The sequence below is a fragment of the Hipposideros armiger genome, unplaced genomic scaffold (assembly GCF_001890085.2).
Source record: "Hipposideros armiger isolate ML-2016 unplaced genomic scaffold, ASM189008v1 scaffold_0, whole genome shotgun sequence".
Taxonomy (NCBI): domain Eukaryota; kingdom Metazoa; phylum Chordata; class Mammalia; order Chiroptera; family Hipposideridae; genus Hipposideros; species Hipposideros armiger.
Genome location: NW_017731350.1, coordinates 606,535 through 736,338, shown reverse-complemented (window position 1 = coordinate 736,338; position 129,804 = coordinate 606,535). Strand labels below are relative to the sequence as shown.

Here is a 129,804-nt window from a genome sequence, read left to right as displayed (position 1 = left end):
AAAGACTCTTGAGTCCTTGGTAGGTTGGGTCTATTGGCTTAGTTAATTTAAAAAGAAAGAACAGATAAAAAAACCCTCCCTTCTCCGTTGAGCACAGGGCGTGGATTGGGCAGCAAGGATGAGGTTCTTGGGTGGGTAAGAGGGGTCCCTCTGAGAAGCTGTGGAATGGGGCTTCCCTGGGGGCGACCAGCAGGGCTGTCCAAGGCGGAGCCCAAGACGTGGGTTTGGGAAAAGGAAGGCCTGGTCGCCAGGAGGTGGGAGAACGACCCCATGCCACATAACTGGTCTGCTGTGGTGGATTTATTTTCTTTTGTGCAAACGCTAATGCACAAGTAATTTGGGCTAAAGCTGGCACTTGCGCTTGTAACCAAAAAAGCACATCCTTGACCCATCTGTTCCTGTGCCGACCTGGCACTGCTTCACCTTTGACTTTTATTGACACCCAGGCCCTTGGCCTTAGAAACCCTTCCCCATCTGCCCGAGGGAAACTGACTTGGGAGTGTTGAAGCCTCTGGGTCATGGGGCAACGTGATGTCTACAGGAGCCAGTTGTTCCTGCTGTCTGAGCCTGGAGTCACGTGGGGCCCCTCATCACATCACACATGGGGCTACATGGCAGAGCCCAGCACTGTCCTGGCAGAAGTAGGTGCTCAGTAAATGCAGAGGGATGAGGAGGAGCCATGAACTGCAGCACGGCTGATGGCATGAATCCTGGGAGCCCTGTATCCCTCCACTGCTGCCTGCAGCATGGATGGGTTGGGTGGTGGCTGCTGCTTACCAGCCTAGCTTGGGGGAGGGGCAACCCTTCATCTCAGAGAGCCTCCTGCCAGGCACACTCACGGAGGGCAGCAGTGGTTCATTCCAGACTCCCCCAGGGTGCTCTCTCTGATACCGACCCCCTCCATGACATAACATGCTGCCTGGCTCCCAGCTGCCCATCTCTATCTAGCTCCCATTGCTGTATGTAGCTGGGTGCACTTGGTCCCCACCTCCACACTCAAGCCAGCCCCAAACCTCAAAGATGAGGCCCTTTAAGGGAGAACCTGGGCTAGAGACTCAGCCTCACTGTCCCTTCCTGTGGACCTGATTCCTGCTTCTATCCTGGTTCCAGTCACTCGACTTTATCATCCCTGTGGTTACGGCCCCCACGCTGTGTCCCAGTTTCATCAGCTCTGTCTCTGTCCGGTCTCCCTGCAACTGGCGTTCTGCTTTGTTTCTTCAGACCTCCAGAAAGCCTCTCCCTAAACCCTTGCACAAGGCAGGGTCTACTTTCTGACCAGCGCTTTTGCCTGGGAGCTGGGTCTCGCCACACTGCTTGCTTCCTGCATGCTTAGCTCAGTGCCCAGCCTACCCAGCACCCCCAACCCCACCTACGGCCTTGCTACCCACGCTGTAGGCCTAACCATGTAGGGAGAATGCCCAGCTCTATATCAAGCAGGTTTCCTAAACCTATTGTTCTCACCCACTTACCTCAGCCCTGCCCTGCCTGGGCAGCTGGATTTCCACCATTTTCTGCAGCCCAGGCGGTTCCCAGGGTCCACGCCCCCTGCTCAAGGGTGTGGCTGGGCCCCAGAACCGGCCCTGCTGCTGCCTGAGCTCTGCTCTGACCATTAGTGCAGTTACACAGCAACTGTGAGCATATAGCTGGGTGTGCACAGATATTTCTCAGTGTGTGTGTGTGGAGAGGGGGTTGTGGCACCTCTTGGGTGTTTAATCACTGTTCCTTGGGTGCCTCTGAAGAGATGATCCTGTCACCCCTATTTTAATAGCTGGACAAGTAAAGGTCGGATTCATTTCCTTGGACTCATGGCCTAACCCAGAGGAGGTAGCTTAGTCCCCAGGACCCAGTTTAACATGTTCTTGAGTCATGATCTATTTCAACAAGAAAGGACTTGAAGTCTATAATTTCCCCAAACTTAAGAAATCAGCTTTGCAGCAGATCTGGAGGGTTTCCTCTTAGCTGCACCCGGTGCGTGAGAATTCTTGTCTTGTGACATCCCACTGAGCCGGCATTGAATAACCCAATTACTGCAAATTCTTTTCTAAATAGAAAGCACTCCACAGCCTCCAATGGAAAAATTCCAAGATCTGCAGCAAATATCTAGGTCCTTGACAGAAGCCTGTTTTGGGCACGAATGACCCACCGTTCGTTCTTCACTTCAACTTCAGCAGAAGTTCTGCAGGTGACCCAGATAAAGTCGGCTGAGAAGCCCCTGGGAGAGGTGGCACGTGTATGCAACTTACCCACATGCCCTCCTGAGCTCCAGCCCCCACAAGGCATGGCGAACAGGTTGCCTTGTTTGGGAGGCTGGGCCATGCCCACTTGGTGTGAGAGGCATGTGGACGCATAGGGCAGAGCATTTGAGATGCACCTCTGAGTCATACAGCCTGAGAGGTGGGGTGGCTGCAAGCCTGGGCTGGAAGCTTTGCCTATTGGCCTTCAGTGCTGAGCTGGGGGAGGAGTATTAGGAGGGTGGGTGGGATTGTGTGTCTTAATTCCACCCCAGCCTTCTTATCTCTGGAGCAATCAGCTTCTAAACAAAGCTCTTCCTGGGGACTGGAATGCTGTGCCAGTATTTACCCTTAAAATAACAAAGTTTTCCAACCGTTTGTACAACTATGTGTGCTTTAGGCACATGGAGGGATGGAATGCTTGTGCGCGATGAAATGTAACGGAAGACAGTAAGTTCTAGTGTAGGCACACCTGTTCAAATCCTTGCTCTGCTCTCTTCCTCGCTGTGAGACCTCTCAGGCAAGTCGCTGGGTGGGACGGCGCTTTGGTTTTCTTACCTGCAAACCCAGAAGACTGCTATCTGCTTCATTATTGTGAGGATGAAATGATTCCGCAGAGCTAACCCAGGTAAAACACCTGACCCATCAAGCAAGCATTAAACACATTTTCCCCCTTAAAGTAAGGCTCATACTTGAAGGATTAAAGAGTGTCATGGTGGGTTCCAAAGTTATAGTTAAACTTTGAGCCCCAAGGCAAACCAGGAGCTGGGACTTTAAACAGGATTGTTTAGAATTCAGCAGACCTGCTGGGCAGGGCACCTTCTAGGTCCTTCCAGGACACCTCAGGAGGAGTTTGGTTGGCCCACCATCTATCTATGGGGCAGCATGATGGTTGGTTGTCACCCTTTGTCTTCCAGGGTGACTGGCATCAGTGTGACTCCGTTGGCCAGCCTGTCAGGCTACTTCCTTCTGCTGGGGCTTGTCCTGGGTGCGGCCGGGGCTGGCCCCCCGTTGCAGCCCGTGGCCCAGTATACAGAGCTCTGGGGCAGGCGCACCCCTGCTGCAGCCCTTCAGTTCTGGGGCACAGGGGCTGCTCCATGGCTCTGTGTCCTTCTTTGGGGGGCTCTCCTCACTGCTGCTGCTGAGAGAAAGGACAGGCGCAGATCAAACACTCCTGTTCCTCTGAGCCCCTCCCCTGCTCTCCATTCTGTCCCTTGGTCCCTCCCGATCTGTCCTACCCACAGGCCTGGTGGACCCTGGTTCCAGGCCTCTGTCTTTCTGTATCAGGCTTGCCCGGCTGGTGCTGTCCCCGTGCATGCCTGCTCTGGCCGGGCGCTGTGGGAGCCAAGCTCCTGGCATTTGGGCTGACAGGTTGAGTCCTGTTCTTCTCCTCATGCCCCAGGATCCTGCCGCTCTGAACAAAGCCACTCCCTCAGGAGCTCTGGGAGGGGAGCCTTTATTTTGTTTTTGTTTTTAAAGCACTAGGTTTTGTTTTGTTTTGTTTTGTTTTGTTTTGTTTAAATAAAAGGCTAGGCTCAGCTAGTTAAATTAAAAACAACACCAACAATAACAGGAAAAAAACCAAACAAAACCCGCCCTGCTTTGTTGCCACCCTCTTCCTGAATAGAATAAAATGAAAACTGCTTGGCCCAGGCCTGGCATCTGGGTATAACAGACCTTCCCCGCTGCTGAGTGATATCATGAGAAGGGCTTTGAGTGGGGAGGGACATCCAGCATGCGCTGGGAGTGCAGAATGGAGGGTGGTCACAAGCATGGCGCAAGCTTGGCCCCCAAGGGGGACCAGCTGAGAAGGCCACACTGGGCGCGTGCGGGCAGGCTAGCCTTACAATTACAGTGTGGACTCGAGTCTGGCCGTCTGGGTTCAAGTCCTGGCTCTTCCACGTACCAGCTGTGCTACCTGTAGCATGTTAGTTAATATCTCTGACTCCCAGTTTCCTTCTTTGTAGAGTTAATAATAGTACCCATCTCCTAGGGCACTCAAAAGTATCAATATTGGATGAAGCGTGTATAACTTGTAACATGTTAACTAGCATGTGAAAGTGCTCAGTAAACGGCTAGCTGTCACTCTGGTGCTGCTTTGTAGCACAAACAGGAAGTCACACCTAGAAAGGACCCTCAGGACCACCCTGTCATACTGCAGGGAGCACCTAAGGGTCAGTCTCTCAATCAATCACGTTAGGGCCAGGACTGGACCCAGCTCCCACATGCACAGACCAGAAGGCCTTTCTCTCTGCCTGTGACAGCATGTTCCTGCCTATTCTGTGAGCTCTACTGTGGCAGGAATCGGGGAGTGAGGTGTGTGTGGGGGCCGGGGGGGGGGCACTAGACTAACATATATACGTGATTTTCAGGCAGTGAGGGACCCACCATGGTACTTAGGTCAGTCTCATTCATGTCGGCCTCTGGCCCCATCACAAGTCCCTACAGGACCCAGTGTGAATTATGGGGCACAGCTCCCACCTTACTTCTCCCCGTACCCCTGGAACAGGGGAAGGCATATGCAGGATGGACTCCCTCCTTGACCCTTGGCTGTTCTCCGATTGGAGCAGCTGGCAGGAATGGAAAGGACCTGCCCAGAGGCGCGGCTGTGGCACGAGTGTCAGTGGAGGCTGACTCCAAGGTCTGACAAATAATGTGGTCCTAGAACTGTGTCTTCCCCAACCTCAACCGGCTTTCACGTCTGCGTGAAGCTCAGGCTAGGAGGCCAATTTTCCTGGTCGCCACCATGTGGTTGTGGTTTCACCTGTTCCCAGAACTGTTTGGGGGGCAGGCTGCCCAGGTAGCCTGACCCAGGAAATGGGGGGTGGGGAGGGTTCTGCAGAGAGCCCCTTCCTGGGAAGTCCGGTGCTAGCAAAGACTAAAAGCGCTGCATTTAAGGGAGAAAGTCTGGACCCTTCTTGAATGCCCACAGTGCCCCAGCATGCTGAGACCTAGAGACTGGCACGTCTACCAGGGAATTCAACACATAAATAAATAACTGTTGAAGCTCAATAACTGGGCTTCCTGGGTAAGCCTTCAAGGACTGTTCCCAATCCTCTGGGCCTCACGATCGGGAGGATATAAACATCATCATTTTTTCTATAAGAGAGTCTTGTGCCTAGCACGGGATGTCCAGAAGGAGGTCAATGCCAGCGGTTGGCCAGTTCATGCTGCAAGCCTGCCTGTGCTGCAAGATACGACGGGTGTGGTTGTGTCCTTGCTCAGGGAAACAGCCCGTTCTGAGCAGTTCCTGCCTCTCTGGCACTGGCTTGTTGGCTTATTACATGGTCAGTTCCCTGGTATGGTTTCCTATATGCAGGAGGGCAGAAAAAAAATGCTTGCCATCTACAGAGCAGAAAACGCTCAGCGCTCTTACAGCTGGTGTGCCTCTGCTCCCAGACGGCAACTTTCCATCACATGTGCAATATCACAGTTGGAAATAGCTCAGAGGTGTGGTCTTAACCAGGAGACAGGGAATGGTGCGAATCATTATGTGACCTTCCGCGTGACTTTGGGAAAGCTCCTGTTTAAGACTCCTCCTCTCTCTTTTAAGCTACAAGTATCCCCCCCCCACACACACACACACCCCCACCCCACCGCCAATCTCTTTAAGTACTAAGATTCAGGACATAAAACAACCTTCTAGGCTGCCCTCTCCTGAGGAAAAACCTGAGAGAAGGGCATTATTTTCTTCTTGAACAATTTTATGTTGCTTTATTATTGCTCCTGCTGTTTTAAAATGTTAGTGTTTTTAATTAATGCCATTTTATTGTCCCTGTTCTTTCCAGCTCTTCTCCTGAAGGGCACAGTTTTAGAAATCTAATAACTGAATAAGTGGCTAGTGTGAGGCACAATGCATTAACATTTATAGAGGTTCTCAGATGAAAGCCACCGCGGTGGGAAGCTCATTTCAGATTTAAGGAAAGAGCAGTGTTACATTAAGATTCTTGCAAAAATAATCAATACTTCACGTCTTTCAAGTGGCTGGGGAAGTTTATATAGCTACAAAAAGGCACAACTTTCTTGAGATAATGACTTTATTTAAAACTGACTGCCGAGTGCTTCGTACAAAAAATTACTATTTATGCCTCAACAGATTAAGTCTGTAACACGTGTCATTCTGGCAGAAATTAACAGCTGGTTTACACAATTGTGGGAAATGCCAAGAGCGCAAGGACTGGTGCTGGTTGAATTTTGTCTACTCTGATATCCAGACACATGGATAAGAGTTCCTCGCTAATAAGATTTACATCCCCCCTCCCCACCTTTCCCACCATTCTGGAAAAGACAGACACATTTCTCCATTTATTCTGTAAAATAGCCACTTGAGCACATGAGTCCTTTCAATGCTCAGGCAGGCTATATATACTTTGACTCCTGGGCCATGGCGGCCGTGTGCCCAGGCCTGTCTGCGTGGATGGGCCAATGACATACAAGCCAGTTGCCCTCGTGAGAAAGCACACTTGGAACTCAGACAGCCAAGGGCGAGGGTGGCAACCCTTCCGCCTGGGCTCTGGTGCTCGGTGCTCATGAAGAGCCTGATTCTCCCTCCCCACACCTATGAAGGGAGAGGTGGAGAGGAGGCTGGATTGGACGAGAAGTGGTGGCAGGTCCTTGGGGGAATATTCCATACCTCCAGGACCAGCCATTCCCCGGGGGGGGGGGTCCCCAAAACACTTTCAGGGGGTCTATGAGGTCAAAACTACTTTCATACTAACATGAAGGCGTTATTTGCCTTTTTCACTCATTCTTTCATGAATGTAGAGTGGAATTTTCCTGTCTCCATGATGTGTGATCTCACAACAGACTGCGGAAGCAGATCTGAGAATCCAGCTGTCTTTCTGTGCAGCCACACACTAGAGAGATTTGCAAAAATGCAAGACAGTGCCACTCTTTGCACTAAGTTTTTTCTTTTGTTGTGGAAAATATAGTTAAATGTCATAAGAATGTATTATTTATGTTAACATATAATATAGGGTCATTTAAAAATTAATTAATAAATACTTCAAACGTTCCTTAACTTTAATTTTTAATACAGTAAAAAGTGATAGCTGCAACCCACATGCACAAAGGCTATTTTGGGTTCTCAGTCATGTTTAAGAGTTTGAAGGGGCCCCAGGACCCCCAAGTTTGAGAACCTTCCACCTAGATGGTGGTTTACTGCAGTAAACCAGAAAGGACAGAAATCAGGCTGCTGGTTCTAGATAGGGTGACAGTGACTCAACCACGGGGGCAAGTCACTTTATCTCTGTTTCCCTGTAAAATAAAGGGGTTTGTGTGGTTGGATTAACTTGACTGTTTTAAACTTTATTTTTAACACAGCAGAACCTCTTTTCAATTAAAATCTTTTTGGAGAACTTGAAATGAGTGACAGATGAAAACACAGTTGCTCTGGGTTTGGCGGTCTGGTGGGGGGTGCGGGGAGGTGCTGGACACCCCTAGACCTTTTTTCCAACCGCCTCTTCTCTTGGAGCACACTTTGAAGCTACTGACCCAGGTGATCCTAAGGACCTCTCAGCTCTATTACAATAACTAAGGGCCATGGCACGAGGACTCTCTTACCTGCTCTGGCCAAGCTGGGGTTCACAAGTGTTGCCGGAGGCACCCGGCACAGGCAGTCGGAGGCAGATACCCGGCTGGCAGTCAGAAGCTGTCCTTCTGACGAAGGGCTGAGGGTTTAGGGCACACAGACCCAGTCCCCGCTGTGAGCCCACCCTCAGTCGTGCTCCTGAGCTGCTCCTCCAGCACCTTGTAGGGGTCCCACGAAGGCCCCCAGCTTCAGGTGCCAGCGACGGGGTGAGTGCGTGGGTTGTTGAGCATGGCGATTTAGTTTCAAACAGAGAGGAGGTGGCTGGGCAGAATATGGGACATGTGTTTCCAGATGCTTTGGTGGTGTCTGCCTGGCTGTCTTCAGAATCTCTTGTTTCCTTGTGCCCCTGAGGTGGGGATACTGGGGGAGATGTGGAGGGGCCCAAGGCAGGTGAACTTGCTTCTGTGCATGGGGTAGGGGTGCTGGAGACCTCATGCTGAATGAGTGGGCTCTCTGGGAGAGGGCTGGGCAGCTTGTGCTGGGGTGGCGGGGAAGCTCCTTTCTTCACTGTCGGGGGGCTTAGTGCCCTGGGGCTTGCCAGAGGGCTGAGTGTTGGGCTGGGGGACCCGTGCACAGAGGAACCACTTGGCCGGGCAGGTCTCTGAGAGGAGGACAGGCTTGGGTGCCTCTTGTCTGCTCTGGGTGTCCAGTGTGCCCTTGTGGGAGAGGCCTTCCTGACCGGTGGAGGGCTTCTCTCTTGGCTCTGCTTTGGGGCCTCGGGAGAACGTGACCCCCGGGTTGGTCTGGGCAGCCTGTGTTCTGAGGTACTATTCTGCCCAGATGTGTGGCTGGCGTGGTGCCAGGGGATTGCCTTCTGGGGCTGCTTAGAGAGGCTTGTGGCCCTGTCTGCTTGTGCCCGGCTCTGAGCCCTGCCACCCTCTCCCTCTGGGTTTCGGCTGGTTGCTGGCAGGTGGTTGAGGCCCAAGGTAAGCTTTCCAGGATTGCAGTTACTCTTGCTGCCCCCTGGCCCTGTGCTGTGGGGCCTGGTAGAGGTGGCAGCATTCCTGTTGGGCAGCAGGTCGGTGGGGCTTATGGAGGCTCTTAGCTTTGGGGAAGCCCACCTTCTCCGGGCAGGGCCAGCCCCTCCCAGCCCTGGCACATGGGTCCCTTTGGGGGAGCTCCCTACCAGGTTGCTGCTTTCAGGGGGTTCCAGAGAAGTGAATGATTTGTCCATCAGGATTTCCAGAGGCGGTGGAGGGAAGTGCTCTGGGTCTTCCTCTGTTTCGCAGTTGAGGTCCTCATTCTTGGATGCCTCTGCAGTCCTCAGAGGGGGGAAGACAGGAGCTAAGGGCCTCCAGCTTGGGCCTACTGTAAGAGATCCTCTGTCCACTGCTGGAGAAATTTGAGGCTTTGGATAGAAAGGGGCAAGCCCTCTGTAAATGGGAAATCTGGGGGACATGATGGGGACCCCCCACTTCCTGTGGCAGGGATTTGGCCCAAAGTCCTTGGACTTCTCCCGTACTTCAGTGGGACTGAAAGTTTCAATGAGTTTCCTGACTGATGTTCTGGTAGGGTGGGCCCTGACGTCCCAGTCCGTGGCCCCAGGAGCCTCACTGGCATTCTCCCCTGATGGGATGGTAGTTGGAAGCCCCTCAGTTTTCCCCTGCCAGGGCCGTTCACCCTCAGGCTGGGGACTGCATTTCTGCAAAATGCTCTTGTCCTGACTTGGCAAAATGCTGAACTTCTTAGTGAGCGATGCCTTCAGCTTGCTGATGGTGCTGCTCGGGACGATTCTACAGTGGCCGTCAGGCCTCAGAGCCGCTGCTCTGGGCTGCAGAACCTGCTCCCTGCTCTGCCTGTGCCGACGTGCGCCCAGGGTAGAGAACACCTCCAGCCGCTGGCTGAGGTCTCTCTGGATCCTCTGCAGCTCCTGGAGGGTGGGCTTCTCTATGTAACTCTTAAGACATGCCTCTGACTGGGACCTCCTCTGCCTCTCGGGGGCACTCCTACTGCCACTGACTGTGTTCGGTCTTGGCACCGCTGTCCTCTCCTCCTCCTCAGCCCAGTCCTGGTGCCCGGAGGGCACAGGGACAAACTTGATCCTTTCGCTGATCGCTTCCTTCATCTTCAGAATCATTTCCTGGGCCTGGGGGCCCCTAAGCCTCCTGGGGTGTGGCAGAAATGGGCTTTCTGGGCCAGCAGGTGAAGACCTCGGCCTTGGATGGAAACCACGTTCCTCTTCCTTTGTGCTGCTGTCCTCCACTTCACTGAGGGATAAAGTATCCATCAACCCGGAGCCTTTAAAAAGATGCGCTTCCGAGGAGATCCCGGTCCAAGATGAGTCACACAGGGTGCTCTTGCCCAGCTCCAGAGACCCGGGGGTAGCACTTTCTGGGCCTGTGCTGGAGGGATCTGGGCTCCTTGCTCCATCCTGGGCCGCTGGCTGAACCTTTGTCATAGAAGCCCTTGAGAGTGGGCAGCTCTGGGGTCTGTCTGAACCCCTCCAGAATGGACTTTGCTGCCAGGTATGTGCCGACAGCCTGGCTTCCACTGTGGGTGGCATCCCCAGCTTCCATTCTGCAGGCTCCAACACTGAGTCCCAGCTGGCTTGCTTGCCCAGCCCGTCCACCAGGTGCACAGACTCACTGTCGGCACCAATGCCACTGTCCTCAGAACACAAGGGTAGGCCCTGCACCCCAGGGTCACTGTGGACACTCGCCAAGCTCTCCAGCTGCCCCAGAGCCCTTCGGAGGCGTTCATCCACGTCCCTCTTCACGCTCAGCTTAGTTCCCAAGTGGCTTGCGGTGGCCTGGAGGTAGCTGCTGGAGCTCTCCAGGAAGCAGCCAGTGAGCGAGGCCATGGTGCCACTGAGCCCCTGCAGCCTGCAGACTGTGTACTGCAGGAGCTGCTGCAGGAGACCTGGCTGCTCCTGGGGCTCCCCTGTCCTCAATGGCCAAGCCAGATTCTCCTTAACTTCCTGGAGGAGCACTTCTCCATCCCCGGAGAGCTCCGCCAAGAGCTGGTTGACCTCATCAGAGCACAGCAGCAGGCAGCTGACCATGGGCTGCAGCAGCTCCTGGGTCTGGGTGGCCAGATGGGTGAGGCTCAGAATCGCTTCGTATTTAGAGAGGCAGGAGTGCAGGTAGGTGTAAGCATGCTGGTGGGCCTTCACCAGGGGCTCAGGGAAGTCCACTTTGCGCTCAGGCCCATGAGCAGGAAGGGTGGCTTGGCAGCGATGGCCCTGTTTGCCTGACCTGTGGCATTTCAGCTCCCTTTCCCATTTGAAGTTCTCTTGGATGTTACTTTCATCACTCCCTTCCCCAAAAGAGGCTGCCCCTTGGGACCCGTGGGTCTTGAATGGAATGTCCTTAGCCATGTGGCTTTGGGATTTGTTCAGCTGGGATGGGGTGGTTTGGGTTTCTGTGATCAGTCCTTCCAGATCTTTCCTTTTGCCTACAGTGGAATCTCTTGTGAGCTGATGACCCTCGGCCATACTTTGGGTCCATCTGGGATCTGGCTGCGCCTCTGCCAGCATCTGTCCCTGGGACAGGTTGCCCCCAGAGTCATAGCAGGTGGAGCTTTGAACCAGCAAAGGGATGGAGTGTCTTTCATTGCCCCCCTGACCTTCTGGCAGAGTTACTTTGGGCTTTTTAAAAAACTGGATGCCACTCTTAGCCACCCTGTTTACAACGTCACTGTGGGAAGGTGTACACCCCATGATTTCAGCTTGTAGACATCTCCCACCCGCAACATTCACAATTTCCAGAGAATCATATTTGAAGTAGGAACAAAAGGCAGCCTTACTAGTCCATCCAGGCAGTTTTCAGGCCGGAATCCTTTGAAGTCCATGGTACAGTGTCCTCAACTCCGAGCGAGCTTTCTTTACCTCCTTGGCCCCATCCTGGTGCCTGTTGTCCCATTCTAAGTTTTGGACCCTCTGCTGTTAGTGAGCAGCAGGGCAATTGTAAAGGACCTCAGTCTCGTGGATTAGGGACTGCGTTTTGCTCGTGTCCTGACAGATGTGGATGGCAAGTGGAACTTTAAGCCTATTAGGTTAATCATGCTCTAGCCTGTCAGCATTCACAGTGTGTTCTAATATAGAACTTCTCAGCATTTACTATCTTGGGAAGCGGATTATTTTTGCACGTGCTTATGCTTTTAATTCTGTTCAGACGCCTGCCGTAGGAAACGTAGAGGAATAAGCCATAATTGCAAAAAGCTCTGGAAGAGACACACTTGTGGGAAGGAAGCCAGAGCTCACCGATGACAGAGCCTGGCAGAGAGGTGACCTTCACTGTTTAATAAGGGCACCCCAGCCTGCCATTATCAAGAAGACCCCAACACGCACATAGACAGTAATAGAAGCAATGCATTCTTGTTTGTGCGACTTACAAAAACACCATGACTCTAGTGCTGGAGAAATTCTCTAAGGAAACAGTGAATAAAGAAGGCAAGGTTTTCCTTTACACCAGAAAGGTGAGGTAGGTAGCAGGGAAGCTGTCCTCCCTGGTTTAGAGGGGGGAAAGCAGAAACGCTCACAGCCACATAAAGCTCAAGGCCAGTCAGTGTGGACCACAGGGGTTCGGGGAGGCAATACTCTCACAGGAAGAGGCTTTTTGATTAAACCTTTCCCATAGGAATATAAGCTAAAGCTGGGCTGTGGAGAGCCGTTTGGTTATTAAGAGCAGAACTTAAAGGGAAAAACGTGTTTTCCTTTTCAAGCACAGTTTCTACTCTACGTGCGTGGTCCCTTTGTCCATGCCAAGGATGGCAGCTGCCCATCTAAAATCTCCGTTTAGCCTCTGTCTGCTGTTAGTAAAGTCCAGGGCAAGTGCTTGGAATAGGGAGACCAGGGTTTCAATCCCAGCTCCCTCTCCTTTTCGTTGGAGGAACTTGCACAAGATATTGAACTTCCTTAAGGCAGAGCTCATCTCTGATAAGGGGATAATGGTACCTACTTCACGGAGCTGTTGCGGACATCACGTTAATTAATGCTTAAGTGCTTGGCGCGGTGCCTGGCCAGTGGTAGGTACTCAGAGAAAAAAAAAGGATTTCTTCTTTCTTTCCCTCTGGCACCTAAGCCACTTATAATAATAAAAGTCACAAGAAACTTCATCAGTTTGTCCAGGACCAAGTCCCAGTCCTTTCCTGAGTTGTCTAGAAATAATTGCCTACTGGTGGGCTTGGAGCCCCTGGGTCCAGGGTTTTTGCCCTTCTGCATTGCAGAATGGTCCTCTTCTCAGCACACTGCTGCCTCAGGAATTTGCTAGGGCTTCATTGTGTCATTTCTCTGCACATAATTCCCACTAACTGCAGGAGGAGGAGGAGCTTTTATTTAACCATTTCCCATTTTTGGACATAGAGCTTGTCGCCAATTTTTAAGTTTCTTAATAGAAGAAATATTTCATTGAGCATCTCCGGAAGTTGCTGAGATTGGAGCTGATAGTCTGGTTTTCTGCTTTTCATTTTCTGTTACTAAACCCCATACAACCAACGAAAACAATGCCGTGGGTGTTGGGGAGGTTTCAGAACAAGAAAGGACTTGCAGACACCTCGTTTGCTGTGAGCAAGCTGGAGACTGGCTCCTGGGGCTGTGTTTGGAGCCTGATGCCTATCACAGCCTTATGCCCCAGAGTGCATCATTAATAAATTTCTCAGGTCTGTTTATTTCAAGCAGAACTCATGGGAAACACAAAGCTGACGCAGTGCCTGGGCGAGGGGTGCAGGGGTGCGGGGGTGGGGGCAAGCTGTGTTAGGCATCAAGGAGTTGTTCCATTTGTCACAGCGCTGGGCTGACCCAGTAAACAAGAACACCATGAGTGAAGAGAATTTTCCCTCCCATTTAACAGACTGAGCAGCTCATCAGAAGGGTTCTTTATGTAAATTCTTCTCCTCTTGGGACTTGGGCCCCTGCTCCAATCATCTTTGTGAAAACCTTTGATCTAAGTGGCTACAATTATTTCCAAACCGATGACCAAAACAAAAGTATTTTCCTGGAGGTTATGCTGTCAGATAGCTCTGTGCCTTGTTAGACAGGTTTTTTTGACGCTTCCAAATAATGTAGAAATGTAGAAAGCTCTTTATTCACTGCCACTCGTTTTTCATTAAGGCTAACTTTTGTTTTTCTTTCTTTTCAAACTAGCGTTGCAAAATAAAAAAGAAAAGAAAGAAAGAAAGAATTACTTTGAGTGAAAATGTAAAATGACCCAGCTGCCTTGGAAAATGGCTTGACAGTTAAACATATACCCACTTTATGACCCATCAAATCCATTCCTAAGAATTTACCCAAGCACACTGACTATATAGGTCCTCAAAGGGACTGGTACAAGAATATTCATATTAGCTTTACTTATAATAGCCTCAAATTGGAAATAACTCAAGTGTCTGTCAACAGGGAAATAAATAAATTTGGCATAATTGTATAATGGAATACTTCCCAGCCATAAAAGGACCAAACTATTGAAACATGTAATGACATAAATTTAAAAATTATTATGCTGAGTGAAAGGAGGCAGACATAAAAGAGCACATACTGAATGATTCCATTTAGATGAACTCAGAACTAACCTGTAGTTATAGAGCTCATAAAAATGGCTACATCTGGGACAAGTTATTAACTGGACATGGGCATGGGGGAATTTCTTAGAGTAAGGGAAGTGTTCTAAATCTTGACCTGGGTAATGTTTGCATGGATATGCACATAGGTAAAAATTCCTTGAGTTGTACACTTAAATTGTGCACTTTATGTATGTTAACACACACACATGCACACACACACACACACCCTTAGCTAAAATTTAAATCAGTGTTGTATGTTTTACTTTGTGCCTAAGAAAGCCCCAGTTATAATGTTCTTGGTCTTGGAAAAGGGTCCCTGTATTAGTTGTCTATTGTTACATAAAAAATTACCTCAAAATGTAGCAGATCAAAACAGCAAACATTGTCTCATTATGAAACATGTTTTTCTGGGTCAAGAATTTCAGAGCAGTTCATCCGGTGGTTCTGGCTTAGGGTCTTTCATGAGATTGCAGTCAAGACACTGGCCACGGTTACAGTCATCTGAAAGTTTGAGTGGGGCTTGTTGATTCACTTCCAAGGCAGCTCATTCACATGACTGTTGACAGAAGGCCTCGATTCTTGACTAGATGTTTGCAGGAGGCCCCAGTTCCTCTCACATGAACCTCTCCATAGGGCTGCTTGAGTGTCCTCACAGCATGGCAGTTGGCTTCCTCCAGAGCGAGTGCTCTGAGAGAGCAAGGACAAGGCCACTCTGTCCTAATCTTCACTTATTCCACCTTGTGTTCTTTACAAGTCAGTCACTAAGTAATGTTCGTGCTCAAAGAGAGAAAATTAGGCTCCACATTCAAAAGGTCACTAAAAAAAAATGTGAACATGCCATAGGCCAAACCATGACATCCAAAACATAACTTTGTACAGTATAGTTTACTAAGGGCTCATCCTTGATCTTCAGCTTGTTAAATAAATCCCACTCCATTTTTTTTCATGTGGCCCTGACATAACCGATCAGCAAAAGATGGTTCTAAGGTGCCATCAATTTTGAGCCAAAAGTGCAGGTCATTTAAGAAACCTAAAAAAAAAAGTCTATCTCACAAGGTCTATCAGCTTCACAAGTGAGCTCTCCTGAACCTCAAAAGCTGAGAAAAATTTCCCACTAGCCAAGGCCTAGGGCATACCTGACCATATCTGAAGGGATGATCTTTGCAAAACAATCCCCTGGTCCAGGAGTGGATGCACAAGCAATAAGCAAGCAATTACTGTGGTGAGCTGGCAGGAAGATGGAAGGGGCGTTTGTGTTCCAGGCACTGTGTTAGGCACTTTACAAGTATCATCTCACTGGCTTACCTCCCCTGCTTTGCTGAGGAGAATCATTAACCATCACTGAAAAATTAAGCTGGCTACTGTCATATACCTTAGAGCAATCCATCCAGAGTTGCTCATACCCTGCACAGTTTCCCCCTATTATTAATATCTTACATTAGCGTAGCACATTTGATACAGTAAATGAACCAATATTGATACATAATGATTAACTGAAGTCCATACTTTATTCAGGTTTCCTTAGTTTTTACGTAATGTCGTTTTTGTGTTTCAGGATCCTGTCCATAACAACACATTTTACATTTAGTTGTCATAACTCCTTAGGCTCCTCTTGGCTGTGACAGTTACTCAGACTTGTCTTGTTTTTAACGACCTTGAGAGTTTTGAGAAGTGTCGGTCATATTGTAGGATGTCTCTCAATTGGGATTTGTCTGATGTGTTTCTCATGATTAGATTGGGGTTATGGGTTTTTGAGAGGAAGATCACAGAGGTAATGTGCCATTTTTATTACATCATATCTAGGGTACATACCATTAACATGATTTATGACTGCTGATGTTGACCTTGACCACCTGGCTGATGTAGTGTGTGTCAGGTTGCTCAACTGTAAAGTTATCCCCCCACCTTTCTGTACTGTAGTCTTTGGAAGTACTGTGAGGGGCTAGCTACACTTATGGAGTGGGGAGTAATGTTCCCTCTGAATATAAACTTTAAAAAAGATTTTGGTACAAATTGTGAAATTGCTCTCCAGAAAGATTATACCATTAACAGTCCCAGCAGCAGCGTGAAAACATATCTATATTATTGCGAACTTGCCAACATTGGATATTATCCTTTCGAAAAAAATCTCCTGATTTGAAAGAGAAAAATGGCATCCCATTTTAATTTGCACATATACATTTATTAGATAATTTTCCTTTTAAAAATCATATGCTTTGTTTGGCATTTGCATAATTTCTTTCAGGGATTTCTTGTACATCCTTTGTTCATTTTTTTAAATTGGGGTATTTATTTATGTTTTGCTAATATGCAAGATTTTAGTACTTGAACTGGTCCTATATGTTGCCGTGTTGCCAATATTTTAAAAAAAACTTTTCCTTTTGTCTTTTAATTTTGTTTATGATATTTTTGGGAGTACAGAAGTTTTCATTTCACATAATTGGCTCTTTCAGTCTTTTTCTTTATCATGCCTGTATTTGTTGTCACATTTGAAAAAGGCTAAATTTATACTTTGTAAAATACTTGGACAAATTTATATTCAGGAAGTTATTTTTATTTTGGGGGGGGAAAAGTTATTATTTTTAAAAGTTGAGCTCCTGTGAAATGGGAGGACATGCCTAGATTGAGCTTTGTGCCCGAAACAATTAACAGCGGACACGAGTTCTCAAAATGGAAGTGAACTGGCTGTCATGTGATACTAAGTTCTTTGGGGCCCCAAGATGGTGAACTAACGGGATGGCTTGAAAATGTGTCAGGGAGTACTTACGTGAGAGATGCGTTTGAAGGGGAAGGAGGATGAGAAGTACGATTATTAAGTAAAGGCACTAATGTGATCACCATCCTTCAATATCTATATAACTAAATGAGCAGTCAGAGTGGGGAGCTGGGGTCTTGGGGAGATGGGGTGGCAGGGAGGGCCCTACACACGGATTTCAACAAGTCACTACTTCCCAAATATATTTTTACAGCAATCTCATTGAGGATTTTCTTCTGAGCTAAATTCAGTCGTGAAACAAAATTAGTCTAATTGCTGTTAGTTGTACTTCACAAGGTAAAATAGCAAATGGAAATAAACCAGCCTATCTTGTGGCAGACTGGAATGTAGATGGAATGTTAGTGGATGGGTTTTGTCTTTCCTTGTACCCATCAGGTTTCTTCAGTGCATCTCAAGCCCCTCTCCTCACAGCCATGTTGGAAAAGCCCTTCAGTGACGACACTGGGAGCAAGTCATTGAATCATTGACTTCTAAATTCAAAGGCCCCACTCAGCTGTAAGACAGAACGTTCTCAAGGGAATTGGAGGAGACAGAAAAGAACAATCTCCCCACTCTGCTCCCCACCCCACCGGTTACAAAATGCCTTCTGAGCTAGGAATGGGGAAGAGTGTTGAGAGGAGCCACAGGGTTATATGTGAATGTGGGACTCTCTGTGCCCCGCCTCTGATCTCAAGGCCTCACCTAGAGGGTCCTGAGAGGAGAGGTGCTAGTGACCCCCTTTCTGAGCCATAGCCTGAGGCTGGGGAGAGAGCGAGCCAGCAAGCCTTGGGGAGAAATGCCTCATGTCACCTTGCCGTGGCAGAGTTGGAATAGTGATGTGACATGTCTAGGTACAAAGGATGGGAGACTGGCCCACCCCAGTCTCCCACAGATCAGAGCAGCATAAGAGGCCAACCACGATGTCCTGAAGGTTTCCATGGAGAATACAATTTAGCAGAGAAAGAGAGGGAACCAAGGGGTCAGCCCAGGATGAGGTCTGAGAACCAGGTGAGGACAGAGCTGCCCTCTCAATGGGGAGAGCTAAGGGGAACCCCCTTGTGTCCCATAGACCACCCAGGTCACCTCCCAAGGGAGCCTAAATCATGCCCAGAGTCAGACAGGACTGATAGAGGCCAAGAAGTGGGCTCCTCAGACAAGCCCTTGAGAACTGAGATTCAATTCCAGAGAAGAGAAAGGGGGGGGCGGGGGTGTGGGAAAGAGCATTTTAAACCTAATTGTGACTGAATTATAAACTTGAATTGACTAAGAAATGACTGAATTTGAATGAGTTTATCTGAGAGTGACTAGATTAAATTTTCTCTGCGTTGAGGCAGGATGGAGGCTCAAGGCAGAAATTACATTCAATTATAGGAGAGTAGGGAAAAAGGCGTTTTTGCACACTTTAGTCAGTGACTGTGAAATTCGTACTGGCTCCAATAATTGCAGGCAGTCAAGTGTCAGCAAAATCTCGAGAACAGACCCTGGAATCATTATGGGCCCCTCTTCCGAGTTATTACCTGATCTGTGGCTGCAGCTCAAAAGGCCAACCTAATGTCTTAGCAGAAATCATGATGAAATCCATTCAAATTCCCATTCAAAGTGTGCTGTTTATATCAGAAAGCAGACCTAACACTTGTTGGTAGAACAAGTACATTTTTAAAGTTCTGAGGATGCCCAGTGCAGATTATAACCCCATGACCAAAATAAGGAAGGTATAAAATTGCAGGCTGTGCTGGATATCTTCTGCTTGTCCCTTCCAGACACCCTCTCCACACACCTCTCCATTCCTTCCTGGGCCCTGGGAGGCAGATCCCTAGGCATCCTGCCTTTTAGAGGCATTGGTGGGAGCGTGGAGGGAGAGAGAAGGGTGAGTTGGGGTGTAAATTCTCCCATCTTCCTTTGGGAGAGTCTCTTCAGCTCCCCAGGCTTCTTTCTTTCTGGGAAGTGAAATGCCAGGCCCATTAGGCATTCTTCTTCTTCTGTCATTGTTGCTGGCAGCCTACGAGGTTGGTTAAGGGTCTTAACTAAAAATGGTCTCTGGCCCTTTAAATCTGGTATCCATAGCACCACAGGCACTGTCATTATTATGTATTCACTGTCCATAGGGGAGCAGACTGGTGCACTCAAAGGAGGACTCCACCACAGGGAGGCAAGTCAAAGCCTGCCACCACCACCCTGGCTTTCTGTAATTGGCATCTGCCTGTGGGCCCAAGGGGGCCCATTATGAAAACGCTTATTTCCATACACTCTCAACCAACATTCCAAACAATTTGCATTCTTGCTGAGGAAGACCCGTGAGAAATTGAAAAAAAAAATTCTGGGTGACATCGAGAAGACAGTGACATGATTTAGGTAAGTTTCATTATACGTTGAATTTCATGCTCACCCAGGTCTCCAATGAAACTCATTCTTGCTAAAGGCACAGGTGAGCGTCCTGGACAAAGCATAGTATTATTTTAGACAAATGAACATGGGTTTCAGAAATTGGACATATACTGTGATGCACTTCAGACATATTTTATATCAAAAAGTAAAAAAAATCAGTTCAGTGTTAAATACCTGAATAGAGTATTAAAAATGCTTCATGATCCACCTTTTTTTTTTACAACTAATGAACTGATATTGATACATTATTATTAACTAAAGTCCCTAGTTTATATTAAGGTTCAGCCTTTGTGCTGTGCACTCTCTGGGTTTTGACAAATGCATAATGTAATGTATCCACCATTACAGTGTCATACAGAATTGTTTCACTGCCCTGAAAAAGTCCTCTGATCCAACAATTTATCCCTCCCTCTCTCTCCAGCCCCTGTCAACCACTGATCTTTTTACTGACTCTAGTTTTGCCTTTCCCAACTGTGTCATATAGTTAGAATCATAGATTGGGTCATCGGGAAAGTCATGACGTATTTTTCTATGTTTTTCAATGCAAACTTTTGCTGCTTTCAATCTAGTCATAGGGAGCGTAGCCACCATCCCATGCGAGAGTCGAACCGGCAACCTTGCTGTTGAGAGCACACGCTCTAACCAACTGAGACACCCAGCTGCCCACCAGCAGCTCAGCTGCAGCTCAGCTCAAGTCGTCTTCAATCTAGTTATGGAGGGCGCAGCTCACTGGCCCATGTGGGAATCGAACCGGCAACCCTGTTGCTCAGAGCACGTGCTTTAACCAACTGAGCCACCTGGCTGCCCTTTTGCCCATTTTTCTAGTTGGGTTGTTTCTTTATGTTGAATTCCAGGAGTTATTTGTATATTTTGGGGACAAGTCCTTCAACAGATAAACGTTTTGCAAAGATTTTTCTTCCTGTCTATGGCTGTCTTTTCATTCTGTTAGCAGGGTCTTTTGTAGAGTAGAAGTTTTTAATTCTAATCAAGTCCAACTTGTTTTTTCTTTCATGGATATATGAAAGCCATGGATAGTCATTACCCAATGCAAGGTCACCTAGATTTTCTCTTATCTTTTGGAAGTTTTATAGTTTTGCATTTTACACATATATCTATGATCCATTTTGGGTTAATTTTGTGAAAGACTTTATTGTTTAAGAGCATTTTTAGATTTACATAAAATTGAGCAGACAGTACAGAGAATTCCTATAACCCTCCCCTGCCTCCTGGCAGTTTCTCCTGTTGTTAATATCTTGCATTATTAGTGTGATACATTTGTTACAACTTTCCATTTTAAATGTACTGTGACAAGTAGATACTGAGGGCTTTGAGGCATACAAAAGAACTGTTTCTTGCCCTCATGGAGTTTACATCCTCACTGGGAGTGCAGAAAGGACAAAATGCTTCCATGTGAGCAACTCATACAATATAGTATATAATTGGGTTTTTAAATGTGTCTTTCCTTAGATAAAGGGAGAAATCAGTGTGGTTTGAGGTAGTTAGGGAGCTAGCTCTCCATGGAAGAGGTGAGATGTAGGAAGGCTCTGGAAGGGCAGAAGGATAGGTGGAGGTAGATTAGAGGCAAAGTCTGAGCAGAAGGAATGGCCTGCAGAGGGATGCAGAGACGGGAACGTTGAAGGGATGGGCTTTATCATATCAGGCAGAGGTGGGAAACAATCTTAAAGGATGTCAGGATGAGTAATCAGAACTTGATACACTGCTTCGAGTTTTTAAGCTGATCCTTCGGGTCCAGTTCTTTTAGGACCATTGGTTTTTCAGTTACACGTATACCTCAAGGCAGACATTCTGAACCATTTGCTTCTTTGAGTCAGAATTCCAGGCTTATGCCAGGGAGCATTTCTAAAGAGAAGCACTGCTCTTCTGGGGGGATGGAAGTGGGTGGGGGGAAGCCACCAAATGGAGCTGCAGCTATTTCATTTGGGTGAAGAGTAGAATTTTGCGCACATACATCAGGAAGAAAGCAACCTGCTTGGGAACTCAAAAATAGCCACTCAGACCACAAGGGAAGTTGTCCTAAGCTCCCAGCCCCCTCACTGGCTGGCTGCGTTGGACTCACTCTCTTTGAAGGGCTCTGTCATTTCTAGTGGGCAGGAGAACCCTGCGGGGGGGGGGTCTCTCAGCAGGGAGGAAAATAATAAAAGAAACATGAATTCCATTGCTTTATTCTTTTCTCACCACTAAGGGAAGAACAAAGAGGGCGTTATATACCCTATTTTTTCTTTTCTTGATCTGAGTTAACTTACCTCCAGAGGGATACTCTGGAGTTACCTGTAACTGCTTGTTCAGGTCACCCATCATGACACTGCAGGGAGTCAGGTAAGTTTCCATAGTGAGAGGACACATCCATCCTCAGAACTTTAGTCACTACCCCCTCTCCACAGACATTATTTTCCTTTACAATATCTCTCTGCATCCAACCCTTTTTTCCCACTCTTACTGCCACCACCTTGAGTTCAGGAGGCCCACTGGACCACAAGGACAGCCACACACTTGATCTTCTTGGCTACATTGTCCCTCTCATAGTGACTTGGATTCAATACATTGGCTCCATTCTTCCCCTTCACAAAGTCTTATTTATTCTTTCTCTAAAGCATCTCTTGCTTTTGATTCCCACCTTAACCCAGGATCCCAGTACTTTGCCTCTACTCTCCCATACATTCTGCATCAAATCTAGGCTCTTGGGCTTGGATCTCAAGGTGTTTTCTCTAAAAACTTATAACACTGTTCCATGCATTTCTCCTGCTTTTGGTCCACTGCTGCTCATGTTTCTCCCTCTCTGCTTGGCAATTTTTCCCACCCCCTTCCTCCAAAGAACAATTTAAGTTCTATTTCCTCTATGTAGGGTTGCCATTTTAAGCAAATAAAATATCCAGTTGAATTTGAATTTCAGATAAACAACAAATGTTTATTAAAAAATATGGTATATACATATGCTTAAAAAATACCTGTTGTTTTTCTTTCTTTTTTCTTTTTAAAGATTTTATTGGGGAATTGGGGAAGGGGAACAGATAAGTTGCTGTCCTTTTGTTCTTTAATCTAGTTGTGGAAGACGTCGCTTCACTGGCCCATGTTGGTATTGTGACCATTGTGCTCTTCCCGGCTGAGGCAGATCTTTGCCGGCCATTGGAAGGCTGCTCACGATGGCTCATGCCAGCTGCCGGCAGCTCACGCTGGCTGCCAGCCACTCATGGTAGCTCACAGCAGCCCATGGCGGCCCACTGCAGCCCCACTGCAGCCTACGCTGTCACCGGCGACTCACGGCAGCCCAGCTCCAGGTCGAGCTGTTGTTCACCATCTTAGCTGTAGAGGGCGCAGCGTCACTGGCCCATGTGGGATCCAAACCGGGGCCCTGCTGCTCAAAGCTTGCGTTCCCAAGCCAACTCTTAACCAACGAACCAGTTGGCCAGCCCCTGTTGTTTTTCTGAAATTCAAATTTAATTAGGCACCCTATAGTTAACCTTTCAACCCTACCACTATGGAACGTTTTCTTAATGACCCAGTTCTTCCTTATCTTTCTTTTAGTTCCTAAAACATCCAATTTAGTATTTCATTATATGCTATCTTGTACTTATTGATTATATTTACAGTATTAACACTCACTGAGCAATTATGCAGTATCAGGCTCTTAGTTCTTGTTATAATAGTTTATTGAATTCTTACAAGAACTATGTGATAAAGTAGGTACCACTATGATATCCATTTCATAAATGAAGAAACTGAGTCTTTGAGAGGTTATTTTATTTGTTTGAGGTTCCAAAGCTAATTAAACTTGAATGTTGATCTCTCTGTAGGGTGACCAACTTGTTCAGGTACCCTTGGTGCTGTTCTGGTTTTAATCCTGAAAGTGCAATATCCCAGGAACCCTCTCAGTTCTGGGAAAACTCTATATGCCTGACTTCAAAGCCTGGGAATCTCTCCTGTTTCCAATTTTTTGAGAGTTTAAAATTCTTTTTCTCTCAAGTTATAGAGTTCCCAAGGACAGAGCATATCTAACAGTATTTACTGATACTAAGAATTACTTAGTAAAGTGCTTGACGACTGGGAGCTCCCCTCAGAGGCCACACCTCTTCAGGTTGCATGAGCGAGGACTGTGTGGACTAGAATGCTTGGGGGTGGCCAATCTTAGATGCAGCTGAGCCTTGAGCATGGCCACTGGTCTTTGTAATAGAGGCACACACATGTCCATGATGTCACTGGTCATTGCTTGCAAAGCTGCGAGGCTATTGTTACTAGCAACAATTCCTCTAAATTGGTGAAAATGCAGCTACCTGGTAGGTATGTGTACCTCACTTGACAAGCTGAAACTTGAGGCCTCCCTGCTTTGAAGTCTGAGTTAGGGCATAGGTGAGGCTGGAGAAACCGAAACTATGGTGCCCAAAGGAGTGGAGGGCAGCAGGGTGGGCAGCAAGATCATCAGCACCTTGCTGGATGGACAGCACCCAAGGAAGCACAATGGCTGCTGTTCTTTTAGCTGGGACTGTGCTCTTGTGCAATAATCCAAAAGATTATTACATTATTATATAATAACCAAGTGGCTGATGTGATGATATGTGTTATTGTTATGCTACAAAGTAATTAATGAGGTGTGATGGGATAGGCAGAAACCATAGATTTCCATTCCTTAAGGGCATCTGTATAACTTGTTTCACCTTCAGTTTGAATGCAGGTCATTACTGAGCATCTGTTAAATGTAAAAACTAAGCTGTCTGTTGGTTCCTAATGCACATTGTAGGTGCTCAATAAATACTTACTGAATGAAAGAAAAAAATGAAAGTATAGTAGCATATACAAAAAAACTCCCCAAAGCCCCCAAACCTAAGCTGTCTGAGGAAAAAACATTTGTAAAAATCATTTGCTATTTTAAAAAATATTTATTTAGGGGCTGGTCGAGTGGCGCGATGGTTAAGAACTGGCTTGGGACACCAGAGGGCCCAGGTTCGGATCCCACATATGAGGGCCAGTGACACTGCCCTCCACAGCTAAGATGCTGAACAACAGCTCAACCTGGAGCTGGGCTGCCGTGAGTTGCCGGCGATGGCGTAGGCTGCAGCCCCTGTGGCAGTGGGTTGCCATGGGCTACCGTGTGTAGCCAGCAGCCAGCGTGAGCGGCTGTTCAGAAGCCGGCGACTGACCTGCCTCCCCCGGGAAGAGCGCAATGATGGTGCCAACTAGGGCCAATGAAGCAACGTCCTCCACAGCTAGACTGAAGAACCAAACGACAGCAACTTGTCTGTTCCCCTTCCCCCAATTCCCCAGCACTGTTCCCATCCCCCAATTCCCCAATAAAAATCTTAAAAAAATTTATTTAAATTGAATTGATAAAAGCTAATACTCTCAAGGCAACTTTATTTTTAGGTATGAAATTTCGCTTTAAAATGCTTGAAGTTTTAAATGTGCTTTTGTCTCAAGCTTTTTATTAAGAGAGCATAACAGATAAGGGGCATGAAGTTTAGGCAGGAGTTTGCATTTTGAGCAGAGCTGACAGATTCCTTAGTCATTCCTTCTTTAGAAACTCCTCATCCCCACAGGATTGTCTCTCAGTCTTTTAGTGGGATGGTCGAGACTATTTCTGGTCAAGCCCCAACCTACCTTTCCAGCTTATCTCCTGTTAGTCTGTACCGTAGGCTCTGCTCCAGCTAGACTCTTTCCTGTCCTCCAAACACACATTTATAACAGCTTTTCTGCCCCCAACACTTTCTCTTGCAAAATGTCTTGGTTAAGAGTTCAATCTCTCGAACTAGACTGCCTTGGGTTCAAATCTTGATTCTGCTACTTACTGTGTGATCTTTGGCAAGTTACCTAACTCCTGTATGCCTTGGTTTTTCCTACTGAAAAGTGAGACTGAAATGATATTTCTCCTCCAGGAGTAAAATAATTCATGAAAATGCCCAGAACAATGCCCATCATATTATACTAAGCACTCAGTAATGCTAGCCCCTCATTTATGTAACTGGATCTCATTATCCTCCCCGTGTAGCTCAGAACATCTCTATGCTGATCACGCCATCCTGCAATGAGCTCTGCTTCTTGGGAAATCCCTACTACTGACACGGTTTTGTTTTTTTTTGGTAGGTGGTTGGTGTTCTTTTTTCATAACCACATGCTATAGTTTGCACCCAGCTATTTACTGAGGACTCACTTTGAGTCAGGCCTGGGGTTCATGACATTTGGAGGCAGATATTCTTTATCTCATTTTACAAAGGAGCCAACTAAGGCTCAGAGAGCTTTGGTGATTTGCTAGGGTTACAGAGCTAGGAGAGATGATTCTGAGGTTCCAGCTCAAGTTGCCCACAATTGCAGTTGCCCACAATGACACTCTCCCTCCTTTACTAGGAAACAAGGAGTGAATCTTACACACTGCCTTCACACTGCCCTTCTGGTAGGAGGCACTCTGTATTTCTGATGAGTTGTTGGACCAATATGCAATTTGGTTGCTTTTCTAAGAGTCATTCAGTGTCTTATGGTTGTGAATATCTTGATAATGGTAAAGATATTTTATGATATATTTTGATGGGCCTAAAAAAGAGAGACTATGACTTATTCTTCTTGGGATTCCCATGTAAATCAATAAAGCAATTCACATTTATTTTTACCTTAACTGTTCACTGCTGTTGCAAATATGGTTAGATGAGGAGTGTCAGAACTGATCTTATTATCAATGCTGGTTTTGTCACAAAGGAGACTTTCTCATGACTCAGTATGAGCTAACGGGTCTGTCAATGGCTTTCTTTGTTGGGTGAGTCATTTGATGCATTGTTGAAGTGGTGTAATATGCCCTCTACCCACTCTGGGGAAGCAAGCCCCAGTGGGTCTGACAGTCGCTCAACCCCTAATCAAGTTGCTATTAAAGCGGCTGATGGTGAACAGGGATGAAAATGTATTGGTTTTGTAAACAGCTGCTGGAAAAGACAGCTTGATAAAGCTTTGGTGATGTGTGAAGGCTTCCCCATTTTAGAGTATGCGCATGCCAGTAAAACAAAAGCAACTTTTGTGATTTCTAAATTCCTTGGACACAATAGTCTCTTTACTGAGATTAAAATCTTAAAGAACCAGGCCCAATCAACTAACAAATACTTACTGAATTGGTACTGTGTGCCAGGTACTGTTCTAGGTACTGAGGATACTGCAGTTAACACGAAAAGACTAAAATTCCTGCTCCCTTGGAGCTTTTTCTTTTAAAACTTTTTACTGTGGAAAGCAATTCAAATTTATGCAAAAGAAGAAAGAATAATATACCCATTATTCAACTTTAATAACTATCAGTATTTTGTCATTCTTTTTTCACCTGTCCCTCCCACCACATACTTTTATTTATTGAATAAATTTGACATGTAATATTGTAGAAGTTTAAGGTTTACAATGTGTTTCTTTGATAAATTTATAAATTGTTATGTGATTGCTAATGGAGTCATATTTATCACATTACCTAATTATAATATAATATGATTGTCTATATTGTACTGCACATTAGATCACTATGGCTTATTCCAGTTGTGACAAGTTTGTACCTTAAACATCATCACTCTTATACCCCCAAGTCCCGGCCTAATCCCCTACCACCATTTTACTCTCTGTTTTTACAGGTTTAATTTTTTCAGATTTCACATATAAGTGACATCACGCAGTATTTGTCTTTCTTTGTCTGGCTTATCTTGCTTAGCATAATGTACTCAAGGTACACCCAAATGGGAGAATATCCTCTCTTCTCATTGCTGAATAATATTCTATTGTGTATTGACATACCTTGGAGATATCACAGGTTAGGTGCTAGACCACCACAATAAAGTAAGTATAGCAATAAAACAAGTCATAATCTTTTTGCTGGTGGAGGGTCTTGGCTGCAATTTGTAAAAAATGCAACATCTATGAAGTGCAATACAGCAAAGTGCAATAAAATGAGGTCTGCTTATATTTGTACCACATGTTTTTTATCCATTCATCTATTGATGGGCATTTGGGTTGTTTCCATTTGTTGGCTATTGTGTATAATTCTGTGGTAAATGTGGGAGTGCATAGATCTCATTGAAATCCTGTTTAAATTTCCCTTTAGTACCCAGAAATAGAATTGCTGGATTGTAGGGTAGATCCATTTTAAGTATTTGTGAAGAACCTCCATCTTGTTTGCCAATTTACATTCCCACCACACACTTATTTATTTTTCCCCCCTATTAATCTGTTTTATGTCATTGTAATTAATCAACCAACCAGAAGAATTAAGAAGGAAAAGGGAAATTTTCCCTTCCTCCACACCTTCAAAGTTCAGTTGCTATTTACTTTATTTCCATTTATTAATTTTTCTCCTGGGTCTTTAAAAGTAACTAGTATTTTTTTTAATTCATCATTTTATTTTATTTTTTATTTGTATTTATTTATTTTTTTAAATTGGGGAACTGGGGGGATCAGAACAGTGCTGGAGAATTGGGGGAAGGGGAACAGACAAGTTGCTGTCATTTTGTTCTTCAGTCTAGTTGTGGAGGACGTTGCTTCACTGGCCCAAGTTGGCACCATCATTGCGCTCTTCCCAGGAGAGGCAGATCAGTCGCCGGCTTCTGGACGGCCGTTCACTGCGGCTGCTGGCCGCTCACGCTGGCTGCTGGCTACACACGGTAGCCCATGGCAACCCACTGCCACAGGGGCTGTAGCCTACGCCGTCGCCGGCGACTCATGGCAGCCCAGCTCCAGGTTGAGCTGTTGTTCAGCATCTTAGCTGTGGAGGGCAGTGTCACTGGCCCTCATATGTGGGATCCGAACCTGGGCCCTCTGGCGTCCCAAGCCAGTTCTTAACCATCATGCCGCTCAGCTGGCCCAAAAGTAACTAGTATTTTAAGGGCTGGCCGAGTGGCTCAGTTGGTTACGAGCTCGCTCAAGAGTGTGAGCTCTGAGCAACAGTGGTTTGAGTCCCAGCTCGAGCTGAGCTGCTGCTGAACTGCCAACAGGTAGCAGGATGGCTCAGCTAAAAAAAAAAAAAAAAAGAAAAGTAACTAGTATTTTAAAATTACCATTAACTTTTTTTTTTTAGAAATTTTATTGGGGAACAGTGCGTTTTTCCTGGACCCATAGCTCCAAGTCAAGTAGCTGTCTTCAATCTAGTTGTGGAGGGTGCAGCTCCTTGGCCCATGTGGGAATTGAACCAGCAACCTTGGTGTTATGAGCCTGTGCTCTAACCACCTGAGCTAACTGGCCACCCCACCATTAACTTTTTTTTTTATTAAGATTTTATTGGGGAATTGGGAGAGGGGAACAGTGTTGGGGACTCAGGGAAGGGGAGCAGACAAGGTGCTGTTCTTTGGTTCTTCAGTCTAGTTGTGGAGGACGTCACCTCACTGGCCCATGTTGGTATTATCATTGCTCTCTTCCCGGGTGAGGCAGATCGGTCGCCGGCCTCTGGATAGCCGATCACGGTGGCTCTTGGCAGCTCACACCGGCTGCCGGCCACTCACGCTGGCTGCTGGCCACACACGGTAGCTTATGGCAGCCCACTGCAGCACGGGCTGTAGCCTACACCATCGCCGGCGACTCACAGCATCCCAGCTCCAGGTTGAGCTGTTGTTCACCATCTTAGCTGTAGAGGGCAGTGTCACTGGCCCTCATGTGGGATCGAAACCAGGGCCCTGCTGCACAGAGCTGGAGTCCCAAGTCAGCTCTTAACCAATGTGCCACTAGGCCGGCCCAATTAACTTTTAAATATAAGAGTACATCATGCTTTTATTTTCCCTCTGATTTCTCTAGTATTTCTTAGAAAAGTTATTATAATAGTGTTGGATTTAGTCTTCAAAAAGCTTCACTTAGCATAATTTACTAATAGGCTTTTAAAAATCTTTAAGTGAAGGATGCAAGTGAATTTTAAAAAGAATGCTCATTTCCATCCAGACAACTTCAGTTTTGTAATATTCATAATATGAGGGCATTTGTAGAAGGCAGTTAAGGAATGTTGACATGAGAATGTCCAAATCTATAGAGAATTTTAAAAAGAGCTTATTTTAGCCAAACTAATGACATATGCTGGGGAGCAAGATCTCAAATGGTCCCCCACACACTTATTTTTAATGGAGCACTTTAAAGCAAATCCCCAACGTTAAACATTTTATGGTAAATACTTCAATATGAGTCTCTAACAGATAAGAACTTTGATTAAAAACATAATCACAACGTCCTTATCATACCTAATAAAATTAACAATATTTTCCTGATATTGTTTAATATCCAATTCGGGTTAAATTTCCTTCAACTGTCTCAAGAATTATTTTTTACATTTCTTTGTTTGAATCCAGATTCAAACAGGGTTTGCACATTATAGGTTGTGGACAGAGCTCTGAGCCTCTTTTGATCCACACCAGTTACCCTTAGCTATTTTTTGATTGTAGGAATTGGGTTATTTGTCCTGTAGAAATTTCCACATTTTGGATTTGGCTGATTGTACCCTTATGGTGGTTGTTTATATTTCTTTATGCTTAACTAACATTCCTAGTGGAAACCAGCTTGATGCTGTTTTTGTGTGCTAGAGGTGTTTCAGAGGCCAAAAATTTTGGCGGCCAGTATGAAAAATTTAATTCTTATACAATAATGGCAGTTTTGATCATGATGTCCATGAAACATTCCCTTTGTTCCATCTTCCTTTATATTGGCCTGTAAAGACTTTTAAAAGTGGTTGTTTTACATGGTGTTTGGGAGTGGCACCAACTGGAAGACCTGGGAAGCAGCTCCCCACAAAGGAACAAGTTGGATTTGAAAAATTCATTTGTTAGTGTCTTCTTGGGAACGAGACCAACAAAAGAGAGAATAAACTTATAGAATAGCGTGATGCTAAATTAGACCAGTTGAGTTAGAATATTTGAAGGGCTCTTTAGGGTTTATTTTGTGGATGAAATCCAGAAGATTCAAATGTGCAGCCAGGCATGAGAACCACAGATTCAGATAATAAAGCTAATGAGGTCCTCGGTTGGTGGTCCACTTCAGCAGGCAGTCCCCACTTAAAGCCTTGAGACAGAAAAGGGGATGAGTCAGAGGAAAGCAAGCCCAAGCAACAGTAGTAGGAAGTTCCTGGGGTTTCCTGGATGGCTATTGATAGTAAGGATTTCAGTGATATTGATAAAGTTCTCATCAATAAAAGTCATGAACTTTTTTTTTTCTTTCTAAGAATGAGGGATGGGACTTTGGTTCAGGGAATCCAGAAATACGAAAGAAAGAAAGAATGACTCCAATGAGCAAATACAGGAATTGAGTTGTCATTAGTGACATGGGAAGGTTATGGGGAAGGGTTCTATTTTGAACATATTATATTTAAGATGCTTATTATACACTATAGATGTTAAGTCGGCACTTGGATGTATGTCTGAAGTTCAGGGCTGAAGATAGAAATTTTGCAATCATGAAAATAAAGATGGTATTTAAAGTTAAGGATGACATCACCTAGTAAATGAGAGAATTGCTTCCTGAAAGCCACATGAAGAAGGTTCTTATAGGACCATTGTAAGGGCTTCTTCTCTGAGGCATATTTAGGAGGGTGATTACTGAGTCATAAACCATGCTGATAATTGTTTTTCACCAAATACTGCCAGATTGCTCTACAGAAAGTATTTACCATTTCAAGTTCCCATCTGCAGTGCATGAGGTTTCCCATTTCCCCATATCTGTGCCCATATTTGGGATTATCTTTTTCTTTTTTGCCAAGGTTATCTTCCTGTTTTATGAAGATGGGTAAAGCAGGGGTGTGTTGGAGCTGGCTCACGGGGACAGATTGAACATATTTCTTTCCAACTCCTTTTTCAGTGACCTCACACTGGTAGCCTGAAATTGGCGGGGGTGGGGGTATTCGCATTGTGGAAATTGGCAAACACTATAAATCAGGACTCTCTCCCACTTCCCAAGCTGGTTTTTAAATACATACTAGCATACCAGTGGTGACAGGTAGTATTCAACTGTTTGTATTTCTGGTCTCTCATCATTAGGGAGTTTGAGCATCTCTTCAGGCTTGCTTTCCATTCTGGCTTTCCCTTCTGTGAATTGCCTATTCCTATCCTTTCCTCAAGTTTATATTGGATTTGTTGACTTCTTTTGTTGATTTGTAAAAGTTTCTTAAACATTTTAGGTATTATTCCCTAGTTACTTTTGAACATACCATGTATCTTCTACCAATTTGTCAGCTGTCTGTTAACTTCTTTTATGGGATTCTTCACTGAAGAGGAACTTTAATTGTGAAGTAATCAAATCTACCACATTTTTGTGTTAAGCTTTGTGTTTTTGCAGCCTTGCTTTATGAAGTCAATCCCTACCACACATTCATAAAGTTAGTCGCCTACGTTTTCTTTTCTACCTTTCAAATGTAGGTCTTTAATCCACCTGGAGTTCACCTTTGTGTATGGTGGGTATGGGCAATACAACTTTATTTTTTCTTTATAAACTCAACCAAATCTTCTAATACAATCTTCTAAATAGTTTATATTTTTCTCATCGATTTGTGGCACCACTTTCATGTATATATTGAGGTTACATGGGTCTTCTTCTGAGTTCTCTATTTTGTTTCACTGTTCTATTTGTTTCTGTACTAAATCATATATTTTAATCACTATGTGGTAATGGCATAATATCTGGCAAGGCAGGTTTCCTCTCTTTGCTCTTGCTTTTCAAAATTGACTTAACTATTTAAAAATTTATTTTTCCTTATATATTTTATAAGTTTATTGAAGTTCCTTAAAATTTGAGTTTCTGCTGGAATTTGGTTGTTATAACTTTAAGTTGAGAGATTAAACAGACATTTTTACCATGGAAAGTCATCCTATCCATGGCATATTCAATCTTCTTTTATGTCCTTAACATAGAGTTAAAAATTTTCTCTGTGAAGTTCTTGTAAACTGTTAGATTAATTCCTGGGTATTATGCTTTAGAGTTTAATTGCTATTTGGAATGGTCTCTTATTGTCTATTATATTTCCTGGTTGCTTACTGCTGATGTAGAGGAAACTATTGATTTTTAGAAATTGATCTTGTCCTTGGTAACCTTGTTGAACTCACAATGACTTCTAATAAGTGATTCTGTTGGGTTTTTATGCTAATGACTATATCATCTGCAAATAGAAAGATTTTAGGGACTCTACCTAGTGCTCTATTTTGCACTTAACTACCTCTGCTGGTTCGGTTCCAGTCTGGCACCCTAATTCTGAGAGCTGAAAGTCTCTTGTGGTCCTAATGCCCTGTATATCCAAATTCTGGAAACTGAGTTCTTTTCTCCCTCCCCTCTAAATTATCATTAACATCCTGTCTAGTACCTCAGTCCATGTAAGAGAAGTGACACTATCTTTTTTTTGCCTCTTCCATTTAATCCTTTTCTCATGAGTTGGGGTTCTGTTAGCTGCCAACAGACCTTCCTGCTGCTGACTTTCTGCTTGTCTGCGTGAATTTCTGAATGATCCCTGCTGCTCAATACAGCATTTCTGTGTCCTGGATGCTCAAGAAAACACCCCATGTAGGTAACTCCAACGAGTGGGTCAAAATAGGCCTTCCTATCAGACAGACTTAGGTTTGACTCTTGCTTCTGCCCCAGCGTACATTAAGCAAGTTACAGAGCCTCCTGTAGTCTGTTTCTTCATTTGTAAAGTAAAGGCAAGGAAGATCCCACAGGTGAAGGGCCATATAACTGTCGGTCCATAGTGCCGCCTCTCCACCCTGATGCAGACCACGCTGCTGATCACCTCCTGGGACTGTGGTTTATAGCTGCATTGTCCAGGAAACTTGTGCCTTCAGACATAATTCAGTCTCAGCAGCTGTAGCTGGACCATATCCCTGTGTGCCTTTTCACCCTGGCAGGTGGTTCACAGTCCAAGTTCTGGTCCCATATCATTGCCCACTCCAACTCAACTTGGCAATACCTGGTTCTAAGAATTGTATGACCCATGGGGTGCTCCGGGAAGTATAACTCCACTGGGCCTTGCATTCTTGATGATGGTCTAGGGATTAACTTCAGTTTTTGAGTAAAGGCAACGAGGTAAGTAGGAGACTCTTTAACAGCTTGGTATCCTGGGAATTTGCCCACGTACTGTATGGTGTTTGGGTGTAACAGAAAAAGCCAGTGGCCTGGCTGGTTCTAACAGAGACTTTAATTATTGTTAAGAACAACTCAGCTAGCCACACCCTGACACCTGCTAATAGTGGTATCTCAGAGGAATAATTTAAATTAGCAATAAAAGTGAACTGTACACCTGTGGAAACTTCACCAATAGCACCTCCTGTTACACACAGATCTTTATGAGTTTCTATGGCTCAGTGATAATAGGGCACATTTACAGTTGCTTAAGGCCAACCAGTTAAAGAGGTGGGTGGGGTCAGACAAGAACAGGGTGTGCTGAGAGCAGGGAGAGGGAGGAGGAAGCATCTGTGTTACATTATCATCTCTGAGAGTGCGCAAAGATGCTAAACCTGCAGGGACAGAGAAACTGGCAGCTGACCAGGGACTGTGGGATGTTCATGGTGTTTAAACATTGCGTAAGGGCTATGAGTTTTAGTTGACAGTATGCTCCACCCCATTCAACAATGTAATGTGACTGCTGCAAACAACTATTTTGGTATTTTGAGCTATGCTAATAGAAGTATAAGACGTAGAAAGAAGTGGCAGTTTCTTTCTTCTCTGCACTCCACAGGACACCCCGTTCATTCCTGAGCTCTAGCCAAGCTGAGATGCATCACACAGAATCCCTCAAGATGCTGGTGAGTGGGGTCGTAGCCATATCATGTAAGGAACAGCCTAACAGATAGAGAATGCATACCCTGAATTGGAATCAGATCTGATCTGGAAGTCTCTGGGGTTGAAACGGAACCCAATGAGGAGGAGATTCAGGGAGGTGGATTTTAGCTCTCAAGGTGGGAAGAATTTTCAACAAGGCTGATCAAAGATAAAATGGCTGCTTTCCAAAGACGTGAATTCCTGGTTATTGGAGGTGTTCAACTATGGCCATTTGGTGGGAGGATTTAAGGGAGGCTCACGCAACTAGAGCGGGGCCACTGGTAGTCTCTGGAATCAGATTCTAACAGGAAGAGATGCTTGGCTGTGCCACGAGCATGACTTCTGTTGCTGGAGAGACATTCATTTAACATTTGCTATTGCCAGGCACTGTGCTTGGTGAACATGGACATACAGTGTGGTAATTTGTCCAGTGTAGTAATCAGAGCCAGAACAAAAAGATCTCAGAGACAGTTGTTATGATGTAACTCTACCGAATCCGTGTTAAAAACCCTAGTCAGGGGGAAACAATGGACTCATTAAGTAACGCCTTTCCTCCATTGGGTTTTGCAGAACCAGGATTTCAGCATTCAGGCCTGTTAGTTGTCACAGTGTCACCACCTTCTGGTTCTTGGGGGATGGAGAAAGGGACCAGGAGAGAAAGGGGTAAGAAGGGTGCACACCAGTGGTAGAAATCAACTTCTGGGAATAACTACTCACGTCTCCTGCCTCTACACGGGCACCCTGGGGTGTAATTATTCAACTTTGGGTACGTCATTGACTAGGCTTTTCACAGGAAGACCTGCAAACAGGTAATTGACTGATGGACCTACTGTGGGCTGTGCATGGGGCTAGATGCTAGGGAGTCCCAAACGGGTAAGACATGGTCCCTGCCCCTAAGAAGGGGTAGGCGTGCTTCTAGCCCAGGAGGCAGGTCAGATTCCATGGGCTAAGGGCTTTAGTGGAAGGATGTCTGTACCGCGAGCACGCCATCGGCTGCTTCCCTCATTCACTGCCGTGTGTCAGGTGGGGTTCCTCTGACAGCCCGCGCCAGGCTGCGGTGGAAATGTCACAGCGCCACCACCTCCATGCCAGGTTAACCCATGCAGGCCCCTACGTGGCCGTAACCTCCAGGCCCAATCTTCCTTCTGTCAAGAGGCTCCGGGGCTCAGGCGGAAGGCGCAGGAGCGCACCCCCCTCCCACCCCCGATTTCGTTTTCACCCCAGTAGCCCCCACTGGCGCGTGCGCGGGGCCGGGGCCGAGGCCTGCGCGCGGCCCGGGCGCCTGCACTGCGCGCGCGCGCTCGCCGTCCCGCGTGGGGCCCGGCTCCGGCGCGCGCGGAGGCGGCAGGCGGGAGGGGCCCGCGGAGGTCCCGGAGCTGCGAGGCGGGAGGCTCCGCGGCAGCCACCGGAGATAAGCGCTGGGCGGAGGAGCTCGCCCCTCGGCCGTTTCTCCGCGCCCCCGCCCTCCCAGCCCGCCGCCCCGAGAGGATCAGAGGAGGCAGGTGGGGCGGGAGCGCGCGGGGGGCCCGGTCCGGGTGGGCGGGGGCGCGGGTGTCCGAGGGGCGCTCGGAGGTTCCCTCAGGGCCGCGCGGAGGCGCGGGGGGCACCCGAAGGCCAGCGGCTGCCGCCACTGGGCGCCGGTGTCGCCGGCTCCAGGAGGCCTCCCTAGGGCGGCACCGGAGGCGGGGGCGGCGCGGTCCACCCGCGGGATGTGGGTTCTCGTTTCCGTTCCTCACGGACCGTTTCACTTTAGGATGACAGGCCGCGCGGGGTGTGGGACGAAGTGGGGACCCGGCGGCGGAGCTCTGCTGCCCCAACCTTGACCGCCCCGGCGCCCTGGGGGTGCCTCCCGCGCGCATGGAGGTGCTGGGCACGGCCCTTTATCTTTTTCCTGAAACGGGCCTCTTCAGATCTCCCCTTGCTTATTAAATTGTTTCAGAAGCCTCTTGCCAGTGGGAATTTAAAATTAAGCTAAATGACTAAGCTTCCAGTCTTTTGCTGCCCCGAGATTCCTTAATTCTAAATCGTGGGAATAGGGAAGGGAAGTTGGGGAAACACTTGGCGCTGAGAGACCTGTCCTAAACAGAGACGGTGTAGACCTCACGCCTGTGGATTAGATTGATGGGCTTATAATGTCAACTTTCTTTTCAATTAGATGTCAGGGTGTTCATCCAGAGACTATGTAGGCAATTTGGATTTCAACTCCGTCTGAGACAATGTTTTGATACATATCAGAGGATGAGTCTCATGGCATAATAACTTGCTCTATGCTCCCAGCTAGACTGTGGTTCATATTGTAGCAATCTCATATAAATGTTTCAGTAATGAAACATCCTTCTCCTTAGAAACAGCCCCCGAATACTTAAATTGTACTTCACTTTCACTCTGACATTTGTCACTTAGGAATCTTCTGCACAATTTAAAGTAGTCTAAATGGCAGAAGATCACGTGGTACAGGACATGCGACGTCTACGGAGGGAAAGCAGAGAATGGAAAACGGCAGAAGTCTAGCTTTCTACATTTTTATGGTGCAAAACCTTCCTAGTTCTATCTTATTTTGCTAACCTAAGTATGCATTTTAAAAGACTTTCATTTGATATGGACTACCTGGGCTGTAAGATTGGATTTTCGAATGTAATGAATTTGTTTATTTTATAGATTTGGCACATAGTATTTGTGGGATTCATTTCAGACATTTCGAATTTATCAGATACAGTTCCCACCAGCAAGGCATTTTTAAAAAGTGATATATATATATATATATATATATATATTTATTTTTGCTTATAACAACTCCAATTTGAGACATACACTACTGATCTTCATGTTACAGAATCAACACTTTCTTACTGTTTAAACCTACAAATATCTGGTTATTTTTAGGCTTACTGTACCCTTGTTAATGATGTATAATTAACTATGCTACTACGGGCTTGCTTAGTTTGTTATCCTTCATTTGTTTCTTGTTTTAGGCATCTGTGTAGTTTTCTCATCTGGAGTTTGAGCAGCATTGTTTCCCTTCAGTGATGTTCAACAGAACTTTCCACTATGAGGAAAGAGTTCTTTCTGCACTGTTCAGTATGGTAGCCCCTAGCCACATGTGGCTTTTGAGCACTTTTATGGGGCCAGAGCAATGGAGGAACTTAATTTTTAATTTAATGTAAATAGCTAAATGTAACTAGAAGCTGCCTGGTTGGGCACCACACCTTTAAATTATTAGTCCCTCGGGAAGTCCCCACTGGTCCTCTTGAATCCAGCACTTATTACAATTATACAGTAATTGCAGCTTTCATGTAGAAATCCTACACTAGCCTGTAATCTATATGAGGGCAAGGGCTTATCTAATTTCTTTACTTTTGCTATGCCCAGTCTACAATTTAGTAAGGAACACTTGATAAATGTTTGTTGAATGTCTAAGTAAACTTCCTGAGGGCAGGTATCTTTTATAATTTCTCTAGGGCCTAGAGCTAACTAAGTATCAAATATTGTAAATCTCTGCTTAGTGTCTGAACAGATTTCATGTAGGTAGCTAATAAATGGATTATTGGAAATATGTTTTAAATGATTATTTTGGTGAGATTCCTCTTTTTTGAAATCTCTTGAAGACTCATGACAAAGTACTGCGTGCAGTTGAAAGGGACTCATGATTCCAACTCATGTGGACACAGCTTAGGTGTGTCCTGTTAGTTGAGTAGCGTAAGGATACTGCTCTTGAACCGTATTCCAAATAAATCTGAGGGAATCTGTTGGCCTCCGTGAGGTTCCTTAATGAGGCCTTAACATCTCCAACTATTCTCCAACTATGCTGAAAAAGTGAGTGGGCATCTCCACTCACCGCTGTTCTGTGTTAGGGCACAGACCAGGAATTCTTGAGCAATCATGAGCTATTATAGCCATGTAACAAGATGCTTTTTTGCTAAGAGCTAGCTGATTTGGAGTGATGGAGTAGGATGGGATTCTTACATAAAGAATTTGAGTCTAGTTATTATTGGCATCTGTTATGTGCCCAGTTAATTAGGGCTGACCTTTTACCTTAGTCTTACTTTATATAATCCATTGTCACCGGTTAACCATAGTAAGACTTAAAGTGAAAGGATGTACTCAATTCAGATCAGTAGATCTCCAAGTTTGACCAATATTCCCAGGTGTCATGGATCTCTACATCCAGAAATTGCTCTTAGAGAAGAATTCTAAGACTAGACAAAAGTTTTGTAGAAGTGTATAGTTTTCTTTGGTGGGACAAAAGGTAGAATGTTGGGGTTTTAATGAAGGAAAGGAAATGGGCCTGGGAAAAATGCCACAAAGACACAAAATACACACAAAGAATGTTTACTGCATTGGTCAGGTAATATTGTAGCTTCTCTGTAGCTAATGTGTAAAATTATGAAGTTGATTATGTTTTGTTGAATGAATCATCTTTTCACCTTGAATCTAGGACTTGAATATTTATTCAATATGTGTAAGCTACTAATCTAACTCCTGTGGCAAGTGATAGATGCATAAGATACAGTTCTTATCTTTAAGGATATCAACAGTCTACAAAGAAATGAAAGGTGCTGTGGGGATCACTTTGAAAAAACACTTTGAATGGGAAATCCGCTCTTTAAAAGGGAGGTTTTCAAAGGTGGTTCCTCTTAACCAACTCAGAAAGATAACCACTTAATCACTTTGCTGAAGAATTGCAAGTATAAAAAACCATGACTGAGTCTTAAAGTGTGACTGTAGTCAAATTAATCTTCCTAAAACACAGCTTGAATCAGGACACTCTCCTTTGAAATCATCAGTGGTTTCCCAGTGCTCATGGAATTAGGTGGCTTGGTCTTTGATCAGGTATTTGAAATACTCCTGAGTACAGCCCTAAAAAACCATCATAGCCTCACCTTTTCCTGCTTCCTTGGTTGTGGTGTGCATTCCAGCGTACTGTTTCTTTAAAGTGCTCCCCTTTTAAATTCCAGTCCCAATTTCTGCCTATTCATCTTTCAAGACCCATCTCCAGTGATGCCTTCTTCACGGCACCATATTTGATTCTTGGGAGTGCCCATAGCAAATGTTTCTTGTACTTATGTTATGGAACAAATCCCATTCTGCCTCATCACAAGTTATTAGTGCTATTTGATTCACCCTGCTAGATTATAAGCTACCTAACAAGCAAGCATGGACCATCGGTTACTCGCTTTTGTATTTTTTGAAACACCTAGAATAGTGTATTTCTTTGTACATAGTGGTTAGATATTTATTAAATTTTATTTCTGTTCCTTGATTTTAAAGGAAGCTTCATACTCTTCATAGAATATTTTATCCAAATTACTGCCAAGCAACTGGAGGCCAATAAGTAGAAATCCTGAGTTACTTCAACACTGAGAAGCTGTAGTGTTGAGTGAGGTTGTCTTTGTGGTGTATGTTACTTTTTGGAATTGATAGTATTTAAGGAAGATCACCATGCTGTATGACACCAATTCCTCGTTATTTTCCTATTTATGTGGCATAGCTAATGTCAAAATGATTCAAAGTATTAGGTGGTAGGTAATTTTAGCATCTATAAAAACTCGAATACCTTTAACAGAGTAATACCAAACTAGGTTATTTAATAGATTAATAATATCTATGTCCATATAAACATGCACCTTATGACAAAGAAGAAAATATCTGACTCTTTACTGGTTCCTGCTAGTATTCAGAAAACCTATCAATCAAGTTGGAAAGGAACCAGTTATCTCAGAGAGGTGACTGCCCTTGGAGAAGGCTGGTGATGGTAGAGAAAAGATGATTAAGTTAGGTACAGGGTTGGTTACCCAAGTATAATAGAGCACACACTGAGTAATATCTAGCATGGTGTTATCTGCTAGAGTAAGCCATCAGTTAAGTATGTTTACTTGTTCTATTCTTTCCACTAAAATAATATAAAATCATTTTTATTTGGTCTTACGGGCTTCTGCTTAAATTTAAAAACAGAGAGATTCATAATATTTCATACTTTAAAGATTTGATGCAAAAGAAACTAGAAGGCTTTGGTTTCATAGTTCCGTTTTACTAACATTTGTTTTGCTTTCTCCATCATTTCTGATATGTGGGCTAGGTACAACACCAGTGTAATTTACAGCATATTTATTCGAAGCACTCACATTTTCTGGGAAGAGGTAATATCAGTGATATGGTTTACAAGGCATGGCCTTCTGTCTTCTGCTAGGATGGAATAAACAGACCCTATGCATTGTTAAGAAGTGGAATGTTATCAGTAGGCTCTTAGAATTGTACGAGTGATGTGATTAATTGTCAATAAAGTTTTCTGGGATGTCAGGAAATAATGAGAATATCCTAAACTAGATTATTTTCACGGGATGAGCACATGGCACGAGCTATTGGAGGACAGATGGTATGTAACCTATGTCAGATTCCACGAGAAGTTCAAGATCCATCAGTAAGGGATATACTCTCTTGTTTGTTACCGTGCATTAAGAGAATGTCACCCATTTAGATGAACTCAGCATTTAAACAATGCTTTTACTTATTACAGGGAAATAATATTACTCCTGACCTAATATGACTCCTGAGCTTTGTCTAGAAAGGTTCTGTGTGCTGCTGACTCTAAAGGAGACAGTGTGAAGCAATGTGTATTCTTTAAACACATTTGCTAAAAGGAAGTTCTTTCCCCCTTCCTCTCTAAAAGAGGCTCATGAAGGTTGAAGTTACAAATGTCAGTAGGTGAGATATTAAAAGAATACAGACTTCTTTTTGCGGTTGAAGGCACTCATTCTCAGTTGCATACGAATATAATAAGATATGCTTTTTTCACCCCCTCTCGTTAAAGGTGGCTTCCTAGAAGATGACCATAGAGGACCTTCCAGATTTTCCATTAGAAGGAAATTCTTTGATTGGAAGATACTCATTTTTATTTTCTGATACGCCGGTCACTTTTTCCATTTCTGCAGCACCAATGCCTTCCGACTGTGGTATGTTCACGTGCCATTTTTATTTTCTGTGAACTGGTAACGTCTGTCTTATGTCCTTTTCACACTCATCATTTTTCCCAAAACTATGTGCAGTGGTTTTCATAAAATTGCTAAAGCTTTCCTTTTTCAAAAATACAATCACTTTTTCTGCCTCTTAAGCTAAATGTTTACTTTCTGCTGTCAGGATCTTTATTATGTAAAAGTGTTCATTTTAAGCACTATGGTGGATTTAGAGGATCTTATTTTTAGAACGCAATGGTGCTTAGACATCTAGCATTCTTCTGCTGTTGTATTTTGGTTAACTATACTGACTTGTTTAAAAAGCCATATACTAAAAAAAAAAAAAAATGACGTAGAAGCACTGTCACCTAGCCGTCGCTAAGGGCCCTGCTGTCTCTCAGAAATGCTAGAATTCCAATAAACAGTAAATAATCACTCCCGAAATGATCCAGACTTGGGTGACAGTGTAATGATGTTTCAATACACAGGCAAGCCTAATTTGGATCCTGCCTCAGTTATCTCCCATTGTAATGATCAATGTACACACAAATAAAATACAGTAAAACTGAAAAAAAAAAAGTCTGTGTACCTTGGCAGAGAAGGTGAGCTCTTTCCCTGAAATGTAGAATGAGATTGGTTCATGTTTAAATTGGTTCATTTAAGTCTCCTCTGTAAAATACAGATTTAGACATATTCTAGTTTTTATCTAGATAGATTTATTTCCCCAGGACCATATTTTATCAGATAGTTGATAAAGGAATAAAAGAGAACCAGGAGATATATATGATAGATTTGTTACGTTTCTAATTTAGTTAGAGTTTTTCATGTAAAATATTGGGTCACTGTTTCAAATCATTTTTGGAGGTAGAGATAATGCAATTTTAAAATATTAGTAGATATAAAATTATTGAGTTAGGAATTTGTCTTTTTAGTCATATCCATTCTAATAACCATTCAGTTCCAAGTATGCTATTTTTATGTGTTTAGAGTCTATAGCAGCTTACCTTGCAATCATCAAAAGTATTGCATAAAACCTGTGCCTAGATCCTGGGAGTTATTTGCAACTTTTATACAAATTGATAGGGTTTATTTTCAGATATAACAAAATCTAAAGTACTTTCTGCCTTGCTTATGGAACTTACCTTATTCTCCCTTGTTTCTTTTCCTCAGCTATATGAGGTAGCAATCATGTTTTGTTTTTGTTTATCTCATTAGGGCTAATATAGTCATTTATTGATATTAGTTGCTCAGTCAGCATTTGCTGAATAAATACAATGAAAGGTGATAATGGATATTGATCTCTCTGTATAACTGAAATTAAACATTACTGTGATTGTTAGAATTATAGATTCTTAGAATCTGATTGGACCTGCAGTTTCAACTTTCCCTACTCGCTTTCTAGTATATGTCTCCTTGAAGTTTTGGCCAGCTGGTACTAGTTTGATATATGCACATACACTTCTTTATATGATAACTTTAAAACGTATGAAGATGATTTGAATATTTTTACTTAGTCTGTACTCCCTTAGGGCACACATTTCTGGTTCCTTCAGCAGCCACTCATTGTCAGGATTTCTGGACCCTTTTAATTCTGCAAGTTTTCTTCTTACTACACTGTAGTCAGTGACCCCTTAAAAAGTGGCACCCAGAGTGGTATTTATTAAGTATTTACTGAGGGCCTGTTATGTGCTAGGTGCTGTCCTACACGCTGGGGATAGCGCAGTGACTAATACAGATGTTCTTAGGGGAAATAGACAAACAAATGAATAAAAAATATATAAATATTATGATTGCTGTATAATGAATTCTGCAGAGAAAAGAAATGGGGTGCATGATAGAGGATAATTGGGCAGAGTGGCTACTTTAGATGGGGTGGTCACCTGAAGATTCAGAGGAAGCTGGTTGTGAGAGGATGCTGGAGAGAAGTGTTTCAGGTAGAAGAATAGAATTAATGGCCCAGAGTTGGGGAACATCTTTGATTATGTTCTAAGCATTCACGGAAGGCCACTGTAGCTGAGAAGCAAAGTGATTGAGGGACGGAATGGCAGGAGATGACGTTGGAGAGGAAAGCAGGGGCCAGGAAATGCAAGATCACTTAGGCCTTGGTAAGGAATTCGTATTTTATCTGAAATGTAATGGGAGCCATTGACTATGAGGCTGAGAATGAGATTAAAACCAAGAAACCAAGAAAAACAACCCATACAAACCAGAGCTTCGACATGCAGCTCCGTGTTGACTTTCAGCGTGGTTACCCTGAAGACATTTTGATTTTTGCAATCTTTTGCTTTGAATGCCTTCAGAGCCAGTTTACACAGAACACACTTATGTTATAAACCCCACAATACATTGTTATTATTTTTGTCTAAACAGTGAATCAGCTCTTAAAGAGACTGACGTACTGCTAATAAAAAGTCTTATTTGCCCACCTACTTGCCGTGTCCGGTACTCTCCATCCCTTTGTGCAGACCCACTTCCTTCTGCCTGCAGGGCTTCCTTTAACATTTCTTCTAGGGCAAGCCTGTTGGTGAGGAACCCTTTCAGCTTTTAAATATCTGAACATCTTTATGTCATCTTGTCTCTTGAAATATATTTATTTGCTGGGTATAGAATTCTAGATTGATAGATTTTTCTTTCAGTACTTAAGATGTTGTTCTACTGTCTTCCCACTTGCATTGTTTCTGACAGGAAATCTGCTATCATTTTTGTTTCTCTGTATGTGTTTTTTTTTTCTGGCTGCTTTTAAGATTTTTATCATAGGTTTTGAGCAGTTTTACTCTGAGTACCTTGGTGTCATTTTCTTTATGTTCCTGTGCTTGGGGTCTGTTAAGCCTCTTGGATCTGTGGGCTTCAGTTTGCATCAAGTTTGGATAATCATTATTTCTTCAAAGATTTTTTTCTGCCCCTCCTTTCTTTCAGAGACTCTGGTTACATGAATATTAGGCCATTTAATGTTGTCCCACAGCTTACTGATGCTTTTCTCATATTTTAAAAATTATTTTTTCTCTATTTCATTTTGGAGTTTCTATTAATATGTCTTCACGTTCATTAATCTTTTCTTCTGCAATGTCTAATCAGCTGATGATCTCATCCAGTGTAGTTTTCTCAGATGTAGTTTTTCATCTCTAAAGGTTGATTTGGTTTTTTTTATATTGTCCATGTCTTCATTTAACCTTTTGAACATTTGGAATACAGTTAACATGGCTGCTTTAATGTTCTTTTGTTAATTATAATATTTGTATCAACTCTTGGCCTGTTTTAATTAATTATTTCCCTGATTGTGGGTCATGTTTCCCCCTTTCTTTGCATGCCTGATAATCTTTGGTTGGATGCCAGATATTGTGAATCTTGCCTTTTTGTGCTGGATGTTTTCGTATTCCTATAAATATGATTGAACTTTGTTCTGAGATGCAGTTAAGTTCCTTGGAAACAGCTTGATCCTTTCAGGTCTTGCTTTTATGACTTGCTAGGTGGTTCTTCTGGAGCAGTGTTCATCTGGGGCTAATTATTTTTCACTATTGAGTACTCTGCCTAATGCCCTGTGAATTTCCCCCCAGTCTCTTTGGTGGTAACAGATACTATTTTAGGCCCTTTATGAGTACTGGGCACTAATCCCTCTAATCCTTTTGGATGTTTTTTTCCTCACATCAGGTGTTTCCTCACAAGCTTATGTTAAGCACTGAAGGGGGACCCTCCACAAATCTCTGTGGTTCTTTTGCTGCACATCTCTCTCTCCTCTGATATTCTGCCCTGAGCACCATGGCTGCTTGATTTCCTTGGTCTCTCAGCTTCGTCTCCTCAGCTCAGGAGTCTGCTGGGCTTTTTCTTGGTTCTCCCCACTCTCTGTACTACTGCCTGGAAACTCACAAGGCAGAAACCTGGGGGGCAATTATAAGACTCACCTGGTTTGTATCCTGTCTCTTCGGGATTGCTATCTTTCATTGCCTGATACCCAGTGTCTTGAAAACCATGTTTCATCTGTTTCCTTTACTTTTTTTGGTTGTTTCAGATGGAAGGGTGAATCTGGTCCCCATTACTCCATCTCGACTTGATATATATATATTTCTTCCTCCCAACTCCACTTAATTATGATTAAAAAAAATTTTTTTTCTGAATGGAAATTTAAAATTTGGATTTGTAGTTAGATTTGTTAATATTCAGTATAGCATAGAGGTTAAGATTATAGGTCAGTCTGGCTTTAATCTTGATTCAACCACTTAGTTGTGTGATCTTGGGCAAATTACTTATTTTCTCTATCTCCTTGTTTCTTTTTTGGTCAAAGGAGAACAACAATAGTACCTACCTCACAGGGTTGTTATGAGGATTAAAAAAGGTAACATATGTAAGTGCATAGAACAGTCCCTGGCTCCTATTAAGCACTTAATAAGTGTAACATATTATCATTATTATTTAAATGAGATGTCTGCTATTTGCCATTACCCCCCTATATAATTACTGAAGTATTGTTACATTATTCTTCTTGGTTCAAATAGTCTTGCTTATCTCTCTTACATTTATTTCCTACATCTTTGCTATTCATAGTGTGGTCCTTAGTCTAGTAGCATTGGCATGACTGGGAGTTTGTTGGAAATGCAATCCCAGGCCCCACCTGAGACTTACTGGATCAGAATCTACATTGTAACAAGATCCCTAGGTGATTCCTATCCGCATTAATGCTTGAGAAACTCCGGCACAGATGAACAGTAGAATAACTTTATCTCTTCCCACAAATAAGTCCTTGATGACATTTTGATTAGAATTGAAAAAATTTAAATAATGTTCTTTGGAAAATTGACAGCTTTAAATATTTTATCTTCCAATCCAGGAACATGATGTGTCTATCTTCATTAAGTCTCCCCAGTCCCCCTTCAGTTTTCTTTAATTAAACCTCACAAATTTATTGGCATGTTTGTTAGTTTTATTGTTATTGTATATCGGTTTTTTTTCTCCATTGTATTTCATTTTTTAAAACAGGAAATCTCTTACAAATACAGAAAACAGTGATAACAAACATGTATATCACATATACTCCCCATCAGAATGAACACATATTAGCATTTTGTCATATTTCCTTTAGCTCTTGTTTTTTAATTTAAAAGAAATAAAACCTTAAAGATAAAGTTGACATTCCCTCCATTTTCCTTTCTGGTCCCATTCCCCTTGCTCCCCAGAGGCAACCACTATCTTACATTTAGTGTGAATATTCCAGACCATATTATTATACTTTTATTACATATATGAGTGTCTATAAAGAATATGTGGTATTGTTTTGTGTATTTATGATTTTATGTAAATGATAGATATATTATTCTGCAACTTAATTTATTGATCAATAGGCTTTTTTTTAAAGATTTTTTTTTTAATTGGGGAATTGGGGAAAGGGGAACAGACAAGTTGCTGTTGTTTTGTTCTTCAGTCTAGCTGTGGAGGACATTGCTTCACTGGCCCCAGTTGGCACCATCGTTGCGCTCTTCCCAGACGAGGCAGATCAGTCGCCGGCTTCTGGACGGCTGCTCACTGCAGCTGCTGGCTGCTCATGCTGGCTGCTGGCTACATACGGTAGCCCATGGCAGCCCACTGCCACAGGGGCTACAGCCTACGCCTTCGCCAGCGACTCCCGGCTGCCCAGCTCCAGGTTGAGCTGTTGTTCAGCATCTTAGCTGTGGAGGGCAGTGTCACTGGCCCTCATATGTGGGATCCGAACCGGGGCTCTCTGGCGTCCCAAGCCAGCTCTTAACCAGCGCGCCACTCGGCCGGCCCTGATCAATAGGCTTTTGAGATCTATCATCAATTCATGACTTAGATATCTAATTAATTAATTTAGTTATAAACCTACTGTTCAAGACATATTTCTGTTTTTAGAGGTGAAATATTGATGGAACTTGATAGATTTTCCGTACCTTAGAAATACATAATTTTTGGAAAGTTCAGGATTTGAGATCAGGGTTCGTAGAAATCTCATTAATCACAACGATTTAGGAATGCCTCATACTTTTAGGTGATCTTGACGTTGCTTTTGAAAATTGCTTAAGGTGAACTTGCTTTTCCTAACATCTAAAATATTTGTATCATTTAAGACCTGGTTTTATTGTTTATTATTATTATATTTGTTTGGATCTTATAATAAATTTATTTCACACCTATTTTTATTTCAGAGTTTTCTTTTTTTGATCCTAATGACACATCATGTCAGGAAATTCTCTTCGATCCCAAAACTTCTGTATCAGAATTATTTGCCATTTTAAGACAGTGGGTTCCTCAGGTCCAGCAAAACATTGACATTATTGGAAATGAGGTAAGGAATTCTTACATTTAAAGTTTTGCGTTATTAGCATTGTTAATCATATAGATTCCCGCCCCCCCCCCCCCATCTGAATGGAAACATGATGATACAGAGGAAACTTTTCAAAGATTCTGATATTTGTTCTTTGTATTTCCAGGTTTTTCATGGAGCAGTGAGTTAGTACTGTACATTCTTTCCAGTATCCCCTCATGCTCCTCACTTCCTTACACCTGGAGTTCTGACATTATAGACTTGGTGGGACCAGGCATTTTTCATGTTTTCTTTCTTTGTACAAATTAATTTTGTGAGCTTCAAAAATTCTTTCATGAGGGTATTCGATTATCATCATGTTTTATCTATATTTTTGGGTGTCTTGGTAAAGATCTAGGCTTAAATATGATTTAAAAAAATATTTGATTTTTTTAAGGTGAGACGAAAGAATAATTGGGTTCCTTGACCAGCATATTGTCATATTGTAGGAAGAGAGAGCTTATACTTTTTTGAAATACCATAACACATATTAGAAAGAAAATTTGCTTATGTTTTGAGAGGTTAAGGAACATATTTGGAGTGTTAGATTACCATGTAATACTCTTTAAGAATTTCTTTCAGTCTGGTGACAATTTCAGTTTTCATTATTGTTGGATGCAGATTTAAAATTTATCCCCAAGAGAAACCAGTTCTATCTATACATTTTATTGAGAACTAATTTAGATAAGATAGACTAACTTGGTTCCCCAGCATTGGTTTGAAATCAGTTGGCTTCAGTAGCCATGTTGTAATCATCTCTCCCTTGGTTTCCTCAGATCCTTAAGAGAGGTTGCAACGTGAATGACAGAGATGGATTGACAGATATGACTCTTTTACATTATACTTGCAAATCCGGAGCTCATGGTGTTGGTAAGTATGTGGTAAATCTATTAATTGCTTAGAGCATCTATATCTGTGCTTGTATAAGTTAGGTTTACGCCAATCAGAGTCCCTGGGAGGGCAGAGCTGATGATAATAGTCCCAGAATAGGCGAGGATTTGATTAGGTTATTCCAGAAAACTTGTTCCCATTCCTTTTCTCCAGGCAGTCTTTCTAGCCTCCTGGCACCTCCAACCTTTCTGGAACAGGCTTCATACCTGCGTGCCCACAAGGTGAGACTAACTGGTAACACCTTGGAAACTTCCTGAGAGTTTACAGCAAGGTTTGACAACCCAAGCTCAGTTTTTCAGGCACCCCAGTCCTTAGAGACCCCAGGCTTAGGCCTGTCTAAGATCTGTTCCTACACACGTAGTGTATGGGCATATTTTCCAAAACTGGTTTTCTCCTGTGCTTTATTTACCATGCATACACCTACCTGTCTTATTGTGAGCATCTCTCCCTGTTTTAAGAGTCTGATATAGTACTTCTGAAAGTATTGATGGTGAAGGACCCTTCCTTCCTTCCTCCCTTCCCCTCTCCTCCCCTCCCCTCCCCTACCCCCTTTCCATCATGGACTGATACATTTGTAAAATAAAATAAAAATGAATTTATAACAGAAAAATGAAATAAAGACATATAAAATATTCCAAAAGGCATAAAATTACATTTCAGTTAATATATTCAGAAAAATTATTGCATAGGAAAAAACAGAAAAGAGTTTTAAAAAGTAGAAACAAATTACACTTTGGCACTGGCTGTGGCCCACGGAGCACACTCTGAGTAGCATTGGCCCAGTGCATTGTTTTTAGTGACTTTATAATATTCCATTATATGGATCATAATTTATTTAACCAATTTCTTATTATTATATTTTTAGGTTATTTCAGAATTTTATTCATAATGAAAAGTGCTGTGATGAACATCTTTACAGCTAAATGTTTATCAATATCCCTGAGTCTGATTATTTTCTTAGAATAAATTCTTTACAGCTAAATGTTTATCAATATCCTGAGTCTGATTATTTTCTTAGAATAAATTCCTTGTAAGTAAAAGTTTTGAGATATAAGTGAATATTCAGAATGCTGTTTGCTTTGGTCTTTTAAATGAGGTAATAGATAATCATCCATTGGAACTTAAATTTGTACTGAAGAAAAATAATTTAGAAAACCTTCCTTAGGTGATGTTGATACAGCTGTAAAATTTGCAACTCAACTTATTGATCTGGGAGCAGATGTTAGTTTGCGGAGTCGCTGGACAAATATGAATGCTTTGCATTATGCTGCTTATTTTGATGTCCCTGAACTTGTAAGAGTGATTTTGAAGACATCTAAACCAAAAGGCAAGTACTATAAATAATCATTAGATGTTACTAATTGAACATTTTATTAGTGGCATAAAAATGATATTTCAAAGAGATTTTGCCTTCTAATTCATCTTCTTCCATATAAACTGTCTCATTTATTTTCAGAAATAGTTTAAAATTTCTATATTGAAGATTAATAACTATCCTTTCACAAAAAGGCTTAGTACAAAGATATACAAAATAAAAAGTATTTCCTAGGTTTTTATATCTCTGCAAATTCCTCAATAGAACATGGATTTTATAAAGTGCAGTTGAATCTTTGTGCTAAATAATTCTTTTGTCTTATTGGAGTAGCCAGAAATAGAGCAATAAAGCCTTCAAAGCTAAACATCGAAATTATAAAGAATATTTATTTAGGTGGCATTCAGTTCTGAAATTCTGTGATTCCATGAAAGGATCAATTTTTGCTGTTTTTTTTTTTCTTTTTCTTTTTTGGGTCTTCCTATTTTGATGTTGATATCCTAAAAATTGAACATCAGAATGTCTAAATTACAGTCCTAGTATATTAACTTTTTCTCTGGTCCTCTCAGTGGGCCTGTTGTCTTTTGAGAAAAAATGAAAACAAGTGTAGTAGTATTAACTTTCAATCATAGGTGGTGTACAGTGTTTTCTCCAGACTTGTTTTAGAGAGACAACGGGCAGATTCCCCAGAATGTTTGTTTCTAACCTCTGCTTTGTATAATGGTCCATTTTCTTGTTAACTTTTACCTTTTCACTTTTGAATGATGTTTGGAAGAAAGCCTCTCTTGATAGCACAGTGTCTTTAACAGCTCAGGAGAGTGTGTCCTGAATATTTCCTGGTGGTTTGCCATTGTAGGCAGAGCATGTAGGGTGGTGTGGAGAGATTATGGTAAGATTAGCAGAACCAGAGGTATATTATACCCTTATTATAGAAAACATTCAAAGTGGGATTCCCAAATCTGGAGGATTTCATATGTCTAAATATAGCATCATAATAATTTATTGATGGTAATTAAAATATCCTTAGAATCGCAAGATTCCTTTTTTTATTATGAAGTCCAAATTCATTTGTTGAATAAAGTATTATGAATGAATACAATATGTAAGCATTTATATTTTTAATTAGTCTTTAACTTCTTCCTGGTTTGAAAATTCTGCATTGTTTTAACTGCTATTTTTTTCTGTAAAGCCGCATAGTAAATGTTTTTTTGTTCCATTGTGAAATGGTGCTTCTAGTGGGGTGATTTAAGTCTCATAGATGGCTAATAAAGCTCCTCCTCCTTGACCCACCAACACTGAGCCTGTCTCCTTTCACGATATAATAACTAAATTTAAAATTTTAGTTAATACACTTGTGATGTTTAATTACAGATGTGGATGCCACTTGCAGTGACTTTAATTTTGGAACAGCTCTGCATATTGCTGCATATAACTTGTGTGCAGGTACTGTGAAATGCTTATTGGAGCTTGGAGCAAATCCTGCATTTAGGGTAAGAGGTTAAATTAAAAGTGAAAAGTATTCAAAGAATTAAAACGTCTAACATTACCTTCCACTAAAGAGTTGAATCTGGATGTTGGTATTGAACTCTTATATAAGCAAATAATTTATATTTTTGTGTCCCATATAGAGAGTAATGATGATAAACTTTATCTCAACTAAATTAAAGGCATAGCAGTGAATTTCAGTTTCTTTATATTGATAAACTCTACAAAACACACTGTCACTCAGCAAAGTAAAATGTTCCTTAAAGTGTCATCATCTTTGAGTTTAAGGATCTTTCGTTTAGGCTTTTGATAGATTTATAAAACTTACCTGTTAAATAGAAATGCATATATTTAAGTTATATTTGTATATTGAATTATATTTTAAATTCTTTTGAAAATGTATCCCAGACGATTTTAAAAAATGCCCATTTAAGAAGGATGTAAACTTTGAAAAATCACATTAAAGGAAAAATTCATTTTTTCATGGTCATGTTACTGATTTACAAAGTTAACACACAGGATTGAATTTCATAACCTTTAAATCCTTTGGTATTTTATTGTCTTCACAAAAGTTGCTCTCAATGTTCTTTTCCCTTATGTTTATAACAGTGACTTGGTCTGTCAGGGATTCTTAATTGGGTCTGTGCCTTCCCTTGAAGGGAAAGGGGTGGGAAATGTTTGGAAAAGCCTCTTCTCTCCTCCTCCTCTCCCCCTGTCCACTTTCCTAGTTCCCCTCTTCTCCCTACTTCTTTGCCACTTTTCTTTCTGTTTAACTGAATTAATTAGTAATTAACCCCTCCCTTCCTCCTTCTCTCCTTCTCTCCTTCTTCCTTTCTTCCCTGTTGTTTATTGGGAGCTGGGAGAAAACAGCAATAAATAAGATAAAAATCTTTGTCCTCAAAGAGAATATAGTCTAGAGGGGAGGGTGGACAAGAAGGCAGTCAGTGTCACTGGTGTGTGTTCAGTTCAGTGTGTCACGATGCAGGGCGGGCAGAGTGTGCACAGAGTGCCACATGGGAGGGGTGCCCACCCGAGGCTTCCTGGCCAAGGTGACATTGAGTGCTCAAACGTAGTTAAGAATTAAGCAGGTACGGATAAGGGAGGTGAGCAAAGTATTTTAGGCACAGAGAGTAGCGTGCACAAAGGTCAGGAGATGGTAATTAAGTTTGGCGGCAATGTGAGGGCGATCTGTGTGTTTTTGCTAGTATAACCATTGACAGAACCTCATTAGTGGGGAGAATAGTTTGAATTTATAAGATGCAGTGAGGTGTGTCATTGAGGTAAATTACCAGTTCAGGCCAGAAACAATTAATAACAGATAACCATATTTTGAAGGGTAATACTTATTAAAAAAAAAGCGGCCAACGTGTGGGTCAGCAGTAGCCCTTGGATCATTCTCTGGTAACCATTATTTTAGAAGAAAATGGAAATCTATAATTAATTATAAACAAACCTTCTTATGTTAGCATGACATCATCATCATTATTAGTATTTTAATAAAAGGTTTAGTTGCTAAATTTTATAGGAATTATTATAGGTGTGTGACTTACTCTAGAAAGGTGAGGACTTAACAAAAATATGAAGTAAAATATTGTAAATATAACTTATAGCTTATCAGTACCAACATTTATTTAAAAATTTTTCTGTCTCTTTTTATCAAGAGTACATATTAGTGCTATACATATTTTTCATTATATCTTGTATTTTTTCTTTGAAATCTGGGATGAAAATAGCCCATCACCATCCCAGAAATGCAATAACATGTCTTCCTACCATATTTTTCCTTAGGACCAAACTGACTGGAATTTTAAACAAAAAAACTGTGCTTGTAAACTGAACAAGTTCTAAATGCCTCATTCTTTTACCCATAATGGATCATTTGGATCTAATTATCAGTGGAGAAGAAGTGGGAAAAAAGTTTCTCAGCAAAAGAATCTTGATTCATCAGATTAAAAGGAGGTTGCAATCTGGAATCTTTCTCAGAAATTCTGAGTTTTTCAGTCAGGGAGCATAGGAGAAAGATAACTTGTTTGAGGGAAGGATAGCATGGAGGAGAAAGGCTGAGAGTCTGGTGGGTCCTGGGGATGGAGTATAATATCATCTCTGCCAGCAATCATGTAGATGACTGAGCGAGTCATTAATCTCTCCTGGCCTAATTGTCCTAATTGGCAAACAGGAAATGTTAGTGACATTTTGCTTGTTTAGTTGGTGATTGTCTCTCCTACTACACTATAAATTCTTAATGGGCAAGGATTTTTATGTTTTATTTATAAGGTTTTCTTGACGTGAGAACAAAATGAGATAATTTGTGTGCTGAGGTTTTCATTATGTAAACACCATGCCAGTGTTACGGGCTTGGCACTGGCTGCTTTATCTTGTTGCAGGATATACATCCCAGGGTACAGTCTCTGCTTTATACTGAGAACAGAGCTGTTTTCCTGATCGGAGCCTACATTTTAGAAGGGTCAAAACTATATGTAGTTTCTGTTCCTGAATCCCGAGTCACTCCATGAGTGGGCAGGATGGGTGGAGGTCGCAGAGCCAAGTGGCAGCTGTGGAATGGTGGCGAGAGTCTGGGATCTGGGGTTGGGAAGCCACTTGGTCCTGTGACGTTGGTCTCTAAGCCTGTGCCGCCGGATGCTGGGACTCATGGCCTTAGCACTTACCCTTCCCTGAGCCTGGAACGCTTTTCCCAGACAGCTCACCTGCCTGCTACTCCCTCGTCTCCTTGGCCCTCTGGGTCAGTGCATCTTAGCAGCGAGGCCTTCCCCGACTGCTCTGCACGGACAGCCACCTCTGCCCCCACGTCCTCTCTTCCCCTTCCGTGCGCTGTTTTTGTTTTTGTTTTTTTCTCACTGCCACTTGTACCATTAATACGCCACATATTTTACTCGTTTGGTTGTTTATGGCCTGTCTCTCTCACCAGAATGTGTGCTCTTTGAGGGCAGGGCTTTTGGTTTTCTTCATGTGGTATCTTTAACACTTACAATGGTGCCTGGCAAATAGCAGACATTAAATAGTTTAGAATAATTACATGGTGAATGAATTGAACTTCAGATTTTTCCAAAAATGATTTTATATGACTGTGTAGAGCTCTAAGTGGGCATGAATTGAAACCTTTCCCTTCTCTCTGTTTGTAGAACGACAAGGGGCAGATCCCTGCGGATGTGGTTCCAGACCCAGTGGAGATGCCATTGGAGATGGCGGATGCCGCGGCAACTGCTAAAGAGATCAAGCAGATGCTGTTAGATTCGGTGCCGCTGTCATGTGATATCGCCAAGCCCGTGCTTCCAAATTATGACCGTGCCACTAACAAGGCAGTGCTTACGTCAGTTGGCCTGAAGTTGGGGGACCGTGTTGTTATTGCAGGACAGAAGGTATAGTAAGTAGCTGCAGCCTGTGAAGCTACATCCAAGGTCATTGCGCCCGTGGCCTGTGTGCCAAGGGCGCAGCCAGTGTGGCCAGCTTTGAGTCTTTAAAATTAGTTTGATATATGTAGGTAGAAAGACACGTAGTGGAAAATGTGAAACTTAGATGCATATTTACTATAAAGTATGCTTTAAGAATGTAAACTATTTGAACTTAATAATGAAGACATCTTTATTTGAATGGGAAATGAGTGGACCATAGCAGAGCTGTTGAGTGAATGTAGGGGCATGATCTAGTGGCGGGGTGGGGGAGGGTTTGCCTTGCGGCCCCCTGTCTGCTTCAGTGGAGTTCCTCCCACTGCTTCACAGAAATGGAGCAAAGGGGACCTTGCCATTTATGGGTGTTGGGATTTGAGATCCCACAAATAGAGAAATCGTAGATATTATTTTAACCTGATAATAAAAATGGATGTGGAAAAGAGGATCCTACCCCCACCCACCCCAGTGAGGACACTCCAACGCCTCAGTTTCCTTAAGGCATCCACTTTTGGCATTCACTCTTTTTAATAACTCATGTGGGAGGGGTATTTTTTAGAATTTTGGGGCTAATAGGAAGCTTGGTTTGGAGAATGGAACAGAGAATTCCTGCTTGGATATTGAATTTCCTAACATAGTTTTGTCTAAATATTTGGGTGGGCTTGTGGGGAAGGAGATGCACGTTTCTCAGAATCCACTGAAATTTAGAAGTTTGATTTACTGAGAAAATTGCTTCAAGAAGGATAAGCTACAAATAAACTTTTATGCTGAGAATGCCTTCCAAAAGAATACATTCATGGGCCATTTGTTAGTTTTTCTTTGTCCTATCTGTGAAGCTAAAATATCAAGAAATCATGAATGCATAGCATTTTTTTAAAACTTAGGATTCATATTCAGCTGCTTTAGTATTCTTGTCCTACGTCTGAGAAGGGTTGGTTCTGTTGTTTTATTTTACTTTTCATTTTGGATCATTTAAAGCTACACAAAAGTAGAAGCAGGTAATCAGCGTGCATATACCAGTCAGCTGGGCTTAACTTGATCATCCCATGGCCAGTCGTTTTCATTTTTATTTCCTTCTGACTCTTTTCATTTTCTTAGGAGTGTCTTTCGAAGAGCAGAAATTTTAAATTTTGATGAAGTCCATTTTATCAACTTTTTCTTTTATGTGTGTTCAGTATATCTAAGAAATTACTATGTTTTCCTCTAGGAGTTTATAATGTTAGGTTTTACATTTAGTTTTAATATTTAATTTTGAGTTATTTTTTTGTATAGAGTTCCTAGGTATAGATACAGGTCCCTCCCTCCCTTTCTTTTCTTTCTCCCCCCACCCTCTTTCTGTCTCTTCCTTCCATCCATTTACCTATCTATTTGTTCCAGCACCGTTTTCTCTCTTGAATTGCCTTTGCACCTTTGTCAAGTTATCATTTATGTGTGGGTAAATTTCTGGAATCTCTTTTGCTCCATTGATCTAATGGTTATCCAGTCTTCAATAGTACTCTCTTGTGATTGCTATAGCTTTATAGTAATTCTTGCCATCAGATATTCTTAGGCCTTTAATTTTTTTTCTTTTCTTTTTTTTTTTTTAGTTTCTTTGCCTTTCAATGTACATTTCAGAATCAGCTTATATAGTAGATTTTTACAAATGTCCTGCTGGAATTTTGAGTGGAGTTGTGTTAAACATAGATCAGGTTGAGCAGACTTGATGTCTTAAAAATGTCGAGCCTTTCAATGACACACACATTATACTTGTATCTCTCTATTTATAGGCCTTTGGTTTATTTCATCAGTTTTGTAGTTTTAAGTATATAGATACTGTACCAGTTTGTAAGATTAATACTTAAGTTTTTCATGATTTTTGGTGCTATTGTAAATGGTGGTGTTTTTGAAATTTCATTTTCCAATTCTTCATTGCTAGCATATAGAAATACAATTGATTTTTGTATATTGAATTTGTATCCTGTAACCTCTCTAAATTTATTAGTTCTATTGGCCTATTTTTTTTAAAGATTTTATTGGGGAATTGGAGGAGGGAACAGCATTGGGGAATCGGAGAAGGGGACCAGACAAGTTGCTGTCCTTTTGTTCTTCAGTCTAGTTGTGGAGGATGTTGCTTCACTGGCCCATGTTGGTATTGTGATCATTGCGCTCTTCCTGATTGATGCAGATTGGCCGCCGGCCATTGGATGGCAGTTCACAGCGGCTCACGGCAGCTCTAACTGGCTGCCGGCTGCTCACGGTAGCTTATAGCAACCCACTGGAGCCCCACTGCAGCCTCACTGCAGCCTATGCCATCACTGGCGACTCATGGTAGCCCAGCTCCAGTTCGAGCTGTTGTTCAACATCTTAGCTGTAGAGAGCGCAGCATCACTGGCCCATGTGGGATCCGAACCGGTGGCCCTGCTGCTCATAGCTCACGCTCCCAAGCCAACTCTTAACCAACGAGCCACTTGGCTGGCCCCTGGCCTATTTGTGTGTGTGTGTGTGTGTGTGTGTGTGTGTGTGTGTGTATTCTTTGAGATATCCTATGTAAATAATCATGTTCATGTATAGAGACCGTTTTATTTCTTTCCAGTCTGTATGCCTTTTATTTTTCTTGCCTGTTTCGTTGCCTAGGATGAATAGAAATGATAAGAGGAAACCTCTTTGCCCTGTTCCCAGTCTTATGGGGAAAGCACTCAGTCTTTCATTATTAAATATGATAATTGTTAGCTGTAGATTTTGTACAGATGTCTTTTGTTAAGTTGAGGAAGTTCCCATCTATTCCTTGTTTGCTGAGAGTTTTTTTTAAATTAATATTATCATGAAAGGATGTTGAAATTTGCTGCAGGCTTTTTCTGCATATGTCAAGAGAACAAGGTTCCCCCTGCCCTTTAGTCTGTGGATATAATGAATTATATTAATTCTCAAATGTAGAGCTAGCCTTGCATTCTTATGATAAACCTCACTTGGTCATGATGTATTATCCTTTCTATATACTGCTGGATTTGATTTGCAATTATTTGAAATTATTTTTGTGTTTGTGTTTATGAGGGATATTGGTCTATAGTTTTCTTGTAATGTCTTTGACTGGTTTGGTATCAAGGTAATGCTGGCTTCATTAAATGGGCTGGGAATTGATCCCTCTATTTTCATATCCTAGAAGAGTTTATGTAGAAGAGTTTATGATATTGTTTTTTTCTTAAATTTTTTGGTAGAATTCATTAGTGAGGCCATTTGAGTCTGGATTTTTTTTTGGGGGGGGTGAGATTTTTAACTACAAATTCAATTTACATATGAGTTTTGACAGTTAGTGTCTTTCAAGGAACTGGAACATTTCATCTCATTTGTCAAATTTATAGGCATAGAGTTATTTATAGTATATTTTTACTAGCCTTTAATTGACTATTCTTTTTTTTTTAAGATTTTTATTGGGGAATTGGGGGATGAGAACAGCGCTAGGGAATTGGGGGAAGGGGAACAGACAATTTGCTGTCCTTTTGTTCTTCAGTCTAGTTGTGGAGGATGTTGCTTCACTGGCCCAAGTTGGCATCATCATTGCGCTCTTCCCGGGTGAGGCAGATCAGTCGCCGGCTTCTGGACGGCCGTTCACAGTGGCTGCTGGCCACTCACGCTGGCCCATGGCAACCCACTGCAGCAGGGGCTGCAGCCTACTCTGTTGCAGGCGACTCACGGCAATCCAGCTCCAGGTTGAGCTGTTGTTCAGCATCTTAGCTGTAGAGGGCAGTGTCACTGGCCCTCCTATGTAGGATCCGAACCGGGGCCCTCTGGCATCCCAAGCCAGCTCTTAACCAATGCGCCACTCGGCTGGCCCTAATTGACTTTTCTTTAATTGTCCTTTTTTCACTCAGGATATTGGTAATTTGTGTCTTCTTTTTCTATTCCCTTGGTCTCTAACTAAAACTTTATTAATCTTATTTATCCTTCCAAAGAACCAGCTTTTGAGTTCATTAATTTCCTCTATGGCTTTTTTGTTCTTAATTACTTACTTGTATAATTTCCTTCCTTTTGCTTGCTTTGGGTCTTCACTTCCTAGTTTTATAAGGTGGAAGTTTATATCATTAATTTGGAATCTTTCCTAATACAAGCATTTTCATACTATGGATTTCCTTTTTAGCACTGCTTTTGCTGCATCCCACAAATTTTGATATGCTATTTTCATTCAATTCAAAATATTTTCTTATTTCCCTTGGGATTTTCTCTCTCACCATGGGTTATTTAGGAATATATTGTTTAATGTCTAAATATTTGGAGATTTTCCATATACCTTTCAGTTAGTGATTTCTGGTTATTCCATATGGCCTAAGAACATATTTTATATGATTTCTATTCTTTTACATTTGTATCCTGCTCTTTTTGGTGGAATGTTTTATAAATGTCAGTTATATCAAGTTGGCTTAGTTTTTAAAATATTCTTACTGATTTTCGACCTATGTGGCCGATTGATTACTGAGCGGTGTGTTGAAGTCTCCAATTTTAATTGTGGATTTGTCTCTTTCTTTTTTCAGCTCTATCAGCTTTTACATAATAGGTTTGGAAGCTCAGTTGTTAGGTGCATGCAGATTTAGGATTCTTATATCTTCTTAGTGAATTGAATCACTTGTTATTCAATATCTCTTTTTATTCCTGGTAATGTTCCTTGTTCTGAAGTCTACTTTGAGAGAATGGTTTTTGAAAACTTCCATGGTAAAGTTGCAAGAGAAGGACACTTAGAATTACTAGTAATACTCAAAAATTATTCTGATTTATATTTTCTTTAGGTTGGGACATTAAGATTTTGTGGAACAACTGAATTTGCAAGTGGGCAGTGGGCCGGCATTGAGTTGGACGAACCAGAAGGAAAAAACAATGGAAGTGTTGGGAAAATCCAGTACTTTAAATGTGCCCCCAAATATGGTAAGGAAGACCCTATCTAACTTAATAAGTTAAATAATCAAATTTTTACTCTTTTATTGTTTTAAAATAAAACTCTCCCCCTGGTTACTTAGGTAATAAATGAAGGGGCTGCCCTCCCCTTGCTGTGAGCAGCACAGTGATAGGAAGACATGATGTCTCACCAGTACACCCAGCTCTGTAGACCTCCCTCAAACCTGCTTGTGGTGGTAGCATGACTGAGGGAGGGACTTTATTATCAAGGAAATACAGAACTCTGGAGGTTGGAAAACTTGAAAAGCTGGAAAGCAAGTGAGGCTAGCTTTATTACCGTACTCCTGAGCTGGGATGATTCTTTTTCTGACAAATGTTTGTTTAATTAAATTCATATTCATTCTCTCTCTCTCTCTCTCTCTCTCTCTCTCTCTCTCTCTCTCTCTCTCTCGTCTCACACACACACACACACACACACACACACACACACACACACACACACTGATTTCAATTTGTCACTTACTATGTTGTGAATATTTTTCCTTGACATGACATATTCTTCTAGAACATTCCTTCCCTGGTTGCACGGTATTTCATCTTATAGCTCCACAGGGACATAATATGGTATAATGCTAGAGAGTATGGGCTTTGGAGTCTGAGTGCTTGGGTGTGAATCTGCTCCTGTACCTACCACTTATACGACCATCTTTCTCTTCGTGACTTAATTTGTCTTCTATAAAATGGTGATAACAATACCCCAAGAAGTCATGTGAGGATTAAATATGTTGATAAATGTATAAAGCATGTAGAATAGGGTTTGAGTCCCTGTAAGCACTCAAAATGTTAGCCATTTGCTAGCTGTTAGAACTTTTATCAAAATGTTTCCTTTTGTCAGATATTTAAGATGGAGCCTCATTTTTGTCTATTATTAAAAAATATTTTTGTTTATAAAAAATGCTCATTGTATTTGATTTAAAAACATAAAAAAGGAGAAAGAAGAAAATAAAGTTATCTGTATATTTTTTGTTTTTACTTTTTCACAAAATTTAGATTATATATAGTTATATCGTCTGCATTTTTACTTGACATCTAATATAATTTTCCCAAATCTTTAAATATTTTTGAAAATGTGATTTTTATGTTTCCATTTCCTTTAATTTTTCTAGTTTAATAGGTGAAAATTTCTATGTTTGAATTAACATTTCTCTGATTGTGGTGAAATAAAACATTTAAAATATTTTATTGTAATATATGCTCATATGTATTTTTTGTGTTATCTTGGCAATTGCCAAGAAATGTTCATGTTATTTACCCATTAAAAAATTGGGATGCTACTGTTTTTTTAAAAAAAACTGATAAGAGTTTTTAGAAATACAAAATTATATTTAGGATATTAAGTCCTTTCATTTATTACAGGTATTTTACTCAGTTTGTCATTAGCCTTTGAACTTCATTTGCAATGTTTTGGGATATATAGTTTCATGTAGCTAAAAGACTTTTCCAAAATTTCTTACATTGCTTTTATGCTTAGGTAATTCTTCCTAATTTGATGATTACTTATAAGTTATATATTTTATTCTTTTCAATGTTTTAAGTTTTTAATACTGTATTACTTAATCCATTTGGAATTTATTTGGTTAGTTGTGAGAGATTAAGCATTTAATTTTAATTTTCCTCTATTAGCTAATTTTGGCAACTGTCCAGCAGAATAAAGGCAAAATCAGAATCATTAGCCACACATGGCAGATGTAAATCCGATGCCTGGGAAATGCTTAGATTGTAAAGAATGCACTCGCCCTCCCCCAATCTCATCGTCATCAGGAGAGGCATGCTTGAGTAGACAAAACTGGATACCCTAAGGGCCTTGCCTTTGTCTTCCTTTACATAATTAAAGGCAAGTTGGGGGGCAAGGATGTGTTGGGTCACATAAGACTACGGGAGTAGCCTTCCTGTTGAGCCAGCAGGTGTCCTGAGCCAGGTCCTTGCTAAACTACTTGAGATGGGTCAGAAGAGGCAGGGGCAGGGGAGGTGGTAAATGGTTAAAGAATTGGTGTCTCCTCAGCAACAGTTCTCTGTCTCTCTGTCTCTGTCTCTCTCTCTGTCTCTCTCTCTCTCTCTCTCTCTCCACCCCCCTCTCATTTTCCCTTTGATTGGGGTGTCCTTTATTATAAATTAAGTTTTTATAAAAGCTGGAGTCTATTTCAGGATTGTTTTGTTCCATTGATCTAATTCTGTCACATATTAGATTTCCCAAATTGTAGAAATTTTATAATTTTTAAGACTTTTTTTTTGTATATTTTTAGGTGGACAGCAAAATTGAGAGGAAGGTACAGAGATTTCATGTCTATACCCTGCTCCCACACATGCACAGCCTTCCCTGTTATTAACGTCCCTTCACCAGAGGGTGCATCTTTCACAAATGATGGACCTACACTGATACATCATAATCACTCAGTCCATAGTTTACCTTAGGGTTCACTCTTTGTGTTGTATGTTCTATGAGTTTGGACAAATGAATAATGACATATCTATCAGTATAGTATCACACAGGATATTTTGCTGCCCTAAAAATCCTCTGTGCTTCACCTTTTCATCCCTTCCCCTTCAATCCCTGGCAACCACTGATTTTTTTTTTTTTTTTTTACTGCTTTGATAGTTTTGCTTTTTCCAGAATGTTATATCATTGGAATCATATAGTGTATGAAGCCTTTTCAGGTCGGCATCTTTCACTTAATAATATGCATTTAAGTTTCCTCCATGTCTTTTCATGGCTTGATGCTCATATCGTTTTAGTGCTGAATAATATTCCATTGTCTGGATGTACCACAGTTTATCCATTCACCTATTGAAGGGTATCTCAGTTGTTTCTAAGCATTGGCAATCATGAACATTTTATGATAAATTTTAATATTGGTAATACTGTTTTTATGTCCTTTAATAATTACCAAAGTGAATACACATACCTAATTTAGTAAATCAAATTGTATTGTAAGGTTTATTAATAACAACTAAAACCTCCCCTAGTCTGCCCTTCCTTGACCTTAAGTCCTGATTTTTAGAGACAAGAACTTTTCAGCTCCTTTAGCTGTAGCTACTGAAATTAATATTCATATTTGTAAATAGTATATGAATCTTTCTTGATTTTTCTAATTTTAGACATCTATTGACTTTGTACTACAAAGAGAAAAATTTGTACTACTATTATTCTAAATTAGTTTTGTTTGTTTCCTTTTTTTGTTTTGCTGGAACACATCCTTCAGTATCTTTTTGACAAAGGAGTCATGGGAGGTAAATTTTTTGAGACCTTGCATTCTAAAGCAATGTTTATTTCTACCCTCATGCTTCATATGATAGTTTGGTAGGATAAAGAATGTTAGGTTGAGAGAATCTATATTTTGTTAATATTTTGTAGGTGATATTCTATTGTCTAATGTAGTTGGGTAAACTTTTTCTATTATGGGCCATATACTAAATATTTTAGGCTCTATGGGCTGTACAGTTATTGTTGCTACTACTCAGCTCTCCTGTTGTAGTGAATAAGCAGCCATAGGCAATGTGGAGTCAAATGCACGTGGCTGTGTTCTAATAGAGCTTTACAAAAATAGATGGTGGGCAGGATATGGCTCTCAAGCCATAGGCCATTTTTTGCCAACGGTTATCTTGAGCATCCAGCATTGCTATTTAGAAGTTTCAAAGTCTTTCTGTCTTCTGTTTTTGACCTTTTTCCCTCTCTCGGGAAGATTTTAATTTTTTTTTTCTTTTTTGTCATTTTCTTTTTTCTTTAGAGTTTGTTTATACCACTTTTAAAAATTTTTTTATTAGTTTCAATTGTACAAAACAATGCAATAGTTATACTTTTCACCCCTCACAAAGTGACAAACCCCCTCCCCATCCACTGTACCCCCACCCCCAATGTCATACATATCTATTACAATTCCATTGACTCCACTCCTACACTCTATTCCACATCCCATAACTATAACTATAACTATATATATATATATATATATATTAAATTCTAGTTGACATACAATATTATTCAATGGCAGCTTCAGATGTACAGTGCAGTGGTCAGGCCTCTACACCATCCATGAAGTGGTCTCTCTAACAAGAAATGTGTCCATCTAAATGTGACACCCTAAAAAATATTTACAACATTATTGATTATATTCCCCAAACTGTCTTTCATATCCCTGTGGCAATATTGTAGTTACCATTCATGTTGTCTCGTCCCTTCCCCTTCTCCCTCATCCCCACCCCCTCTCCCATCTAGCAACCATCAGTTTTTCCTCTGTGTCTCTGAGACTATTTCTGTTTACATTATTTGTTTATTCAGTTCTTTAGATTCCGCATATAAGTGAGATCATATGGTATTTGTCTTTCTCTGATTGACTTATTTCACTTAGCATAATGTTCTCTAGGCCCATCCATATCGTTGCAAATGGTAAGATTTCTTTCTTCTTTATAGTGGAGTAATACTCCATTGTGTAAATATACCACCGTTTCTTAATCCAGTCATCTACCGATGGGCATTTCAGTTGTTTCCAAGTCTTGGCTATTGTAAATAGCGCTGCAATGAACATAGGGTGCATATATTTTTTTGAATTAGTGTCTAGGGTTTCTCTGGATAAATACCTAAGAGTGGAATAGCTGGGTCATAAGGTAGTTCCATTTCCAGTTTTTTGAGATACCTCTTCCTGTATACCACTTATATTCCTTACTAATATTTTAGTGGAGTTTTGGGAGAAATTTGAGTTAAACACATATGTTAAACACATATTTTAGTGGAGTTTTGGGGGACCTATGGTTAAACAAAGTGGGCCATGTTTATCTGGAAATTTATTTCTCTATTAATATTTAAAAATAATTCTTCTTTATGTGTTTATTTACTTAAGCTCTACAATTATATTCAAGATCTGAGAATAATCCCATCAGTACTTTGATTAGTATGAGTTATTGAGTGGGAAGGTTAGCCTGTACACTTGTGCACACTTTGGGTTTTGATGGTATCCATTAATTGCTTTAAGTTTAGTTTTGGTTCTCCCAAATTATTTGGTTAATTAAAAAAACACAGGAGGAATAAGAACTACACAGATGAGGTATTATATGTTATAGAAATCTTTTAAAGCCATAGAATTATGTATTTAATTTTTTAAAGCAAATATACTTTATCACATGGGACTTTTCTAGTAAGACTGAAAGGAAAACCACATAATTTTTTTCAGGGTAAGAAAAAAGTTCATTGAACAAGATTATTATGTTATTGATACAAAAAAATTTGAAAACTAATTCATAGTCTGCTCTCATAAATATGTTTAGTTTCCAATATTTTACAATGTTGTTTATAGCCACAGCATATTTTTTCACAGATACAATCATGTCATCAAATATATAACTTAATTTTTATTTTCTTGATTTGCTTTTTATATTTTTCTATATTTCTACATAATCTTTATTGTTTTACTTATAAATGGTGATACTGTAGTTCATAGATAGTTAATTCATTCATCCTATTGCCAAACATGTTTTTCCTACTTAGGAGTAATATTGCAAGGATGACATTCAGGTATATAGTCTTTTCCTCTTATTTGGGTGGTTCTCTCATGATTAATTTTCAGAAGTGTGATTGGGTCATGGTAGTAACTAGAAATTGTTTTGGCTCTTGAAATATACCTTCTCCTTATAATATACAAATGTAATCTTGTAGTTTTGTGCACACCTCTAAGTAAAAGTGTTTCCTTATAATTAATGCAATGAAGTGGATTAGGTTAGAATTTTTATCTTACAGTAAGATTGTACAAATTTATATTCCTGGAGTATAAAATAATTTCTTTTTTCCAACCCTTGGCAACAGTGAATGTAATCATTATCAAGGTCGTGTGTGTGTGTGTGTGTGTGTGTGTGTGTGTGTGTGTATTTGGCAAGGAAAACATTTGGAGAAAATAATAGAAAGTAAAGGAAAATCTGATAGGCGGGAAACAGAAGAGAGAATGTTGTGGATAAATAAAAAAGTTCGGAAAATCACGGTAAGGAATTATAGAATCCAGAGGAGGAAACAATTTCAAGATCAGAAGAAAAGTATCATAGTTGCACTTGTTAGCTATTAAAAAGCACTCATTTTTTGTAGCGTCTTGAGCATTTCTATAAACCTATTTTAAAACAAGTTGTTTTTAATATATTACATTTTAGTCATAATGTGTTTTTTTTAGGTTACAAACACTCAGTGGAAGAGTATAATATACATATTAGGACTTTATTTATTTTTTTTAATTGTCTTTGCCAGATAATCTTGGAATTTATAGTACATATTCACTATCTCTAATGTCTATACATACTTATTTATACCGGATTTATTTTTCCTGAATAAACTCTTTTTTTAATGGAATTCTCTTCTCTTAGCCACTGCAGTAGACACCCCTGCCCCTATTCCTGTATGCCTCCCTTCCCCAGCACTTACTGTATTGCTTCTGATTGTCAAGGAGCTGAGGACTAGGCCTTTAGGGAAGGAAGATTATATGTATCTCAGAAAGATTTCTTATATTGCTACTATGTGTAAGGGACTGTAATTACCATATTTCCCCATGTATAAGACGCACCCTTTCTCGAAAAATTTGGGGTCTAAAAACTGGGTGCATCTTATACAGTGGTTGTAGATTTTTTTTACTTACATTTCCCACTTTTTTCGCGCTTGTTTTTGTGCTCATACAACCGCTGTATAAGACACACCCAGTTTTTAGACCCCAAATTTTTCGAAAAAGTGTGCGTCTTATACATAGGGAAATATGGAAGGACTGCAGAGATGAGTAATATTGAATTTTGTCTTCTAAATGGGTACAGGCTTGAAGAGAGATAAAACATGGATATTAGAAGCTATAATATGGGAAAATATGTCTGCAAGGAGCAATAGATAAAGTGACACAGAAGAGTAGTTTTTATTATACAGTGCATTCGTATTTGTCTAGCTTATTCAGAAATAATTAGAATGGAAAACTATTAGCTTCACTCATGTCTGTCTTCCCTGAATTTCACTTAATTGTGTATCTTTTGTGTGATTAAATTATTGTGTATGTTGTTAGACTTGACAACTAGATTCTAAGCTCTTTGACGGCACGTACTATGCCTTCCTTTTTTTCTGTCTCTCCCTGCAGGACACCTAGTAGGGACTAAAAAAGAACTTAAGGATTAATATTACTATATAGTTGTCCTGGCCTCTTTATTGAAATGCTTTTAATTGCTTAACACTAAAATTCTGCATTCTCCCTTAGGTATTTTTGCACCTCTTTCAAAGATAAGCAAAGCAAAAGATCGAAGGAAAAACACAGTACACACTCCTTCTACAAAAGCTGTGCCTCCCGTCAGGTCCCAGAAAATTGACATAGCTCATGTGACGTCAAAAGTAAATACTGGTAGGTCAAACTGGAGAGTTAAATATCTTCTTCAGCATTTTTATTTTATTTGTGGAATGCCTTATATTTAGATTGCTTCACACTTTTCTTATTAGCTGCGAAAGCTGAATCTAATAAAACCTGCATCTTACATGTTTTCAGACTCAAAACATAGTTTATGATTTTCATTTCTGACAAGAGTATTTCCGACTTGTTCCTTTCCTTTCCTTTCCTACTACCTCCATACCTTTATCATCACCCAAATCTAACTGCAAAGTGAGGTTTTATATCTCGAATAAATCGTCCTACAGTACAACTAGCTTTATGCTTATCACCTATTCAACAATTTTAGTGACTTGTTTTTTTGTTTTGTTTCAGAAGGAGTCCCGACTGTTGAAACTGGCAGTCGGAGCCTTTTCTCTATTTGATGGAGTCTTTTACTGCCTCTATCACTGAGCTGGGGTTTGTTGTATGTTACTGTCTTTTGTGCGCTTTGTTCTCACTCTTCTCTTCATACTTGGACTCGTGCTAGTTCCCTGAGTGCAGTCATTTGACTTCTGCCTTTGGAGGCCCGAGCCGTTCTTTACCTCCTTATTCAGATCCTATTTCTCCATGAAAACTTCCCCACGACCCCAGGTCATTTTGATCTCTTCATTCCCTGACTTTGTATATACACTTCTATCCATACCACCCCATTGTTATTTGTTATCTTGGGCTTTTGTCCTCTGATTATTTGTGCAGATCTTTTATTCTCTCAGCAAAATTTTAAACCTTAAATGGACTGTGAGAGTATTTTGTATTTTTGTATTCACTGTAGCGCGTAGCGCAGAACAGGAGCTCGATACATACCCGTACTCGTCAACTCATTAATACTTGAAACAAAAATGTTTCCCACTACGATTAAAGGATTTTATCCAAGAATTAGGTTGGCCTTTCTAACCTGTTCCATTGGGCTATTTGAATATCCCTGTGTCAATACCGCATACTCCATAATTACTATAGTGTCTAAAAAATGAATCTTGATACCCAGTAAAGAAAAGCCTCCTATCTTATTCTTGAATAGCATCTTGCCAATTTCGCCCTTGTAAATCATGCTTCCATGTGAGTTTTAGAATAAGCTGTTAAGTTTCTTTTAAAATATACCTGTTGAAGGTTTAATGAAGGTTTAATTAGTATTGCATTTAAACCTTAAATCAGGGTAGGAAGAAATGACATCTTTACAATATTCAGCCTTTTAATTATGAGCTTGAGATATCTCTCTAATTAGGTCCCTTAAAAACATGTCAAGAAGGTTTTATCATTTTCTCTATAGATATTTTATAACTATTTTGTTAGGTCTGTCTCTGGGTATTTTGCACTTACTAGAGCTATGGTAAATGGTATCCTATTACCTGAAATCCAGAAGCACATAGCAGATATGGAAAGAAAGCTCAAAGAGAAGCCCTCTATTTTTGGTCTGAGAGAAAGGGGTCTCTTACTAGACAGTAAGTGGAGGAAATGCCCCGCTTTCTTTCTTGAGTGCTTTCCCCCACTTTGGTTCTTTCCCACCCAGCCCCAGGCACCCCTGCATGGTGCAGCAGCAGTGGATGGACGGGCACCCAAACCCCAAGGGAGGAGAACCCTTGTCGCTGACTGAGAAACTGTGGCCCCGAGAACATGAATGGACTCGCCATTAGTTTTTCTTTTTCTCATTGTTGGCCCCTGAGGCGGAGTCCATTGCAGGAGATTGTAGGACAGGGCAGGGAAACTAAATCCTAGGGGTTCTGCCCAGAATACCAGGGAGGGACGCCCCCTGGGATCAGGAAAGCATCAGGGAGACCAGGAGGGGAGGGAGATCGAGAGATTCACCTCAAAACGTTGGGCGTGAACTACTGAGCTCACTCCTAAGTTGGCCATGCATGGCTCTGACCGCAGGCCTCCTGCGTAGACCACTGCCCAGATCCCAGACTAATGGCTGGGTGACACAACACACCAGACAGATCCCCAAAAGGCTTTGGCAGCTGAGATGACGTTGGAACCACAATCAGAAGTAACAAGACCCAGCATCCTATAAAGTAATATTCATAATGTATAGGATACAATCCAAAATTTCTCAAAATAGGAAAAAACATCTCTCAAGGAAACAAAGGCAATCGAAAGATGCCAGTCCTGAGATGATACAGATATTTATGAGATAAAGACTTTAAAGAATATATTATAACTAATGCTCTAAGAATTGTGGATGAACACTCTGGAGACAAATGGAAAGTTTCAGTGGAGAAATGAAGATATAAAAAGAACCAAATGATGCATGTGCACACGTGCACACACACACACAAACGAATACATGTAAAAGTGCGGTAATCTAAGATCGGTGGATTGTATCAGTGTCAGTATCCTGCTTATGATATTTTACTATTGTTTTGTAAAATGTCACCTTTGGAAGAAACTGGACAAAGTATACAGGAAACCTCCCTGTATCATATATATATATATATATATATATATATATATATATATATATATATATATATATATATATATATATATATATATATATATATATATATATATGGCTGCATGTGAATCTCCAGTTATCTCAACAAAAAATTCAAATAAGAGAAAGGACCAAATGGATATTTTAGAATTGAGAAATAAGAAACGGACGGTGGGTTGCCTTCACATAGTCTCTCTCAGCCACCTGTCTGTTCCGTTCCTGCTGTCCCCGCCCTGGTCCTCTCCTGGCCGGTGTAATACCTGCTAACTCATCTCTGCTCCCACTCTTCCTCCTCGTTTCCACCTGCACATGCTGTCAGGGTCATATCACCCGTCACTCTGTTCATGCCAGGCCTTCGCAAAGCCCATCAGAGGCTTATTCCTCACCGAAGAGTCCAGTTCCTCTGCCGGCACCCCCACTTGGGAAATTTCACTGTGACCTCTCCCCCCGGTTTACTTCTCTCCCATCCTACAGTCTCTTTATTTCAGCCAGCGGACTCATCATCCTTCTCTGACCCTGTCTTTAAGATTTGTTTTTCCTTTTTGTCCATCCAGAATGCCTACCGTTGGTTCTTTCTGGCCACACCTCCAGTATTTTCTAGACGATATCTGACCTATCCCTCAAGACCCATCTCAAAATGGGGTCTTCTTGTTGAGGCGTTAATTCCCCATTGTAACCGTGATTATTGTCTCCTGTTCCTATGCTAGTGCTTACATCAAAATTGTCCTCATATTTTAGTTTTCCACGTTTATGTCTTTCTACCTTACAAATTGAAAAGGTTCCCCCTTTAGGGCTAAGACTCTGTCTTGTTCATGTTGGTGATGTTGAGTGCCAAGCTCAGTGTTTCACCCAAAATGCTTCCTAAGGGAGAAGAATTGGAATGGATGCTTGATGGGATATAAGACCTGGTGTAGTCCACTAGGTTTGTTATTTACATAATGTAATTTGGTTCTGTATAATTGAAACAGGAGTCTTAATAAGGTGTAGAGTATTATTGATGAGCTTTTCCTTTTTTAAAGTAAGGTTTTTATTGGCAGGTGGGGGAGTTGAGTGTACTCAGAGTGGGGTAGTCATTTTCAGAATACTCGCAGCAGAGAGGACAGGATTTATTACTATCTGACTCTCACTTAAATGAATAATTGCTATAATGATCTGCAAAGATTTTTACCCAAAATTCACTATCTAAATAGAAAAATCTGCTATAATGAATCTGCACGCACACACCAGTGAAATCGTATAAGTTGTTTGCTAGTCTTAGCAAGTGTGCAGGGGTTGTATCTCAGCTGTATGAGGTTTGCTTTACCTGTTAATATTGTGCAAATACACTAATGAATGTATTAAGTATCAAACAATTAGGTAACTGTGTTTTAAATGCTTTTTATTATTTAGAATTCCTTAATGGATTGTTAAATAGGTTTAAGAGATACTTGAGTGATATTTGGGGAAATTGGGATTTCAGATGGGCTAGAAATGCATTTTTTTTTGCCTTTTAAATAATGGAATATTGGCCCCTGCTGTCTGCGACTTTATTATCCAACATCTTTTCAGAAGTGGATAAGATTTAAATAATGAGGAATGTCTGTACTTTTAAAAGAAAATACATTTTTATGTTTAACGTTAACCAAAATTCCTTCTTGCTGAAAGTGTTTTGTTTCTGTTTCCTAGGATTAATGACATCAAAAAAAGATTGTGCTCCTGAATCAACACTTTCATTGCCTCCTGGTGAAGGATTGAAAACTGTAACAGAGAAAGATGGTAATATATTTTATACCTTCCGTTCTCAAAATTTAATTTCATGATGGAGCTTTTAAATAATATAGTAATAATAGTTTATATGGGGGCTAAATTTTAAAGTTTGTAAGGGAAAAATCATTATAGTAAAAATTTATCCTTGAAAACCCCCTAAGCAGCTCATACTAAAAAATATATATGTTTTTATATAAAATCCTGTACTATAATTTTTATGTTCACTTAAGTTAGAGAACTAACTACTGGACTATATTAAGAGAATAAAAGGAAATTACATCGTGTAGATGGCTTGATAAAAATATTTAAAGTTGCCTTTAGCTATCAAATCATTGGGTGCATAGAGCATGAATAAAAAATTTAAAAGTATTCCTGCTTGCCTTCAGGTTAACTCAAAACATCAAAACATTTTAATAGTAAATGTTGTTACCTTAAAACATATTAATAGTGGTTTTTGTATAAATAAGATGGGATTCTACTGTCCCACGTAAAATGAGAGATGAGAGAGTGATGGTTGGAAATAGGTAGTCAGTTTAATTAATTGATGTGATGACCTTTTCCTATATAATTATGACTTTCATCATATAGTGTGAATCCTTAAAATACAGTTGCTCGGGTTATACAATCTTTTGTGTATGAACTACAATATATTTGGATGAAACCAGGCGTTTTATTCAACACTAGATATTCCCTAATTGGAGAAACTAAGTGGAGAGTTTAAGAAGGATTTACCCAGAAAAGCACCTCATCGATGCACTTCTTCTGTTCCACCCTTTGACATACCCTTTCCCTTCACCTGTTTCAGGTCACCTGCCCGGATCCATCAGCAGCTCATCCTCTACATCTTCTTTGGAACACAAACAGAGCCACCCCAGGAAACTGAATGCACGGAGCAATAGCAAGAAGACAACGAGCAAAAGCCCGTCTGTTTCATCTAGAGCCATTGCTGGTATCTATGGCTTTTTCAACCAGGCTTTCTTGGTGTTTTTTATCTTGGTTTGTTTGTAAGTAGATTTGCTCTTTTTAACTGTGTAGAAGGAACCCTTTACTCCAGTCACACTGAACTCCTTGCATCCTTCCCTGCCTCCCCCACAGCCCCCCCACCCCCCTCCCCTGCGTAAGCGTGCTCCGGATTTCGTAGCCCTTCCCTTAGCGCTCACACCCTTTGCCTTGTCTGGATTGACTTCTCTTCCCCGTGTGTCTAAGGCTTAGCTCCAGCCCTTTATGGTTCATTGTAGAACTTGATGATAGATTCTCAGATAACGGAAAGTGTATGGCTTGTTGTCTTTCCTTATCTCTTTTGTAACCTAATTCTAACAATAATAACTAATACGTGTTATATACTTATTATTCCAGGTACTGTTCTGCACTTTATGTACCTTAATTCATTTAATTCTCAAAACAGACCTATGGGGTAGGCACTGTTATTATCATCCTCATTTTAGGAGTGAGGAAACCAAGGCTTAGGGAGGTGAGTCACGGTGGACAGTTTGTAAGTGGCACGTGGGCCTTATCCTCAGGTCTGTCTGACGCTTTCTCTGCTGCGGTTAGAGGCTGTCTCCGTCCCAGGAACCTTTAGCTCCTCCTCATGCCCCAGTGTCTCCAGACCCCTCATGGCCAGCGGGCAGAGAGCGGAACTAGTGCCTCTCATTACACGTACTTTCTGCGGCTGCTCGTTCAGTTTCTTATTGGCCCAGGTGGAGCCCCGTGCTAGACTGCTTCATTTTCTGCTCGATATAGTGCTCTACGTCTATTTTCATTTAATTCGACATTAGAGGTGTCATCCCTCTGAATTTTGTCTCTTACATCTTGCACATTGGTTTTCACATACTTTTGTGTCATCTTCATATTGAGAAAGCGTGCTTTCTCTATTTTTATCCAAGGTATTATTTAAAACTGTGCAGGAGACGGTCAGAGGCTCTCCAAACAGGTCAACAGTGCTAATCTGTTCTGATGTGGTTTATTTAACTAGCTGTGAACCCTGCACAATCTCATTCAGGCCACATTTCTTCAGTTAAGTGTAAAGATGTACAAAACACTTTATCAAACTTCTTGTTGAAATCAGCATATTTTGAAATATTGCAGGTCACTTATTTACCTACATAGCAAACTTGTCCAGGAAGGAAATGAAGCCATTCTGGCATAATTTGTTTTTAATGAACTTCATAATTACCAGATTCTTTTTCTAATACATTAAATATCTGTACTGAGCCAAAATTTTATTATACAACATGTTCATGACAGATTTTTTTTCTTTTTAAACATTTTGTCATATGAGAAGAATTAAACCCAAACAAACCCTCAACAGTAACATTGCCGTAATAAATCTAAAAGCTGAGACTCTGAAAGGAGAGAACCTAGAAGTTTTGCCTGAAATTTATTTATAGAATAATTATTATAGAGGCTTCCCCGGAATATTTATTTTCTGAATAGATACCCCTGCCTCCACATCCAGTTTCTCCCTAATGCTGGGAGGACCAGAGGTGAGAAGAGGCAGTGACACCACAATCTTGCTTGTCCTCATGTTATTTACATTTTAATGCTTCCTTCATTTGGAATTTGGGGCTTTGGACGTTTACTTGATTTTAAAATTTTTATAGAATTACCTTTTTTTTACACTTTATGAGAAGTACCTCTAGTATGCCTACATAAATTACCTTTATTTTTTTCTTTTCACAAATTTGAGGGATATGTAGACTTAAATAATAGTAAAAATGAAGACAGTTACCAAGTGGAGTGAGAAAGAGGACCTTTTTAAAAGGGGCGGGAGAGAGAATGAGCTAGCGAGAGAAGGTCCGTGTTCGGAACCTCAGGGACAGTTCCTTAAGTAGCTTTTCTAGCGTGTCAATATTCCACTTCCTCTATAGATTTGCATTTGAGGGAGATGTGCCGGGCAGAGAGTGGACATTACTGGGAAGTTAGGGTAAAGCATTGGGGAGAAAGAACAGAAAGAATGGATTAGGGAAATGGGAGAGGACGGGGAGGAAGTCTGCTCTCAGCTGCACTGTGTCCCGCTGTTGGACTTGTCTTTGGTCCCTTGGCTACAGCGTGGGGACGGACCTGAGGATTTCCGGTCACAGGGCCTGGGGTTTAATCCAGATGGGCCCCCTGCTACCTGTGAACACCATGTCTCAATTCATTCCTGAGTTTGTATCTTATCTGTAATTAGAATTCTTATGAAAAGCACTTTGTAAACTGTGAAGTCCTACGGAAATATTCATTATTGTGAGGACCGTGGACTTTTTTGTATTGCTTTATCCAGACCTCCCTTCTCCCTGGGTTTATCCTGTTCGTTTGCTGCCCTGTGTCTAGTTTTTCCCCTTTTCACGGTGCGACTTATCCTCTCTCCCATGTCCTCACATGGCGTTCTCTAGGCCTTCCCAGGCGACCGCTATCCAAATCTGTGTCTGGGCTGATGGGAGAAATCTCGAGGGCCCACCTCTTCTCTGTCATAATTAAGCAGCTTTCCAGACATCATTCCTCCAGGACTTCTGAGGTTTAATAGTGGGCATTTCAGGGTTTAGGTGTGAGTCAAGGTGAGGGGGGAGCGGTTTTGTTCCTAATAAAAAAATGAATTTGGGGTAATTGGACCCTTACAGCAGTTTCACTTGCAAAGCATATTCCTGTCTGTATCATTTATACTGAGTCCCCGTGAACTACTATAATTGCAGCATTTTACTAGAACAGGGACAGCCTATGGGCCAAATCCGACCTAACACCTATTTTTGTAAATGAAGTGTAATCGGAACACGCCACGCCCATTGTGTCTGTCTGCCTTTGTGGTGCAACAGCCGAGTTGAGCAGTTGTGACAGAGACAGCATCGCTCGCAAAGTCTAAAATACTTACTGTCTAGCCCTGGACAGAAAGTGTGCTTACCTCTGTTCTCGGAGAGAGTGCCGCCAGGCAACCTGAAGAGAGCTGATCGGGAGCATGTGTGTTAAGTTCCCATCAATCGTTTTCTGAGGCAACCCTTCACATTTCCTTTGAGCAGCTTGAGCTCAAGTGTGTGAAACAGAACTGCAGGTGACATACATAACGAAAGGCGCCATATATTGAACTCTCCAACCAACTAGACTGATTATATAGTGATTTCTTTTTTTTGCCTAATGTATTTTGAGTTTTTTCCCTTTGTTTTTTCTCCTCTTTTCCTGCCCTATCCCCTTCCCCTGCCAACCAATTAAACAGGTTCGAATTCCTCAGCAACATCTGTAGCAAATGATAACCATTGTGAAGGAGACCTCCAACTTGGAGATAGAGTGCTGGTGGTTGGTCAGAGAATTGGCACCATTAAGTTCTTTGGGACAACAAACTTTGCTCCAGGTAACTCATCTGTATATTCTTTGCCCAATTTGAATCCTTTAGAATACAAAAGGTTTAAAATTTCACATGATTAAAATGCAGGCCGTTGGTACTCAGGTAGATGGTTTATTATCCAAAAACTTTTCTTTCCAAATGTATTTAAATTGCCTAGTGTTAAAATTAGTTGCCACTCTCCAAGTTTACTCTCACTGATTGCCAAGTGTGTTTAATAACAGAGAAAACATTGTAGGATTAGATTTCTGCTAAGGAGAATCTTGAAAACGAGTAGGTAATGAGTTGATGGCATATAGCTTTGATCAGAATGGGTTGGAGAGAAAAGCAAGCAGGGATTCAAAGGAAAATGGAAAAGCTTTTGCATACCCTGGGACCTTAAAAACACACGTTTGTATATTTACATATACATTCCAATCTAGACTTATGTTTCTGAAAGTAAAGATTTTCTTTCTTTTGCATTTTTTTTTAGTGATTGTAATTGCAAATAGAAGCCAGTTGAATGAAACCATGTTTGTATGATTTAAAAAGCAATATGCTATTTTGACACATGGTGGCATAGCAGCATGTAAAGAACAGGTGACTTAGAACTTGGATTTTTGAAAAAGTTTGGAGCAGTCTGTCAAGAGGTGAAGGATCTGAGATTTTACCCTATTTGCAACTTAAGAAGAGAGATCGCTACAGTTGCATAGATGCTGGCTTAAGATGTTGGGCTCCTGGGTCAGAGACAGAGGACTTTAACAGGATTTTTTTGTTTTTTAAGCTGAGACATCCTGCCACCGGTTGACAGCTCAACGGCTGCTCAGCTCAGGCTGGGAATTGAACCGCTGTTGCTCAGAGCTCAAACTCTTGAGCGAGCTCTTAACCAGTTGAGCCACTCAGCCGGCCCCTAGAGGACTTGAATACTCTCAACAGCAGCAGCAGCCAGAGTGTCCCCATTTTCTTACACTTATTCCCTGAGCCCCAGTTCCCAGAGGGTGAGCTAGAGAGGGCCGGCTGACACCTGCACACCCAGTGGTTTACGGAGCTTAAGGAATCTGAACCTTTATACCAGACAGTAAGCAGGCCTGTCTTTTGCGCTGGGGTGGACTCTGTCTCTCCTCCAAGGCTGCCCGCTGTAAAAACATCCATGAAAAAACAGACGATGCCCCTGTCCATAAAACATGCAGAAATACGAGAGCGCCATGGAGAACTGTCTCCCAACACACTCTTGTTTTGTTAACAGCACTTATAGCTACAGTCTACCTAATCGATTTGAGATGGGCTTTTATAATTCATTTTCTTTTTAAGTCTCCATATAGTAATTGGTATTAGTTAGGATGTTCTTAATATAGTTCTCAAATGAAAACTTTGGAATCCCAAAGGTAGGTTTATTTTTCATAATCACCATATGTCTTTAGAGTTTCCTTTCTGGGGTTATATTAGATGAGGCTGGAATGGTTTGATTCATTTGATAAAATTCATCATGTATTTTGGCTTTTAATTTTTAAATTCCTAATGTGAAGCATTTAGAAATTTGGAAAGTAACAAGCAAATGTAATAAAAGTTAGAAACTTTTTTGTTAAAATCATTCTGCCTTTTAGAAAATAGTATCATATATTGCTTAGGGCATCAAAAGTTGATCAGTCAGTTCTATGGAGCAGTGATAATACCTAGACTTTTACAGATGATAAGATCTAGACCTGAGAGAGGTCTGTTTAGCCTCTCTAGCATTTTTATCAGCGCCACTTCTGAAAGAATATTACTGTGTAAATGGAAAGATATCCATACCTCAGCACCACCAGACAGTGTGTTGTCACTGTTGTTAACGCTTGTCATAATGTCTGTCTTTTGTGTGTTACACATTTTTAAGAGCTAACATGGTAAACATGTAGCAGTTGTACTGTATATTAAAATGGGAAAATGCAAAAAAAATATAGGAAAGCATCAAAGGCAAAGGGAAGTAAAACTTGGAAAATGATAACTCTGGCACTCAGAGAAATAGCAATGACAGCCAGGCTAACCTGGTTAATGACATTCAGAAATGTGATGCCCTATTTTCAGAGCACTAGTATGGCTAAGCAGTAAGTTTGTATACATTGTTCTCTACTTGTGCATAGTAGGACTGCTCAAGTACAAAAAACATGGAAATGCAATTAGTCTTTTCAACCCAAACTCCAATATCTGGAAATAGGCTCATCTTTTTCAACATAACAGGCAAAATAACTCGTAGGTTGTCTTTTTAGATGTTATATAATTGACCCTTCAAACTAGCAATCTGAAAGAAACAATATTTTTATATTTTGGAATTTGGAATTTGCAATGTTCTCAATACCTATGTCCTTATTTTTTATTTGATAATGATTGTAAGAGACCAGATACAATTACTACTGTATTCTCCTTTGAAATAAAAAATGAATGGATTATTAGGCACTTTAAACTGGCACCCTCAATTCGAGAATCTTCGGGGTATTTGTCCATTTACCTTATATTTACCACACTAAAAGCAACCCCTCTACTTTAATTTTAGGCTCTCTAGAAAAGGAAATCCTATAACTTTTCTCAAAATGGACCTTTTAAAATACTTAAAAGTCTTTTAGAAAATTCTTCCTGTTAGCTAACCTAAATTTAGGTTAAAAAGAATATTTCTTTTCATCTTGGGTGGGGAAAAAAAGAAAAAGAAGCGCCACCATACTGTCTAGTCCTATTTTCTATATTATTTTTGTCCTTTAATTGTTGAAGAACTGTTTGTGATGTTCTGATATTGGGAGAGTAAAATGAAAAGATTGCATGTTCATTTTATGATTTATACCATCTCAAGACTACGTTACACTTCATTCACTTAAATACACCATATTACCGAGTCAAGGACAGTTGCTTATTCATTATAGCTTTTAGATATATTTTGGTCATATCCTAATTGCATAACAGCTAATCCTTGCCAAATTTGTGTTTGCGCATTTTATCATTCTCTCTTAATGTACTACTCTGCAATTAAGCTTGTAGAATGTTTTTCCTGTTCATTTTTCGACTTTTCAAATTTTATCATTCGAAAGCTTAATGATGATCTTTCGTCATTTCGGTCATTTGTGAAATGTGAAACCATCTAGACCTTGGGTTGTATGACAGCATCACAGTTTTGGATATGGTGCAGATGCTTCTTACATCTCCAGTTCTTCTTCTAGGATATTGGTATGGTATAGAGCTTGAGAAACCCCATGGCAAGAACGATGGTTCAGTTGGAGGTGTGCAGTATTTTAGTTGCTCTCCAAGATATGGAATATTTGCTCCCCCATCCAGAGTACAAAGGTGAGAAAAATGGAATTCATGTTTATTCACAAGGACTTCTAGTAATTTGCAGTGGTTTATAGTTAGAGTCCCTTATTTTATATTAAAGATGGGCACTGACAACAGCTCTGGTCTTTTTTTCAAGGGGTTAACCAGCCAGCCACCTACTTCAGAGAGAAGGCTCAGGGAAAGATAAATTTGCTTTGCTGAGGATTTGCAATTTTAAAAACCTCCTTTATTCCTCATTTGCAAACCCTATGAGTATGTGTAGGCTATTACCAGTGGCGTTTGCCGCTAAGAACAGTGAGAGCAGCAGCTTAATCTGTCATGCAAACAAAAGTAAAAATGCTCCCTGATTGCTTCAGTCAAAGCCTAACTACATTAAATTTCCTGCCAGCAGGCGCCCCATTCATTCTACTACAAACCTAATGGAACCCAAATGGCTTTTTTCTCTGATTTCTTTAGTTTTCAAAAATAGATAGGCAGTAGATCTTTGGGGGAAGTGAAGCTTCGAGGATTTATATATAATATACCTCCTCGGCATCTCTTCTTAAGATAGTACGCTTTTGTACCAGCTCGCTCTGGTTTTAAAAAAATAAGTTGAGCAGAAACCAAGTCGTCATGAAATTCCAGGTACCGTTATGTGGAATGGCTGATGGGCTGAATGGGGTGGGCTTGGTACGCTTTCAGTGGGTGGGAGGTGGAATGCTAATCTTTAAAGAGGAAATAACATATGTGGTATAATCACATTCATGAGACTAGATCTGTGATCACAACCTGGGGTTCCCGTCCAGTTCCCTTTCCACTAGATTGTGTGACTACCTCCTGGCAAATTGATCAGTTTTTATATCCATTTTCTTCCTCAGTGGGCTTTTCATATTGAATAACTGCATCTAGTTTTTGTATTAATTTTGTTCTTTTATGATGTACCTGATATAATTAATATAATTCTTTGCTTATTATTATTATTATTATTTTTAATTGGGGAATTGGGGGAGGGGACCAGCCAAGTTGTTGTTTTTCAGTCATAGTTGTGGAGGGCTCCAGTCGCCATCTGGCTGCCCAGCAGCTCGTGGCCTCTAAGCTCAAGGTGCTGTGTTCAGTCTTAGTTGCAGGTGGGCATAGCCACTGTCCCATTCGGGAGTGGAACCAGCAGCCTTGCTTTTAAGAGCACATGCTCTATCCACTGAGCCATCCGGGTGGCAGCTCAGCTCAAGGTGCTGAGTTCAGTCTTAGTTGCGGGCAGGCATAGCCCACCATCGAACAGGCAATCTTGTTGTTACACCAGCTGAGCCATCCTGCCACCTGTTTGCAGCTCAGTGGCAGATCAGCTTGGCGCAGCGTCACTGGCCCATGTGGGAATCAAACCAGCTGCCCTGTTGCTCAGAGTTCGCGCTCTTAACCAACTGAGCCACTCGGCCAGGCCCCTCTTTCCTTATGATTTATGATAACATAGCATTTAACATATGCAGTTCATCAAGTATCTTCAATTAAATGTTTCATTTGATCCTAGTAAGTATTTGGTCCGGTGAGCTGGAAAATTACAATAGCTATTATGAATATTTACTGAGCATTTACTAAGTAGTAGGCTCTGTACAGTGCCCTTTAGATGCATAGTTCATTACTCCCCCCAAACCCAGTGAGGTATTTTGATAATTCCCATTTTGCAGGTGAAGAAAGGTTTCAAGAGGTAATTTAGGTAGAGTTATATAGCTAATGTAGGGGAGGAAAAACTCTTCTACCCTCTTAGGGTCAGTAGCTGGGGTTCAGGGAGCAGTGTGGGCCTGTGAATTGAATTGACAACAGATAGATTAACAGGAGAAAAGGCAACACAAATTTATTTAATTGTATATGCACAGGGCATCACAGAAAGAAGTGAATACCTGAGACTGGTGAGATCTGTGAGTTTATATTAACAGGGAGAAGCGGGGGAAGGAAGGCCACTTACTGAGCAAATGATTTTTAGGAAAGATAAACAGGCCCTTAGGAAAATGGATGGAGACCCGATAATTTGTGACAATGTCTATCTGGCTGTGTGCTTTGTGACAGTGTCTGTCTGGGTGTTGGTTGACTTCTCATCTCCTCTCCTGTGATAATAAGAGTCAGTCTTCCCTGTTTGATGAAACTCCTGGGGAGGAGATTAATGACAACTGCGTTCTTTTTTTTGGAGGCTGTCTTTTCGTTGGAGAAAGAGAGGCAGGGAAGGCCTCTTCCTGCATTTGTTGGTTCTCATAAGTCTTCAGCTCAAAATAATCCTTATGTCAGTGTGGCATGTTTTGATCTCTTACACTAGTTAATGGTGGAGCTGAACTCAGCCCAGGTTTGTGATTTTGTTGTTTTTTTCCTACGCCCTTGCTTTTAGGCAGTTTGCTGGGTTTTGGCAGTCGTTTTATAAATGAAGAAAAAGAGGTCACAGCCAGTGAACAGCGCTTCTATGTGCTGGCGCTGTTTTGGGTGCTGTGAACGAGTGGCAGCAGCAACCCTGTGGGTCAGGTGCTGTAACTATCCCTATTTCACTGATGAGGACAGTAAACCACAGAGAGGGTAAGTGAGCTGTGCAGCTGTGCACAGCTCCCAAGATGGGATTTGAACCCAGGCAGTCTCGTATCAGAATGTATGCCCTTAACCATTACCCTGTAATGGTTAAAAGAGGCTCAGTGACTTTCTTCAGGGCCTATACCTTATAAACGATTAATCTGGGAGTAAAATCCATGTGGAGTCACCAGTCCATTTTCTGGGTTCTCATAGTAATTTGGACAAATCTTCATTAACACATCGCTGCAGACTTAACCAGTTTTAATTTGTCTCCTAGTCGTGAGGACCGGGGTTCTTCATTTCATATTTGATTACTCAGAGAACAGTTTGGAATATTGCAGGCACAGTAAATATTGATCAGATCTAGTGTGTGTTCTTTATGCTGTAACAGCTTTTCTTCTCTTTTATATTGTGAAGCCACTTACGGTTTCATCTTTTTCTCGCTTTGTTCACGGAGCACATGTTTTCTATGTTTTTTTCTTGCCTTCTACTTGGTCTTCTTTAAGGTGATTCATTTAATAGCAGCCCCCTCTTTTTAAAAGAAACAGGGCTCTAAATGAACTGCTATTTCGATCCAGCTGTCTTCCTGTCATCTTCTGATTGTCTCATTCATCATCATCAAATACTATTAAGTGTCTTTTAGTATTTTGTGCTGTGCTAGGCATTCTATAAGCAAATAAAACAGACATGGTCCCTGATTTTGAGGAGTTTCTAATTTAAACCAGCTTTGGAGCTCTTTAAAGATACTACTGATCTTCAAGAAGGAAGAATTTTAAACTTGGGATTGCAGGGGACAGTCTTAATAGAGTAGTGCCAGTCACAGCGTCACTTTGTTAGCTGGTCTTCCCCCTACCCTCATGTTTAAAAATTGTGCCTCCTGTCCCAGAATCTTTGCATATTATTTCCTCTGCTTGGATGGCTTTCTACTGTCACCCAACTTTCATCTAGGTGTAATATCTTTTCTTCTAGTAACATATGTCAATCAATATTGCTTTAGAGAAATTCTAAGAAAACTCACTGACTAGATATCTAGATCTATCTATCTATCTATCTATCTATCTGTCTGTCTGTCTGTCTATATCTATATCATCTTTTGTTCAAGTGGTCTTCATCACATAGTATTAATTTCCTTATTCTCAGTTCTCAGTAATAAATAGGTCCTTATTACTAATGAACTGATCATTTAAAAAATTAAGTTCTCAACTATCCATCACTACTTAATTCCAGTATCTCTCCTTTTCATCCAGTCATATTTTTTGTGTGTTCATCAGTCTGTCATTGATTGCTGTATGTTGAATATCATGTAAAAAAAAAGATGCATATGAATTGCAAGATGAAATTGCAAATATGGCAAGAGTTGCAGGATTTCTTGATGGTAACAAAGTATGCTGGGGTCGGTGACTGACAGAATGAAGGCTTTGCAGATTTAGGTCAGTAAACTTTTCAAAGAACATGAGCCTGTTAGGATTGGCCTTTTTAAAATAAAATGATCTTAATATTAAAAAAAGAAAGAGAAACCTTTCAGGAAAGACCTTTAAGATTATGGTTAGAGTCAAATATAAAGTAAAAAATGCTCAATTGTATTGGCCATACAATTTTATCAGAAAAATCTCACATATCCACAGACTCAGGTGATACCTTTTTTTTTAATTTAAGAATGATGTTTTTACAATTATAATCTAACATTTGTTAAATTTAATATGAAATCAATGTATTTTCATATATTTTAGTTTCATCTTTGAAGTTCCAAAGAAATAAAGTCAGGTCCCTATTTTAAGTGAATTCACTTTAGGTTGACTTTTCCTGTACTAATTATCCTCCCATAACAAGGACCTTTTCTGCTTGATTATTGCCTGTCTCTGATGCTAGATTGAAGTTCATTCCTGGCTCATAATAGATGCTCAATAAATGCTTCTCAAACAAGTGAAATAAGAAATAACTATTGGTGTGAAACCTCAGTTAGGAACCCGTCTTAAATCCAAAAACCAGCTGCTTCTGATAAGGTTTGCATTTCTTGTTTTATTCACAGAGTAACAGATTCCCTGGATACGCTTTCAGAAATTTCTTCGAATAAACAGAATCATTCTTATCCTGGTAAGATTACAGTTTTATGTTCCTAATAATTATTCCTTTGCCCTGATTTATCTATTTTAGCATTTTATTGTGAAATATATACGTATACAAGAGTATATAAAGTGTATTTTATGGCTTATGTAGTCATAAAGCAGACATCTATTACCCACCCCTTAGCTGAAGGAGACGATTACCTGAGCTCTAGAAACCCCCGTGTATCGCCCTAGCTCCTCTGTCTCCCTTTTCATATACCCTGTCCTCAGGTATGAGTCTTGACTTTTATGTTAGTTATTCTTTTGATTTCCTTTATATCTTTATCACCCATATATAGATATATCAACAAATATGTTTATTTAGTTTTGAATGTTGTTTGCTATTTTGTTCCTTAGTGTTCCATTAAAATATATTATTCATTCTCTACTTGATGGATATTTAGGTTATATCCTGTTTTTTACTATTGTGCACATTTGCAAAAGGATTCTCTAGGATCGCCAGGTACAGGGGTAGCCATGTCTTTAGCCTCCCTAGGTGATGCTGAGCTGTTTGCAATGCACATTCTCATGAGCAGTGGATGAGCCTCTGCTGCCCCTCGCCTCACCAGTATTAGTCTTGTTTGATCTGGAAGTCTTTGCCCACCTGATAGATTTAAATGGTATCTCATTGCGGTTCAGATTTGCATTTCCCAGATTACAAATGAGGTCGAGCCTATCTTCGCGTTTATGAGCCATATACATGTTCTCTTCTATAACATACCTGTTCAAGTCTCTTGCCCATTTTTCTTTTGGTGGGTTTGTCTTTATCTTACTAATTTGTAGGCTTCTTTACATATTTTGGACACTAATATTTTGTCAGTTTTGTGTGTTGCAGATATCTTGCCCAGTTTCTGACTTGTCCTGTGCCCCCTCCCCCCGCCTTTTTTTTGGGTATATTTTGATGAGCAGAAGTTATTAATTTTTAAGTAGTCAAAACAGCAAGCCATTATATTTTGCATATTTTGTCTTAAGAACTCTTTTCCTAAAACAGACATAAAAATATTTTCCTATAAAAAAAAGTTTTCTGTTTTTCACATACAATTGGTTTTGCATATAGTAAGGATCTAATTTTATTTTTCTCCCTGTGGATAGCCATTGGTGAAAGAGTGATTTGTATAACACCAATCCTTAAATATTTGTTGAGGTCAACTTTATGGCCTATGGATTTTCGCCATTCTAAAATAGGTGTATAGTAATATCTCGTTTTAATTTGGAATTCCCTAATGACATATGATGTTGTATTAGTTTGTCAGGGCTAGCATAACAAAGGGTCACAGATGGTGTGGCTCGAACAACAGCAATTCATTTTCTCAGCGTTCTGGAGGGTAGAAGTCCAAGACTGAGGTGTCACACGGCAGGGTTGGTTTCTTCTTAGGCCTGTCTCCTTGCCTTGTAGATGGCTATCTACCTCCTGTGTCTTCACATGGTCTTTTCCTCTGTTTGTGTCTGTGTCCTAATCTCTTTTTATAAGGACATTTGTCATATTGGATTAGAGCCCACTACATGGCTTCACTTTACCTTAACTACCTCCTTACAGGCCCCATCTCCACATACACTCACATTGTGAGATGCTGGGGGTTAGGATTTCAGCATATGAATTTGAAGGGGGGGGAACACAGTTCAGCCCATAACAGATGATGAGGGTCTTTCCCACATATTTATTTGCCATCTGTACATCTTCTTTGGTGAGTTGTCTATTCAGATCTTTTGCCCATTTTTAAATTGTTTGTTGTTTTCTTATTGTTGAGTTTTAAGAATTCTTTGGATACTTTGGATACTAGGCCTTTCTCAGAATGCTTTGCAAATATTATCTGTCAGTCTATGGCTTGTCTTTTCATTGTCTTAATAGTGTTCATCACAGAGCAGAAGTTTTTAATTTTAATTAAGTCCAAGTTAACAATCTTTTCTTTCATGGATTGTGTTTTTTGGTGTTGTATCTAAACTGTCATTGGCAAACCCAAGGTCACCCTGATTTTCTTGTATTTTATCTTCTAGGAGTTTTATAGTTTTTCATTTTACATTTAAATCTATGATTCATTGATCTAATTTTTGTGAAAGGCATAAGGTCTGTGTCTATAGATTGATTGATTGATTGATTGGTTAATTAATTAATTTTGGCATGTGAATGTCTAGTTGTCTGTCCAGCACTATGTGTTGAAAAGACTGTCTTTTCTCCATTGCCTTTGCTCTTTTGTCAAAGATCAGTTGACTCTATTTGTGTAGGTCTATTACTGGGCTTTCTATTCTCTCCCATTGATCTATTTGTCTATTTTCTCTCATATCACACTGTTGTGATTACTGTAGCTTTATAGTAATTCTTAAGTTTAATAGTGTCAGTCCTCTGACTTTGACCTTTTCCCTCATTATTTTGTTGGTTTTTCTGGGCCTTTTGCTTTTCCATATAAACTTTACACTCAGTTTGTTGATGTCCACAAAATAATTTGCTGAGACTTTGATTGATATGTCATTGTATTGTATAGATAGGTCAAATGGGAAAGAACGGATCTCTTAATATTGAGTCTTCTTATCCATAAACATGAAATACCTCTCCATTTATTTAGATCTTTGATTCCTTTCATCAGAGTTTTATAATTTTCCTCATATAGACGTTGTACATGTTTTATTGGATTTATACCTACCCTATTTCACTTCCTGGTGTTAATATAATGATGTTGCTTTTACAATTATTCTTTTTATCTTTTATCAGCTTTCTTTTTGTTAAGTATTTGCCTAATATGTCTTTTTTCTGTTCACTGCCTTGTAACTTTTCTATGTTCTTATGTTTTTGGGATATTTTCTAAATAGAATATAGTTGGGTTTTACTTAAACAAATATATATATATATATATACACATATATATATATATACATATATATATATATATATATATATGGTCTGATAGTCTTTGTCTTATAACATGAGTTAGAGTTTCACTTATTGCATTTATTTTAGTTACTAATACTGTTGAATTTATTTATGCTATTTTATTTTCTACTTTTTCAACTTTTTTGTATTTAAATGTTTTTCTTTCTTGACTTCATTCTGGTTATATTCTTACCCCCCCCTTCTTTCCATTCTATTCTCTGTGTGTGTAAAAGTTTTACCTATGAATTTGCTTCTTAGTAATTACTATAGGTACATACATATTTAGCAAAGTCTGAAGTTAATTATTATGTTTTCTCTTTCCCAAATAGTAGAAAAATTTTAGAAAATGAGTTATTGCTTCTATTTTATTTTCCCCACAAATTTTACATTATTATAATGATTTTTATACTATATAACCAATATTTTTTTTATTTGCTCACATACTTACCAATATCTTTAGTCATTAATCCTCGGAACTTCCACTTGGGACCATTTTATTTCTACTTCATGTAAATTCTTTAATTTTAATTTAATTTTAATGTATAATTTTAATTTTAAAGGGTCTGTTGGTAGCAAAGTCTCTCAGTTTTCGTTTGTCTTTTCTAGTGATAGTCTTACTGGGTAAAACTAAAAACTGGTGAAAATTTTAGTTTGAAAGACATTTTTCTCCCTGCACATTGACAGAATAATTCTACTGTTTTTTGTCTTCTGTCTTTTTTTTGTTTTTTTGAGAAGTCAGCAATGAGTCTGTCTAATCCATATTGTTGTAGGTGATGTCTTTTTTTTTTCTTTACTGCTTTTGAAGATCTCTATTTTCTTTGTGTTCTACAGTTTCAGTGTGATGTGTATAGGTGGAGATTTCTTTTATTTATTAGTTTGGCATCATGAGTCTTCTTGGATCTGGGGATTAGTATCTTTGATCAATTCTGTAAAAATTTTTGTCCATGTACTTAAAAATTTTCTCCTTCATGCTCTTTATTATCTATTTGTGAAACTCCGATGAACAGTATGGTGGACTTTCTCACTTTCCCATGCCTCTTTCATATTTTTCACAATATTGTCTCTCTGGACAGCATTCTGGATATCTTCAGGCCTGTCTTTTCATTTCCTGATTCTTTCTTTAGCTATGTTTATTATGCTTAATCTAACCTAACGAAGTTTTTAGTTATAAAATTTTCTTTTTTCTTTTTTGCAAGTCTGTTTGGTTGTTATTTATTATCACTTATTCTTTTTCCATATTTTCAAGTTTTTCTTTGATGTCTTTAAACATTTTAAATGTTATCTTTTATTTTATGTTAAATAATTCAGTATTTGAAGTCTTTGTGAGTCTGACTCTACCATCTGTTTCTGTTGAGCCTAACTTATGGTGCCTTTTATCCTTGTAAGTTTTGTGGTTTATTATTGTGAGATGCTAATTTTACTCAGAATTTAACGTATGGGAATTTTTGAGGCCTGGGTTGATACCTCCAGAGAAGATTATATTTACTTCTGCCAGCTGTCTTGAGGCACTACCAACATGGGACTACTTTAATTTATATTCTCTGCAATGGTTTTTTTTTATATTACACAGATAAAATGAAATTTGCTTATGATCACAAATTTTGAGGGGAGAAAATTTTGCCTTCTTCTGAGCATTAACATTGACCCAAACCACTTTACTTTGTTTCTGTCCAAATGGTGTTTCTTTGTTTCTCATTTAACCTTGCACTGAGGGCGAGCTGTTTGGGATCCTCAGTTCACCAGGAGTCTTGTTAGAATCCCCGTTTTGGCAGGCCCCAGGCTTTCTGTCCCTCCCTGTCTCCTGTGCAGCCAGTAAGGAGGAAGCCCAAGTTCTCTAAATTCAGTGGCGTCCCATGGTGCAAGATGGTAGATTGCTTTAGTGCTTGGTTACCTCTCATGGTTTCTTTTTTGGTTTCAGCCTCTCTAAAATTGTGCCTTTTGTGTCAGCGCAACACCATTTTAAAAAAATTATAGTTGTTTTAAATTGTACTCGCTTCAACCAAGAGATTCATTCAGTACATCTGGTCTGCCATTAACTGCCAGAACTGGAAATCCCATTTTTTTTTTTAAATTGGGGAATTGGGGGAGGGGAACAGACAAGTTGCTGTCCTTTTGTTCTTCAGTCTAGCTGTGGAGGACGTTGCTTCACTGGCCCAACTTGGCACCATCATTGCGCTCTTCCCGGGTGAGGCAGATCAATCGCAGGCTTTTGGACAGCTGCTCACTGCGGCTGCTGGCTGCTCACGCTGGCTGCTGGCTACACACGGTAGCCCATGGCAACCCACTGCAGCAGAGGCTGCAGCCTATGCCGTCGCCGGCGGCTCATGGCAGCCCAGCTCCAGGTGGAGCTGTTGTTCAGCATCTTAGCTGTAAAGGGCAGTTTCACTAGCCCTCATAAGTGGGATCCGAACCGGGGCCCTCTGGCATCCCAAGCCAGCTCTTAACCATTGCGCCACTTGGCCAGCCCGGAAATCCCATTTTTTTTAAAAAACACTTTTTTAAAACTTTACCTTTTTGTGAAATTTTAAAAAATATTACTTTGTCATTTGGGGATGACAACAATCATAAGTTCTGAAATTTATTACTCAATATTTTATAAATTGGATATATTTAGTTATAGTGTTTTCTAAATCATTGTTCTTTTTCCTCAAATAATATTTGAGAGTAAAAAGATTTAGCTTTATCAATGTATAATTCAGTTTTATTTGGTTTTTAAGAAATTTTACAATAAAACTTCCAAGAGTAATGTTATGATCTTAACTAATTCAGATGTGTGCATCATTTGTGAAAAAGGTAAGATAAAAATTTGTCTTTTTTTATAAAAAAGAAAGAAATCTGAACTACTTTTATATTCTGTATGTACTTACTTTCTTTGCTTTCTGTTTCCAAAGAAACATTTGATATAATGAACATGCATAGAAGAAATGTTAAAAGATCACTTAATAAGGATTGCAAATTGGTGATTTACTTTTCCTCGTCTGACCTTAACTTTCATATTTAGGTTTTAGGAGAAGCTTCAGTACAACTTCTGCTTCTTCTCAGAAAGAGATTAACAGAAGAAATGCTTTTGCCAAGTGAGTATTAAGAAGATTTAGAAAAACACCTTTTAAGAGGAACATGACAGGATTCTATGAAAGAAGAAAAGTGAAATTTTGTACCTCTTCCATTGCTGGGTAGAATTTTAACACTTAAGGAGATGAGGTGTGATGAGTGTATTGAGAAGAGTTCCTCCTCCTGCTTTGGAAGCTCAATGAAGAATGTCACCAGTGACTAAAGCAGTCTACTGCATATGCTTTCAAAGAAGTTCAGCACTGTTAATAAAAGTTGGAGGAATCTACATTTTGTGTTATTATTGAATAAGGCAGATTGATTTTAAACTGTTTACTTAATTAGTCAGATTTGATTCAGTGTGCTCAGCAATACATGAAAGAAATGTCAGGCCTATTTGCATAATGTAATCTTACTATTATTTAAAAAAAATACTCCCACTTCGTCTTGTAGAATATACTGCTCAAAATGCTTTTTTTGTTTGTTTGTTTCTTTGTAAAGAGTCCTTTTCTCTTTTTCATTTATGTTTATTTCCCCACACCCACTTTACTCCCCCTAATAGTGTTCTGTGATTTTTAAAGGAATGTGAGGCTCTTCTAGACTGGTTGGGTTAAGAAGTTCTTTTAAAAAAATTTTTTTTTATTTTAAATCATTCCGAGGAATCTATGAACAGTGCCCTGGGGACAAAAACGGCTGACTGCGTAGGGAAGTGCACATCCTTGCTTAAGTAATGGAACCCTAGAAGCCACTAGAAATCAGAGCCCAAGCACTAGAACTTGACCATCAGCTGAGCAGCAGGCAGGTGTTTCTGTCGTAACCTGGTGTGAAGTTGTTGGGAGGCTTCCCAAAGATCTGAAATCTCACTTGAGAGCCCTGACTTGTCCTAACGCACTGTTAGGTACTGTTTTAGCAGGGGTGGGTAGGTTTGGTATTTTTTCTTCCCCTTTTTCTTAAAAACCTTCTCTGATTGGGAGAATTTTGAAATTGATCTCCTCACTTGAGTAGCTGAAAGAGTTTAAGGGCAGTAACATTATGTTCCAGTTTATTAAAGATGTTAAAGAGTTCTCAGGCAGAATGGAAGACATTATTAAGAAGAGACCAGGATATAAAGGATCCTGAAGGGGGAGAGGTATCAAAATCAGTGTTGAGATGTTGGTGCTTGGGAGAACATGATACAAAGAAACAGGGAAGGAGAAAGAAAATCTGAGCCATGGGAAGGATACAGCAGGTATGGGTGTGCACAGGTGGTCTGCTGACATTGAGAAGGAAATATCAGGACTGTGTTTCTGTTCTATGAAAATGAATGAAGCTTTACTGAGACTTCTACAGATTGATACTAATACCTGCTTAAAACAAAGAAATAAATATACGTTTGTAGAATATGTGACCAAAATGTGTGGTGATCAGTGTTGTAAGGAACAAAAGAAGTCTTTAGGTGTTGGCCGGTCCTAGGAGATGTGTCCCTAATCTTTGGGGTGAGAGAGACATTAGAGTGATTGGGTGACCTCCTGCTGAGGGGACAGAGTTGATTGTATGTCGTGCAGTCGTTTACCTGGAAGCATGATGTATTCTGAAGAATATGGGTTGAAGAAATAAGTTCACTGAGATTTCCCAAACACGGCACCATTTTCTTATTAATTCACCTGGAAATAAATTACACTTCCTGAAGAAACATGGAAAATATAGTCAGAGATAATGGAAATTCCTGGGTAAGAAACCCAAAGGGTTTGGGGCAAGGACATGTGTGTCCCACGTGAGTGAAACAGAACCGAGGAAAGGGGGAGGGGCAGCCTCCGGCGCCATCGTGTGAAAGAGCAGGATTTGTTTTTCTAGATCATTTCTTGAGGTAGTGCATTTCATTCAGAGGAAAAAAGGATGGAAAGGGCGTTGGAAGCATTTCTCCTGTCTTCAGCATTCTATATACACATCTAATGCCGAGAATGAGGGTAATGAAGAAAGGGAGCTTGAGATTTAAACAGGGGCATCGCAACGACCTGGTTGGCACAAGACATCCCCTCTCACTGTCCACATCCAGCCTGTGATCTGTCTCATCTGTCTACAACTCATCCCCTCATTACCAACTTATTTCAGCTTTTCTCTGTGCGATTACAGTATGTCTGCTTAAAAGTCTTCATTGCGTCTTGTCTGTGGAATCCAGCCTATTGACGTGATTTATTTGGTCAGCTGAAATTTGAATGTCTCGAGGTAGAACTCATATAATCCCGTTCGCCACAGATTCCATCATTTCACATCACATGTTTCCGTTTTCTGCCTGTCCCTTAAAGCTTTTGAATTTTTGAACCCAGAGTGAAGTCCAGAGCCATGGGCACAGCAGGTAAAGGCCTGCCTCATCGGCTCCTGTCTATTTCAAAAACTTTTGATTATGAAAGTTGATTGTACAAAATGTGAAGAATTACGAAAAACTAAATGCAGATAAAGATATCTGTAATTTTATCACCTAGATGAGAGTATCACTGTTAGTATTTTGGTATATGCTTTTCCTTTTTTTCCCTAAAGCATGTATCTGAATTTTTAAGCAAAGTTGGACAAGTCGTACTCTATATACACCCTTTGAAAGCTTTCCCCCTTAATAGATCCCCTATCCTGTAATAGTTTCCTCAGTGTGACTTTTGAATGTTTTAAAAGACTGCTGTGATATGGAAACATTTTTATGGCATAATAAATGAAAAAAATAATGTAACTAGTAGTAGATGCCAAACGTTTGAAACATGTATCTATCTCCCTCCCTCTCCACCTCTGTGTGTGTGTGACATCAGCTAAATACCCAGCTTTATTTTCTTCTAGCTCTTTCTTTTTTCTATTTATGCATGTAACTCTTTATTTGGAATTTATTTTAGCATATCGTGGGTGGTAAGAATCATTTTCCCCCAATAACGAGTTTTTTCAGCATTCCTAATTGAATGTTCACTCCTTTCCCACTGACTTGAAGTTTTATTTTGTATCCCATAAGAAATAATTATGTGTATTTTTCTAAGGTGTCTTTTCTGTTTCATTTAAAAGTACATTCTTATGGAAGAGCCACATTGCTTTAATTATTGTAACTTTATAATTTAACAAAATGGCAATGTAAACCTTGCTGTATTATTTTCAACCTTTTCATTTTAGCTGAGCCATCCTGCCACCTGTTGGCAGCTCAGTGGCAGCTCAGCTCAGGCCGGGCATCAAACCGCTGTTGCTCAGAGCTCAAACTCAAGCAAGCTCTTAACCAACTGAGCCACTCAGCCGGCCCTTTCAACCTTTTCTTAATTACTAATACCCATTATGGCTGTAAGAACCTGGTCTTTGTGTGGGGGAAGCGTTGGATCTGCTCCCCATCTCTCCTCTTTATCATCTCTCTGACCTTAGGCCGATAGGTTAATTTTTTTGAGCCTCTAATTCCTCATCTGTTAGAAGGAGATAATAATACCTACTTCACTGGTTTGGGTGAGGTCGGATGAGGTAATGTATGTGAAGTGCTTGGCACATCGTAAGTGCTCAGGAAATGATAGATACTGTCATTACTTATGTGAAATTTAGAGTAATTTTGTCAGGTTGCAAAAAATATCCTGGGGTGAATTTGGGGAGAATTGGCATATATATGGTTCTATTTGGGAATAAAGCTCTTTTGTGTTTGTTTCATATGTTCTTCAGTAAAGATTTATACTTTTTCTGATAGGTATTTTTGTTGTCATTGTATTAGATGTGGTAAATAATATTTTCCCCATTAATATTTTCAAACTAGAATTCTATAATATCACTTCTTGGCAAATGTTGCTTAGGACAAGTCTTTGGACCTCAGTTTTCCTATCACAAAATTAGAAGCTCTTCCTTTCTTACAGGGTCATTAATGGGAGGAAAGGAGACATTGTGTGATAGTGTATTAAAAAATACAAACAGTGAAATAAAGTAGAACATAAGCAGGACCCAGATTCTGTTCACAATCAGGTACCATGCAGTTTTGGTAACAGTTACTGCGTTGATTCTACATGGGGATGGGGAGAAGGGTTTCTTTTGGAGGAGAGGTGCCGTGAATGGAGGGCGAAGGTGCCGTTGGTGATGGTTTGTGGATGATTGTTTGGAAGGTCTCAGGTCAGAGGAAAATGAGATCCTGGTAATGATTCTATTGTGGGTGAGTCCCTACTTTCCAGTGACAGTGGAGGAAGCTCTGGGGCAGTACTGGCTGGGGCCTTGGCTGAGTTTCTCATGTGGGTGCCCAGTTATTACCAGGTGGGGTTGGTGGTGGGTGCCAGGAAGCAGTACATGCTAAATGATGTCTTGTAGAGAAAAGGAGAGGAATCCTTCTCCAGGCAACCAAGATCCTTCTTACTGTTTGTGGCAGGGATGGTGGTAAACCCTTAAGTGGAACTGGAGTTCCATCATAAAAATACATATATATCTTCCAAAGTGGTGGATTAACAGTTTTTAAAAATTGTTTTTTATATAAAGAAATATTTGAAAAGTGAACGAAAGATAATTTTAATTTACCACAGCCAAGATGCTAGGTTCTTTTCCTTTTGCTTTATTTCATTAATATTGATAGCAGTTAAATAGGTATAGTTGTATTTTTTCTAATTGTTATATACACAGTTGATGTTTGAACAACATGGGTTTCAACTGTGCAGGTCGACTTATACCTGGACTTTTTTCAATAAATACCTGTTGGGAGTCCACAGATGCAGACGGCTGACTGTATGCATTGGTCTGTGGCATTTTATACAGGAGATTTGAGCATCTGTAGATTTTAGTATCTGTGGGAGAGCCTGGAACAAATCCCCTAGTGATATCGAGGGACAACTTATGTTTTGGGGAGTCAAAACTTATATATGAATTTGCGACTGTGTGGGGGGTTAGCACCCCTAACCCACACACTGTTCAAGTGTCAACTGTACACACACACACACACACACACACACACACATATCTTAAACCCAGATGAGTGTAGTATTAAAAGTCAAAACAGAAAAACTTTTAAAATGTTAAACAAAAGTATATTCTAATGTTGCTATTTAGAGTAAAAAAAAAATCAAGTTGTAAACAAAGTATTCTCTTTGTGACTGAACTGTGAACCTGGCAGTGGACATGAATAGGATGAATCGCATTTATGTGACTTTTGCACTTAAAGAGTTTTTCTTGCTTTTCTCTGTGAACAGATCAAAAGCTGCTCTGCGTCGCAGCTGGAGCAGCACGAGCAGCCCGGGTGGTGCTGAGGGCGCTGTGAGGCTGCACGAGGGGTCTCAGGTCCTCCTTACGAGCTCCAGTGAGATGGGCACTGTGAGGTATGTGGGCCCCACTGACTTTGCTGCAGGGATCTGGCTTGGACTTGAGCTTCGAAGCGCCAAGGGAAAGAATGATGGAGCCGTGGGTGACACACGCTATTTCACCTGTAAACCCAACCACGGAGTCCTAGTTCGACCGAGCAGAGTGACCTATCGGGGCATAAATGGGTCAAAGCTCGTGGATGAGAATTATTGAGTTAAATTTCTGAAGTGGGGTGTGTGTGTGTGCGCGCGCGCGTGTGTGCTTGTGTGTGTGTGCGCGCGCGTGCGTGCGTGTGTGTGTGTACATATACGAGGCGTGACAATTAAGTTCACGAACTTATTGCCATGGTGTTGCTAACCTTTTTTGATATCAGAGGGATTATTCATTATGAATTTGTACCAACTGGACATACAGTTAATCAGGTTTACTATTTGGAAGTGTGGAAAAGGCTGTGTGAAAAAGTTAGATGACCTGAACTTTTCGCCGACAATTCATGGCTCTCACATCATGACAATGTACCAGCTCACACGACACTGTCTGTGAGGGAGTTTTTAGCCAGTAAACAAATGACTGTATTGGAACACCCTCCCTACTCACCTGATCTGGCCCCCAATGACTTCTTTCTTTACCCAAAGATAAAGGAAATTTTGAAAGGAAGACATTTGTTGACATTCAGGACATCAAGGGTAATATGACAACAGCTCTTTTGGCCATTCCAGAAAAAGAGATCGAAAATTGCTTTGAAGGGTGCTGGCATAGGTGTATAGCTTCCCAAGGGGAGTACTTTGAAGGTGACCGTAGAGCTATTCAGCAGTGAGGTATGTAGCTCCTTTTCTAGGATGAGTTTGTGAATGTAATTGTCAGACCTCTTATATGGTGTAAAATAGCCTGTGGCAAATGGTCGACTTTATTTAGCCATTATTTAAAATTTGAAAATACAGCTAGCTTCATAAAAACCATCATAACAATTCAACGAGACTCCTTTAAAAAGCTAGCAACATGAACTACTAGAATCATGGTTCCCTTAAGATAATTTTAAAATACGCACTTTTAAAAGCTTTTGAAGCTTTAGACCCATGAACCTTTGGAGACTTAGTAAAAAAAATGTGCTATTAGGTGACTGACTGATGTTGCTTACACTGTTTCACTTTTGCACATAGTATTGGATTTTTCATATGCCATAATTGTGAAGGTTTTCACTAGCTTTGGTTAACATATGATGTTCACATGACCTGTTCCTGGCAAGTATTGTTGGAGTTTTTATTTCTTTCTGTGCTAATAAGTACAATAAGAGAATAGTAGCTATGTCACCAGTGTATTTTTCATATTTTTTGGCAAAATTATTTGCCCTTTTAGGAGTGCCTCCTCTAAAGATATGTTGACTCTAAAGAATTGTGATGTTGGCTGGGCCTGAGAGGCTCTTGAGCTGAGACGCTCTCCCATTGCCAGATGCGGAAGTGAAAGTCTGAAGCAGCTCTTCTCTTACCCAGGGTCACTGACGGTGGTTAACAGAGCTAAGAACAGAACACGGGTCTCCTGACCTGTGGCTCATGCGTTTTCCTCTAGATAAAGTGTATAAACTCCGATTTTTCTTTTGGGTTGGTGACTGCCTCATCTGGATGAATTATAAAAGACTATGACTAGGTTTATGAATTCAAGTCATAAATGGAAGTTTTTGCACATACTTATTTAACTTCCTTATTGGACATATCTATAACACACACACACACACATGCGCGCGCGCACACACGAAGCACTTTTAAAACATGATGCACTTGCCTTTTCTGTAGAGAATTTTGTCATCATTTCCTCCTGGGATATGAAAAACATTTAAAAAATTATATTTAAGAGAAGAGTGCAAATTAAGGTATATTAGGAAGAATGTAGTCGTTATTCACTTAAATGTTTATGATCTCATTTTTTTTGTTTGTAATTCATAAAGCTGGTGTTTGCTATTGTTACTCTTTTTATATTTTCAATTGTTGAAAATTCATCCTGTTATAAAGCTACAGAACTGTATCACGTTTTTATTTTCCTTGTTGAACACATGTTAACAAAATAAGCTTCATAATAGAGTGATATAATAATGCAGAACATTCGTGTTGTGGATGCACATGGAAGTTTATGGTCCTAATGTGTAAAGATTTGTCTCTCATTATAGATATTTAAACTACAACAGAAATATTGGAACAGTTTGCTTTATAAGATTAAAACCATCCTTCAGAATGGAGCTCTCTGCTTCGAAATAATATGTTGAACTATTTTGCAATATACTATTTAAAATCTAAATTCTGTTGCTTTCCTGCCTTTTTTGAAAAAAAAATGTGGTATTTCAAATATTGCTAGAGCTATTTTCCTGAAATACATTTGCAAAATGAGGCTGCTTTATAACCAAGGAATATTTTTATTGATTGAAGAAAATGACTGTACTGAGATTTAAAAGTAAACTTATTTTATTATACAGCTTATTTCTTAAAAACTCTATTTATACATTAACATGAAATGCCTGACTATACTGAACTTGGGTGTCTATAGTTCTTCCTGTTAAATATGAAACACTATGCGTTAGAAACAGTGATGCCAACACTGGATTTATTTTGAGGTCAGAGAACCAATGGTTCTCATATTTAGACTAGGATTATTAAATGCCTATCATTGTATGTTTACAGATACTTACATACAAATTCGGTGTTTTCATTTGTGTTTTGCTTGTGAAATGTCATTCAAAGTCCACTTCTTGAGCATTAATAAAAAGGGAAGCTGTTGGTTTTGGAATGGTATCTTGTCATTTACCCTCCCTGCATCTCTGCTTTTCTCAGTAACTATAGAGTACAGATGCTTTGTACTTAACTTTTTTATTCTTACAGCAATGACTCGCATGTCTCCTATCCTTATGAAGAGTCTTAAAAAGTGTCGTGCTTTCTACTCAACAAGTAAAGCTATGTTTTTAGTCACCCCCTATCATATATATTGTTTGGATGGACAGAGAGCCATTTAAGAAAAGAATGTGTTTCTACAGTTTTCTAAAATGGCTTAACTGTCTTTTATACCAGTGGGATTTCATTTGTTTGTTTAAGGTAAGCTAGAACACTTTCAATTTAGATTTTAAATACATACAAACAATTATCTACATTCTACCAAAAAGTCTGTTTCAATATTTTGGGTTAATTTGGTGGGAATATTTTCCAGTGCTTGGAGGAGTTAGAAGTTTGCTGAATCTGAACTGAGACATTGTAGTCTTGGTGTGCATCCCTAGCACCCTGTCCTCTCCTGAACGCCTTATCCCCCCTGCTCATGTTGTATTTTTCTCTGAGTGTTCATCACTCTTGGTCATGGTAAACTTTTTGCTCATTATTTCTCTCTTCCCTCACTGGATTGAGGGATGGATTTTTGACTGTTTTGTTCATTACTTTGTCCCTACACCCGGAATAATACTTGGCACCTAGTAGATGCTCAGTAAATGTTCACTGAATTCGCAGAGGCAGTGCAGGCCATCGATTGTTTAAAGCAGAGATGTTATCCAGCTAACTTCCGACAGGGGGCCTTGAGAGACCAGGCCATGGAACGGGGAAATTTTACTAGAAAGGTTTGAATGAATCATGGTAGCCCAACTTTACTCCAAAATAGGGACATGAAGGAGTTAGAAAATGTTGGGTGTCAGGGAACACCCAAGGGGACAAGAACGACACAACAGGGTCACCCAAGGCAACTGCCTATATGTTTCCCTGGGCCCAGCTTTGAATTTCCATCCTGCTGTGATAATTTAGAGAACACAGTAATACGTGTGGTCTAATATAGAGAGAATGAACTGAGTGTTACCTGAGTGTGCATAGAGTTGGTCTCCAGGGCCAAGCATTTTTATTTCGGAGTTTTATTTTGGATTTTTATTTTGGACCTACCTGTGTAGAATATGTGATAATGTTACTTAAGCCACATCAAGCGATGGCTGGAGATCTAAGGTGTTAAGAGTCACTCTTAACTGAGAAACAGATCTAGTCATTTTAACTAATCACCTGACAGGTGTTATCTAAATGACTGACTCAGAGACATTCACCACATTGCAAGCCAGTAGGAGAGTTTCCATTTTATTTTTTTCTTCATGCCCTTTGCTTTACTACACTTCTTTATAATACAAATACAGTAGTTAATACAAAACTCACATTATCACATAGCTTTTTAGTAATTGTTTAATAATACCCCGTGGTACCTAGGCCCTTATTTACAAACAATGTCACATAAGCTGCTTAAATATACAGCGGACATTCCTAATGAAGCTTGTGTGGAGGCTCAACAAGTTGAGGTTGTATTACAAGCAGGATGTGATGCCTTTGCATAGGCAAAAAGAATTTCTTCTACGCAAATTTTTGCTCATGCTCCTTGTTCCAGGAGGGAAAAAGACATATACGTGGAGGAATCAGAGTAGCTTGGGCACATATCACTGACAATATGTTTTCATTGTGCTTGGTAGAAATGAAACTGTTTTTCTGCTTACGGCCTCTTCCTTGAGGAGAAAGGCACCGAGAGGTGTGGGAACCCCTTTCTCTCTCATCCTTTTAGCATATCTTGTATCGGATGGAATTTTCATAGTAAAGCAGCAGCAAGTTTCATCATTGAGCATACAGTTCATTATGTGGCATTGAGAAGGGGGCCGGAGGTTCTGAATTATGTCAGTAAAGACATTTTAAAATTGAGGCTATTAGCTTCAAATACAACCTGTTCTCAGTGATCAGTGGTGTCATTTGAAAAATGCTCGTACATCTGGTTTCAGTTCAGCCCTGAAATCCTAAACGAACCCAGACACACAAGTGCGTTGCTACTATAGATATTTGGATATTTACACGGGCACCCACCCCTGTTAGGCTTCTTTGTCCGGAGGAATTTGATCTCGGGATTGGGTCTTTAGTCAGACTTGTTTGAGTCGGATAACTAAAATTAAATAGGGAGTCTCAGAAATCTACTTGTACTGTACTGAGTTTGAATTTGAAGCGTTTCTAAAGTGTAGGAAGTTTAAAAAGTCCAGATGCTGTGTTCTCCTTGGCGTCTGTCAGTCTCGGAGAGGTTATTTCAATCCGGGCCTAACAGAGTTGGTCAGGGCTTTCCTCGAGGTAGACTTACCTTCCTGGAGACAGAACTCATTGTTTTTCACCTAACAAATCAAATCAGACTGACAGGGAAATAAATCATGTTAAAAGCATTGTCATCGCTTCGAGCTTTTCTGTTTTTTTCTTTAACATGACTTCTGAGATTCAGCTTAAATCTCAGTCAACAGTGTTAATGATGTTGCCCATCCCTGGCAGTTCTCTTTATGAAAGGTAGGCGTTGCTGTCCAATAGTTTTGGAAAAAAAATCCTAACGTGGATTTCAAAATGAATCGTAATAGTCATAACAAGCGCCATATGGTGGCAGGGAAAGTGGGTTTTGCATTACAGCAGTGAAGGAAAGTGGAAAACTGTAGTCCCCGTTTTAGAACCTGCCAATAAAAATGGGTTTCTAGTAAGAATTCCAATAGATGATACATATTGGTTAAAATGTAATTTTCTCAAATGATCTTTTTCTTGAAGGGAATACAGAGCTTAGGAAATCAAGAAAGGGCATGCGATTTCTTGAGGCCTCACTTAACACTTCCTGGTGTGTGACAAAGGGAAATCCAATGTCACGTTCTGCTTGTTTCTTACCTTTTACAAAACATCAGCAGCTGTTACTGGCACATACATGAGGAAGAAGAATTCCTGTCTTTATATTATTTTATTCTGAGAACTGTGAAGTACTATATAAATATTACTTTGAAATAATGCAAAAATATTTAATTTTGTGTTTTTTTCCCCCCTCGACTTTTAGATGCACTAAAATGTAGATAATTTGCCTGCAGTCTTCACAGTCTTATCTTTTGATGGGATGTTCGAATTGGCTGTCTTTTTGGGATTCCCTATTTCTAGATCCACTATATCATTCACGACAAGTTTCCCCCAAATTGCCATCCAATGGCAGTGGGTGTCTCTGTAACTCTGGAAAGAGGGATTCTAATTCTAACGTGACTGGGAGAGAGGACTCCTGTTATTATTGGAGTCCTCCTCATAACGGCACCAGGCTGTTTGCGGAGGAAGCCTGACTCCACGGACGCCTCCTGGGCTCACACATGTGCCTTATTTTGGGCTTTGTCATTTCACTTCCGGAGTGGGCCCTGGGAGGTGCAAATTGACAACCGACAGAAAGTGCATCTGAGTTATCATCGGATGTTAGGTGTGAAAAAGGATAGCCTTGAAAAGGTAAGTTTTAGAACTGTACTTTGCTAATAAGGCTGCAAAAGAGAAATAAGTGGTGTGACACGGCTGGTGGGAAGATCACTAAATGGACATGATTCTCGTCATGCTGTCAGCTTTGCTGCTTCCAGGAAACGCCCCCTGATGAACCTCATTTTGCCAGTGATTTTCTGATTTGTTAATGAGATCTTTGAATAGAAAGAATAAACAGCGAACTGATACTAAATTTCTTTCTGGTCTACTTCTGTATAAAGATTAAATAGAATTTGGCTCATGGGGATTGTGCCCTGAATTAATTGGCTTTGGCTCTAAATGAATTAAGAGTCATGGTCAAGGAGAAGAACACACACACACACACACACACACACACACACACACACATACACACAGCCATCACGTCCTACACATGGTTAGGATTTACTTTACACAGAGGAAGTCTCATAGAATCAGACTTCAGAGTTGGAAGGGGCCTTTGGGACCAAATTGTGCATATTTTTAAATGTGAGAGTGTAATAAGTAACCTGCCTGAGTCAATGGGTAGTGAGTTGCCATCTACCACCCAGGTCTCTTAACTCCTGCCCAGTCCGCTTGCTGTTTTTCAAGTAATTGATCGGTGCTACATGCAAAATGTTCTAATCATCTGAAGTTTTATCAATCTGATATCCACCTATGTTGGCAAATAACCTCTTAAAATATACGTATTCCAGGGAATCATTAATACATTGGTTGTTAAGGCTTAGGGAGAGTTAATTTAATAAGACGGCCTTTCAATTCCTACCAGCTGATCCATGCCTGCTGCACAAGCGTGGTAGTGATGGAGGGGTAATTGCCTTCCAGGAGGCAATCGGCCTTAATAGATCAATGCAGGGGAGAGACCGCTTGAGTGTGTCAGGCAGAGGATCTAAGAAGTGGACATGGGCCGGCACTGCGAACACTTGGGTCCTTGCAGTGCTTCTAAGGTGAGCCTGGTGGTGCCATCTGTACATGGAAGGGGCCACCCACTGTTTTCCATCTACTGAAACCTGAAGAGAGGAAAGTCGTTGCTTTGGTTTTGTGGTTATAGTTCCTGTTCCTCCCTCCCGGCACTTGTAAGTAATAGTCTGTTCTTTTTCTGAGTGTTTCAAATGTTTTAAAGTTGGGCGATGGCTAAAAATAGCTTTGTACAGGAGTAGCACATTAAAAAGGAAGTACCTACTCAGGATACCAGACGAAAATAGAATCTTAATGGAGAAGCCTCACCCTTCTCAGTTCAACCTCTTTTAGGGCATCCTGTAGAGGGTTACGGGGATGCTGGCTTTTGTATTGTATGTTCCCACAACATGGGGAACCATCTGCTGCAATTAAAGTAGTCAAGTCAGATTTATGTTCTTTGGGGACCCATTTAAAAATCATTAGCTAAAGACTGACAACATACTTCATAGAGTTTTATGAATCTTGTCATGGGGTCCTTATTCAGAGCAGTGTGAATTCATATGCATCTTGTTTTAGGTCTATAAAGTGCATATGAATTTTAATCCTACTATTACCAGAGAAAATCTATTCAAGCAGCCTGATCACTTAGACTTTCTTAATGGAATAAAGTTAATCTACAGTTACATAATATCTTACAGCTATAAAGTTTACCAACTATTATATGGAGATGCCAGATTTTTTTTTTAAAGGGATTCCTCAAATTGATTAAACATCTTCCTTTCTGTGATGCTTACTTTTAACACTTAGCTCTAAGTGTGGTCAAGGGTTTTATATTTATCTGTTAAGCCGAAAAGGACTTAGCTCTGATAGAGTTCTTGCTACTGTCATCAAACAAGTGACAGATGAAGTCAGAAGTGGGACAGCCAGGAAGGCTGGAGGGGGTGGGTACAGGCACTCCCCCTGAGCTGTGGCGGCAGAGGGCAGGGAAGCATAGACACACTCTGACTTGAAATTCTCCCCACACCCAACCCCACATCACTTGGAATTCAAGAGGTATGGGAGGGCGTGCTTGTGCTTTCATAGTTTGTAACCTCTCTGAGGGCCAGTGAGAAAGGGACGTTCTATCCGTATCTGTATATGGAGACACTGCAGTACAGGCAGGCCCAGTGACCCAGGCGGAGCCAGGACTTACACCCTCACTGGGGGAAGAGAATCCAAGCTTTTGACTGCTGAGCAGATCATACTCTTTAAAAAACATCAAGTTTTATTCTTGTTATGTTAATTTGCTCTAATTTTGAGGTGCCACATTTTACAAACTGGTCATTTGTCACAAACGGCCCATCTCCCAGCGGGAATGGTTGTGGACTTTTGATGAGCTTCTTTATAGACTTGGAATAGAAATAATTATTCTAGCGTCCGGTTTAATTGATATAGCTTCTGCCAACTTGAATGGTGCCAGCTCATGTTCTAGGTGGAACTTTCTGTCATGGGAAATATGAGAGTCCACAGCATCTGTGTGAATGGCCGTCTCCAGATGGCTGCAGCACTATTGAGTGGACAGTAGCCCAGGTTAATACCACGCGGAAGCCGAGGGCATACAGGGAGTTCAGTGGAACATCCTTAGGTCTTCATACCTCAGTGTGGAGTTGTTTACCTATCTGTGTATATAGGCTTTTAAGACTCGACGGGCATTTGCAAATGGACATGAAAGTTGAGACCAATATAAACGATTAGAGAGAATCAACACACCACTCTCGGTGGTAAGGCGCAACCTGAAAGTGTAATGGATTTGTAGTTTTTAAGAAGAGAGAGGGATAAGATTTTCCCCATTAATAACAATCAAGACTTGGCTATTGAACTGTGTAGCATGCTCCCTGGTTAATTGGTTACCGGTATTACAAATGTGAAATGAAATGGTCTTTCTCAGTTTTTGACAGTTCCTCTGTCATCATCCTTTAGGAGACTGTTTCTCAAAGTGTGATTCTTGGAACCCTTCAGGTGGTCGATGAGTTAGATTAATGTTTATATAATTAGACTACCGTTATTTACTTTTGCACTTGGCATGAACCAAAACTTTCCTGATATAGTTATTTAGAGATGAGTTCGTTGATGTTTCCATGAAGACGTGTGTCTGACGAAAAGATGTTGGCAGTTAAGAGGATAAAGAAAGGTGGTGTTCAGGATACCGCTACTTCTGTAGAGGTGCAGAACTACCAGCTGGGGCAAGGCGTCTGCCGTAGGACGTCTGCTTGTCTAGTGTTGGCCTAGAACAGAATGGCTTTCCCACATCCAAAGTGATGCTTTTGATGTAGGTGAAACTCAGAAGGTAGGGAAAAGTTAGATAGATATCCAGTCCTTTTGCTGGGGTGTGTTTAGTGTCCAACAAGTAAGAAAAGATGCTTTCCTCCCAGAGCGATGCTTTGGCACAGCTACTACCAGGAAAGAAACTGGACAAGAGTGGAGGGGAAGCAGAAAGAAGGAATGAAATGAAAACTTACTGACACAGTGAAACATTATTGCATAAGTACGTGTGTAAAATTTAATAGAGTCCCAATTTGTTTTCATGGAAATAAATTTTATCTGTGAAAACCAAGTTCAGAGCTCACTGCCAAACTCAGTACTCTAAATGTTCCTTAATTCTTTTACTCATTGCCCCCAGAGGAAAATTTCTTTGTTCTAACTTGCATTCGATAGCTATAGAAATTATGCTATGTATATTTCAGCAAAGTTGTGTATGCTAGGATCACATGATGAAGGGAGAGAAAACGCAGATGAACACTGAAAGGCAGGGTACTAATTAGTACCTCTCATTAGGACCGCCGGAGGGCCTGGTACTCCAGTGACCCATCTAATGCTACAGGAAGAAACATCAACTTGGTAGCTTTTGTGGTTGAATTTATTAGAAGGTTTTGGCCTAAGGCGTTTTGACACCTACGCTTATGTGGGGATATGTTTCTGTGCTTCGATGTATCACTGCTGCTTCAAATTTTTGTTTTTAAATGATCAGAGTTTATTTTAATTCATGGACAGTTTTAAAATATGTAATTAGTAATTTAAATCTTGAGTGTTCCATCCAGTAGGAAACCTCACACTCAGCTGTTCACTTTTAGTAGCAGGGTTTTCTTAAGGCATGAGGCATATTAATAGAATGCTTTTGAATCTCTGGTTCTGTCCTGGGGTTTTATCTCATATTCAAAGCACTTGGAATGTTTTCATTTCATTTAGATGAGTATATACACATTTCCTCTATACTACTGTCACTATTCATTACATTTTTACGATCGTCAGGGAATCAGCACAATCAAAAGCATCTAAATGTCATCATCTAACGTGACACTTCAGTTAGTGGTCTGTGAATTTTCCAAGTAAAGAATGTCTTTCCCCATGCCGACTCATTGCAAATAACTCCTTTATTTCTGTTCCCTGTCCCCTCAAGTGGTCCAGGTCCACAGCAACAAGGTAAGGAGACGTCTACGACTCCAACTATGAGACACGTGAGCAGCTAATTCTGACCGCATGGAAGCAGAGCACACAGGGTTGGAAGGAGGCGTGAGGACACGTACATCAACCATGCATAGAACCGTAGGCAGCCCCACCCAGGCTTCCTAGTTCCCCTTGTCTTTATGCTATTTTCTTCTTTTGGAAAGAATAGGATGAACCCATGCTCAAAACCTTTCTAAAGCATTTTGAAAGGACAGCTTTTTATGTGGCACATCAAAACAAGTTGGCACAAAATGAAAAGTGACATTTGGTCTCTGGTGTGTGGAGGAGTCATCATTACCTGTTCCCCCTCCATGGGCTCAGGGTTCCCAAGGAAGAGAATGAGTGCCGACGAGCTCAGGGCCCAGGCTGGTTTTTCAGAACGGTGTCCTCATAATGACCAGTTCCAGGGGCAGTGGTGGCCTCTAAAGGTAAGCCCTGCTGCTGGTAGCCATAGTTGACGTTTCCACACGGGAAGTGACGCAGCCGGAACAGAGGCACTTCCTTCATGTTGGCCGTTAGTGACGATGGTTCTAGGAGCAGAGAGGCACCTGGAAGCCGGCCAGTTGCCACGTTAGGTGGGACAGTACAGCTTCCGTCACGTCCCAGGTTTCCCCTCTCGTGTTGTTCCTTCTTTTCTGGAGGATTGTTCTTTTTGGGGGGTTTCTCTGTAAACCATGAGCCGTAAGTTGGGTTCCATAGGCTGGTTGGTTTATTTCTGGATCCCTGGACTTTGTGCAGCTCTGATGGCAGGTTGGACTGAGAGAATGCCATATTAACATGTCCCCCTTCTGCGGCTGGCCCTCTAGTGACTCGAACAGAGACCTCTGCAGCTGTTAGTTTCTTCACGGCTTTGCCAGAGGGAGCGGAAGGCAGAGGGGGCGGGGCAGCCGGGGCCTGCCCGTCCTCCCGTTTAGCTGGTGGAGGAGACACGAGGAGAGGAGGAATTCCCTCAGGGTCCTTGGGCCTCATGGGCACTTTCTCTTCCTCTTCCACGAGTGGGCCATATTCTATTGGCAAAGCAGTGTTGATCACGTCTGGATCCTACAGGTAGGAGAAATGAATGGATTAAAACTGAATCACAGACAAAACATGTTGGATCTGGAAGAGCAAAAGTCACACCCAAACTTATTTTACAAATGAGGAAACCATTTAGTGTCTATTGGGACTATATTAATTTATAGGCACCGGGGAAATAACAACAAGTGGGAAATCATCCTGGTCCTTGAAGGGCTTAGAGGATGAGCTCTGGGGTAGGCGTGGGTACAGGGTCCTAGGATGCACCCAACTGCCAGGGGCAGGCGAGGGGGCCAGGAAAAGCTTTGCAGAGACCACTGTTGGGCAATCTTACAGATAAGTGGACTTTTAGAAAACTGTAAATTAGTTAAAAAAATTTATTCCACTCTGTTCCCAGTGAAATCTTCCCAACTAAAAAGAAAACTCTGTGTTTGGCTCCAGGGGTATATCTGTATGCGGTGGGGGCAAGGGGATGGGAAGGGAGGAGAGGAGAGAGACACACACACGTTCCATGTTGGTTTACAAAGTGTATTTCCTATTCTCTTCCTAGCTGCCTCCCGTTTTTCTGATATTTGGATGGGTAACACTTGATTATAACTCTTTCTATGTTACATCATCATATCATTGCATGTGCAGATACCATAATGCAGTGGTTCTGTAACTAGTTTGGACAGGATGAGGCCCTTCGTGAGACCCAGGAAATACTGAAGTGCTGTGAGGAAAACCGTTGACAAAACCAACTTTGTGCTCGATCATTTTTACAGCCACAGATTGTAATATGGAAAAGCAAAAGCACTTGCCAGAGATTTGAGGAAAATTTGTGGGAGGAAACTTAAACTTGGGGAAATCTAATATTTTATGCAAATTGGGAAAACCATTACTGCCGTTCAACAGAAAAGCACTTTGGTCCAGCATTCATCAGTAAAGAGTTTAATGATAAAAAACAACTACCTTCTGATTCTCTTTTATATTTTAGTTCCCTCCCTGTTAATTATTAGTGTTTATAGTGAGTCGTTCAAAATGTGCTTCTATAGAACCACCTGCTTTTCAGAGGGATGGTATATCCTTTGAGAAAAGTTACTCCAAAGTATATCTATCTAAGTGGGTAAATTCCATTAATATTACAACATAATAGCCTAAAATGCCACTGAACATTGAGTTCTCTGAAAGAACTCCAAATAACGTGATAAATGAAGTCCATCTAGATAAATACCAGTCCACCTACTTCTGAGCTGAAAGGACCTGAAAGGGTGGAATCATGAGGCTAGGAAATGACTATAGTTTGAATATGAGGGAATTTGGAGAGTTAGTGGTTTATTGTCTGACTTCTAAAATATTCTCCAGAATTAGACATCCTGGCAGAATGAGTGCAGAGAGAGAGGGGGGAAAAAGCTGAGTGGAGAGGAGGTAGCTGTGGAATGATAGTCCTTGGGGGGGGGGCAGGGGGTAGCTGGGGGTGTAGGTGGAGGAGTTAGCTTTGAAGGGGCGGAGGGACGCCACCTCCACTGACCCTCAGGGAAGGTGGTGAGAAGGGGTGCAGGTGCAGAACAGGGAGCACACCAAGGGGAGTCTCACTTGGTAGCCTCTCCTTTCTTGGGGAGGTTGGAGGCATAGCTGTCTGCTGAAAATGGGGGAGAAAGGGAAACTTTAGGGTCATTCCTGAAGGAAATGGTAGCAGGATCTGCATTGGGACCAGAAGGAGTGCTGGGAAACCGTGTGGCCTGGACAACCTCTCCAAGCCCCAGCTCCTCATCTGGAAAGGGGGGATATTTTATGTACACCAATGAGGACAAAAGGAAATACATGGAAAGTGATGCGCGTATTACAGATGCTATACTAATGCTGTTTGATGATGATAACAGGTCTCTAGATCCCGCTGACCTTTCCTTTCATCCATATATCAATGGACATAACAGTAATTAAACAGTTACATACTGCTAACTGTTTCATGTTATCATCTCTCCAGCCAGGCTCTAAACTGTTTCGGAGCAGGTGTCTACCATGCTTCTTTGACACTCCAGTTTTGTCTAATAAAACATTAGGTGTCCAGTAGAGATTTAGTTAATGCCTGTGAGTTGAATTGATTCCCTAATATAATATTCAGTGTCAGTATGTCGTGCTGGTAAAAAAAACATGGCAGTTACTAGTATTTATCGACAACACATGGAAACGGAGAAACCATTTTACTTTATAGATAACATTCATTCTCATAATCATAACTCTTATTTTCTGGCTGTTTTAACTTTCATTTCACATTTTGGAATTTGTGCTCTTAAGGCCTTTCCGTATAAATGCTCGTCAAGAAGAAAAAAATGTTTATACCTGGGTGCAGTACTCAATCCTCTCCAAAATTATGGCAAAGTTGGGCCTGTCCTCGGGCTGGTGTTGCCAGCACTGGGTCATGATCCTATAGCTAAGGGAAGAATAAACATATTAATTAAGATCAAGAGAAAGGAGGATGAAAAATACATTTTTTTTTCTCCCAGCACTTCTGTAAATGGGACTGGGGTGGCACTGTCTTTGAGGGTGGCAGCTCATCTAGGTCCCCCGTGATTGGCATATGCTGCCCTCTGCTGATGGGCCAAGCACTCGTGCCTATTGTGAGAGTATTAGAACACCCAAGTTTGTGAACACAGCCATCCTGATGTTTCCATTAAATATGGCTCCTCTCATTCCATTCCCGAATTAAAGTCATCTCTGGGGTGGAATATTCTAATTATGTTGCCCATCTGCCTTGCTCGTGGGAAGCAGGTGAGAGATGCCGACAGGACAGCAGAAACGCAGGGGATGGAAACCTTTAAAGGAGACTGAAGGCAATGATGTGGAGGCCGGGACACAAATTCCCAGGAGGTGCTGGCGGAGTGTGAGCCTGGTGAGTCCATGGCATGCAGCCAGACAAAGGACACCTATATGGGCGGGACATTATTGCTTTTGGGGCCAGAAGACTAACCCATCTCACTGGAATCACAGACATTCCTGTCTTGGGGCGTATTAAATGAGGTCAGCCATCTCCCCTTTCATCTTTAAAAAGCATATGTGGCTGCAGATATGTTTTGGAAAAGAGAACTGTGCTTAGTAACTTGCAGAAATGTTCCTAAAAGAGTCGTACACAGGCCCAGGGCAGTTCTTAGGTGGGTCCATCCGTCCTCCGCTGGTCACGAACTCCAGAACTTCCTGGTTGCTTTTGCTAGGGTATGGCATATATCCAAGAGAAAATATTTCCCACAGCAGCACTCCAAAGGACCTGCACACAGGACAGGAGACATGGATGTGGATGCACATATACACGTGTGCACATACATGGACACATACATATACACATACAGACATACACACACATGGACATACACAGACACACAGACACAGATGTAAAATTTTAATATTTTTATTACACGTTTTCCACAATAGAGAATTCTAAATCTGGAGAAAAATAAAAGAATAAGAAAGCCACATGTGATGCTCCAAAAAAAGCTAACCACTATTAGCATGTTATTTTTTTTGTTCCAGTCAAATTACTTAGATTTTTTTTTTACATAATTATAGTTATAGTCAATATGCAATTTTGAACCTTGATTTTTTTTTCAAATTCCATTATGGCGTATACATTTTCCGTGCTAATACATTTTTTTATAAATAGAATTTGAAATGACTATAAAACATTTCACTTGAGTAGTTGTGCCATAATTTGCTTTATCGTTTCATATTGTTTTCAATTTTTAAAACTTAAAATACTGTGATGAACATCTTTGTGCATTTTTAAAAAGGACGATTTGCTTAGGATAAATTCTCCACATTTACGATTAGGATAGCCTAGTAAAATTTAGGATAATTCTAATGAAATTACTAGATAAGAAGAATATGAACAGTGAAAAATTCTTAATACATATTGTCCACTTGACTTCCAAATGTGTCACTCTGATCATCAACATCACACAAGGAGGCATCAGAACACTCTCACCAACAATGAATAGTATCCTGGGCCGGCCGAGTGGTGCATCGGGTAAGAGTTGGCTTGGGACTCCAGCTCTGAGCAGCAGGGCCCCGGTTCAGATCCCACATTAAGGCCAGTGACGCTGCGCCCTCTACAGCTAAGATGGTGAACAGCTCGACCTGAAGCTGGGCTGCCGTGAGTCGCCGGCGACGGCGTAGGCTGCATCCCCTGCGGCAGTGGGCCGCCATAAGCTACCGTGAGTGGCCGTCCAACGGCCAGTGACCGATCTGCCTCCCCAGGAAAGAGCGCAACAATAATACCAACATGGGCCAGTAAAGCGACGTCCTCCACAACTCGACTGGAGAACAAAAAGGACAGCAACTTGTCTGTTCCCCTTCTCTGATTCCCCAATAAAATCTTTAAAAAAAACAACAATGAATAGTATCCTTTCTGCACCCAAACCCATCTCCTCCATTCTTTCCAGTTCATCGGTACCACCATTCATCAATTTGCTCAAGTTGCAAACTTGGGCATAGTCCTTGATCTCACTCTTCTCCACACCTCTCACTCCACATCCAACTTGCACCAGGCCTGCTAACTAACTACTCTCAAGACAGAACGTGAATCTGACCACTTTTAATGGCTTCCACTGCCACCGCCAAGGCTAGCCCCTCTCATCCCTTATCTAGAAATGTGCAGTATTTTCCTAATTGGTTTCCCAGCCCCACTCCAGTCTATTTTCAATGGCAGTGAGGGATTTATCTTTTTTCAAAACAGATCACATCATATTCTTGCTTCCAATCCTTCAGAGGCATCCCACTGTGCTCAGAATAAAATCCACACTCCCTAAACTGGGTCCTAAGACCCTCCATGTTCTGCCCCTGCTTCCCCCTTCCATCTCAACTACCACTGGCCTCTGTGTTCCCTTAGCTCCAGCCATGAAGACTTGTTTTCATTCCTCAAATAAGCTAGTCTTGTTCCTGCCACTGGCCTTTTACACTTGACTTTCCCTCAGCCTGGAAAGCCTTTCTGTCATATCTTTCCATGGTCTGTGCCTTTCTGTCATTCAGGTTTTGAACTTTCACTTCCTGCATGGGCCCTTCCCCCACCATCGGTACAAAAACAATGTCCCTCCTCTGGCCCCTCCACCCACACTCTTTATCATTTTTGTCTCCATAGCACTTATTAGTATCTGAAGTTACGTGATTTATTATTTTTTTAAAAAGCACTTTATGAAACAATCTAAATTTTAAAAAGGAAAAGCAATATAATAGATACTTATGTATCTAGATGTTAATATTTTGCCTGTCCCTTTTTTTTTTTTTTTAGCTGAGCCATCCTGCTACCTGTTGGCAGCTCAGCAGCTGTTCAGCTCGGGCTGGGCATCAAACCGCTATTGCTCAGAGCTCACACTCTTGAGCGAGCTCTTAACCAACTGAGCCACTCGGCCCTTGCTTGTCCGTTTGAAGAAATAAAATAGATACAAGTAAGCCCCACCCTCCATCCTTTCCTGCTTTCCCTTGCCGACTCCATAGGAGTTAGAATGTATCCTTCCCATGTATAAGTTTTCACTTTTTTTACAATGTGTGAAAGCAGAAACAATAAAGAATCTATTTTATAGACTTAATTTTTGTATTGTAAAATTATACATAAATGGTATCCTACTCCTTTTTGGAACTTGCTTCCCCCCCCCCCAAATGTTGTTTTTGAGATTTGTCCATGTTGATACATGTAAGTTTAGTGTGTTCTTTATACTGCAGAGTAGTTTCCCATGATATATGTAAACCATGGTTTATTTTTTTTGTCCCCTACTTGAGGGACAGTTCGGTTGTTTTGGCTGTTTTCTCTATCGTAAATAATGTTGAAAATGAACATCCTTGTCCAAGTCTAGTTGGCTCATCCTCTCTTTAAAATAGAAACTTAGAAGTAGAATGGCTGTGTCACAGGATAGCATGTGTTCAGAACAATGACTTATTACCTAAATTACTCTCTCTACCTGGATAGGGCAGGTTGGTGGTGCTCTAATGTTGGTGCACTCCGGAATCACCCGGGGGGCTTGTTAAACCATGGAGTGCTGGGCCCACCCACTCTGTTTCATTAGCCTGAGGTGGGGGCTGAGAATTTGTTCCTTACAAGTTCCCAGGTGATGCTGATACTGTGATCATGGATCACACTTTGAGGCCCACTGGGTCAGGCAAGTCGAATTTAAAAACAGCTACTTGTGACCCCACAACCCCACTTCTGGGTATACGTGTATATCCAAAGGAAATGAATCAGTATTTCAAAGAGATAGCTGCACTCGTATGTTCATTGCAGCGTTATCACAATAGCCTCTGTATGGAAACGACCTAAGCATCCGTCAGTAGATGAATGGATAAAGAAAAGGTGGTATGTATGTATATAAATCCTTTTGATTAATTATTAATAACCAGATTCCTAGATTAATTCTATTAATATATACTAATATACACACATATTAATACCTATGTTGATACACGTGTGTACATATAACCACATATACCACCTTTTCCTTAGCTATTCATTATATATGGATATATGTGTAATATACACAATGGATATTATTCAGCCTTAAAATAAAAGGAAGGAAATCCTGCCTTTTTCGACAACATGGATGAGCCTGGAGGACATTATATTAAGCAAAATCAGCCAGACATGGAAATACACTGCATGATGTCACTATATGTGGAATCACAGAAGCAGAGAGCAGAATGGTGGCGCTGGGGGGGGGGGGGGAGGTAAGGAGATGTTGGTGAAGGAGTACAAAGTTCCACTTATGCCGGATGATTAAGTTCTGGGGAAATCATGTTCAGATAGTGTTTCCCAGACTTATTCTTAGCTATAGAAAGGGCCTCGTCACCATTACGACCAGCAGCACTTGTGTGCTTTTCTCCTTGATTCTGTTAATGTGGAGAATTTCATTGCTCAATTTTCTAATCTTAACTCAATGTTGCACTCCTGGAATAAACCCAACTTCATTGATATGTGAAAAACAAAAAAATGACTTGTGGCTTTCAGTGTGTGCCCCCAGAAGCATCAGTGTCACCCGGGAACTTGTAAGAAATGCAGACCCCTCAGCCTGACGTCAGATCTTCTGAATCATGAACTCTCAGGCTGGGGTCCAGGAACACGTGTTTTAACAAGCCTTTCTGATGACTCTGACGTCTGCCACTGTCTGAGAGCCCCTGGTGTGTAGGTATGTTGATGCTTCCCCTGGAGCCGTTCCCCTGACACAGGGCCTCCCTGCGGACAGTGTGGGATCACGGACGGTGAGGCTGGGAGGAGGAGAGGGGCAGCAGAAAGACTCACCACGTGTCTGTTTTAGATGTAAATATTCCTTCCATGAAGGCCTCAGGGGGCATCCATTTTACCGGCAGCATTGCACAGCCTCCCTTTCGGTAGTAGCTCGCTCTGTGGGAGGAGGAGAGGAAAAACAAACTTGGTTCCAGGGGTGGCTCTGAGCAGAAGCTCCATGCAACTTGAGAAAGTGGCAACAAGGTCTACCCATTAAAGGACTGAAATTAACGAGGGTTCTGTGGTTCAGGAGGAGAGCAGGGGAACACAGACCATCTGCTTAAGAACTTTGGTGTCATTTAATCAGACACAAAACAGCCCACTGGAGGCATCAAAGAAAAGATCTATGCAATGACGAAAATGCCCACTAGAGGATGGTGAGATTTCCCTGTTGGGGTTGTTTATTGTAACTCACAATGAATACCATTACTCCAGCCTCATCAGTGCATCCTGTTCCTGATGATCCATGGGAACTCAAGATCCAAAATGGGAGCACTGAGAGCTGGGCTTGTGTCTTACTCACTGTCACTCCTCCGTGGCACTCATATAGCATTTAGTTCAATACAGGCACTCAACAAATAACAAATGACATCACTGACAAAAACTAATAAATTAACTCATACCTTTGAAGCCAGCTCCACCCCTAGCCTCTGTTCTCCTGCCAGGGTGTGTGTGCTACAGGAGGCAGCGCCCCACCAGCTGCCTCAATTAATTAATTACTTCAACAAACATGTAGCGAGTATTTAAAAAGTATCAGGTACTCTGCCATGTGGTGAGGACATAAATAAGGCATAGTCACACACTTCCAAGGATAGGGTTTAGTGGAAGACACAGACACGTGAACGACTATAGTACAGAGCAGCGCGTGACATGACGTAGGCATGTACGAAGCTGAGGGACACAGATGAGGAGCTGATCTTTCTACTCGAGGTGGGTTGAGTACAGCAAATGTTTCGTAGAGGGGGCTGATGGAGCTGAGTGGTGAAGAAGCTCTCCTGGAAGACCATTCCTGACACCTGAAATTGTACTGGGCATGTGGGAACAGTGGGTAAGTGTATAAGTTGGGGTGGTGAAGCTTAGAGCTGGGGAGCTGTCAGAGCTGAGGATGGAGAGGAAGGGCCCGGTGGCCCAGGGCTTGCTCAGTCAGGCTGCAAGTCTTGTAGCGTCAAGCACAGGCATTCCTGGGGGATTCTGGGAAAGGAGGGAAAGTGCAGCAAACCAAGGTAATAAGGTGGAGCCCGGTGGTAGATGACTGTGGCGAAGAACATTACTGACTGATCATCTTCCACGTGCTGCTACCCTGTGGTAACAGGGTGTCATCAGCATTCTCAGGCCCTGAAGATTGTTACCAGTTCTGACGGAGGCCTTCAGGGGTCTCCCTTACTCTCCAAAGAGTGAAAGCTCTATGTGACCAACCCCCGCCCCCCCCCCACCTCTGGATTAGGGAAGGCTTAATTAGTGGCCAAGCAAATGAGTGACTTGCTCCATGTTGTAAATAATTAGACAAAGAAGAAATGTGAGAGAAAGTGCAATAGAAGTTTGGGGTTTTTTTAAGTTGTTTTATTTTTCAAGTGTAGCCTTGAAAATATTACAGGGAAAAATAAATGAAGCTGAGTGAAGTACCTATGAGTTAAGTGTATTGAACTATACTCCCATGTCTCCTGGGATGGGTCAAAATGACCAAGGAGCTGGGCGCCGTATCCTGTCAGCTGTGGGGCGCTCTTGCCTGGCACAATGGAAGCTAAAATCGTTTAGAATTCCTGAGTATTGAAGAGAAGGGTGAAGTAAATTAAAGCTCACATAGAAGCTTTTCCCATAGCACGTATCCAAGTCATTCTGTGTCTCAGAATATGCTAGGATTAGAGAGTTAGACCCAGAGAGGCAACCTAATTAAGAACTTGGTGTCACGTATGGCAGGCAGTGCGATCCTAGAATTAATTAGACCATCAGGTATGGGCGCTAATTAAGGTTTTCCCATATCCTGAAAAGGAACTTAATGGAATTTTAGGTGGCAAGTTGACAAGGTGCCAGAGATGATTGAGGGCACCAGCAGCCACATCCCATTCTCTCGGGATGGGCATTGATGGGCGACGGCAGTCTTGACTCACCTGTAGATGTCTCGGGCCATCCCAAAGTCTCCAATCTTGGCTACTCTCCCAGGGCCTGGACAGGTCAAGAGGCAGTTCCTGGCAGCAATATCCCTGGGAAGAAAAACAAGAGAGAAGGCATTTCCTTATTTTATCCCTGGGAAAGTAAATGTCTAATATTTACCACTAGAATTTTCACCTCCAATCTGAAGTTCAAATAGTTACTTCCTTTGCTCTATATTTCCTTTACTGAATTATACTTCAGTATGAAAGAAATAACTATGCCAATTCTAAAAACTAACAAGGAAATGGGAAATGATTAGGGAGATGATTGAAAATGTTTAATAGGATAATAACATGAAAATAACTATAATAGAAACTAGAATTTATTGGTCTTTTACTGTGTACTAAGTATTGTCCTAAGTGCTTCATATGTAATTCTCACAACAGTCCTATAAGATACAGGGTGCTATTATTGTCCTCATTTTATTAGAAAAATGAGGCTAAAAGCAAATAATATAGGGACATAAGAAATGCCATTGTCCTTAGGCTATTGTTTTATACAGATTGCTGGTTGATTTCAGCCAGCTGTTTGAAGGAATCTTCCGGAACGGCGTGACTTCCATGCTATCCAATTCGAGTCGGTTCAGGTATTCCCAAATCTTTGTAGTTTTCTTTTTTAATAAGTCATTATGGTGGTTACATCCATGATTTTATCTAAAGCCTTTTTTAAGCTGTCTGCATCATAGCTATGAGGTGGGAGAATCACGTCTTTCAAGTCATGAAGTTACTTTGGCTGTTGTGCTCCAGATGGCCTAGTAGCTGGAGCGTGCCTATGCAGCACGACCAGAAGATTTCCAAGTCTCATCCCCACCGATAGCTGACCCATTCTTGGCATTCATGTGGGAATGAAGGGTGCAGCCAGAAGAAGTCTGAAATGGTTTCCAATAATATTTAAGTCCAGGCCAGAAAAACAAAAAAGTAGTACTTGGGAGGCCACAGGTGGTGTTTTCATATTTTCGGCTGGCTTCCTAAAGGCTCTGATCTTTGGTTGAGAAGGACATGGGAAATAAGCAATGGGATAGTGTTAAAAAAATAGGACCTGGATTGGGGCCCATGGCTTAGGATGCCAGGACAACGGGCCAGGGTGGGGACTTGGATGTTATTAATGCCACTGACCTGATCCAGATGGTGAAAGTTGAATTTTGAGGAGCGATGGTGCATAAAACGCCCTAATAAAACTATGGAGGCATAATATGTATGATGTGATATCAAAAAGAAGAAAAATAGTGGCATGTACAGCCACCACTTCTCAAGAGAAATACAGCAAAGTAGACCAGGAACAATATTTATGCCTCCAGAAAGGTCTTTATGCCGATGTGCGTGGAATGGTTGTTTAAAAAAATGATCTTGGATTTAATGGCAAGAAAATAAATGTGATATCATAGAACACATTGAGAATTGGTAGAACGACACATAATTCTTGAAATGACAATAAACCATGACCACAGGAAACAGATAAAGCAGACAAATGGGAGGGCAAGGTCTGGGGAGGGAGTCTGCTCTGAGTCCGGAGGTGTGTACTTGCCCAGGAGCCTGGGGATGGGGAGGCAGAAGAGGTGGGGGAGGGAGAGTGTGAGGGCCATGGGAGTGTGCCACAGACCTCCGAGCCAGTGACAAGGTGCAAAAGATGCTTTCCTAATACCAGTTACCCCGGAAGAAGAGCCTGGATTGAGATGGTCAATTTCTGCTAAGGGTCGCCTTTTGCTTATAAAGCAGATCATCTGACACATTCTTGATTTGATCTCTGACAATTTCATTCCTCAAAAAAAGATCAAAGGAGCAACAAACTGTTCTCTGGGATCTAATTCTGAACTTGAGTAACTATTTACAGATATGCAAATGATAGCAATCTTGCTAGGATGTGACCCTGTTATCTTATTTCTAGTAACAGAGCACTGGGTGTGGTCCAATGTAGCCTGGCTCTAGGGAAGCAGATTTCAAAACGTCAGAGGAAAGATGGATGTGATCCCTCAGCCAGAGAATCTGTATGCTCGCTGACTAACGAGGGGCGGAGATGAAACAGCAGGAATGATCTCAGGGAGAACCAAAGGGAGACACCTGAAGTCCCCAAGGTGGTGGCTGCACAGGTTGCTCTCAGATGAGTTCAGATTTAAAAGGACAAAGGCGGAAAGATGAGGGTAAAAGGGATCAAATTTTGGTGATGGAAGGAGAACTGACTCTGGGTGGTGAACACACAATGTGATATATAAGTGATATATTGGGTTGTCGGAAAAGTCATGATGCATTTTTGCAACGAAAAGCATAGAAAAATACATCATAACTTTTCTGACAACCCAGTATTACAGAATTGTACACCTGAAACCTATGTAAGCTTTACTAACACTTGTGACCCCAATAAACTTTAATTAAAAAAAAAAAGAAAAGAAAGATGGCTGTCACCAAGGATGAATTCCAAAAAGAGCACAATCTTGTCATGTCCGAGCAACAATACAGCCCAGAGCTGAGATGTCTGGAAAGTTCTCGGCACCACAGAAAGGGCAAGAACGACACCGGGAGGCCTGCCCCATGCTTTGAAGCCGAGGGTGTCGCTTTGGATGAGAACATACAGGACCGGTCCCAGATCCTTTTCTGCCTTTGTTATTTCTATCAAGAAAAAAAAATCATCCGCAAGTTGGAAGGGTTTAGAATCAAGAGGTAGAGCTGAAGACCAAATGAGGAAGCGACGGTAAAAGGATAAGCCGCTGCACGAGTTGATCGCCTTGTTTTGGGAATGGCGCTGGGAACCCGGGCGAGTGTGCTTCTTCTTTTTTTTTTTTTAAGATTTTTATTGGGGAGTTGGGGAAGGGGAACAGTGCTGGGGAATCGGGGAAGGGGAACAGACAAGTTGCTGTCGATTTGTTCTTCAGTCTAGTTGTGGAGGATGTTGCTTCACTGGCCCAAGTTGGCACCATCATTGCGCTCTTCCCGGGCGAGGCAGATCAGTCGCCGGTCTTTGGATGGGCACTCACTGTGGCTGCTGGCTACACACGGTAGCTTATGGCAACCCACTGTAGCAGGGGCTGCAGCCTACGCCGTTGCTGGCGACTCATGGCAGCCCAGCTCCAGGTTGAGCTGTTGTTCAGCATGTTAGCTGTAGAGGGCAGTGTCACTGGCCCTCATATGTGGGATCCGAACCGGGGCCCTCTGGCATCCCAAGCCAGTTCTTAACCAACGCGCCACTCGGCCGGCCCGCGAATGTGCTTCTTGATCTTTAATTTCCCCGTTTTTATTAGGGAGAAAGCATAGCTTCCTATCTGTTACATGCGCGTCGATGTCTAACCTCATGCAGCGTCTCTCATTTTCTACTTAGTACTTACTGTAATTATTAGGACTATGCCTTAAACTCTTTGAGGATGTGAGTTAAGAAAAATTGTTAGTTCACCAGATTGTTATTTTACTAAATTAGAAGGAAATCATTAGGAAGAGTTTTGCAAAGAGCCTAACAATCTATTTGACTTTTCAGATTTCAGAATCAAGCCGTCAGATGAGAAAGTCATCATCCACATGGAAAGAAATCTGTAATCTATGATGTCTATAGCATTACACGTGGACTTGATGTCCTAATCCAAACACCATTTAAACACCAGGGTCATAGAGAGGAGAAGAAATGAAGTGTAGAAATAGATAAAATAATCATTATGTTCATTTCAGAGTCTTTTAGAAAAAAAATTAATTTACTCAACAAACATTTCTTGTGCCTTGCTGTATGCCATGGATACAAAGATGAATAAAACAGAGTCCTTGCCTTCAAGCTACCCATAGTCAAATATGTGAAAATACGAACTCCTTTAACTTCCCTTAAGGAACTCATTTTTCTAGATGGGGGAACGTTCAAGTGATATAGGACTTGAATGTTTCACTGCAACATACAGGCAGCGGCCCCCACAGGAGGCCAAGCCAGGCTCATCAGGGTCTCCAGAGCTGGTATGGATATTTTGACACTCATTTTACAAAGGAAGCCCTGATAGAGTCAGTAGTCATCTTAAACACAAATGAAGCGGAATCATCCGAACAGCTAGGGAGAGAGCCCCGTCATTCTCCTCCCCATCATTCCCCACGCTGTGGGATGCACAGGGAAGCAAACAGAAGGCGGAGGGAACAGGTGTGTCGACTCACCGGTGGATGAAGTGATTCTCCTCTAAGTACTGGCAGCCGCAGGCGATGTCCCGAGCCACGTGCAGGAGGTCCAGCATGGTCAGGGAGGAGGGCTGATTCTGTGGGGAGACAGAGCGATCTGAGAAGCGGCTCTTGGGGGAGAGAAGATTTGAAACACTAGCTTCAAGTGCAAGGAGGCCAAATCCTGACACGCTGTCCCCCTGGGGCCCCGGCCCTGGTTGCTCATTAGAAATCACCTGGCGGCTTTAAACCAATACAGATGCCTGGGCCTCAACCTAGACCCAGGAATCAATCTCTCCAGGTGGGCGCAGCATTCGTACATTTCACAGCCCCAGGTGAGTACCGTATTTCCCCAGGTATAAGACGCTCCCGTGTATAAGACGCACCTTAATTTGGGGGCCCGAAATTTGAAAAAAAGTGTATTACATAAAGTTATTGAACTCAAGTTTTATTCATCATAAGATTCATACAACTCCTCATCACTGTCAAACCAGTAGTTTGTCCTCATCTGTGTCTGATGACGAATCACTGTCTTCATATATTGCCTCATCCTCAGTGGGAAATGCAAGTAAAAAAATCTACCACCAGTTTTTAGACCCCAAGTTTAACGAAAATGGGTGCATCTTATACATGGGGAAATACGGTAAGCAGGCAGCCAAGGCTGGGAACCGCAAAGTACAGGAACCCAGGGTGGCCGCGTGTCCTTTCCCCTGTTCATTTATCCGCACATTCTTCCACCTCAATCTTCATAAACATTTAAATCCCCCAAACGTATAAACAAGGCTGTCAGAAAATCAAGGGGATACAATTTTTAAAATCCTCTAAATGTTTGAAAATATTTTTAAATATTAATTTTCTTCAAGAAGGTCCAGACTTAAAGTGGATTGATAAAGAAAAGCTTTTGGAAAATGCTGGGCAACTGAAGGGCGATTTCAAGCTTTTCTGAACGGTGGACGTTGCCCCACCTCTGGGGTGCAGTCCGTCTCTGCCTGGACAGCCTGTTGAGCGCCTGGAGGCCTTTTGTGAAGACTACATCCAGTCTTCGTGTCTCTTTGAATTCTGAAATCCCCGAAGTCCGCAGCAGCACGTCGTCATGCAGTGTCATATTTGTTGTTCTGTGTTTATTTTACATGTCCCCAAGGCAGGGACTTCCACATCCATGTCCACAGTATCCAGCACATTGTAGTGGTTTGATGAATGTTGGGGGGTTGGTTGGTTGATTACAGCTGAACTAGGATTTACCCAGATGACGGCTGGGGCTTTTCTCTGCCACAGATCAGGGCCTCCCCAGGACTCCTTGGAGCAGTGCGGGTCTGGGAGAGGCGGAGAGGACTCATGCTTTTCTAGGGCACGCTTCAGTTCTGGAGGAGACAACTTAGGGAGGGGACAATTCTTTGCCCATGAAACATCAGGCAGGGCCTTCTGTGCATTAGAGCAAGTCCAAGTACAGGACCTCTTGGATGCAACCTCCTGTGGAGTTGGTAGGGAAGAGAAGGTTATCTCTATATTACAGATGGGAAGGCTGAGGGCTCAGAGAGGCTAAGTGAATCACCACTCCAGGTCACACAGCCACAAGGGTGGAGCCCAAACTGCCTTTGAGGTAGGCTTTAAAAATCTGTGTTGGGGGAGGCCGAATTCTAGCAGTTAAAATTGCGCTCCTCAGGAGAGCATGTCAGAGAAGGAACTTGAGTCCGTGAACACAGCGTACAGAGCCCAGGTGAATGCATAACACTGCACACATGTACAGGGAGTAGCTTAGGTCAGTGGTCAGTCGAGCTGACCTGGGCTTCATCCCTGCTTGTCCCTCACTGGCTGTGTGACCTGGGGCTAATTGCTCTGCCACTCTGCAAGCTACAGTGTCCTCATCTGTGAAGGTGGCATGACACTACAGCCTCACTGGGTTGTTACGAGGCCCAGAGGGAGGCACAGAGTGAATCCTAAAGGGATCTGCAGTCATCGAGTGTGGTGTGGAGGGCCATGGGGGTCTCGGGACATGGTCTGTGTGTTTGGTTTCTCCAGGGGTCGTGTTAGGGTAAGCATACTGGGCACTGGGACAGAGATAGTCCCCATTTCCTGGGGAAAAGAAAGTAATGTATTTCTGAGGAGAATAGCCATCCATCTTGCTATAGTATTAGAAATATCATCTTTTCCCTCCTCAGGAGAATGCTTTCTGCTCTCACTAAAGAAGGACCTGCCTCTGGCTTTCCCAGAGTGTCTCTGTGCCCCTGTCACTCAGGATGCGAGGGTCCTTGATGTCTCCGATGCCCCCATGAACCTGCCACGCTGCAGGGACCAAAGCTTCCCAGGCATTCACCCGCGTGCCAGGTATATCTGGGCTCCCTGTCTGTGGGCGCTCAGAGCAAAGGAGCTGCTTCACTAACTACTCTGCGCAGATAGTTAGCAGCCTGTGTGTGTGGGGGGGGTTGCGAGTGGGGGTCGGGCGGTGTGGGCATTGTGGCAAGACTGATACTTAAATGAGCGGTGCAGAGCGTAGCCAGCGTGCTCAGTGCCATTTGTATGCCTCCAGGGCAAAGAAGGAGTTGGAATCAGGGTCCCCTCACCCTGTCTGCCACTGAGTGTGGTACTTCCTTTGGCGACCAGGCATTCCTCAGGCCCGTTGTGCTTATGGATGCATTCTGTCCGGTACTCGGAGAGGCTCTTGTCCAGTGTTTTCCAAAGCGGGCTTGTGGGATGGAATTTTATCAAACAGGTGTGGGAATTCCTGGGTTAAATAGGTTCTTTATCACAGGGGTTACCAGTGTCTTCGCTGTTTATTAATGTATATTGAGGCTCAATGAGGGTGCCTGCTGTGGTTCTGGGATTTGTCTGACCACAGAATCCTTTCAACCATGTGTGAGTGTGAAGCACCTCGGGGCACTGAGCAGTGACAAGAGAGGGCGGCTGGACTCTGGGACCCCCAGGGTGCTATGTTGTATAATTTAGAAGCTCTGCTGAGATGTCCCAGTGCAGGCCTCGCATGTCACACTGCAGACCCTGAGGTTAGAGTGGGCATCTGCCCTAAGCCACCTGGGTGCCTATGGGCCAAGCAGGGCTGGGACGTGGCTGGCATTCCTGGCTCTACCCAGGTCTTTTCACCCTCCCCAGCTCTAGCCTCTTGACCATATAGCACCTTCCGAAATATGTTAGCACTGTATTTGTGTAGTAAAACTACAAGGTCAGGAAGTCACCATTTGAGAGACAACGGTGGGGCTCAGAATGAGTGGATGTAGGTTGACCGGCCCCAGGTCAGCTGACTGAGTTAGTGGCTGGCTGGCATGAACGTCCCTCTCTGTGCTTGTCCCCAGCTTGGTTTCCCATAATCAGCAGGCGATAATAAGGGATTAGGCAGGAGAATCCATTGTACAAGGCTTGCTTGCATGAGCTCCCAGGGCCATTGTCCACCTTCTGTCCATTCTCTCATGGTCATCCCCGGATCCAAGCCCAGGGCCTACAGCCTTTGATGCCATGGACGAGTTGCTTCCCAGGCTGCCCATTCTTGCTCCCTCCACCCCTGGCTCTGCTCCCTGGCACAAGCACAGGGGAAAGGCTGGTTTCTCACTCACCGGGCGAGGGCGGGTCTCCCGGAGGAAGGACTTGAGGTCTCCTCCCGCCATGAGCTCCAGCAGGATAAACCGGGGCAAGGCTTGCAGACTCACCCCGATACAGCGCACAATGTTCTGGTGGTTGAATTTGCTGCAGAGCAGAGGGAAGTAACCAAATGCAACAGCTGAGTCTGGGAAGATCTCTTAAGTGGGGAAAGCAGGATACAAAGTTGTGTTTTCAGCAGCCACATCATGTACATGCATTCTGTAAGTGTGGGTAGCAGGGGTTCCATGCTAAGCCTAAGCCGAGAACCATCTCGTCACTGAGCAGGCGGAAGACCCAGAGGGCAGGCCTGACAGGAGCTCGGGCTGCACAAGAGCATTTGGTTGGAGGCGGGAGGACGCCGCACAGGCTCTTGGGGGAGAGAGTGGAGTGGGGAGACAGGAGAGCGCCGCGTGTCCCTCTCGGAGACTGGTGCATGGACTGCTTGCTAGGGCTCGTGTTTGAGGCCCTGAGGCAGGACGTAGGCAGAAGTTGGAGGACCTGCTTCCACAAGGGACTGTGTTGAGACCTGCCAGGTGACCTCGTGTGAAAGAGACTGAGGGAGAGGGGCATGTGGATTTGGGTTTCCTTGTGAACGTGATCCTTTCAGGACACACAGGGCAGTGGGGCCCGGGAACTCTGCCCGGGCACACACACACATACAAAGTGGAAAGAGTGTGTGACTAGAGACTGAAATATAATGGTGCTTGCTTATTTCCAAGTCGTGAGATGGAGTGATTTGGGTCTCCATGTAATCTTGTATTTTCCAAGTTTTAGTCAATAATCATGTATTACATGTATAATCAGAAAATAAATTATTTTTAAAGCAAGGCACAGAGCCCACTGTTTGTCCTCCCGTGGCTCCAGGGCCCACAGGCACATCACCCACACTGTTCTGCCTTCATTCCCTCTGCCACTTCCACTTCCAAAGGGAGATCCCAGGCTGCCCCAAGTTGTCAGGATGTTTGAGGCTCCCCAGGGCAACAGGAGGCCATGAACCCGGCCAGATCTCAAGGTCAAACCCCCTTGTCTTCCTTAAAAGTGATCTGCTGTCAGAGTCCCAGACACCGAGATTCCTAGTTGGGGACCCCAGAGCCACAAGTTGAAGGGTGCAGGCCAGCTGTGTGGACCCGATGAGACAGCCTTCCATCATGGTAGGGGCACAATTTCTTTACACGAGATCTGAGAGCTGGGACTGGTGAAACGCCTGGCAGAGGAATTACCTGGAGGGAGATTATATCTTTCACTGTCAAAACCTAGCACACTCTATTTCTTAAGAAGAAGGGAAAGGAATGAATGGATGACACGGGGATGCTGGCTGAAGGCAGAGTGATAGCAGTTAGATTATTAGGCCACAGAGGTGGTTTTTTTCTAAGTCAACCATCTGGAGCTTTCTACGCTGGTAAGATGTGCTAAGAATCTGGGGCAGTCTCTTACTGAGACGGAGAGGCATGCTGGAGGAGGTTTCTCTCAGAGACATGTTTGTTAGAAACACCTCCATGTGGGGAGGTGGGGAGCGTCTCTCTGTGACAGTACCTGATGATCAGGGCTTCCATGAGGAAATCCAGTTCGTCCTGTTCGGAACATACCTCAGGCAGCGTCTGGGCACAGAAGGGCAGAAGGCCGTTAGCAGCAGGAGTGAGAGGCTGTCAGCAGAGAGCTCGGTCTACAGAGACCGCTGGCCAAGGTCAAGCCCTTGAGGGAGCCCCTCTTACCTTTACAGCCACTTGCAGGGGGCTCGGGTCGCTGGGCATCCCAGACACCTGACCTTCGTACACCTCCCCAAAGGCGCCATGGCCCAGACCCCTGTGCAAAGGAGATGGGAAGATGAGGCAGAGGCAGGTGGGCCAGGAAGAAAAGGCCGGGACACGTTTAGCGGATGCCCACGAGAGGCAGGGGGCCATGCACACGCTCAAGAGCCACATCCTCACCCTGGATTTGCTACTCAATCCAGGACCCCCATTGCTTTATTTGAAAACCAGCAAGAGATGCTCCAACTAGGGATTCCTGACAATGGTTGAACATTCCTTCCGCGAAGACTTGAGTCTCTGATATTTGCCAGGGAAAGAGCGGTGAATAAGACCTGGCCCTTGCCCGGGGGACCTGCACTCTGTGGGGAGGGAGTGACAGATCGCTGGCCAGCGCTTCTGTGGAGTGCGCTCCGTGAGTGACAGATGATGCACAGGATGCTCTGGGAGCTCTGAGGAGGCGCTTTGCTCCACCAGGAGGAGGGAGAGGCCGGGAAGGCCCAGGGGGCACTCGAGTGGATTTTGAGGAGAGTCCTCCTCTCACTGTACAAACCCCATGAATATACAGGGTGTCAAATACCCCCCAAATGGCTCTGAACATTAAATCTTCTCCCCTTGGGAGGGCTGGGGGTGGCCTAAGGGTGACTTTGCTGGCCTCTTGTGGCCAGAGGAATCCAACGGTGCTGAGATGAGATCCAGCTCCTTAGGGCACCCTCTTTCTCGGAGGGATGGCAGGGGGCACCCACCGAATGAGGGTGATGTTTTTCCGCGGCACCTCCTTCAGGTCACTGATGGAGGAGGTCTTGCCGGCAAAGCAGTAGTTGGGGTTGTAGTCAGTCATGATGGTCGAGGTGCGGAGCTTGCTGAGCTTGTACTCGGGGCTCTGCAGTTCCATCTGCATGGCTTGCAGCTCCTGGTGCTTCCGACGGTACACTACAGACAGACGGAGGTCAACTTCAGCGTGGCCTGGACAAGGCAGCCTGGCCCTTGAAGCCCAGCACAGGCCACCTCCTCCAGGAAGCCTTCTTGGATCTCCACCTCCTCTTCTGAGATCTAAACCTTTCCATCACATGGAGTAATACTAACAAAATGCTTAAAGATGTGAAAGTGCACTTTTAATTGAAAGATTATTTAAAGTAAATGTAAAGCTTAAAAATCATATAAATGGAAAAGATTTTACTGTATCATACAGGGGCAGAGGCATATGAGTTTGGGTCCCCTGAGAAGCAGACCCCGACGGGAGTAAACGTGCAAGGATTTCATTAGAGCACCTGGGTATGAGAGAACATGGGGAGGGCGCCTGGAAGGCTGCGAGAACCATCAGACTGTGTGGGAAGTCTGGCCCCCCCATGCAGGAGAGAGTGAGGGAAGATTGAATAAAAACCCCAGATGGCCATGCAATTTAAAGAAGTTCCAGTAAGGCTGTTGGAAAGTTCTGGAGCCAAAGCTGGCCATCTGAGGAGTCCCATGTCTCCCAGGAATAGGGCTGCCTTAGTATCTGTGCTATGCCCAGTCTTCGGGTGGGGCAAGCCCGGCGATGGATTTGAGAGCAGCTGGGGCTCTTGGTCACTTGCGCTTCCTACAGTTGGAGAACTGTCAAGCCACATAGCTGGGGAGCTGCTACAGAGTGATGGGTTTCTAACCTGGCATCCAAACTGCTGTCTGAGTTCTAATTCCACCTTTGTTACTTAATAAGCTGAGTGACACTGACCAGCTCATGTGACCTCGTTGAACCCCATCTCCTTCTCTGTCATCAGGGAAAGTAACTCCTGCCCTGTCACCTGTCCCACTCTCCTCCGCCGAGGGTTGTCATAATGAAATGAATTCACCAACATAAAATGGTTGTGAAAAAAATTCTAAAGGGCTCTACCAATGCAAGGGACCATTATCGCTGTTACCATACATGTGATACTGTTCTACGGGCAAACTCCATGGGAGGCAGCGTGAAACTGTGACTCACAGGATAGCTTCTGCCCCTAAAGCCCAACCCCACCACTTTCGGGCCAGGGCAAGTGAGTCAACTGCCGTGAGCTCAGTTCCTCCTCTATAAAATGTACTAACAGTGATCACAGGGTTCTTTGAGGGTTTAGTGAACTAAAAATATGTAAATCGCCCAACATATTGTAAGTGTGCAACAGTGCTAGCTCTTATCATCCTTCGAAGGGACATGTGGTCATGATACATGCTGCCATCTCCCTGGCCACTCCCAGGTTCCCTCGTCCCTGGGGGCGCTGGTCTGAAAGTGCTGCCCAGAGCTGAGCCTCTCCCTCTGCCTTCCTCCATGTCCCAGCCCACCTGCTCCGGGCATTTCCAGCCGTAGGAGCCTGACTGGACCATGCTGAGCCCTCTGTGACCTGCAGCTCAGCTCACCTTGGTTCACAGGCCTAACAGGAAACACTCAGAAGCCAATTTTGCATTGCAGTGGGGAAGTGGGGGCTGGAGGCGTCACACAGGGAGTGAGCCAAAGTAGACGCGCCTGCTGAAGCCCGTGTCTGATGGCAGCTGGAAGTGAAGTCCGGGGGGGTGGTGAGCCTGAGCTTGTGTCCACCTCGGCAGCGTGTCCCCCAGCCCCGCTGCCCCTCAAGCAGCCAGGAGGTTGTATATGAGGCTGAGGTTAGGATCAGAGGCTCCTAGGGAACTACAGCTATGCTGGGGGTGGGAAGGTGAAGGGCTTCTGCTTTGGTTTGGCCTGCGCTACCACAGTCACCGCCCATGCAAAGTGACATCTCAGTGTCCGAGGCACAGCCTAAGACTCTGTTCTGTTCTGCCAGCTCTGCCTTCCCTGCCTCCCTTTGGAAGCCCCAGGGGTCTGGCACACTCACCGATCATGATGCCAGAGAATGCCAGGACGAGGGCAGCCACGAGTGCAGAGGTCACAACGGAGAGGATCAGCGAGAGTGGCAGGTGGGGCTCTGGGGTGGGTGACACTGGAAGACAGGTCCCCACAGGGCACCAATGACCATGCTGATTCTCCTCTGAGGGCCACCCCGGTCAGAAATACCCTCCCCAGCCAGGGACAAAAGCCACCTGTTCCTCCCATCCCCGGAGATCTTGTCCACCTTCCTTTTCAGCGGACACGGGGCATGAACAGGTTCGTCCTGGCTTTACAGCTTTCAGCGGTAGCTTTGGGGTGGAGGGAGCATGTAATAGGGCTACATTATCATATTCTGGACATGGGTCCAAAATATCAACTGCGCGGTGACAAGAGGAGGAGGAGAGGTGGCCAGCAATGGCTCATGGAAGAGACTCAGGGGCCTTCGGTGACAATGAACTCACTGTGACCCAACAGTACAGCGTGCCCCCCAGTAGCACGCTGAGGCTGACTCACTGCCTCTGGTCCCGAGGGCACTGAGCCCAGAACACGGGAGGGAGGGTCCCAGGTGCCACAATGGGCACAAGCCACACTGAGGTGTTGTGCTTGGTCCCAGACACTACATTTCAAAAGGGGCATTGGCAACTGAAACACCTGCAGATGTGGCACGCCAGGATGGAGGGGAGACATGAAATGGGGTCTTGTGTGACTGGATCCAGGTAGAGGGGTTTTAATTTGAGAAGACGAGCAGGAGGACACACTAGAAAGTCTGTGGCCAGTAGGGAACCAAAGAGCGGAAGCTGGAAGAAACAGGGTCTGGCTCTGTAGCTCTTGGTGGGAGAGTGTGTCTTAGGACTGCTGAGGTTCCTGGCACTGGGGCTGTTCCAGTGGGGACAGGTTGGCCCCTTGGTGGGAATGTGAGGGTTCACACCCTGCGTTGTGGGTGGGACTAGGTGACTTAAGACTCCTCGGGAGTCATGACCCACCTTTCACACTCAGGTTTCTCTGCATCGTTGTCAGAGCACCCGTGTGGAGGCAGACTGAGGGGCGTCAGGAAGTTTACAAAACTGCACCTGTGTTCCCCAGCCATGGAAACCAGCTGTGGCTCAAGCTCTGGGCCCCCAACCCCCATCCTCTTACCAATGCAGGAGACGCCGTCCTCAGCCAGCACAGTCCCGTGGTCACAAAAGCAGATGACCTTGTGGCTCTCAGGGTCCATGTGGCACTCGTCTACCTCACAGTGGCTGCAGTTTAGGTAATGCTTAATATTCACTTCCCCGTGGCCTTCCATCACTGGGGACAAACAGGGAGGGTTAGCCTTAGGCTGAGTCTGCAAAGACTGACCTTCACTGCCTTCCCAGCCTCTGCTTTATCTTTAGCTGGTCAGTGTGGGTTCCCTGGTCCCTGTTTCTATGTCCCACTGCCACTGAAGCATTGCTTTGTGTAGAAAAGTCTCTGGTGCATCTGGTGCATGGAGCTCAGTCGGAGGACATTGTGGGTGCATTTACGTAGGTGGGTGGGAGGGTCCACACACCTGATGTTTAGGTCGGCTGGTACAGGTATAGGGCCTATTAACTGCTGCATTTTCTAGAACTAGCATGTCTCTAGTAGTCAGTCTTCTGCCTCTGTGTCCATATCGGACCACACCTTCTGACTTCTAGAAAACTTGGTGAGATGAGCACCAGGCTGCCTTGCCTGCAAGGGACCCGTAGTCACGCCTTTGTATCCTGGACTTGGGCGAACAGCCCTGAGGGTTTTAGCTGGGTGGGCGAATTGGTCTAAGGAAGTTGGCTCTGCAGCTGGCAGAGGGTGTACCTTTTAAAGCCGGGGTATACAGGATGCCCAGTGGACTGATGAAGGATACCCCATCCTCCCCGTCCACCTCGGGGTCATTGTTTGAGGCTGCATTGCCCCCTGTGGCAAACCAGAGAAGAGTTTAACGCAGAGAGGTGGGTGCCCGAGTCTCAACACACATGCGCATCGGCGGGTCATGCAGCCGGGTCAGTGAGGGGCCTGCGGGGAGGGGGGTGCATGGGGAGGGAAGGGAGGCTCAGGGCACAGGGGCTACACTT

At 42.0% G+C, this 129,804-nt stretch overlaps 3 protein-coding genes across 7 annotated transcripts in view; 1 reads left to right on the top strand and 2 right to left on the bottom strand.

The window, feature by feature from the left end:
- Positions 1 to 282: 282 nt before the first annotated feature.
- PCARE (photoreceptor cilium actin regulator) lies at positions 283 to 11,801 on the bottom strand. Of its 2 annotated transcripts, none has more exons than XM_019636619.1 (2): positions 7,794 to 11,801; positions 283 to 3,372 (listed from the first exon to the last, which is right to left on the bottom strand). In XM_019636619.1, exons 1-2 carry the CDS (start codon positions 11,477 to 11,479, stop codon positions 3,186 to 3,188), a joined length of 3,873 nt encoding a protein of 1,290 aa, XP_019492164.1. In that variant the 5' UTR covers positions 11,480 to 11,801; the 3' UTR covers positions 283 to 3,185. The 2 variants fall into 2 exon arrangements, with proteins under 2 accessions (XP_019492164.1, XP_019492984.1); XM_019637439.1 differs by having other exon boundaries at positions 283 to 3,369.
- Positions 11,802 to 34,022: 22,221 nt separating this feature from the next.
- On the top strand, positions 34,023 to 94,716 carry CLIP4 (CAP-Gly domain containing linker protein family member 4). 4 transcript variants are annotated; one of them, XM_019661416.1, is made up of 16 exons: positions 34,023 to 34,179; positions 41,004 to 41,145; positions 47,298 to 47,437; positions 48,232 to 48,325; positions 49,512 to 49,673; positions 51,030 to 51,148; positions 54,284 to 54,520; positions 59,305 to 59,440; positions 66,676 to 66,816; positions 70,937 to 71,026; positions 71,823 to 71,966; positions 75,204 to 75,338; positions 78,494 to 78,617; positions 83,161 to 83,225; positions 89,104 to 89,176; positions 94,301 to 94,716. In XM_019661416.1, the coding sequence occupies exons 2-16, from the start codon at positions 41,019 to 41,021 to the stop codon at positions 94,620 to 94,622; spliced, it is 2,109 nt and encodes a 702-aa protein (XP_019516961.1). In that variant the 5' UTR covers positions 34,023 to 34,179; positions 41,004 to 41,018; the 3' UTR covers positions 94,623 to 94,716. The 4 variants fall into 4 exon arrangements, with proteins under 4 accessions (XP_019516961.1, XP_019486604.1, XP_019479014.1 ...); XM_019631059.1 differs by lacking the exon at positions 34,023 to 34,179 and adding an exon at positions 35,518 to 35,693; XM_019623469.1 differs by lacking the exon at positions 34,023 to 34,179 and adding an exon at positions 35,518 to 35,697.
- Positions 94,717 to 104,476: 9,760 nt separating this feature from the next.
- The window catches only part of ALK (ALK receptor tyrosine kinase), an 81,648-nt gene continuing 56,320 nt past the window's right edge, over positions 104,477 to 129,804 (bottom strand). Inside the window, exons 9-21 of the mRNA XM_019658122.1 lie at positions 129,548 to 129,646; positions 128,873 to 129,025; positions 127,743 to 127,847; positions 125,667 to 125,853; positions 124,888 to 124,978; positions 124,709 to 124,773; positions 123,151 to 123,280; positions 119,588 to 119,685; positions 115,430 to 115,522; positions 113,337 to 113,438; positions 109,188 to 109,322; positions 108,401 to 108,491; positions 104,477 to 106,105 (exon numbers count right to left, since the gene is read on the bottom strand). Of these exons, the coding sequence (XP_019513667.1) occupies positions 105,419 to 106,105; positions 108,401 to 108,491; positions 109,188 to 109,322; positions 113,337 to 113,438; positions 115,430 to 115,522; positions 119,588 to 119,685; positions 123,151 to 123,280; positions 124,709 to 124,773; positions 124,888 to 124,978; positions 125,667 to 125,853; positions 127,743 to 127,847; positions 128,873 to 129,025; positions 129,548 to 129,646 (2,036 nt within the window). The 3' untranslated portion in view covers positions 104,477 to 105,418. The remainder of the gene's footprint in view (positions 106,106 to 108,400; positions 108,492 to 109,187; positions 109,323 to 113,336; positions 113,439 to 115,429; positions 115,523 to 119,587; positions 119,686 to 123,150; positions 123,281 to 124,708; positions 124,774 to 124,887; positions 124,979 to 125,666; positions 125,854 to 127,742; positions 127,848 to 128,872; positions 129,026 to 129,547; positions 129,647 to 129,804) is intronic.

Excerpts from the sequence above, each read along its gene's own strand:
- PCARE (XM_019636619.1), bottom strand. The coding sequence starts at position 11,479 with ATGGGGTGTACACCTTCCCACAGTGACGTTGTAAACAGGGTGGCTAAG. Across the intron at positions 3,373-7,793 it reads CCCCAGCTTGGCCAGAGCAG|CAGCAGCAGTGAGGAGAGCC; the intron begins GTAAGAGAGTCC and ends CCTTTCTCTCAG.
- CLIP4 (XM_019661416.1), top strand. The coding sequence starts at position 41,019 with ATGACCATAGAGGACCTTCCAGATTTTCCATTAGAAGGAAATTCTTTG. Across the intron at positions 49,674-51,029 it reads GAAGACATCTAAACCAAAAG|ATGTGGATGCCACTTGCAGT; the intron begins GCAAGTACTATA and ends GTTTAATTACAG. Across the intron at positions 54,521-59,304 it reads TTGTTATTGCAGGACAGAAG|GTTGGGACATTAAGATTTTG; the intron begins GTATAGTAAGTA and ends TATTTTCTTTAG.